This window comes from Peromyscus eremicus, chromosome 4, assembly GCF_949786415.1.
Source record: "Peromyscus eremicus chromosome 4, PerEre_H2_v1, whole genome shotgun sequence".
Taxonomy (NCBI): Eukaryota; Metazoa; Chordata; class Mammalia; order Rodentia; family Cricetidae; genus Peromyscus; species Peromyscus eremicus.
In genome coordinates this window covers 128,313,831-128,435,726 of record NC_081419.1, presented here as the reverse complement: position 1 = coordinate 128,435,726, position 121,896 = coordinate 128,313,831, and the positions used below count along the sequence as shown (strand labels likewise).

The window sequence follows — 121,896 nt, the reverse complement described above, 5'->3', positions numbered from 1 at the left end:
TTGTTTGTTTGTTTTTTCAAGACAGGGTTTCTCTGTGTAGCCCTGGCTGTCCTAGAACTCAATCTGTAGACCAGGCTGGCCTTGAACTCAGAGATTCACCTGCCTCAGCCTGAGTGCCAAAGGCATGCACTGCCATCACCACTGGGGTGTAAGCACTCTTAACCCCTGAACTTATCTTTCCAGCTGTTTGGTTTTTGTTTGTGAGACAAGGTCTCACTATGTAAACCCAGGTGTCCTGGAACTCACAGAGAGGTTGCTTGTCTTCACCTCTCCAGTGCAGGAATTAAGGCATCCACCAATCCTAGATCCACCTTAACAACGTACTGAGTTTCATGCACACATACAGTGCACTCTGGTCACACTTACCCCTCCCACCAGCCTCTCCTCCCACCCTCTCCATTGCCACTGTCATGTCTTAGGGTTTGCTTGTGACCTAATGGCTTGAGCCAGAGCCTTGTGTGTGGTCATGAGCGTTGGCACCAGCCATTGTAACTCACCAGTGGGTATGTTTTGTCTCTTTCGAGACAAGGTCTCACTGAACCTGGAGTTTATCTAGTCAGCTAGGCTGTCCAGCTGGCCAGAGAGCGTCAGGAATCTCCTGTCCTGGCTAGTGCAACACACCGCTGTTCCAGGCTTCACACGGTGCTGGGGATCCCAACAAGTCCATTATGCTGTGCAGCAAGCACTGGACACGTCGTCTCCAGTCCCTCAGACCTGTCTGTGGCAGCAGAGAGGCAGTGCAGATGGAGGCCCTGGGTGCCCTGCAGACAGCCTCACCCAGCTGCCCTGAGTGGCAGATCTGTGTTTTCCTACACACCTCACAGCTGACAGACTGTCAACTCGCCACTCTAAGAGAAGTCACATAAAAGGCTTTCTACATGTGATGCACACCATTTTCCTAACAAAACCAACAGGGAAGTATGCAAAACGAAGGACTCAAAAACTTTAATTATAAACAGTCTTACATCTTTTAAGGCAACCTCCTGAAGAACTTTATAAACCCGACTCCCTGTGATATGTGAGTCACCTGAGCATTTTAAATCAGTCTAAGAAAGCAACGGGAGGCGAGCACAGGAACCAACAAGAGCGCCACTCCCTGGCTGACTCGATGAAAGCACAGACAGACACTGGGAAGTCCGAAGGGAAAACAGAGGAGGTGGCGGCTGGAAATACCAACGACACTGCACTGAAGTAGTGAACCTTAAAGAAACTTAGACCCTAAACAGGCAAAAGCCCATGAGTCACCCCGGTGACATTTCAGGGAATGTCATCAGGTTATACAGTAAAGGGTAACAGAGAGGGCTTGACTGAAACAGTCATTTAGAGTGACAGCCTGTAGGTAGATGAGTGAGGGGATCCCTTGGTGGCCAATCAGTCCTGAATGTTAAATCGTTATTTAAATAATTCCTCAATTTAAATGCTTCTGCACTACAGGTCACTGCTATCAACTGCTCCATCAGCTTAAATCACTTCATCTGATCAAATACCCAAGCCCCTTCCCTCTTGACCCTGCTGCTGTGGAACCCACCAAAGAGCAGAAGAAAAGGCAGATGCTCATTTTACTCTGTTTTTATTTCAATGTAACATGCAGTAAGAAAAAAAAAAAAAAACCAACAGGATTGATTAGCATTTACAATGCTTACAGAGAAAAAGGTCTTAAAAGCAACTTAGTTCAGATTTAAGGAAAAGCACTAATTAAACACAAATCTATTTCCAAATACTCACTTTGAACCAAAATGTGAGAGCATTTGGTAAATATTTATGTCTGCTGTTTAGTTGCATTATTTTATATAATCTCTGATTCTTGGGATATCCAGCCCCCATTTTCCTAACACAGCAGGGAAGACATATACATATGACCAATTAAATTAAAGGGGGAATGGAGCTGGGAGACCCCAGGGCTGCAAAAATATATACAAGCATTTACCTTTTCAGGAACTAAACATTTCTTCCATAAAAATATTAAATAGCCAGGCCCTATAGAACTAGAGCCAGGACTACTTCAAATATAACTTCTGTATTTTTAAAAATATAGGGCAGAAAGCCTTTTGGGTGATATTTATACATTTTCACATAATATCTCTAGGTCCCTAAATGAATCATGAAGCAGTATGCAGAATCAACAAAGCCTATTTTCTTACATTATCTCTTAATTTAATCTCATCAATCTCTAGTGGATATGGCAGATGACTACATTTTAGTACAAGAATTTGATCCAATGGGAGGTCTTTGTAGAAGGCTTAATATTTATAGCCATATATTAAAGTCCAGGCCTATGTAGTGAATGGGTAGTTGGCAGACATTCACTCTGTAAGACAAAGCAAGAGCATATCTATTCTTAACCCTACCAACAAAAAGGCAGAGAGTTCCTACTTTGGAAATAACTAGGGCTTCTAGAGATGACATGTATTTCCTGTGGTATCCAGGGTAAAAAAGAGGGCTGGGAGAAGCTGAGCTTTCCCTTCACTGAGCGTTTCTAGATAGGGAACCCGTTCTCAGTCACACGTGTCTCTGCTGGCGATGGCAGTGTTAAAGTGTACAGTTGCACAAGTTCAGAACCTTGTTGTTCCAGGATGAGAACAAGAATTGCAGCTAGGGACAGAGAAACACCTTCTCTCCTGTGGAACAGGGGTCTGTCACTCTCGGTATATTCTTGGCTTCATGCTACATGTTCATGCTATGCTATCGACACAAAAAGTCCCTGTGAGTTATAAGGCTGTTTGGGGATTTGGCTATAATAGGGACTCAAATGGCGGAGGCTTCATCTCTCTGCCCATAAAGTCATATCTATGGCGGCAGCCATCTTGACAGTCTAACTAAGTCAAGGTAAATTAACTACAGAGAAAGTCAAAGTGCATTCATCAGTTACTAAAGGAGCAGTCTAAAGTAAATGAGTTATGAATAAAAAAGAAAAAAAAGGAAAATCTAAAATTTTTAGGGGTGAGAAAAATATTGCAGATCAGGACCATGTAATGAGATGGACACACCTGCTCCTGTGTGTGGCAGACACAAGAAGACGGCCCAAATGTGCCGCTGGACATTGTCCTTTTGCTGATATTGTCCTGATTTCAAAGACTGCACCAATGACCTTGATTTGGATTAGAAACGGTTGCAACTTGAATACCTTAGCAATAATCAAATGTAACTGGGGTTTTGGATTATGATAAAACCATAAAGCTTTAATTTACATGTAGGATTTAAAAATCAAGAATGATCTTAGATGAATTCAGCCAATTTAATTTTGATTCGGGGTTAACTTCTAAAACATGAAGGAACCACAGTGCTGATTCTGTTTGCAAAGTTTAGTATTTGCAAGGCAATAAAATAATTATAAACTGAATGAAGAGAGGTATGAAGTCATATGTTGGCGGGGAGCAAGTTTTCCCTGAATTGAATAGACAAAACTACTTTGTAGAAGCTGTGAGTCCTGCGTCACTTCCAGGAACCACATCATCAGAATGACGACGACGCCGCACTGATCCCTGCTCCGGGAATGAAGTCAACAGTCAGGCCAGGCTGAAACGAGAGGGAGAGCACAAGCAGCAGTTGCTCGAGTGCCACTGCCACCGCCGCCGCCACCGCGGGGCTGAGCTTGCACTCTTGGCCAGCACCTCCTAGCTAGAGGCTTTACCAGGAAGACCTTGTGTATTGCAGCTTTGGAGTCGTCCCTGGGTGTCTGCAGAGTCTTGACAACAGCCACCAAGAGACCTACTCCCAAGTGAGACTTTGACACACACAGAAAACTGTTGTTAAGGGAACAATCTAGTGGAATAAGACAATGGAGATTTCATCGCTGTGTTAAATCTCGTGTTAAGTAAGTTTCTGACTACTGCTTTGTAGATCGGCTTTCTGGAAACGTTGAGAAGAAATCCAGAATCACTGGAAGATAAATCTCAACGGTAGCATTAAGCTCCTTCCACTCAGATAACTCTCTAGTCACAGTCCAAGTTTACAATAAGATGTGCAACAGGCAGAGAAGGAAGGGGCAGGCACTGGAGACGAGTCCCTGCTCTCTGGTGGCCTAAGGTCTCAACAGTTACTCTTGTCCAAATCCTTCTGTTTCTTCAATGGCAAATAACAGCTTTTCCTTCAGTTGCTCATAGCTCTTGTAGGGTGGGAGGTCCAGGCGGTTAAAACTGAAAGGAAGAATGGTTGGCTTGAGAAAGGGAAGGATACAAAGACAGATGTGGGCAGTGCCCTGCAGCAACACACTAAAGTTCTGACAACGTGGGCTTGAATCACAGCCTTTGAGGAACTGCTTTTTACCTTTCCAAGACTCACTCCAGTGCCTTCTCTGGTAAACTGGGATAGCAACACCAACCCTTGTGGTACAGTTAGAACCAAGCACACAACACAGTGCCAGTGCTTAGCAGATCCTCAGCAAATGTCAGTCTTCTCATGCTGCCCAATTACCCACTCTACATCAGTGGTCATCAAACTTACTGTAAATGGCTAAAAATAAATACTTTAGGCTTTGCATGCTATAAAAGGTTTTAGGTCTATCATGTTGGAATAAGAAATGATGGGCCAGGCGTGGTGGCACACGCCTTTGATCCCAGCACTCAGGAGGCAGAAGCAGATGGAGCTCTGTGAGTTTTAGGCCAGCCTGGTCTATATAGTGAGACCCTGACTCTAACAAAAACAATATAAACAAACAAACATAAAAAATGACTCTCTAATACTTTGCTCCCTCTACAGTTCTCTGTTCTATTCCTAGCTGGGAATTTCTCTAGCTCAGTTTTAAGTTTTTTTTTCTTTTTGGTTTTTCGAGACAGGGTTTCTCTGTGTAGTTTTGGTGCCTATCCTGGATCTCGCTTTGTAGACCAGGCTGGCCTTGAACTCACATAGATCCGCCTGGCTCTGCCTCCCAAGTGCTGGGATTAAAGGCGTGCGCCACCACCGCCCAGCTTAGTTTTAAGATTTTTAAGCATTATCTTTTTTCGTTTCTGTTCCTAGAGGTGTGAGACAAAATAAACAATTCTACCCTTCAAACAAACAAACAACCCAAGGAACTATTTACATTACTGTCAAATATAAATTACTATTTTATTTTCTACCTGTGTGTTTTGCTTACCTGTATATCTATGAACTGCATGTGTGCCTAGTACCCGGGGAGGCCAAAAGAGTGAACCAGCTCTCCTGGATCTGGATTTACAGATGGTTGTGAACCATCACATGGGTGCTGGGAATTGAACCCAGGTCCTCTGCAAGAGTAACCAGTGCTCTTGACCACTGGGCCATCTCTCCAGGTCCATAAATAGTTGGGCATGATACTCTATGTCTATGATTCCAGGACTTGGGCATTAGAGGCAGAATGACCAGGAATTCAAAGCTAGCCTAGGCTTCATGAGACCTTGTCTCGAAAACCAAGTCACATGAAAATATGTACAATTACTTTGTGTCGATTAAAAATAATAATTGGGAGGCTGGGGATGTGGCTCAACAAAATATTAGCCTAACAAAAATGTAAGGTGCTGAGTTTGTTCCCTAATGCCACATACAACAAATAGTTGGTTAAATAAAAGGAAAAAAATGTGATATGCACTGTAACTCGTCATTTGAAGCAAAAAAAGCCAGTCAGAGAAGGGCCTGATTACATACTGAGAAAGTACTTAATCAAAAGCCCTAGAGACAAAAAGAATGTTGGTCACCAGGAGCTGGAGAGTGGAAGTGTATGTTTAGTGACACATGTCAGGCAACAATGACAGGGATCCTATATAACCACGGGAACCCATCTAACAGCCCTGAGCTACGCACACCCACAAATAGTTAAAGTCCAAATGTGATTGACAGTAGACTGAATTCCAACATGAACTGTATTTGAGGTTAAGACTGGTTGATTTTTAGTTTGGTCCATTTTGGGAAATGAGGTTAAACTACATTTTTAAACCAGAAAACAAGGTCTGGGGATATAGCTGTTATAGAGGACTGCCTGGTATGTGAAAGGCCCTGGCTGGGTTCAATTCCCAGTATTGCAAAAAGAAAACCAAAAAGAGCAATAATTCTGTTCATCATATTACTAAGTAAGGATTCTAATTTCAATTTTCTTTCCTGTTTCAGAGAAAGGGTACAAGGATTCTAAATCCCAGGTTTAAAACTTTTAAGAGGCAGGAAGAGGCATACACGGCAAATGGGCACAAAGGGATCATCTTGACTTGAAGGCAAGGCTCTACAGCAACCTCAGGGGCTGCACTGGCCTGTAAACTTAGTAAGTAAGTATCATGGATCAAATGGGTGAATTTGCCTGGTACAGCTGTAACCCAGTACTGGGGAAGCAGAGCAGGAAGAGCAGGTGTTCAAGGGCAGCTTGGGCTCTGAGATCCTGTCTCAGTAAAAGGAGGGTGGGGCAACTGTTGAGATGGCTCAGTGGTTAAAAGCTCTCACTGCTCTTCCAGAGGACCCAGGCGGGGTTCAATTCCCAACAACAGCACCAGCTGGCTCACAACACCTGTAACTTACACATGGTGCACATGCAGCCACATACACAAATAAAAATAAACAATTTTTTCAAAGTGGGGAAGGGAATTTATTTTGTTATACATAAATTCTGCCTCAGTAAAGTTAAATAAAATATTTAAAGTAAAATATGGGGAAATTATTTCATCTCTAATAAGTAGCCAGAAACTAAATGGATAAAAGTTTATTTTCTGTATTTCTGATTTTGCTTACCAAGTATGGCTTCTGGGTAACCAATTTTCTTTCCCAACTTTCTCGATGCAGAACTTCTGTGGTCCATTACTCCCTAAAACACAGGAAAAGCATAAAGAGATTGTTGATTAAAAAGCTCTTGACTTATGCATCCCAGTTCGGCAGCAGCATTGCCGTTCAGAATCACGGACGCATAGGCCTGTCCCAAACCTCCTGCATCAACAACCAACCCTAGGGCCGGAGCCTAGGAGCACATTTTAACAAGCTCCAGGTGCTTCTGACAAGTAATGAAATTCGAGAGTCATTTTGTTAATGTATACCAAGAAGAAAACTTGCAGCTTTATTTATCATTCCTTAGCTAGAATAGCACAATTAATAAAAGAACACATAAATATCTAACCATCAAAACTTTACAAATTTAGGTTGAGGCCCTGGATTCGATTCTCAGCTCAAAAAAAACCAAAAAACAAAAACCCACCACTTTACAAATGTAAGCATCCAGTGAATTCAATAGGAAGGCCTGTGCTCGCAGGTCCTGTATAGTAGTGACCTTTAGACACGCTCACCCTCCATGATGCTGGCCTCCTCCCTCCTGTTAGACACAGCTGTGGTCTGTCTCATCAGCGCCAAGCACTGCTTTAGTCAAAGGCCACTACTGCTCCCTAGGAAGCATTCATTGGTGGTCAAAATGACAGTCGGTGCTGCTGGCCTTGTGAACTACAACTGTCAGGACACTAAATGTTCTACATACTGGGACAGCCATGCACAAAGAGTTCCTGTGTCCTACTGACTGAGAGGACCAGGTGGCCAAACCAGGGCCATAACTGGCTCCCCTAGTACTCCTGACATGGACCAGGCCTTAGTTTTGGTTCACTAGAAAGGGCTGGAGCTAAGCAAGCAACTCTCAGGAAAACCACAACTTAGGGGCAACCAATCAATAGGTGCCCCCCACAGCCTCCTGCCACCTCAGCAGATGCCCACTAGACTTCTGCTAGCTAAAGACAGCTTTTTCTGCCGGGCGGTGGTAGCGCACACCTTTAGTCCCAGCACTCGGGAGGCAGAGCCAGGCGGATCTCTGTGAGTTCGAGGCCAGCCTGGGCTACCAAGTGAGTTCCAGGAAAGGCGCAAAGCTACACAGAGAAACCCTGTCTCGAAAAACCAAAAGATAGCTTTTTCTACCCTCTTGTCAACAAGCCCCTAGACACTAGACTCCCACCACCAATGGGCCCCTAACCACTACCACCTCCCACCAATCAGACCCCAGACTAATCTTTCCTCCACCAATCAGCACCAGATTAATCCCTCCTCCCTGGAATTCCCCTAGCTTTGCTTAAAAGGAGCTTGCAACCTCCCTTTGGGGTCACTATTTGCCACCCCAACATGCTGGAAATAAACGCTCTTGCTAAACTGCATACACTACTGTTGTATGTAGGGGGCTTCTCTCGGAACCTAACACTAACCAAATCCAGAACAGAGACTGGTGGTTCTTTTGTGTCTGCAACACTGAATCATGTTCACAAGTAGTCACATACAAACTCCAGTAGGATAAAGGAACCAAAAATGGTTATGAGCAAGAAGAACTGTTGAAAATGTTCTGTACTAAAGAGACATTCATTCACTTGTGTGCTTCCTTCTATTCATTTCAGTATCTTTTTTTTTCCTTTTTGGCTTTTTGAACAGGCTTTCTTTGTGTATACATGGAATAGAGAAGATTCTGAAATAGAGTAGAATCCCATGTGCCATGGGCCAGTCAGTGAAAGAATACCCTGGCCCTGAGACCAGAGCCAAAGAAACACACCCTGCCCCTAACCAACTCAGAAATTGAAATCCAACCAATCTCTGAGCACAAAACCAACCCTGAGCATGAAAACCAGCCAATCCCTGAGCATGAAAACCAACCAATCTCTGAGCTTGTCCTAAACTCAGGAATTGAAATCCAACCAATCTCTGAGTTTGTCCCAAGCTTAGGAACTGAAATCCTGCCAATCCCCACCTTGAAAAATCTCCACCTTGGAAAGCTCCGCTCCTAAGAATCCCTATATAAGTCCTGTACCTGTTCAGTTTGGGGCCGCCACTCTCCTGGATTCCTCCCTCCCAATAAATCTCAAGTGATGTTTGTTGAAGCAACTTTCTTTTGCTGGGGCAGAGTGGGGCCAGAGCAGAGCAGAACTGTAACACTCTGGCTGGGGAAACTTTCCCTTGCTGGGGCAGAATTGTTACCCTCGGGAAGCTGAGCGGAGCTGTGACCACCTCCCTAGGGAAACCCTCCCCTGCGGGAACAGAGCTGTAGCACTCTACTGGGATCTTTCCTTTCCAAGCTGTGGTATTCTTTGGCTTCCAACTGCCAGGATACCTTCCCCTTCAGAGCTGTGCCACTTACAATATGAGCATCACCATGACTGCTTTCTCAAATCAGATGAAACAATAATAAACTGAACTGTAAGCCTGAAGCCAGGAGGCTCAGGTCGATAATCCCAGTACTTGGGAAGTCCTGGCAGGCAGACCAGGAGGTCAAAGCCAGCCTCTCCTACAGTGGAGGCCAGCCCCGGTTACCTGTTTAAGAAAAGAAGGGGGGCTGGAGAGATGGCTCAGAGGTTAAGAGCACTGACTACTCTTCCCGAGGTCCTGAGTTCAATTCCCAGCAACCACATGGTGGCTGACAACCATTTGTAATGAGATCTGGCGCCCTCTTCTGTATACATAATAAATAAATAAATCTTTAAAAAAAAAAAAAAAGAAAAAAAAAGAAAAGGGACGAGAAAGAGATGGGAAAGAATCTAATTGCAAAAGAAACATACTTATATTGTTTTTTAGGTGGCCTGTTGCTTTTATTCTTACACTGTCCCTTAATTATATAACTTCCAGGTAGTCTCCTGCATCTACATTCCTATTCTTTTATCTTTTTTTTTAATTCAGAGCTGAGGACCGAACCTAGGGCCTTGTGCTTGCTAGGCAAGCACTCTACCACTGAGCTAAATCCCCAACCCCTTATTTTTTTTATATATATAATTTTAATAATTTATCTAGCTTTATTTTATGTGCATCAGTGTGAAGGCGTCAGATCTCCTGGAACTGGAGTTACAGACTGCCATGTGGGTGCTGGGAACTGAACTCCAGTCCTCTGAAAGAACAGCTAGTGCTCGTAACCATGGAGCCATCTCTCAAGCCCCCCTACATGCCTATTTTTAATCACTTTTTTTTTTAACAAATGTACTATTTTATTTATTTATTTATTTTTATTAAGAAATTTTCCATTCATTTCACATACCAACCACAGGCCCCCCTCTCCACCCTCCTCCCGCCCTCATTTAATCACTTTTTGTTGTTGTTGTTGTTGGAGCTGAGGACCGAACCCAGGGCCTTGCACTTGCTAGGCAAGCATTCTACCACTGGGCTAAATCCCCAACCCTTAATCACTTTTTAGAACAATATTTTTTAATGATTTATTTATTCTTATCTTATGTGCATTGGTGTTTTGCTTGCATTTAGGTCTGTACGAGGGTATCAGATCTCCTAGAGTTACAGACAGTGGTGAGTTGCCATGTGGGTGCTAGGAATTGAACCCAAGTCCTCTGGAAGAGAAACCAGTGCCTCTTAACCACTGAGCCATCTCTCCAGCCCCTTCCAGTTTTCAAATGATAAAAGTATCTACTACTTAAATAACATAAAAAATGTTAGAAGTTTGACCTGTGGTAGAATTTTATGCAAGAAAAAAAATAACAATAATAACAATGCAGTATGGGGTGTGTGTTTGTGTGAATGCACTTGTATGCTTAATAATAATCTATGTATGGTAGATGTGTGTGTACACTTGCATGCATGCCACGTGCACAGAATTCTGTGGAGTTAGTTCTCTCCTTCAACCTTTAATGTGGGCTCCTGGAATTAAACTCAAGTTGTCAGGTTTGCATGAGTGCCTTTATCTGCTGAGACATCTGATTAGCCCTAAGAAGATATATGTAGAGATGTGTGTGTTTATTTTAGATTCATTTATTTTATGTGCATGGGTGTGTTGTCATCATGTATATCTGTGCCCAACATGTGTCAATGGTGCCTGGAAAGGCCTTAAGAGGGCATTAGAGCACCTGGAACTGCAGTTACAGATGGTTATGAGTGGCCATGTGGGTGCTGGGAATTGAACCCAGGTCCTCTGGAAGAGCAGCCAGTGCTCTTAACCACTGAGCCATCTCCCTAGCCCCTGAGAGGAAATGTTTTAACACTAATTTATTTTCTCCTTTGAGGGATAAAATCTAGGATCTCATGCATGTTGGCAAGGGCTACACCACCAACCTGACACTACACTTTTAAATAAGATCTATTTTATTTTCCCCCAAATTGATCTTTTATAGTTTACTTGGCAAATGTATTATTAGCCTACTGTATTTAGATTTATTCCTTTTTCTTTCTTTTTGTTTTGTTTTGTTTTGTTTGTTTTTCAAGACAGAGTGTGTCTGTGCAATGCCTGAGCTGTTCTAGAATTCACTCTGTAAACCAGGCTGGCTTTGAACTCACAGAGACACACCAACCTCTGCCTCCTGAGTGCTAGAATTAAAGGCATGTGCCACCACACCTGGCTTCTTTTGTTTTGAAGCTGGGCTTTATGTAGTTCAGGTTGGCCTCCATCATGCTCTGTAGCTAAGGGAGTTAAGGGTGACCTGACTCCTGATCCTTCTACCTCCACCTCCCAGTTCTGAGATTTCAGGCATTTGCCAACATATCCAGCTATTGATCATCTTTTCTATATGCTTTATGATTTTCTGTGCTTAAAGAGGATTTTCTTTCTTAAACTCAAATATGTTCTTAAATTTAGGAACAAGTGTGGCTCAGTGGTTAAGACATTGGCTGCTCTTCCAAAGGACTTGGGTTCAATTCCCAGCACCCACATGGCAGCTCATAACTATCTGTGACTCCAGTTCCAAGATCCGACATTCTCACACAGACATACATGCAGGCAAAACACCAATGCACATACAAAAAAAATTAAGAGAAAAAAAAGAGGTATTTGTCTATTTAAATATGCCTTCTAACATAGCTCTTTATCAAACATACATATGGAGGCAGGGGGCCAGGAATTCAGGGTTATCCTTGGCTACACAGTGAATTTGGGGCCAGTCTAGGGTATATGAGACCCTGTCTTAAAAAACAGAAAAAAAAATTTACTGAGGTAAGAACTAAAAAGTCATCTTCAAGTCCATAAAATGCAGGTCAACTGTGATGGTTTCTGACAAGTTGCACACACAATCATCTAAGAGCAGTAAGGTCAAAGCCTTCTCTACAAAAAAGGAGCCTTTATACACACCCATGAGGTCAGCAAATCCTCCCACTGGCAATCGGCAGGTTCCAGTCACGAACTGCAGAAGTCTCATCCTCTTCTCGTTATCAATTTCTTTAACAAACTGTTAATATCACATTCAAGGAGAAATGTAAGTCATGTTACATATAGCTCACTGAACAAGAAAGAAAAATGATCATTTCAAATGTTAAATGAATTGGGATGTCAGCGACACCAGACAGTAAATTTACCCATGGCCATCAGAGACTCTGCAGCCTCCTTTACTAAACCTCAGGATGGGATCTCTGAAGGCTCTTGGCCTCACAGCTCCCTCCTTGTGCAGTACAAAGGTCTGTTTTTCTAGGGCAGCCTTTCCAGTTCCCCTTAGACCCATCTGCCCTATAGCATATTCCTGTGGTTACTCAGGCAGGACACAAAGGTCTAGTATGAATAAATTTCTCGGTTTCATGGACAAATCAGATCAAGCTTATGCAATACAATAACCTCTTTTCCTCAATATTCTAAGGTATTTGTAAGCCACATGACATGTATACAGAAATATAAGGTTTATAAGCAGATGTTTATATCCTGCAGCATATTTTGGCCAAGTGAAATATGTTTTTTATAAGGAATATGTTCCCCCATTTACTAATGTCAATAGTTTATTTAGTTATTTAGTTATTTTTTTGAAAAGGGTTCTTATGTAGTCCAGACTGGCCTCAAACTTGCTATATAGCTGAGAATGTCCTTACACCACAATCACTGTTTTAGCCCGCTAAGTGCTAGGATTATAGGCATGAGCCACCAATCTGGCTTCTTATCTATTATTCCAGCTCATCTTTGTCTGTCTTTCTTTTTTTTCTGTTCTTTGCTATGGTGATATATTGTGTACCCTAATAAACTTGCCTGAGGATCAGAGGACAGAGCCAGCCACTAGATTAGACATAGAGGTCAGGCAGTGGTGGCACACACCTTTAATTCTAGCACTCAGAAGTCACAGATCCATCTGGATCTCTGTGAGTTCCAGGCCACACTGAGAGAAACAGCCAGGCAGTGGTGGCACACGCCTTAATAATCCCAGCACTTGAGATCTCATGCCTTTGCTTGGAAAGCACATATGCCATAATCCCAGGAAGTGATGTCTGGGCAGAGGAAGGTATATAAGGCGTGAGGAAACAGGAACTCACTAGTTTTAGGCTGAGGATTTTGGAGAGGTAAGAACTAGTGGCTGCTGCTCTGCTTCTCTGATCTTTCAGCTTTCGCCCTGATATCTGGCTCTGGGTTTTTTATTAAAAGACCATCTAAGATTCCAACAACACTTTCCTTTTTTTTTTTTTTTCTTTCTTTTTTTTTTGTTTTTTTGAGACAGGATTTCTCTATGTAGCACTGGCTCTCCTGGAACTCACTCTGTAGCCCAGGCTAGCCTCGAACTCACAGAGATCCTCCTGCCTCTGCAGTGCTGGGATTAAAGGTGTGCGCCACCACCTCCCGGTGTCACCTCCTGGTGTCATGAATTTTGTTACATGTATAGAGGACATTTTAAATTATATTTTTAAAAATTGTGTTAAATGGCCAGTGAGATGGCTCAGTGGACAAAGTCTTGCCACCAAGCCTGATGATCGAATTCAATCCCCAGGAGCCACTTGACAGAAGGAAAAGACCTGATGCCTGGAGTTATTCTCTGAGTCCATATGCAAACCATGACATACATGTACACACAATAAACAAACAGATAAATACAAGACTGCAGGAAAATACACCTAACAAAATTTGCATGTTAACTTTTGTATGGGTATATATACTTGTCCTGTGAGTATGCACATGTATATTCAGATGCACATGCATGTGTGTGGAGGCTAGAGGTCAATGTTAGATGTCTTCCTCAATAGCACTTTACCTTATCTTGTGTATCTTTTGAAACAGTCTCTCATGGAACCTGCAGCTTGTCCTTTCAGCTATATTAGATGGCTAGTCCACCTCAGGTATGTTCCTATCTCTGCCTCCTCAGCTCTGGCATCAAGGTATATGCTGTGTGTCCAGCTTTTTGCATGTGCTGTAGATTCACACTCAGGCTCTCATACTTTCATTACAAGCACTTTATAGACTCAGCCATATTCCTAGCTCCCCATGTTAATACTTTTAAGTGTACAATAAGCAGCATTAAGTACATCCACACTATTACTTAACTATAGTTGCTATCTTAAGAATTCTTCATCACCCTAAACAAAACTCACTCCCTACAGCCCCTGTTACCTCAATCCCATGTTCTGCCTCAATAAATCTGTCCATCTAAAGAAGTGGAATAGCACATGTGTTTTTTGTATATGGCTTTTCAAATGTTTAAAAATTAACACCTGCCTACAGTAACAGCAATTGGGAGGTGGAAGGCAGAAGGATGATGACTCAGCGCTCATTATGTAGACCAGCCTGGCCTTGAACTTGCAGTGATCCTCCAGCTTCCTGAGGACTGAGATTACAGGGGTGTGCCACCAAACCAGGCCTTAAAATTTGTTTTTTCTTTTAGTGCGGGGCATTGGAGCCAGGGCCCGTGTCCACCAGGCAAGTGTCTATGTGAGCTATGTCCCCAGTCCCTGATTATTTCTTGAACATCCCTCCCCCAGCCTCAGTGTTTAATGACTGAATTTGGGGCCTGGAGTATACTGGGTAAGCTACACCTCCAGTACAAAATGCATGCTTTTCCTACTTCTGAGACAGGCTGCTAAGTAACCTAGGCTTCTCTTGAACTCACAATCCTTCTGCCTTAGCCTCTAAGACAGTGGTTCTCAATCTGGAGTGACAACCCCTTTGGCAAACCTTTATCTCCGAAAATATTTACATTACGATTTGTAACAGTAGCAAAATTACAGTTATGAAGTAGCAATCAAAATAATTTTATGAGGTCACCACAAGATGAGGAACTGTATTTAAAGAGTTGCAGCATTTTAGGAAGGTTGAGAACCACTGGTCTAAGACCTGCAATTACAGGGATAAGATACCATGCCCAGCTCAAAATTCATACTGCTGTAAAGCCTTATACTGTATTATATATTAAGAGTTTCATTCATTTTTAGGGCTGACTGATTTCCATTATATGTACAAACCACTTTTTGTTTGTTCACCCATTAATATGCAGATAGCTTAATTTTGCCTTTGGGTGAGCTGGAACAGCACTGCTATGAATACTGACATACAGCAATATCTGCCAGGGTCTCTGGACTGAATTCTTTTGAAGTGAAACTGGTAAATCATATATATTAACTGTATATTTAAACTGTTCTTGTTTTGTTTTAATTTGGAGGGGAAGGCGGGGTTTCAAGACAAGATTACTGTGTAGCCTTGGCTGGCCTCAAACTCACGGAGATCCATCTGCCTCTGCTTCCTGAATGTTGGGATTAAAGGCGCGTGCCACCACTGCCCAGCTCTTGTTCTGTTTTAAGACAAGGTCTTGTGCAGCTGAGGCTGGCCTCCTACCTCCCAAGTAATATCTCAGGGATGTGGCTAGCATGCCTGGCTATGCTTAACTAACCTTTTGGTGAACTGCCACACTATTCCCCATTGCATCACACTCAGAAATGAATGAGGTTTCAAATTTCCCACATGCTCATCAAAGGTTATGCCTCTCCTGTCTCCTAATGTGTACAAAGTCCTTCCTAGCTGGGGTTTTAATTTGTATTTCCTTAAGAATTAAAGATTTTTTAGCATCAGTGATTTACTTTTATTTATCTTTTAGTTTTTTTTTTTTTTGTTTTTTTTTTTTGGTTTTTCGAGACAGGCTTTCTCTGTGTAGTTTTGGTGCCTGTCCTGGAACTCACTCTGTAGTCCAGGCTGGCCTCGAACTCACAGAGATCCGCCTGCCTCTGCCTCCTGAGTGCTGGAATTAAAGGCATGCGCCACCACTGCCTGGCAAGATTATTTTGACTTTTAATTATGCATAGGTGAGTAGTCTACATGGAGGTATGCACATGTGAGTAGAGGTGCTTGTGGAGGCTGGAGGCACTGGATACCCTGGAACTTTTGAGTCACTGACGTGGGTACTATGGACCAAACTTGGGTCCTCTAGAACAGCAGCACACACAAGTGTGCAACATGTACATACTATCACCACCAACAACTAAAAGAATAAGACTGAGGGCCAGTGGAACTCACTCTCTAACCCTGGAGATCTGCCTGCCTCTGCCTCTCAAGGCGTGCACCATGCATATTGCATATACATTATGTATAAAAAATACATACATAATACATACTGTATGTATAAAAAAAAAGATTGAGGGCCAGAGAGATGGCGTAGCCTGTATGAGTGCCTGCTGCCAACCCTGCTGAGCTGAGTTTGAACCCTGGGTTACAGGAGAGAACCAGTTTCTTCTGAAAGTTGTCCTCTGCCCTCCACATGCATTGGGGCTCTCCTGTTCTTAACCACTGAGCCATCTCTTCAGGCTCTATTAGTTTTTAATTACTTGTTTTTGCGCGATTATGTGTGGAGGGATGAGACTGAGTACATGTGAAAGTCTGTGGGCAAATTCCACCAGTCTGTTCTCTCATTCTACCAGGTAGGCCCTGGGGGTCAAATTTAGGTCATCATCCATTAAGCCATAGTGCCAGTCCCCTTTTTATAAAAAAAGAAAAAAGTAACATATTTTATGTGTGTCTGTGCCTGCGTTTATGTATGTGTACCACGTGTGCAAGTGACCAAGAAGAACCGACGCGAACATCAGATCCCGACACTGGAAGCACCAATGTGGATGCTGAAGGTCAAACTGGGTCCTTTGCAAGAGCAACAAGTACTCTACATTGCCTGGCCCTCACTCCTGCCCCACTTTATTTTCTTATAAGATTTTAATTGCATTTTACTTATTGAGTGTGTGCACAGGAGAGCCCCAGTGCATGTGGAGGGCAGAGGACAACTTTCAGAAGAAACTGGTTCTCTCCTGTAACCCAGGGTTCAAACTCAGCTCAGCAGGGTTGGCAGCAGGCACCCATACAGGCTACGCCATCTCTCTGGCCCTCAATCTTTTTTTTTATACATACAGTATGTATTATGTATGTATTTTTTATACATAATGTATATGCAATATGCATGGTGCACACCTTGAGAGGCAGAGGCAGGCAGATCTCCAGGGTTAGAGAGTGAGTTCCACTGGCCCTCAGTCTTATTCTTTTAGTTGTTGGTGGTGATGGTATGTACATGTTGCACACCTGTGTGTGCAGGTGTGCATGCATGTTTGAGTATGTGTATAGGTCAGAGGTCAATGTTAAAAATTTTCCTCTATTATTTTCCAGCTTTTTTGTGAGCCATGGTCTCTCATTGAACCTGGAGCTCAGTTACTGGCTAGCCTGGCCATCAGTCCCCAGGGTCCTCCTAGCTGTGCCCTCCAGCACTGAGGTTAGGAGCATGTCTCTGGGCCCAGCTTTTCTCCATGTGGGTGCTGTATATCCAGACTCAGTTCTTGTGCTTTCGTGGTAAGCACCTTACCCACTGAACAGCCCAGATAGCAAGCAGTTTTTGAGAGATGGCACTATAATCCTAAACCAGATCTACTAAATATGCCATCTAAACATTATATAATTCTTAATAAAGTAGCAATGATCAAAGTCATATTTTATAGTTCCATAAGATTCCAGAAGTACTGATGTCAAATAAAAATGAATGAATCTTTATAAAAAAATTTTTTTTTATTTTTTAAAACTTACTTATTTTATGTGCAGGAGTGGTTTAACTGCATGTATGTGTGGTGGTATTGTGTTCCCCAAAATATTGTGTATCCTAATAAACTTATCTGGGGTCAGAGACCAGAAAAGCCACTAGATACTTGGGATAGGCAGTGGTAGCACACGCCTTTAATCCTAGCATTCCAGAGGCAGAAATCCATCTGTTCAAGGATATAGCCAAGCATGGTGACTCACGCCTTTAATCCCAGGAAGTGATGGTAGAAAGCAGAAAGGTACATAAGGCGTGAAGACCAGAAACTAGAAGCATTTGGCTGGTTAAGGTTTTAGGTTTTGAGCAGCACAGTTCAGCTGAGAGCCATTGGGATGAGGACACAGAAGCTTCCAGTCTGAGGAAAGAAGATCAGCTGAGAAGTTGGCCAGGTGGGGTTAGCTGTGGCTTGTTCTGTCTCTCTGATCTTCCAGTGTTCACCCCAATACCTGGCCCAGACTTGTTTTTATTAATAAGACTCTCTAAGATTCATGCTACATGTATGTATGTGCAGCAAACACATGGCTACGGATGTTGTGAACCATTGTGTGAGGACCAGGAACCACTGTAAGAACAAGTGCTCTTTACCAATGAACTATCTCTCTAGCCCCTAAATGAATCTTATCTTCTGGAATTAGCTTATACTCTGGCAAAGGTACAAGGTATGTGTTCCTCAGTAACAGTCTTTAGAGGATTCTGTTAAAATCATACTCATTTCATATAACATATTACTGTAATGCACAGCATAGAACAAGGGGCCTGCACATTTTGTTGTGTTATTTTGGTAAATTCTAAAAATAAAATAAAATGTATGCTGTGTCTATCTATAGAAACAGATGGAGAAACAAACCTGCCAGAACCACATGATCTGTTTGCTGGTCCTAGTGTAGTGGCGGTAGATGGCATGCCTCTGCCAGTCATTCAAGTCAATCTCCTGCATTCCACACAAAAGGACCTGGGGGAATAAAACAAAAACAAAACAAGTTGTTACTTTAGGTAACCAAAAATGTTTCACATAAATAAGACTAACATAAAATATAGCGATTAAAGATATACTGAGCAAGCCTCAGGAAATTCTATCCCCTGAGTCCTATCCATGTGACTCAGAGTCCTAGCCACATGACTCAGGGAGAGCAGCTCCTATGTGTGGTCACATATTGAGAGAAATAGTTACTGAATTGCAGAAAAATCTTAATAACAAGACTTTTTTTTTTCTTAGTTTTTTGAGACAGGGTTTCTCTGTGTAGTTTTGGTGCCTGTCCTGAATCTTGCTCTGTACACCAGGCTGGCCTTGAACTCACAAGAGATTTGCCTGGCTCTGCCTCCCAAGTGCTGGAATTAAAGGCATGCACCATCACCGCCTGGCATAACAAGACTTTTTAAAAGGAGTTTTAAGAAATATTATTGGTTTATTTTATGTGTATGGGTGTTTGTCACATGTGTGTCTGGGCACAGCTAGAGAGTCTGGTGTCCTCAGATCTAGGAACTGAACTCAGGTCCTCTGGCGGAGCAGGCAGTACACAGGACTCTTAGCCTCCTCTCCAGCCGCAACAAGACTTTTTTTTTAAGGTAATGATCTTTTTTGTTTCAGTATAAATTAAGGTTTTTCAAACACCTGCTAGTATAAAAAAAATACAAATACCACTAGAAAGATGAAAACACTCATTTAAGAACAGATACCTGAAGGCATTTACTAGTGTGTTGGAGTAAAGAAAAACTCATTACCTCTAATTCCTTTGCATCAAAATATTGTAAATATTGCTGGGGAAGAATTTCATTAAAGCCCTCAAAGAAAGCTTGTGTCTGTTCTTCAACACCTCGAGATAATCTCCACTCAGCTACCATCCTGGCAAATAAAAATGGAAATTGTATCAGGAAGTTAAGATTTTACTTTAAATTCTGCATATAAAATTAAAAATGTAAACTTTACTCTAAAACCCTGAAATATACATAAAAATTATAACAGCATGAACACTTTTTTTTTTTGAAAGAGGGTCTCACAATGTAGCCCAGGCTGTCCTATAACTCATATAGCCCAGGCTGGCCTCAAGCTCAAGGCAGTCCTCCTGCCTCAGCTTCCCAATGGCTATGATAATAGTTATGCACCACCATGTCATGTTTGAAAATATTTTTTTGAGAGAATTACTTTCTTTAAACTCTTCTTTATCCAAAAATTGTAGATTTCAATTTTTAAAAAAAGATTTATTTATTTATTATATATAGTGTTCTGCTTGCAGGTATCCCTTCAAGCCAGAAGAGGGCACCAGATCTCACTATAGATGGCTGTGAGCCACCATGTGATTGCTGGGAATTGAACTCAAGACCTCTGGAAGAGCAGCCAGTGCTCTTAGCCTCTGAGTTCTCTCTCCAGTCTCCATAGATTTTAATTCCTATCTACATCTCTCAACAGTTAAAATCATATAAAAATTTTATTTTGTTTCAGAATATTTTCTTTAAAACAATTTTTAACAAGCCAACAAATGTGTATACTTTATAGATATCTGAGTTCTTGACAATAACTAACCCAATAATAGGAACACATATGTGCACAAAACAGACCATATACTAGCTTATAACACAATTTTTAAAACAAAATGTCATTTTAAAGAATGTTCTCTGACTAAAATAGTATCAAGTTAGAAAAACAAGAGAAAAAAAGCAATTGGGTCAAGGTGGTTGACTGGCATGTTAAGGGCTCACTTTTGTTTTATAATCTATTTGATCTATCACTTATGAGTTCCCCCAACCCCCATATACACCACACACACACACACACACACACACACACACACACACACACACACAAAGGATTCTCAGAGCTTTGCTTGTTTTAGGTAGACTCTCACATAGTTCAGGCTTGCCTAGAATTTGCTCTATATCCAAAGATGACTTTGACCTCTTTATCTCTGCCTAACAAGTGCTGGGACTGCAGGTGTATGCCACAATGCCTGGAACAGTTTAAATTTCTAGAAAACAAAAAACGAGCCTATGATAGTGGCACACGCCTTAATCCCAGCACTCAGGAGGCAGAGGCAGGCAGATCTCTGAGTTCAAGGCCAGCCTGGTCTACATAGTGAGTTCCAGAACAGCCAGGGCTACACAGAGAAACTCTGTCTAGGAAAAAAACAAACAAACAAACAAACAAACAAACCAACCAACCAAAAACTGCTTTGTAAAAGAGGATATCCATGCCAGGAGTGGTGGTGTCAGCCTTTAATCCCAGCACTGGGAAAGCAGAGGCAGGTGAAGCTCTGTGAGTTTGAGACCAGCCTGAACTGCATAGTAAGGTCCAGGCTAGCCATTACTACATAGACCCTAACTCAAATAAATAAATGATTCACCATGACTTTCTACTTTTAAAATTCTATTTTTATGCTGACACTAGAAATGAGAAACAACTGTTTACATAAAAGTGATTACCATAAAAGCAAACAATTATTTTAAAAATACCACCTTTTAACTATTATTAGACAATTTTTTTTTTTTTTTTTTTTTGCAATACAATTCAGTTCTACATATCAGCCACGGATTCCCTTGTTCTCCCCACTCCCGCCCCCCTCACCTTCCCCCCAGCCCACCCCCCATTCCCATCTCCTCCAGGGCAAAGCCTTCCCCACAGACTGAGATCAACCTGGTAGACTCAGTCCAGGTAGGTCCAGTCCCCTCCTCCCAGGCTGAGCCAAGCGACCCTGCATAGGCCCCAGGTTTCAAACAGCCGACTCATGCAATGAGCACAGGACCCAGTCCCACTGCCTGGATGCCTCCCAAACAGATCAGGCCAATCAACTGTCTCACCCACTCAGAGGGCCTGATCCAGTTGGTGACCCCTCAGCCATTGGTTCATATTTCATGTGTTTCCATTCGTTTGGCTATTTGTCCCTGTGCTTTATCCAACCTTGGTCTCAACAATTCTCGCTCATATAAACCCTCCTCATTCTCGCTAATTGGACTCCCAGAGATCCACCCGGGGCCTAGTCATGGATCTCTGCATCCAGATCCCTCAGTAGTTGGATATTAGACAATTATTAACAAAAAGGCTAAACTGTGAATGGAACATTATCTCATTTTCTAAAAAAGATGAATATTTATTTTTATTTGTGGGTGTGTTGTGTATGCCGTGTGTGAGTGTCCAGAGGACAAAAAAAATGGTGAGCCCCTGGAATTGGAGTTCCAGATGGTTGTGAACAGCCTGATGTGGATGCTGAAAAACAAAACAAAACAAACAAACAAACAAAACCTCTGGGTCCTCTGGAAGATCAGCAAGTACTGTTCACTGCTGAGCTATCCCCCCTAGTACTCCCCCTGTCCCCTTTTAGGGACACTGCCTCTTACCTGATGTATTCCTCCTTATTTTCTTCTGTCACAAGAATATTGCCACCATTGGGTTTCAAATCATGACTCTTAATTTCACCTAGAATTTCTTTATCAACAGAGAAGTACATTTCCAAACCACATTCTTCAATATTGTTTTCTCTGCACAAATGAAATTGGCACTATTTGTTATATATACAACTCAATCATAATTCAAAAGTTTTAATTAAATTCAACTTCTAAATTTAAGTAATAAGCCTTAAATTATGATATCAAATTCAAAGAAGTGGAATATTATAATCACATAACTTAAGACCTTGGGTGCATTTCTGTAAGATTTATCATATTAAACATGACAAAGGTTAGATGTCCGTATCATTTAAATTCAGTAGAACAATGACATGACTATAATGTAGAAGAGTCCACTAGCACCATAATGAAAGCACACAGACTATATTTAATAAATGTGAAAAGAAACTTACTTAACCCAGATGAGAGAATTGTAAAATTCTGGATCAATAGATTCTAAATCCTTAAGTCCAACTGGTTTGTTCAAGATACGTTTATAGAATGGTAAAGAAAACCCAGTATCTATGAATTTCCCATGGAATAGAGCCTATACAGGAAAGAAGCAATAACATTTATGATAACTGTATAAAAGTCATTACACATCAGAACATTAGATAAATTCTCCATTCAAAAAATTGTTGAGGCTGGTTGTGATGGCACGTGCCTTTAATTGTACTCCAAGGCCAACGTAGGCAGATCTCCATGAATTGGAGATCAACCTGGTCTACATAGTTATATTCAAGCCAGCCAAGGCTATATAGTAAGGCATTTTGTGTGTGTGTGTGTGTACATGCACTGAAGAACTCACTTCTCTTAAACCTTTCCAGCTAGAGAGACAGATCAGCGGTTAAGAGCACTTGTTGCTCTTCCAGAGGACCAGGTTTGATTCCCAGCACCTACATGGTGGCTCACTACTGTCTGTAACTCAAGTACCAAAAGATTTCATGCCCTCTTCTGGCCTCCACGGGCACCAGGCATGCACATGGTGCTCAGACATACATGAAACACCCAGACAGATAAATAAATAAAAATTTAAAATTCTGTCATAATGGGCAGTAGTGGCGCACGCCTTTAATTCCAGCACTCGGGAGGCAGAGCCAGGCGGATCTCTGTGAGTTCAAGGCCAGCCTGGTCTACAGAGCGAGATCCAGGACAGGAACCAAAAACTACACTGAGAAACTCTGTCTCGAAAAACAAAACACAAAATAAAACAAAACAAAACAAAAACAAACAAAAACCCACAAAAATTTAGTATTGCTGAATGAGTACATGCACAGTTTTGCACCTGTACTTACCATGGCAATAAATCTTCCGATAAAGCGAAAATATTTCAGGTGGTCTGGATTGATGTAAGAAGCGGGGTTTATCTGCAGGCAGTAGTTATCTTTCCCTGCATATTCAAACAGGCAATACATTGGGTTCAACACTTCATGTGACAAAAGAAAGAACCATTCTCTGAAATCAAAAGAAAACTTAGGATGAAAAATCTTGGAGGAAACCATGTCAACAAATCACAGAGCAGTGTTACAGAGTTGTGAGGAACCTGCCTGCCTCAACTGCAATGCTTTCTAATTTATTGTTGATTATTCTTGGTTCTGTTCAAACTCACACTATGTTACACAGGATATTTATATGCTCTTAAATTTCAAATAATCTAAGATATCATTACCTTTAAAGACCCTTATTTGATTGCCCATTAAATTTTTTCTAATCATAGTCATAATGTGCACCTTAACTTTAAAGATATTAAAATGTGTTAGTTGATAAAATTTTATGCACAGGCAAGTTTAAAATGTACTATTGGCCCAGGTAATTAGAGCAGCTGACTCACAACTACTGTTCCTCTTAAATTAAGTCTCACAGTGTACTCGAGCCACTACGCCAGACACCTCATTGTCACAGGGAAAGCACTTATTCCAGGCACTTGTTCACCAGAAAAATGCCCTGAGAAGTTTGTTCTTGCTGGGAGAGAGAGGGGAAGAGGGGGAGAGTGAGATTGGGGGGGGGGGGGGGACAGGCATGAAAATTCGCAAGTCAAAGGTGGTTCTCCTGGGGACTGGGGGTTCTGGGAGCTGAACTCTGATTGACAGGTCTGTGCAACAATCATCTCACCAACCTCCCCGAAACTCTGATCTAAGTGACCTGAAAACACCAACATAAGAAGAGTATGGTCACGACGTAACATGGAGGGTCTATCTGGTCTGATATACTGTGCCATCAGCATGTATCCTAGACCTCTTGTCCTGTTAGTGCACAACCTCGGGGGAGACTGCTGTAAATATTTTAATACTGCTGGGCATTCTTCTGATTATGACTGAGTGATCTGTGTCTCTGGAATGATCTAAATGTCTCTCTGCATACTTAATAGGATTACTTCATGTATTTTCAAACAGTTTACTCCAATTTTATAGTTTATTAAGCTATAAAAAATTATGTAGGCTAGAGAGATGGCTCATTGGTTAAGAATACAAACTGTTCTTCCAGAGGACCCGGAGTTCAGTTCCCAGCACCCATATCAGGAAGCTCACAACTGGCTGTAACTCTTGTCCAAGGGATCTGATGCTACCTTCTAGACTCTACAAGCAATGCATTCATACATATAACCACCACCCACACATGCATACATACATAATTACAAATAAAATCTAAAGAGAGAGAGAGAGAGAGAGAGAGAGAGAGAGAGAGAGAGAGAGAAACTAGTAAGATGAACTCACCAGTTAGCCCACAAAGATTCATGAAAAAATCTTTAAGTCATTAAAAAAGACAGTATTTCAGCCAGGTATGGTGACATACGCCTTTATTTCCAGCACTCAGAAGGCAGAGACAAGAGGATTTCTAAGCTCAAGACAGCCAGGGCTATACAGAAACCTTGTCTCAAAAAACTAACAGTATTTCAGAGGCTGGAGAGATGGCTCAGTGGTTAAGAGAACTGGTTGCTTTTTCAGAAGACCTGGGTTCAGTTCCCAGCATCTACACTGTGGCTCACAATATAATTCCAGTTCTAAGGAACCAACACCCTCTTCTGACCTCCAAAGGCACCAGGCACACACATACATGCAGGCAAAAACTCATGCACATAAAAAAATATAAAGAATTTAAAAAACAAAACAAAAAACCCAAAGTATTTCTGCTCTTCATAGTAATCCTAGAAACAGATATTTGCTCAAAATAATAAAAATATTCAATCTGTCTTTCCTTAAAATTCTTGCCCTTCCACATTGCTACTGCTTTGTAATTTATTTTTATTTTATTTTATAAAGAGTCTCATGTAGCCCAGGCTGGCTTCAAATGCCCTCTGTAGCCCAGGCTAGACTTGAACTCCTCCTGATCCTCCCTATTTCTACCTCTCAAGTGTTGGGATTAGTCATGTGCCACCACACGCGGCTTAAAATTTTATTATCTATGTAGTTTTAAATATTTGTTTTCCGTTTATTGTTATTTATTATTGTTGTATGTACGCTGCATGTGAGTATATGCAAGTGTGTGTATGTATGTATGTATGTATGTATGTATGTATGTATGTATGTATGTGCAGATCATTGCACACAAGGGCCACAGTGTGCAGGTGGAGATTACGTGACAGTACTGGTTTCTCTCCTTCTCCTGTAAGTTTTGGGAACCACATTCAAGTTGTGTGGAAAGCACTTTTATTCACTGAGCCATCTTGTGGCCCTAGTTTAAAAATTTAAACTGGTGTAATATTGTCATGGAATTAGCAAAGCTATCTCCTGCACAAGGATGTCTTCGAGAGTCTGAATGGCTCCAAAGTGTTCATTTAGTCAAGCAGAATAAAGATATTCAGCTTTTTTTTCATAGCACTCTATATTCTCAACACTAAGTTAATCCTAGGTAGGAACTGAGGCACTATCAACTTTTTGGGTACTCTAGTGAGAAGAAATGACTTGACACTACAGGGCTCGAGGTCATCCATGAACAGACAGAAGCTGGTTGACTGACACTGGCTACTGGTCAGAAAATGAAAACCTTACATCTGGCTACAACTTACATGCCCCAGGTGAATCTCTAAACTCCATCGTCTGTAAAATCCTATCCCACAGGGTTAGTCTGAGGACCATGTGAATGATGTAGGTGCAATCACCTAGCAGTTCTTAGAAAATAGGCACTGAGCTAATGTTTGTTGAAATTCTGTAGTTGCAGCATAATAAAGCTACAATAATTTTCTATATTTCATTTTCCTGAAACGTGAGATTGAGAAAATTAACACTTGTGAACAAAGTGTAATGATACCTTTGGAGGAAAGGACTAAGTTCTGAGTATTCATATATCAACTACCTTGCTACACCTCCATAATCTAAACCTTCTTCTCCTGGGAAAATCACCCACAAACGTCTTCTCAGATCTTGCGGGCTGAAGCTCATTATCTACAAAACAATAAAGTAAGAGAACTGTGACTACAATTGTGGAAACACACTATCACTTCCCACTCACTCCATTATTGGTAACAGTCTAGTTAACAGTACACACATAGAAATACATTATGGTAAAGTTTCATATATTTACTATATGCATCTATTTTTTATATATTTTATATACTTCTACATGAAACTTAGGAAACTTAGGGAGTTGATCTATCAATTGTGTAGTGTGCAGAGTAACGCTAGGCATGTTCAGGGATTAGGTATTTTCCCCCCTTCCTCCAGTCAGGCAGGGAAGAGTGGTAGGGCTGGTTAGGTTTGGTTTAAACGTTTCATAGTCAAAAGATACACATAACAAGTAACTGACTAATAGTGGCTGCAGCCACAATTATCCTTGGAAATACACACAGTGGGAGTCTATAATTATACAGAAAACGACTACTTTGCCTCCCACAATGGGTGGTTAACTGTGTCATCTTCAGATAGGAAGACAGCAGCATTGCAGAGCTACAGTAGGTAGGCCAATCTGTTTCTCCCTCGGTAAAATTATTTAATTATTTCCACTTAGGAGAGGGATAGATAGTTTGATATAATGCCTGTACTTTATCACGTGATAAGAATAAACTGTTAACACTTAAATATCCAAAGTTCATCGATACGTTCTCTCAGTTCCCTACAAAAGAGAAACAGACAAACAGTAACATCCAGGTGTAACAAACAGTTGAGTGGTTGTGACCGATGTGCATGTTTACGATAAATACCCTACAAGTGCCATAAACTAGACACTCAGCTACACAGATGAGAGATGTCACAAGGTTACAACTAGTAAACAATCCCCTTTAACAAGTACTAATGGGAAGGGACCTTTTTTCTTCTACACTTTCCACCATAAACAGTTGTACTATGCTAATAAGAAAAAAAAAATTTAAAGCAATTTTATCCAATACGTATGAAGAAAACCTGTTGCTAACTTTAAAATTATATCTTATCTTGATATCTGATTTATTACCTTTAAGCAACCACATTTTCTCTTCCATTATCATTGCCCATTTATCTGGTGGATGTCAAATCTAAGAGGAGAGTTTTAAATGTTTTGGCACATCACCATGTCACTGCAAAAGCCTTGAAGTAGTAGGAGCACAACGACAAAGGGCTGGAGTAGTCACAGTTTGCACCTCGTCCCTGCAGCTACCAGAAGAAAAGGTCCCCACGACACTGCCTCCTCAGGGACAGAAGAGCCTTCCTGAGTTGGGCACTGGGAAGGAGTGAGGGCTGGGCTGAGGGTAGGGTGGCCATGGAGGCTTACATCAGGCCATGGTATAAACAGAATTCTCTAAGGGCCTCGGTCGCCAAGGCCCACTTGCTGTTCCTATGTAGCAGGATGCCAACTGGCTTTTCTCTTTAATGTTAATAACTGAGGTTCTGTTAGAAAAGGAACAAAACTCTTCCTGCAATGAGCAGCAGGTAAGGCCAATGGCTCCAACCTCTCTTCCCTCTGCATTCAGCTTAGTGCTTATGAAACTACCTATCACAATATATTGCAGGTGCTTGAAAATCATTTCCACATCTAGTAATAAGACAAAGACCAGCAAGACGTTTTAGGGAAAATTCCATCCACAGGGTGTTTTAATATTCTAATACAATCTAATACTTAACTGCAGTTGGCTTGATAGTGATATCTACAGTACAAAGTAAATAGTGAACTAACTCACTGATGGGAAATGAAAACTTTACTGACTACTGAAAATTCATAGAGCATCTTTTAGATAGCTGCTACCAATAGCTAATTTCTTTTCTACTTAATATATTACTTCCAAGAGAAACACGTTTATCATAAAGGTAATGCAAAAGTATAAAAACACAATCTTTCCTCTTTTCCCTACTCATTACATGTTCATGGCTCTTTTCAGACCTCTGTCTAGGGACAGATTACGTTTCTAGTTGTGGATCTATTTCAGATCACACACTTAGCAGCTGAGACACAAAACTTGAAATGCACTAATCTACACTGAAAAGCAGAACCACCGCACAGGAGCCCTTGCACTTAGTCCCTAACTGCAATGGACTAAGATAGCTGGCAACAAAATGAAACCGAACAAGTCAACCACAGGGGCTGGGGAGACGGCTGGGGAGAAAGTGCTCCCTGTGCAAGCTTGAGGACCTATGGTTAAATCTCCAGCAACCCGTGCAGGAAGGAGCCTGGTGTGGCAGTGCACGCCTGTAACCAGCAGCGGAGGAGGGCCAAAGACAGACAGGTCCCAAGAGTCTGCTGGCTAGCTGGTCTAGCCCAAATTGTCAGCACCAAGTTCAGTGAGGGACCCTGTCTCAAAATACAAAGTAGAGGGTGATGGAGCAAGACACTTGAAGTACACCTCTGGCCTCCACACTTACACAAATAGGCACACACACAGAAACACACACAGACACACAGACAGACACACACACACACACACACACACACACACACACACACACACACACACGGGCGCACACAAACTCTAAACGTAAGAAGTTCTAAACTATTGAGAGCTAACTATCAGTACCAGAAGGTAGTAATTAGAGTGAACGAGATAATACCTGTTGAAAGGAATCCTCAAACAATGTTTTTCTTGTCACTGTGATCTTTATATGCTGTGGCATGGCCAGTTGCTGAAAGGTAAGAACAATTTAAGTTAACCCTCACCATTAAAATGGCCTAGCAAAAACCAAGAAGGAAAGTGTTACTTACTTTTATCTTTGCAAATGAAAACAGACTTGGAATATAAATTTATACCATGATAGCCAACATATCTGTCAACATCATGTTGATCCTTTTCAATATGAGTAAGAAGAAAATCAGATCTCGTATGTAAAATGCTTATTTAAGGACTCAATAAGTCTTTTAATTTTCAAATTTTAATTCAGAATTATGTTTCCTAGTTAATTATAAAAATCTGAATTTAAGTATTTAACATAATACTTCAATTAATACATTCATTTTATTTAGCACCAGAAAATCATTTATTTAGACACCAGAAAAAAAAAAAACATTGAATATGTTTATATGTATATGATCATATGTGTACTTATCAAAGACATTTCTATCAAACATTAGACATGGAGTTATGCATGCGACAAACATCTATAATTGCAGCATTCAGGAAGCTGAAGCAGGAGAATTTTGAGTTCAAAGCCAGTGTGGGCTATTTAGATTGTCCTGCCTCAAACACATACATACACACACACACACACACACACACACACACACACCCCTACTAGATAGGAAAGTGGCCAAATGCAATCTGTTTATCAGAAAATATTTTGTTTAAAGATTTACGCAACTTAGCCGGGCGGTGGTGGCGCACGCCTTTAATCCCAGCACTCGGGAGGCAGAGCCAGGCGGATCTCTGTGAGTTCGAAGCCAGCCTAGGCTACCAAGTGAGTCCCAGGAAAGGCGCAAAGCTACACAGAGAAACCCTGTCTCGAAAAAACCAAAAAAAAAAAAAAAAAAAAAGATTTACGCAACTTGAAAACAATAAGTATCAAAGAAGAAAGTTATAATATTTTCTTATTCAAATGATTTCTAGCCTAATCTTTGGGACAACAGAAGACACAATTATCTAATAAGTATATTTCAGCCGGGCGGTGGTGGCGCACGCCTTTAATCCCAGCACTCGGGAGGCAGAGCCAGGCGGATCTCTGTGAGTTCAAGGCCAGCCTGAGCTACCAAGGGAGTTCCAGGAAAGGCGCAAAGCGACACAGAGAAACCCTGTCTCGAAAAACCAAAAAAAAAGTATATTTCATTGTCCTAAAAATGGATGACTCCAATGCTTCACACTTTTCTTGTTAATACATATCTGCAGAACTGCTGTGAACATAAGCAATGTAACAAAGGAAAGACAGAGACAGACACAGAGCCAACACTGACCTGACACCAGAACCGGAAATACTGAACCTTTGCCTTGAAGTCCCGAACATAGGCTATCTGGGGTCCGTTGTCTCTGAAGAACAAAGATTGACACAACATATGCAACTGCTTGTAAAAGAAATGCTAGTAAAAGAAATGCTACAGGAAAGCAATCCCCCCCCCAACCCTGTTGCCACCCAGCACTCAGCAGACAAATGTAGAAGTACCCAGCAGAGCATATTCCTAATACAACTCTTTTCTTTTCTTTTTTGAATGTTTCCTAAGGACTTTTTTTAAGTGAAATCTTGTTGAAGGCACTGCTAGGGGAACTTTTGATATGTGCAGGTGAATCTCACAGGGCTGGATAAAAGAGCTCCTACATGAAAATGTCTTCCATCACAACTACTCCTCTATCCTCTGTCCTTAACTGAGACTCAAGGTCAACCATGCAGATGCTCCCTAGGACCGACAGTTCCTGGTGTGTTCATGGGATTTTAGATCTGTCCAATGAGTTCTAGCTACAAGTGCTGTAGGGCTCTCAAGAGACCAATTTTGAAAAGAGTAAAGACATCGGTTAAGGGTTTGCTCTTCCCCATTCCAGTGTGGCCTTTTTCCAAATGACAAGCACAATGAGGAAGCAAACCATGCTCTAGGGCTGTACAACACAAGAACTCCAGGCCACTGGAGAACTCTGTTTGGCCGTTTCGGTGTAGAATTACATCTGATTTTGTATCCTGCAACCCTGGGAAATTTACTAGCTCTAGTAGTTTTCTCTATCTTCCTTACAATCTTCACTACATCTGATTCTTAGGAAAGAGAGACAGCCTTACTTCCTCCTCTGCAGCCTGCCTCTTCTACACTTGATTGCCATATGATGCTGAGCGGCAGCAGCGCTGATAAACATCCTTGCTCTTATGGAGTAATTATTTCATCATTAAGCATGATGCTGGCTGAGGCTTTTGTCTGTATTTTTGTAGATAAGAATATTTCCAAGGCAAATGAAATGGGTCATAAAATTGCTTTGTATTTCATCAAAAGCTTTTACTGAATGATCATGATCTATTTTAAAAGATTCATTTATTTGTATGTATGTGAGTGACGGCCTATATGTGTATCTGTGACCATGTGAGTGCCTGATGCCTAATGAGGCCAGAGAGGGCACTGGATACCCTAGAACTGAACTTACAGATTGTTGTTAGATGCCATGTGGATTGCCATCAACTGAACTGGAATCCTCTCCAAGAGCAGCAAGTGCTCTTAAGTACTGAGGCATTGCTCTAGCTACTGATCATATGGTTTTTCTCCTCTAGTCTATTTTTATAGTGAGTTTCATTTTTTTTTTTTCAATTTTATCTAGGGGAGGGAGTGTGTGCCAGAGAAGGCCAAAGGAGGGCACTGAATCTCCTGCAGCTTGAGTTACAGGTGGTTATGATTATAGACATACGTCATTATCTGGTCCAGGTTATTTTTAAATAATGTAGAGAAATATACTACTATTCGAATATAAGGTATTATTATTGTAGGACTTTGTTATAAGCACTCAAACTTAATTGTAACTATATTATCTACTTATAATTCATTTCCACATCTAGATTATCTCTATAATTTTTCATTGGTGCCTAACTGGACTGATTTCTTAGTTTCTGCTGTAAACACACAAGCTTTTAATATGCAGAAGTATAAAATTCTCAAATACTAGCAAAATGATTTTGGCAGAATATTAAAGGATTGCTGTTTTAATCCTTTATATCACATATACCACACGGGATTTATTGTTCGAATATAAGGATAGTTCAACATGTGAAATCATGTAACAATCATGTATCAACATAACAACAACAAATAGGGCCAGAAAGATGGGTCAGGGCTTAGGAACACTTACTGTGCTATCAGAGGACCAGAGCTTGCTGGATCCTAACACACAGGTTGGGTGGTTTACAAATGTCTGTAACTCCAGCTTCAAGGACTCTGACACCCCCTTCCGTCCTTTGTGGACACACACACACAATTTTTTTTTTTTTTGAGGCAGGATCTTGGCTGGCCTTGAACTCACAGAAATCTGCCTGCCTCTGCTTCCCAAGTGCTGGCATTAAAGGTACGCAACACCACACAAAGTGACTTTTTTTTTTTTTTTTTTTTAGTTAAAAGAAGGGAGGAAAATTCAACAATAATATCATAACCAATAGTTAAAGAAAATGAAAACGTCTCTAAGATCAGGTCAGATGCATTGAAAGGATGTCTAGTATTGGAAACTAAAGCTAGAATGACTAGGCAAGAAAAACAACAGGCAGACTGGGAATAAGTTTAATGATATGTTTTTCAGATAATAAAATCTTACATGCAGAAAATGAAGATTACATAAAAAAACTCATTAATTATCAGAATATGCTAACACATCATCAGTTATATTTCTACATATTAACAATGAATCTGAAAAAGAAATGAAGAAAACCATCTCATTGGCTGCAGGGCAGCACTCTTGTTACTGAGTGGGATCTTTTTGTACTTTTGTTTTGAGACAAGGTCTCATATAGCCCAGGATGGCCTCAAGATTCTGATCCTCCTATCTCCGAAATGCTGGTATTATAGGCATGTGCCACCATGCCTGGTTGTACGTGCTACTGAAGACTGAACTCAGGGCTTCATGCATGCAGGCAAACATTATTCCAACTGAGCTACATCTCTAATCAATTTGTAACTAGTCACTGGAGGTATACTTAATCAGTCCACTTTCTTCTTCTAATAAAAGGAAAAAGAAAAAGCTATTCCATCTACTTATTTATCTACCAACTGAACTACAGTCCCAGCTCTACTTCCTTTTAACACTTATTTTAATTAATTAGTTAATTTATTGTGTGTGTGTGTGTGTGTGTGTGTGTGTGTGTGTCTATATGTATAGTCATGCTCATACCATGGTGCTCAAGTGTCAGAGAACAACTCGTGGGAGTCAGTTCTCTCCTTCCACCATGTGGGTCCTGGGTATCAAACTCAGGTCCTCAGGCTTGGCAGTAGGTGCCTTTATCCACTGAGTCATCCTGTGTCGTCTCCCCCACACCCAGTGTTTTAGTTTCAAGACAGGGTTTCTCTGTAAAACAGCCTTGGCTGTCCTGGAACTCACTATGTAGACCAGGCTAGCCTCGAACTCAGAGATCCATCCACTTGCCTCCCAAGTGCTGGGATTAAAGGTGTGCACCACTACACCCAGCTTAGTGCCCCATTTTTAATCGTTATTTTAGAGTGTACTTCTACTACTAACATAAAAAGTTTAGCCAAGTGTGATGACATACACCTTTAATCCTAGCACTCATGCAACAGAGCAGATACCTCCATAAATTCTAGGCCAAGATTTACATAGTGAGACTGTCTCAAAAGGAAAAAAAAAAAAAAAAAAAAAAAGGAAAACAACAACAAAAAGCAGTTTACTATAAAAACAGCCATATTATGCTGGCTGAATATCACACACTTTGTGCTTATTGTGTATTTTGACTGCATCATTTTTTTCCAGTGCTTTGTTTCATCGTGTTTTGTTCTTCATGATTTTAGGAATAATAGGTCATACATACCTAGGCTGAGTATACATGACATATAGTCTAGGCATGTAGCAGGCTTAATCCATCTAGGCTTCAGAAAGCATATTCTTCAATGCTCACACAATGATGCATTTCTCATAATGTATCAAGTGACTCCTGCCAGTATATAAAGAACTCCTAAGCTTAGTGTGGTGGTACACCTCTTTAATACCAGTAGAAACAGAGCCAGGTGACCTCTATGAGTTCAAAGCCAGTCTGGCCTACAGAGTGAGCTCTAGGCCAGCCAGAGCTACAAGGTGAGAACCTGTTGCCCACCCAGCTCGCCCCCAAACAACAACAACAACAACAAGATTCATTATTCATTATAGCTATGGGCAAGCTATCTCTAGTATACCTCTAGTCTTTGCTAACTGAAATCTTTGTCAAATCCAAGAAAATTAGTTGTGCTTTTAATTAATAAAGTTAAGAAAACTTACAGGGCAGATTTTCCTGTACGTGGATCTATATAAGTGGTTGTTCTTTTATTGTGGTCCACAAAATATGGGATTCCATCCACCGTGAACCTCATTTCCCAGCCTTCAGGTAAGGGTTTTTCATTTAATTGACTATAAAATACAGAGGAAAATGTAAACAAAAGATACCAAAGGTTTACTTCTTTGCAAAAAAAACCAGAAACTTAAAAATACCTGTAAATAGAATAAAATCTTTCAGGAAACCTACATGATCCTGTATTATCAGATAATAGGTATCTCTACCTAGACATTCTATAAACACATTAAAGTCATCATCAACAACATTAAAAATGAATCATCATCATATTATTGGCCTATGTTTTGCCATTTTAATAACTCACCTCAAAGAGTCATGGTACCCAAGCTCACCCATTCTGCCTTTAAAGTCTTTCTGTTCATCCTTTCTCTCTGATTCCCACCATCACTCTGGTCTTCACCTAAATATTCTGAACAGCTACCCACTTGGTTCTGCTATTCCTAGTCTCACTCGGGTCTACATCATGACACTGTTGACAGAGCCATCTCCCCAAAAAAGACCTCTCATCAACTCAGTTTCTCTTTTAGACTCCCTCTCAGGAACCCTGAGATTTTATGGCACATGGCCAGTGACCATTTTCCCAAACAAGTCACATCTGTTACAGTTCTGATATGACGTATTCCCCCATTGACAAATTTGTTTTCTCTGTCAAGGCAACTTAAAAGTTCTTTATAAAACATCCCTATCTTCTTCCTTCTTTATACCCTGAAAACTCTGGGCTGCTTCCTTTAAACTTCAGGCTTTTCATCCACAAAATGCAGGCAACAGCCAGATGTAATGGCACATGCCTTTAATCTCAGTACGCAGGGTCAGGGTCAGGGTCAGGGTCAGGGGTAGGGGCAGGATCAGAGGCAGGCAGATCTCTGAGTTGGAGGCCAGCCTGGTGTACAGATGCACTAGGGAAAACTGGAGAGAGGAGAAATTGGGTAAGATCAAAATGCATTATATACTTATGAAATTCTCAAAAGATAAATAAAAAATTAAACAATCAAGATAATATTGTGTAATAAAACTATATGAGAAATGAAGTAAGAAAGTGTTTTAGTATAAAGAAAGCCTTCAAATAGTAACTGTTAATCACTCTTTCTACTACTACAAAATGATCATTCTAGTCAGGTCTCTCCAAGTACTTCCTATGTACTGCTGGCACACTGTCACCATCCCTCAGGTTGTATGTTGGCAAAACCTTCCACTCTGAAACTATTACATGAGTTTTAGAACCTAAACTAGGTTTACAACACCCATATAATTGATGTATTAGCATAAATATTCAAGTGGATACTAGTAAACCTATGAGTTTATGGACCTTGTTAGACATAAACACAACCAGACTTCTCAGTTGGTTGAGTAAAGTAAATGCAACTTTTATCCCTGTATACTAGTTCATTTCTTTTTTTCTCCTTTTTTTCTTTTGAGATAGGATCTCATGTATCCAGCCTAGGCTAACCGTGAACTTCTGACTTTCCTGCCTGTACTTCTCAAACCCTGCAATTATAGGCATGTGCTGCTGTGAGGGTCTCAGGCATCCAAACCAGGGTTTCATGCATGCCAAACAACACTATACCAACTAAGCTACATCCTTATCCCCAACCCCTGGTTTTATAGCTTCAAGTTTCTTATCTAATGGGCTTGGTATGAGGGACACACTGCGTCAGTTTCAGTCTCTGGAGGAGCTACAAACTAAGTTTTATTTCGCTCAGAGGGGCAAATGGACACTTGAGAGGAGTCCACAGACTTCCCTGGTTGTTAACACTTACATATTACCAACATCAAAGCATGCGACTCTCCTTTAGCAACAGGGATTTAAAATCCTCTCAGATTCTTCTCTGCATATGTCTTCCTCCTGCTGTCTCTATTCTTTCTCTATAAAAAATGTGACTGAATATAATTCAGTAATTTCAGTGTTTTATGCTGATCTCAGACAGGGGCTCACTAAGTAGCCCAGGCTAACCTGGAACTGCTGATCTTCCCACTTAAGTCTCCTGGATGTTTGGATTTCAGATGTATACTACCATTAGTGTCTGTCTCACACTTAAAGAGTAGTTGTGACAAAATTTGTGGACAGATGTTTGAAATGAGAAAGGTATAAGAAACATGCTCATATTTGTGGTTAATATATAAACTGCACATTTTGCCATATTCCTTGAAGAATAGAACCATCTGATAGTTATAATATTACATTCTGTTAAAAGGTGAATGTGCCTCACTTCCAAATGCTTATGTCTACATCCTAGTGACCAGCACCCCAGGGTATGACCTTATTTGGAAAGAGTGTTACTAAAGATTTATTAATAAGATAAACCCACACTAGAGTAGGGAGTCGGATCCTATAGGACGATTGTTTGTATAAAAAGAGGAAACTGGAACAAAAATGTGTATAGAAAAGAAAGCTATGTGGCCAGGCGGTGGTGGTGCACACCTTTAATCCCAGCACTTGAGAGGCAGAAGCAGGCAAATCTGTGAGTTCAAGGCCAGCCTGGTCTACATAGTCTAGAGCTATACAGAGAAACCCTGTCAAAAAAAACAACCCCCCCCTCCAAAAAAAAAAAAAAAAGCAAGCTATGCGAAGACTAAAATACTCCTAACACAAGCTAACAAACTAAAAATTGGGAGAAGCCAGGCACGGTCACACACACCTTTAATCCCAGCACTTGGGAGGCAGAGGCAGGTGGATCTCTCTCTGTGAGTTCAAGGCCAGCCTGGTCTACAGAGTGAGCTCTAGGACAGCAAGAGCTTCATAAAGAGACCATTCCTCAGAAAACAAGAGGAGGAAAAGGATGAAGAGGAGGAAGAGGAGGCAGTGGAGATGGCAGTGGACAGGAGTACTGGAGTACAGCCCTTTCCCTGGCCATCAGAGGGCACACAGTCTGCTGACACCTTATTTCTGACTTCTAGCTTCCAGAACTCTAAGACTATATACCTTTTGTTTGAAAAGAGAAACAAGAAAAACAAGAATTACTTTCTTTCTTTTTTTTTTTTTTGAGACAGTGCCCTGGCTGGCCTTGAACTCACAGAGATCTATTTGCCTCTGCCTCCCGAGTGCTGGGATTAAAGGTGTGCACCACTACACCTGGCCTGAGAATTACTTTGTCTGAGTGGTTTTTTTTTTTTTTTTTAAAACAAGGCCTTAGCTAACTTTAGTATACAGAATGACATAATTTAGGTAACATAAATCATTGTATACTGTCATCAAAGCATTAAAAAGGCAAACTTGTGGTCTCTTGGTATGTTAACCAGCAAACTCTTATAATGTACATAAGCATTATGTCATATACCATATAAACATATTTATGTTTTTTTTCTTAGTTCTGTAATTCTATTGGTGGGAAAAGGAAAACCAGTGAGTTGTGCCAACTCATTCCCGCCTCATTCTCATGAAACTCAAGCTTTTATTACATGAAAGTAATCATTTTCTCCTTCCAAGGTATGTAGAGGATTAGTGGTTAAGGTTTCTGAGGAAAGAATACATAAATCATTCAAAAATCAGTAGACAGTCTCTAGAAGCCATACATACACTGAAGTTCTTACCCTTGGCTTCTGGGGTCTTCCCACTGTGTAATTCGAGTGTTGTGGTTGACAAAATACACTCTGCCGTTGCTATCAGTTCTCTTCTCTTTGTTAAACAAAGTGAAAAACACAATATTAGTGTTGGAATAGTCTTTTCCCTTCAAACTAAGATAAAATAAGCTGAATCTGCCCATTTAGTGACTACTGATTTTATAATTTCTGTATCATATCACACACACAAAAGATTATCCTGGCCTTTGAATATATGTCTTTCTCCCATCTCACTAGCCCATTCACATTACAGTGCTTTCTTTTTCTTAATCAAGTTATTAATATTATTTCTGGGCTGGGAGAGATGGCTTAACAGTTAAGAGCACATATGCTCTTTTAGAGGACCCAAGTTCAGTTCCCAGCACCCACATCAGATAGTTCACAACTGTCTGTAACTCAAGGGCACCTGAATTTATGTGTACAAATCCACATACAGACACACATACCCACACATAATTAAAAACAACAAAAATTTTTTAAAAAATTAAATAAAAGTTCTAAGATGCTAAAAAGATTTAATTCATAATGCCCCGCCCATATGACCTCTCAGCTGTTTAGCTTTTCACAAATCACATATGGGTTTGTGTGTTAAAGTAGGTAGGTATGACTTAAGGCATCATGAGGACTAGGTAAGCAATTTACACCTGAGGTACTTCCTTAGGTCTACCTCACATAAACACAGCAGGCAAAGACAGTCTTTTAGGCAAGCTATTCTATAGCAATGACAAAGCCCACAACTCAAGCTTCTGAGACCAAGAAGTGGTTTTCCTGTACCTGTTTCAAAAGAGTAAAAATGGTCTGCTAATAATCATCCCCATAAAAATGAGTCATAGTTCTTTTGCCATAAAATGAAGGGCGAGGGCTAGAGAAACGGCTTAGTGGTTAAGAGCACTGGCTACTCTTACAAAGGACCTGAGTTCATTCCTAGCACCCTTGTGGTGGTTCACAACTGCTTGTAACTCCAGTTCGAGATCTGACTCCCTCTTCTGTGTGCACAAGGCATGCACACGGCATACAGATATACATGCAAGCAAAGCACCCATACACATAAATAAAAATATATATATAAATCTTAAAAAATAAATAAATTAAGGACAGGGTATAAATTTTAACCTTCTTCACTCAGAGATGTAGTTTTTGTTTTGTTTCTTGGTGGGTGTATACACTTGTTTGTATGCCAAGTGGATGTGAGTATGCATGTACAAGCACATTTATGCACATGCACATGGAGTCCAGAGGACAACCTCAGCTACGTTCCTTTTCAGCTACTATCTACCTTGTCTGTTTGTTTGAGACAAGAGTCTCTCATTGACCCAGGACTCACTTGATTCAGCTAGCCTGGTCAACCAGCAAACTCTAGGGATCCTCTCAAATATCTCCAAGATTACAAGTACCTGGCACCACACATTTTTTTTCATAGATGCTAGGAGTAAATTCAGGTTCTCATGTTGCACAGGAAGTATTTTACTATCTCTCTGCTTTTGCTTGGTTGAATCAGGGTTTCCGATGGTTTAGGCTGGTTTTAAACTCATTGTATAGCCAAGGTTGGCCCAGAACTCCTGATCCTTTAACTTCTAACTCCCAGGTGCTGAGATTACAGGCAAGTACCATCATTCTGGGCTATCACCAAAATGTTTTGAGTACTGCTGTGGAATAATCCTTCTGTACACTGTGAAGACAAGTTGTTCTCATTGTTAACAAAAAGCTGATTGGCTAATGGCTAGGCAGGATTTTCAGGGCAGAGAGAATACTAGGGAAAGAAGGACAGAGTCAGAGGAGAGGCCACAAGATGCAGAGCAAGCAGGATAGGAAAAACGTAAATGAGGTAAACGAGCCTTGAGGCAGCATATAATATTAAGTCTCTGTGTGTTTATTTGGGGAGTGGGTGGTGGGACAGAGCTGATCAGTGGTCTAGACAGAAACCTCCACCTACAGAGTATAAATGATTTTAAGGAAAAAACAATGGGATTTTTAAAAATGGATTTTATGTGTACCACCATGCCTGGCTTTCTTTATTTTTGAGACAAGTCTCTCAATGAACCTGTTGGTCATCAATTTGACTAGGCAAACTGACCAATGAGCTTCACGGATTTGTTGGTCTCCTCAACCCCCACGGGACTGCAGACATGTATTACCACAGCTGGCTTTTTACCTGGGTTCTGGGAATCCAATTTAAGATCCTCCTGCTTACATGGCAAACACCTTTCTGACTTGAGCCATTTCCCCAACACAGCCTCTTTTCATTATAAAGGATCTTGCCTCAAGTATTTGGTGATAGTAATAGAAGCTGGAGCCGCAAGAATCATACAATGATTGTAATCTTGTGAAACTGACTTTCTTGTCTAAGCATTAGCATCGTTAAGGTCCTTCCAGATTGCCGTATCAATGATCTGTTGCTTTTCACTTTGCAATGCTAGTGACTCAACCCAGAGCTCTGCCCATGCTAGATGAACACTCTATCTATCCACTGAGCAGCTCTCTAGCCAGATCTTCTAATAACACACTTTAAATTAAAACTGATGTGCTTACCCCACCCAGGGGGCAGAGGACCAAGGGGATCAAATTCTTTATTTTGTGATGTAGCAAACAAATCTTGATTCTATAGAGAATAAAAAAATGAATAATTAGACAAATAAATAATTCACAACATAAATACATCATTTCAGAGCAATTGTATTAATTCCAATATGGCTTCCCTGATATGTACGATACAACATATTCTTACAAAATTCACACTTAGAAAAGTTTTATTTTTGCTAAAAATATCTTTGAAAACCCTATATAATATTATCTAACAATTAAAATTATGTAAAATTAAGATAGTACATAAACTGTATAAATTCTTACCTGCAAATTATTGGTTTTTCCCTTGTGCTACAAAGTTTCCTCTGCTAGTAACATAGAAGTTAGAGAATCATATATCCCCCCCAAGTCATTCATAAAACCAGTACCTGGGGTGATCAAATAGCTTTCATATGTTCCCCTCAAGTCATTCATAAAACCAGTACCTGGAGTGATCAAATAGCTATCATATGTTCCCCTCAAGTCACTCATAAAACCAGTACCTGGAGTGGTCAGATGGCTGAGAAAAGTCTTGCATGTGTACACAAAAACCAAAAGATCACACATGCAGATGGAAGAATTGGGAGTAGAAAGACAACAACAAAATGCCACCAAGGCAATGAAGTTCATGTCTATTTCCCATGAAAGGTAAATGGGTCCTGGTGAGTTAAGTAGCTCATCCAAAATTACTCAAAATAACTGTGGACAGGAACCAGATGTACCTGACTTCAAAGCCATGGAGATTCATGTGGAACTAGGGTTGAAAAAAGCAGGCAAGTTAAGGATCTATACCCAGAAGAAATTTACCTATAATAATTTAGACAGAAACTAAAATGTAAAACAGAATAGACCTAAAAAGAAAATGGACAGGATATGATTGACACAAGCTTATAATCCCAGCTCTTTAGAAGGCTTAGCCAAGATCTCAAGTTGAAGGCCAGCCTGGGAATTTAGTGAAACCGTGTTTCAAAATAAACATGAAAAGATAGGGCACCCTTGAAGAGCAGCAACAATGGCTCCGCCCTACCTCATGCCAGTGGGTTCTAGAAGACAGAAGGTGATGAAGAACGGGGCAAGCTGAGGCATGGCCAATGCTGTAGACACCTCACCAAGCACACCAAATTTGTGTGGTTCATGATTTGGAGGGTATGTGGCTTTATGCCTTATGAGCAATGCACCATGTCACTGCTAGAGAGGTTCTTAAGGCCAAGAAAGCCTTCAAGCCCATGAAGAAGAGGGTAGGGATGTACATCCATGCCCAGAGGAAGTGCAAGAAGCTGAGTATAGTGTTGGCAGCCATGAGAAAAGCAGATGCCAAGGTTTAAGTCTACATATCCTCTCCCTCAATAATCCCCCTACGAAAGCGCTCTCTCTCTCTCTCTCTCTCTCTCTCTCTCTCTCTCTCTCTCTCTCTCTCTCACACACACACACAGACACACACACACACACACACACACACACGACAAACAAGAAACAAAAACTAATTTAACCTCTAAACCTACTAAGAAGGGGAATGTAGAAACATGTTTCCATAAGCAGTGATGGGGAAAACACTTATTAGAGTGAAAGGTGTCTTGATCATAACAGAGCAATAAAGAGAAGGAGATGAATTTGCCCACATCAGTAAGTGATAACTATTCTAATGAAGAGGTCCAAGAAAAAGGCAGGAGAGTCTGTAGAGATGGTTAACGGTTAAGAACACTGGCTACTCTTGCAGAGGACCCAGGTTCTATTTCCAGCATCCACATGGCAACTTCACAACCAGCTGTACTTCCAGTCCAATCCTATGGGATCTGATGCCCTCTGCTGATTCCATGCATGTGGTGCACAGACATACATTCAGGCACATAAAATAAAAATAAATAAAAACTTAAAAGAAAAGGCGGGAAAACAGAGGAAAAGTGATGCCAAGGAAGAAAAGTAAAGACGTTTTACTCTGGTGTATTCTATGATGCTGAGGCAATTGCAATGGAGAGTGCCAGCTTCTCCAGGCCTCTGGCAGAGCTGCTTTTCTTTGGTTCAAGTTCTATATGCTAGCCCAACAAACCCATCTATTTTGGCATGGACTATTTTACTTTTCTCAGAGACAGATCTGTGATACATTAAGACTTGAGATTACAAAATTTCCAGCAGCACACAGCAAGGAAAGCACTAATATATTTATTACTGTTTTTCCTTGTTGGTTTTTTTTTTTTTTTTTTTGGAGCTGAGGATCGAACCAGGGCCTTGTGCTTGCTAGGCAAGCATTCTACCACTGAACTAAATCCCCAACCCCTTATCACTGTTTTTTACACTATTAGTCTGAAGGAAAATATGTGTTTAATCCATTTGCTTATGTGTAGGAAAAAGTGCCTTATTTTGTTTTGTTTTCTCTATCCCCATCCTGTCCCACCCCAGACAAGGTCTCACTATGCAGCCTGCAGCCCTGGCTGACCCGGAACTCACAGTATAGTCCAGGATGGCCTAGAATTCACAGATCTGAATGCCTCTGCCTTCCAAGTCTCCTGAGTGCCAGAATTAAAGCCATTTACCACCATGTCTGGGTAGTTTTTTTCTTTTTTATGTTTTGTTTTTGAGCGGTTTCTTGCATTATCTAGGCTGGCCTTGAACTGTTGAGCTCAAGTGAGTCATCTGCCACTGCTGTTATACTGTATGTATATCTCTACTCTTGTTTAAAGTATTTTGTTTGTGCAACTCATTTGAAATTGTAATGTATAGTTGAGAAATACACATTAATAATTATAGAAGTTTGACTTCTATGATAGTCAAACTTATAGTCATGTTAAGTTTTCTAGGTATACATAGATATAATTCAATTAGGTAGGTAATCTTCAAACACTTCAAAGACCTACAGAATATGGTATTTAAAATGTTTTAAAAACTTAGACTTTCTGGACAGTGAGACACATCTGCCCCTGACAGCACCAATTTATTTCAAAGAGAAAGATGGGCATTGAAGACACTCCATATGGTGTTTATCTTCTTCTTGGCAAAAACGTCCATTTGGGCAAGAAACTGTTCTTCCTTGGATTGATTGACAAAATGTTGTATAAAATGGACATGCAGGACCCATAGGAAGGTGACCACTGAACTTTGCAAGGCAAGATGATCTTTCATGTTCCTGCTTCGCAGAAGAAACTGCCAGACATTTTACAGAACAAAAAAAATGACTGAAAGACTAGGCCTATGGGCTAAAGATGGATGCCCTAATGTTGCAGAGGAACTTGGGTAACTGTCCAGGCAGCCAGCTGTCTCTGTCATTCTAGATTTTTGGGAGTTGCTTACAATGTACTTCTTATTTACTTAGGTAATATTATATCCTTCTGGGGTCTTTGATGTAGTTGGGAAGACTAGATAGTTATAATTTTCCTTGGTTATGATAAAAGATAAATTAGGTATGAAACTTCAGACTCACAAATATAGGATAAATAGAATATTTTCCTTGAATTTGCCAAATATAAATAGACTAGATATTGTAACTGTAATTCTCGCTTTATAACTGTTTTGTTACATATAATTTTACTATGTTAAAGTTAAAACTTTCCTTTTTAATTAAACAGAAAAGGGGAAATGCTGTGGAATAATACTTTTGTACACTGGTTTAATAAAACGTTGATTGGCCAGTAGCTAGGCAGGAAGTATAGGCAGGATAAGCAGACAAGGAGAATTCTGGGAAGAGGAAGGCTGAGTCAGGAGACACCAGCCCACCATTCAGGGAGCAGCATGTAATGGCACACAGGTAAAGCCACGGAACACAACATATAGATTAACAGAAATGGGCTAAGTTTAAGTATAAGAGCCAGCAAGAAGCCTGAGCCAATAGGCCTTCATTTTGTAATTAAGACAAGCCTCTGTTTATTCATTTGGGTCTGAGCAGCTGTGGGACCGCGAGGACATGGGAACTGGGTGAGCACAGGAAAACTTTCAGCTACATGCCTCAACTTCCCAAATCCTGGGGTAATAGATGACACCATCAAATCCAGCTTTGTAAAGATACTCCTTTATAAATATATATGGTATAGATGCCTGTAGAGTGTATTACTATAAGGAATGAAAGCTCTTCAGTAGAGCAGCACACCAAAAACTGTATTTGGTCAGCTTCATCAGTAAGTATGCAGTGCTTCAACTCCCCCATCAGCTCTGCGCACCACTTAAGTCAGGTTCCCAGAGACTGAAGCGGTCAGATTGTCCGTAAGTTACAGGCGTTCTACATTTACAGTTGTACCAATTCTTTTCAATCTGCTTGGGTCATTCTTATTCATCTTATCCACGAATTTTAAATTGTTCTAACTTGTTTTCTGTTTGTTTTTTGTTTTTGTTTTGTTTTGTTTTTTTTCAGTTTTTTTCAAGACAGGGTTTCTCTGTGTAGCTTTGCACCTTTCTTGGATCTCGCTCTGTAGACCAGGCTGGCCTTAAACTCACAGAGATCCGCCTGCCTCTGCCTCCCGAGTGCTGGGATTAAAGGTGTGCGCCACCACCACTCCACTGTTTTTTGTTTATTTTTAACACTAACAGAAAAGACAGAACTCATAAGATCAATACCTATACCACCTATGGCACAAACTGGCTTGCCACCCTACTCTCTTGTCTTTTTAGTGTTTTGTTTTGTTTTTTTTTTTTCTATTTTGGTTTTTCGAGACAGGGTTTCTCTGTGTAGCTTTGCGCCTTTCCTGGGTCTCGCTCTGTAGACCAGGCTGGCCTCAAACTCACAGAGATCCGCCTGCCTCTGTCTCCCGAGTGCTGGGATTAAAGGCGTGCGCCACCACCACTCGGCTCTTTTTAGTGTTTTACATGACACATGCAGGCAATTTTTAGAGACTAAAGGTTTGTATTAGCTACAATAACCAATAAATCAATAGGCTACTTACCCCATAGATGAATCTCTGGTTAAACTGCTGCATTGCTCCCTGAAGCTGACTACGTTGTAGCTGCCACTGTTCATAGTTCCGGACAGATTCCAACGTTGGCCTCTGCCATGTTGTTGTTCTTGTGAAATGGTCAACATAATAAATACGTCCCATATTGTCCACACGCCGTTCCCAACTAAATCGGAAAAGAAACAACTAATTTAAGAAATACCTGTGAAAAACATGTAAGACTTTGACCTTGGGAAACTACTAAGTATTCTTCTCTTTGTACTGGGGACCAAATCCAGGGCCTCACACATGCTAGTCAGTGCTCTATCACGGAGCTACATCCTCAGCTTTCTCATTTATCTGAAATCATTTATTCATATTTATAAACTGAACTTCAATGCTTCTAAAATTTTGTCCTTTAAAAGTCTGTAACATGCTGGGAGGCAGAGATAGGTGGACCTCTGGGAGTTCGAGACTAGCCTGTTCTGCAGAATGAGTTCCAGGACAGGCTCTAAAGCTACAAAGAAACCTTGTGTCAAAAAATAAACAAACAAACAAAAAAGTCTGTAACATGTATCAATGAAGTCTTTTAAATGTAATATATATTTATAGTCTCAAAGGAAAAAGTGGCCGTCTCCCACCCCAGTGATCTTTTACACTCCTGCAAACATCATCAGAGACAGCAGTTGTATACAGAATTTTTCATAGACAAAAAAGTTATTTGCACAGGAATACAACTACCTTTTTACTTATTTGTAATAAAATAATAACTTCAAGACAACCAAGTTTTTTCTTCAAATTATTTCATAATGTAAGTTTACTATATAGAATTACCAAGGAGATACATATGTACACACATATATATTGATCTATCTGGCAAGATTTTTACAGTAGACACAAATTACACTATTGCCAGCATTACTATGCGTAGAGTTCCTCATCAACACTTCATATTACCTGCTAATTTAACAAGTCAAACAACACTTTTTAGGGATGTATTTCTTTAAGGATTAGTTAATACTAGTTAATAGTAATACTAGTTAATAGCTAGCAAGATAGCAAGGTTAATATTTTTTCTTTTCTTTTTTGTTTTTTTTGTTTTTCAAGATAGGATTTCTCTGTGTAGCCTTGGTTGTCCTGGAACTGGCTTTGTAGACCAGACTGGGCTCTACCTCAAGAGATCTACCTACTTCTGCCTCCTGAGTGCTAGGATTAAAGGTGTGTGCCTCTACCACCCGGCAATATTTTTCTAAAGACTTTTACTTATATGTATGTATGTGCACATGTATGCTGGTGACCTCAGAGGTCAGAAGAGAGAAATAAATTTATTATGTATACAGTATTGTGTCTGCACATATGCCTATAGGCCAGAAGAGGGCACCAGATCTCATTATTGATGGTTCTGAGCCACCATGTGGTTGCTGGGAATTGAACTCAGGACCTCTGGAAGAACAGCCAGTGTTCTTAACCTCTGAGCCATCTCTCCAGCCCCTTCAATGATTATCTTTAACAAAACTAATTTAAAATTTTATGGCTCTTAGCCAGGTAAACAGTTCAGACAGGAAAATACAAAGAACAAGAACTGTGGAATCTTTAAATTAGAAATGATGAAAGTAAAAATCATTCATAAAGGTATGGCAGCATAGGTGTGTAACCCCAAAACTTGCAAGACTTAAAAGCTGAGGCAGGAGGATCAAGAGTTCCTTCTGGGATATGCAGTGAGACTCTGTCTCCGAAAACAAAATCAGTCACAATAGCAACACCCCCTCAGCATGCTGAAGTCAGTTCTCTAGTTCTCTTCTTTCTAGTCTGGGTCTAACATAAAGCAGAACAGAGAGGAGGAAAAGACTGTAGGGAACACTGGGTATAGATACAATGGATAAACTCTTGTTTTAAAATTCAAACACTTACCCAGGAGGTAGAGGTTCTGGTCTATCCCATGTTGTTCGCTTTTCAACATGGTCTACATAGTACACACGCCCATGCTGGTCTACTCTCTGCTCCCACCTTAAATACAAATCAAAGACTAGTAAGGGCATTTTGTGTTAGTTTGGCTTTTTAATCCTGTCTACACCTTTTCACTTTAAATGACCATCTTATATAACTGAGGGAAGAGAGCCTGTTAGTCTATAAAGGAAAAAATAGAATTAAAAGATAGCCAAGAAATATCATCTAAAAAGAGAGAAAGCCCCAAGAGTGACACACAACAGTCAATGAGGTTTCTTTTTCCTACGTGTTTGCTCTGGAAATAACATGCATTTCAAAGTCAGTCCATCACCTCAGGAGACCAAAGCTTCCCAATCTGATCAGATATACTCAGAACTTGAGAGGAAAAGCAAGCATCAATGCCCTGAAACCTAAACAACTGAGCTAACTGAAAGGCAACATTCTGACTACATTCTAGAAAAACTGAAGTCAAAGCATGTTATTATCAGATATTACAGAAGGAGAGTTATAGACTGGCCACTGTAAGTACTCTAGTCTTCTGGGCAGGTTTGTTGCCAAAGAGAAGAGAATAGCAGTAAACCATCACAGCTTATTATTTTAACCATTATTTGCTTACTTATTGTTATATGTATGGGTACTTTGACTGCATATCAATCTGTATACTATGTGTGTGCCTGGTACCCACAGAAGCCAGAAGAGGGCATGAGATCTCCTAAGAGTGGAGTTACCCACAACTGTAAGCAGCCATATGGGTGCTGAGAATCAAAACCAGGTCATCTGAAAGAGTAGCCAATGTTCTTAACTGATAAGCCATTACTCCAGACCTTAAAATCTTTTTATCTTTTTCTTTTTTTAGATTTATTTTATTGTATATGTATCAGTGTTTTGCCTGCATGTATATGTGCACTATGTGCATACCTGGGACTCACAGAGGTCAGAAAAGGGCACTGAATCCCCTGGAACTGGAGTTATGGGTGTTTGTGAGCCACCATGTGGGTGCTGGGCCCAGGCCCTCTACAAGAGCAGCCAGGGCTCTCTCTCAGCCCCAGATAATTTGTTCTTAAGGACAAACAACAGTCTACTTTAGCTTGTCATGCAGTATGGTTTAGATACAAACGGTTCCTGTCCTGCCACCCCACCTACTACAGCTGCTCGTGTCTTTGAATACTTGGTCTCCAGAGAGTGGTACTATTTGGGAAGGTTGTAGACCCTTTCGATACACATTCTACCTAGAGGAAGTGGGTTGCTGGGGTAATGCCCATTGAGGGCTGTAACCAGGCTGGCTTCTACTTAAGCTTTCTGCTTTCAAACTGCCACAGTGATAAGACCAAGTTAAAATCTCTCCCTCAGTGGTTCTGTCTCACTGGTAAGTACAGTAACTAATACACCACATAAGCTCTCCAAAAGGAAAATGGCCTAGTTACCAACAAGTATAATCTGTCTAAGTAGCTGTAATTCCCATCGTGAATTTATTAATTTACCAGTCAGCCAAATAACTTTGACTGGCATTCTGAGCCCTGAACATGAGGTTTTGGTTTTGATTTGTGTGTGTGGTATTGAAGGTAGAACTTGGAACTTCACACATACTAGACATGCTCTACCACTAAGCTAAACCCTTAGCCCTGACTGAGCTCTCAATTTGATCAAAGTATTAATGTTAAAAATAGGGGTTGGGGAGATGGCTCAGTAATTAAGAACACTTGCTATTCTTAGAGAGGACCCAAGCTCAGTGTCCAGAACCCACATCAGGTGGCTCAGACCTGCCTGTAACTCAAGTTCCAGGGGTTCCGATATCCTCCTCTACTCTGCAGGCACTGTTCACATGTGGTGCACATACAGACAAGGCAATCAGGCACACACACATACATATCAATTTTCAAAAAAAAATTTAAGTACAAATTAAAATGGGATTATGAAACTAATTTATCAGTTTAAATTATTACATTGCTATGATGATTTTATAATAAAAAATCTTTTAAAAGGGTATTTGCTTTTTCCCTACCTAGAGAAGCAGCACTTAGTCACATGACTATTTTATTACTTAACTTTCTATGGGTGGCAGTGGGGGTCCTTGAATAGTTGCTTTGTTTTCCAGGTGTAATGGTACACACCTGTAATCCACACTTGAGAAACAGAGGCAGAAGGATTAGTAGTTCAGGGCTATCCTCATCTACATAGTGAATTTGAGGTCAGTAAGGGCTATACAACACTCTGCCTCAAAACACCAAAAAAAAAAAAAAAAAAAAAAAAACCCATAAATAAATAAATACCGATTATTGAGACAGAGTCTCATGCTGTAGCCCAAGCTGACCTAGAACTCACAACAATCTTCCTGTCTCAAGACTCCCAAGTGCTGAGATTACAGGTGTGTGTTAACATACCCAGCTCAATTATTTTTTCTACTTCCCAAAAAAGAAGAGGTAGTATTTAAAACATGGTAAGCTTTCTTGGATTCCATATTCCCAAAAATCAATTACAATTACTTAAAAGACAATTAACGAAAGAATACAGTATATAATCTTATTTAAATTAGTGAGTACATGCAAAATCGTAAAGAAAACCAATGTTAGCAGTTACTTACCCAGGTGGGAGGGGAGCTTGACTTACAGTATTCAGTGGCCTAGGGCCTGAGCCTCCAGATATAGTAAGAGGAATTATTAACCCAGATGTTGCTCCTTCGGATGTACTTGTGTTTGTGTTTACATTTGTATTTGTTGGTGGTATAGAGCCTGTACTAGACCCGTCACTTTCAGAATTGGTGGATGGTGAACCGTTTACAGATGCTATGAAAGATTTAAGGAAAATAAGGAAAGTTTTTGCTTTCTGAAATCTAAAATCAAGATTGAATTTTAACTTAAGAATTTAAAAGTAGACGACAAATAAAACCTAAGATGTGAATACACAGGTCTCATCAAATTACAGAGCATATAAATTCTGAATTCATAAACATATAAAGTAACTACTTGAATGATTAATTTTTCTGGTGCAAGGGCCTTGTGCACAATAGGCAAGTACTCTTTTACTGAGCTACAACTCCTAGCCCAGTAAAAACTTTTAGAATAGGAAACTATGGGTACCACTTTCCAGATCCTTAAAACTGCCTTCTCGCCGGGCGGTGGTGGCGCACGCCTTTAATCCCAGCACTCGGGAGGCAGAGCCAGGCGGATCTCTGTGAGTTCGAGGCCAGCATGGGCTACCAAGTGAGTCCCAGGAAAGGCGCAAAGCTACACAGAGAAACCCTGTCTCGAAAAACCAAAAAAAAAAAAAAAAAAAAAAAAAAAAAAAAAAAAACTGCCTTCTCTATGTGACCTTGAAGATCTGAGACTAATTTATGGTGTTGGTAATGAGTGTATTGATGCTACTGATGGCTAATCAGAAACTGGATATTCTATATAAATGCTACTATATAAATAATGAAACATGTTCATTTAGTGAATTTTTTTGTTTAAAAACTGATTATCATTTATCAGTAAGCTTTAAAAATTTTTTACCAGATTTATTCACTTATTTTTTTTTCCTTGACTTGCATGTGTGCCTGTGCACCATGTGTGTGCCTGGTGCCTGCAAAGGTCAGAAAAGGAAACAGGAGTTATGGGTGGTAGTGAACTACCATGTGGGTGCTGGAAATCTAATGCAGTCAGTTTCTCTCCAAGAGCAACAATTGCTCTTAACTGCTGAGTCCTTTTCTTCAGGACCCCAGTCAGCTTTTTAAAAGATAAAATGGACTAAACAACCAAATTCTTTTTTTTTTTTTTAAGATTTATTTATTATGTATATAGTATTCTGCCTGCATGTATGCCTTCAAGCCAGAAGAAGGCACCAGATCTCATTACAGATGGTTGTGAGCCACCATGTGGTTGCTGGGATTGAACATAAGACCTCTGGAAGAACAGTCAGTGCTCTTAACCTCTGAGCCATCTCTCCAGACCCCCAAATTCTTAGCTATAAGATATGTCACAGTTACGAACCACACAAAGAAGTTTCAATCTAACTGTACTGTACTGTTTATAATTTATATAATACATGTTATTTTCATTCTTAATAAAGCACTTCGTCATGGAACTTCATTCCTGGAAGAAAAACTTAAAGGAAAAGCAATTCTTAGTTGCCTATAGAAAGATCAATGTTGGTCAAGTTTTTAAACGTAAAAACAAAGCCAGAAGCCAGACATGGTGGCTCATATCTTCAATCCCAGCACTTAAGACGGCTGAAGCAGACGGATTTCTAGGTTTGAGGCCAGCCTAAGTTAGAGTTTTGTTCTACTTGAACAAAACACCAATGACCCGATAATTACCTGTCTATCAGTTTCCAAACAGAACATTATTTAAAAACACTAGGCATAGTAGTACACACTCAGGATCCCAGGCTAAGGAAGGAAGCATCTGAGGCTAACATGGGCAACATCTGGAGACTGTGTCAACACTTCCTACCAAAAGAACATTATTTACAAAACAGCACTGGAGGTTAGAATATATACCTGGTCTTCGTGGGGTGGGTGGAGGTGGTCTTGAAGGTCTCGGAGGTCTAGAAGGCTTAAAGCCACCATTTGAAAGCGACGGAGAATTGTTCCCGTTTGTCCTCTTGTTTTCCCCTGACGCTGCAACCTCAGGGTCATCTGATCCATTCGTGCTCACTCTGGGTAAGAAGGGCAGGAGGGGAGAGGAAAAGAACAAAACAAATGCTCCTTATTTATTTAACAACAGCAAGAAACCCAAAATGTAATGTTTCAGGAATTAGAGAAAAAGTCTTTTTTTTTTCTAACTTCAGGCCAGCCTTATCAAATAAAGAGGCCATAGGTTAAAGTCATATAACTCCTTGGGGTGGTTTAAATGAGAATTGCCCCAGAGGCTCATATATTTGAAGGCTTAGTCAGCAGGGAGTGGAACCATTTGAGAATGATTAGAAGGATTAGAAGCTGGACTTGTTGGAGTAGGTGTGTCACTGAAGGTGGGCTTTTGGGTTTCAAAAACCCATGCCAGGCCTGTCTCTCTCTCGGCCTGCTGCCTGTGGATCAGGATATAAAGCTCTCGTCTCCTGCTACAGTGTCCTGCCTGTCTGCTCTCTGCCATTATGATAATGGACTAACCCTCTGAAACTGTAAGCAAGCCCCCAATTAAATTCTTTCTTTTATAAGAGTTGCCTTGGTCACAGTGTTTCTTCACAGCAACAGAAGAGTAACAACCTGACATAGACAGTGAGGAGTCACTCAAGGGTAGAACTTGAGCCCATTCGAAATTACTAGGTGTGGCTGCAGAAAGGCTTCAGAATGCCCTGTATAAGCAGGAACGAAATCAAGTTCTTCAAAATCCTACTGCCTATAGGCAATAGACCTATAAGCATATGAACACCCCTCTACATTTCCTACTAGAAAAGCATCATCTATAAGAGTGCCAAACAAACCAAGGATACTTATTTAGTACACTGGTTTGAAAGGGCCTTTTCTTTTTGCTTTTAATGCTATATATATATATATATATATATATATATATATATACACACACACACACACATACATATAATAGTTATATATTTGCATTATTTATATTTATATAATTAATATATGTTAATGTTTTATATACACACATACACACCTTTATTTATTTGTTTTTTTGAGGCAGGGTTTCCTGTGTAATGCCCAAGCTATCCTGGAATTTGCTCTGTAGACCAGGCTGGCCTTGAACTCAGAGATCCACCCGCCTCTGCCTTCCAGAGTATTGGGATTAAAGGCATGTGCCACCACTGCCCGGTTCCATGCTATATTTTTAAACATGCAAGTTTCATATTTCTATGTAATTAATTCAGCAGTGAATTAGCCACATTTTCTTCCAATGATTTTATACTTTCATTTTTTGAAATCTATTTAAAATCAACTTGGAGTTTACTCTTTTCTTGAGATAATGGCAGCAGGTAGATTTTTCTTTTGCCAGATGACCAGCTTTCCTAGAATATTAACCTATGATCATAATGACTTCTGCAGCATTTGACAACGTTCATTAAATACTTTTGGGTTGTTGTTGTTACTTTTTTGTTTTGTTTTAATGAGACAAGGAGAGTTGTTGTCTCATAAGTAGCCCAGGCTGGCCTCAAACTGAAGATTTCCTGCCTCAACCTCCCAAGTACAGGGACTACAAATATATATTATGCCACTATATCCAGTACTATCCCATCTATCTTTTTGTGGGGGGGAGGGGTGGTAGGCAGGGGAATAGGGTCTCACTTTGTAGCCTTGGCTGCCTGGAACTTACTTTGTAGACCAGGCTAGCCTCAAACTCACAGAGATCCCCTTGACTCTGCTTCCCAAGTACTGGGAAAAAAAGTGCACGCCACATGTTTTATTTTTAGATTAGATGTTTTTTGTAGATTTTTAGACTGGATTTATCTTACTTTTATGTGTATGACTGTCTTGCCTACATGCATGTCTGTGTACCACATGTGTACCTTTTGGACCCCTGGGGCTGAGGTTATGGAGGGCTGTGAGCCACCATTTAGGGATAGAAATTTAACCTGGGTCTTTAGCAAGTGTCTTAGTCTGAGCCATCTCTCCAGCCCCATCATCCCATCTTTAAAAGCCACTTTTCTCTAACTCTAACTTCTGTCACTCTGCTTTCATAATCTTGTACTTACATCACCCTCCAATTCTTCCTCTTCAGATTTTTTTCTAGAATCTCAAATCTCATAGTTTCAAAGATTATCTCTAAAATTTATCTCCAGTCAGAATTTCTAATTAGTAGGACTCTCTCCCATCCTCTAGTATCAAGTTATTAACAAAATGCAGGAGATACAGCTCTCCTAAGATCATTCTTCCTTCCTGCTATTCTTAATTTCTAAGTCCACTCGATCCTGCTTTCACAGTCTCCCTCCGCTCTTCCCCCATATCCGCCTCATCCACCTTTTAGTTGTCTACTATATTAATTTTGTATCTGTTTTCCTGATCTTCACTTGAGGCAATAGAAAGAGGAAAATTTAAAGGGGACATGAGAAGGGAAAAGGGGCCCTCACCCTGAGATCTACTTTACCGTGTCTGTTGATGAGTCAAGAAACTCAAACACAATCCAGAAAGCCCAAATTGTTTTGAGAGATAACGTGTGTTATTATATAAAAGACATCTTTTAAAGGAACTACACTATCGAGGGTTAGAATGTGTGTAACTATGAGCTTTACCACAGTTTTCCCTTCTCGCCCCCAAATCCAAACTACAGACCTCATAAACAACCTCACGGGTTCGTTAGAAGAGTCCTTAAGATGAGAAATGAGCAAACCAGCTCATATTTTTATTTAATTAAAAGATTTTAAATTTTATTATTATTATTGTGTGCCTACAACGTGTGTGTTTGTGTGGGATGCATTTCAGTCATAGGGCATGTATAAGGGGTGAGTCCGAGCCATGGGGCGTGTGTGTGTGTGTGTGGGGGGTACTTCCAAGCCATGAGGCCTGGGGGGGGGGGGTAAGTCCGAGCCATGAGGCCTGTGTATGTGTGTGTGTGGGGGGGTACTTCTGAGCCATGGGGCATGTGGGGGGGGTGCGTCCAAGTCATGGGGCATGTGGGGGGGTATGTCTAAGTCATGGGGTGTGGTGGTATTGTATTCCCCAAAATACTGTGCACTCTAATAAACTTACCTGGGGTCAGAGATAGAACAGCCATGGGGAATATAGGGGGAGTACATCCAAGTGATGGGGCATGTAGGGGGGGTATGTCCAAGTCATGGGGTGTGGTGGCATTGTATTCCCCCAAATACTGTGCACTCTAATAAACTTATCTGAGGTCAGAGACAGAACAGCCACAATATTAAACATAGAGGTTAGGCAGTGGTAGCACATGCCTTTAATCCTAGCATTCCAGAGGCAGAAATCCATCTGTTCAAGGATACAGCCAAGCATGGTGACTCACGCCTTTAATCCCAGAAATCGAGCCTTTAATCCCAGGGAGTGGTGGTAGAAGGCAGAAAGGTATATAAGGCGTGAGGACCAGAAACTAGAAGCATTTGGCTGGTTAAGCATCCAGGCTTTTGAGCAGCATTTCAGCTGAGACCCATTCTGGATGAGAACTCAGAGGCCTCCAGTCTGAGGAAACAAGACCAGCTGAGGATCCGGTGAGGTGAGGTAGCTGTGGCTTGTTCTGGTTCTCTGATCTTCCAATTCACCCCAATACCTGGCTCAGGTTTGATTTTATTAATAAGAACTTTTAAGATTCCTGTTACAATGGGGCATGTAGTGGAGGTATGTCCAAGTCATGGGGCATGTAGGGGCAGTACGTCCAAGTCATGGGGCATGTGTATGGAGGTCGGAGGACAACGTGGAATGAGTTCTCTCCTCCCTCTTTTACCTGGGTTCTAGGAATCACGGAGTCTTTAGAGTAAATACACCAAATGCTTTTCATCTGTCGAGTCATCTCACTGTCCTAAGTTTTAAACTTCATTTAAATTTTAAGTTTTGCTTGATTTTTAAACCTTGTTAATAAGTTACATCCTTTGAGGATGAGACTTAGAAAGCCACAGGATCATATACAAAGCTACTTTAAAGACACATAAGCACAACTCCACCTCAAGAAGCCCATTCTCACATCTTGGAGTTATGTTCTGTTCCTTTTCCTGTATGTCTAAGCACTTATGAACTAAGTCCTCTTCACCCTGACGCATCCTCAACTCTTTCTATTCAAGGTAGGGCTTTAACTGTGTGGAAGTCCTAAGAGAGATGGGAACTCTTCAAGTAGCTAGTGGCATATGTTGGTATCTCCCTGCTATTGCTGACACACTCATAAACATATAACACAAACTATAATACATACCATTGACAAATAAAATTAATTTTCTTATAGAATTCTGATTATATCAATCCCAGTCAAATATTTTTAAGACACTCCCCTAAGGGGGTATTGTAGCATGAATCTTAAATGGTCTTATTAATAAAAACAAACCCAAGGCCAGTTATTGGGGTGAGTGCTGGAAGATCACAGAGAAGCAGAACAAGCCACAGCCACCTCAGCTGATCCTGTTTCCTCAGACTGGAAGCCTCTGAGTCCTCATCCAGAATGGGTCTCAGCTGAATTGCTACTCAAAAGCCTAAAAGCTTCTAGTTTCTGGTTTTCACGCCTTATATACCTTTCTGCTTTCTGCCATCACTTCCTGGGATTAAAGGTGTGAGTCACCATGCCTGGCTGTTTCCATTGTGTCTTTAAACTCACAGAGATCTGGATGGGTCTCTGCCTCCCAAGTGATAGGATTTAAAGGCGTGTGTGCCACCGTTTTCTGGCCTCTGTGTCTAGTGGCTGTTCTGTTCTCTGACCCCAGATAAGTTTATTAGGGTGCATAATATTTTGGGGAACGCAATGTCACCACAGGGTATCTTTAAATCTCTATTTAGCCACATAACTATCTAATATTTAAAATAAATAATATTCAGGATCGGGGAGCTGGCTCAGTTGGTACAGGGCTTGCTTCACAAACATGAGGATCTGAGTTTTGATCCCCAGCACCCACATAAACATTAGCCAGGCATGGAAGTTGACACCTACAGTGAGTGCTGGGGAGGCAGAGGCAGGAAGGTGCCTGGGGCTTGCTGGCCATCCAGTCCGGCCAAATCAGTGTACTCCAGTTTAGTAAAAGACCCTGTCTCCAAAGGCTCAGGTAGAGACGGGACTGAGTAAGAAAACACACAAACACACCACATACACACATCAAATAAAATTTAAAATAAGTAATGATTAGAGAGACATGGTAGTACATATCTTTAATTCTAGCACTCAAGAGAAAGAGGCAGAAGGATTCTGAGTTGCAGTCTCAGCTACATAGTGAGACCATATCTTAACAAACCAAAAACAATAAAAGGGTTCACATTTATTAATGACTAAACATTTGCTGAAGTAATATTAGCCCAGGTTTAGGTGGTAGTTAAGCAAGATGGGTATGAGCTCAGGCTCTGAAGATCACGCAGTTCCTACATTCTACTATATCACATACACCACAAACTCAGGCACGTTCCTTCTTCTTTCTGAGCCTCTGTGGTTTTCATCACTTTCAGTATAGCAGATGGCACAGAAGAAACAATGTTAACTTCAATTCTACTCTTAAACTGACCAACTGCATTTTCTTTTAAATATCTTAGGGTTTCTATTGCTGTGAATAGGCAAGACATCATGGCCACGGCAACTCTTATGAAAGAAAACATTTAATTGGGGCTGGCTTACAGTTTCAGAGGTTTAGTCCATTAGCATCATGGCAGAACATGGCAGCACACAGGCAAACATGGTGCTGGAGAAGGAGCTGAGAGTTCTACATCTTGATCCCCAGGCAACAGAAAGTGAACTGTATATCCTATACCTCAAAGTCCACAGTGACACACTTCCTCCAACAAGGCCCACCTACTCCAAGGCCACACCTCTTAATACTGCCACTCACTATAGGCCAAGCATTCAAACACATGAGTCTACAGGGCCATATCTATTCAAACCACCTCAGTATTCTATCTTCAGTCAAATGTTGTGATCAAACATTCACTATTAAAAACCCTGTTTCTCTTCACCGCCATGTTTTTTTTTCTTCCTTCAATCTAGAATTCCTTCCTTCTCCACAATTCCTCTAAGATGTGCATATCTATATCATAATCAAGGCTTTATAGTCTTACATCAAGTGTGATTTCTTCCATGAAGACTACACATTTTATTGTTAATGCTACGTCATTTAAATCTTTAAAATTGTATGCTTTTTCTAATAAACATAAATTTTCTAATAAACATAAAGAGGGTAAGATTAAAATGAGTGACATTTCCAGTAAATTAGAGCTTCTATGAAATGGACTTGTTTATATAACTGCAAAAACTTGTGGAACAACTGTAATCTCAAAGCTTACGTAAATCCAGTCTAGCCTAAGAATATTAGCATTACCTAGAGACTTGTTAAATATGATTTACTCAAGTAGCGAATCAGAGAATATGAATGAAACCTAGCAATTTGTGTTTTACCAAGTCCTCTGGGAGATTGTGATGTTCTACAAAGTTTCAAGGGCCTGCAAGATGGCTCAGCAAGTAAAGATGCTTGCTGCCAAGCCAGAAAGCCCGAGCTGTATCCCTGGAATTCACATGGTGGAATGAGAGAATCAGCCCCAAAAGCTGTCCTCTGATGTCTGTCTGTCTGTCTGTCTGTCTGTCTGTCTCTCTCTCTCTCTCACACACACACACACACAGACACACACACATACACACACACACACACACACACACACACACACCACTCGAAGATCTAGGAGGCACTGTGCCCTGTTACTTTGATCATGACTGTTGACCTGGGAAGACAGACAGAACTGACTAAACAAACGGCATGAGCGGGAGCTGGAGAGGTTTCACAAGTGTAAGGAAAGACTGCAAACAACAAGTTCACAGCCAGAATGGATGGAGAACTTTACATGACTCCTTTTACCTTTGTGATTTATGGTTTTATCTTTTTAAATGATCCCCGGGTATTGGAGCTACAGACAATTGTGAGCCACCATATGGTTGCTGGGAATTGAATCTGGGTAATATGGAAAAGCAGCCAGTGCTTTTAACTGCCCAGTCCTCTCTACAACCTCCTACAGCTTTCTATTATCACCTTTAATTAAAATCCAATGTTCTTTGGAAACCACTTTATGATGTCATTTATTAAAAAGTTCCCACAGAGAACCTTCAAACAATATAACTCCGGAAGGCACCAAAATCATACATATTGCTATTATTAAGACACTGTCACACAATTCTCTCTTGAGAAGCCTGCACTCATGTCTTGGGTGTGTACTGGCCTTTTCCTAAGTGACTCTTTCCCTTAATGTTAGGCTTCTATCTATGTTAAAAAATCTTTTCTAGCCAGGCAAGGTTACACATGCCTGCAAACGTAGCATTCAGGAAGTGGAAACAGGAGGATTAGCAGATTCAAGACCAGCCTTGACAACAAATAAAGTTTAAAGTCTAAGAAGGTATGAAATTAAAACCACTTTCCCATTATAAATAACTGTTCTCAGTAAGAAGTTACCTGAGAGGATACTTGTAGATTAATACAGTGTGACTCAAAGAAGGTAGAGTTCTACTTGCTTTGATAGAACCATATTATGACTTTGGTTTTCCTGAAGATTTTAACGAACTGTGTCATTTGTTTTTGGCCCTGCTGGGGATGGAATCCATGGCTTTGGGAACACTGGGCAAGCGTTCTGCTGTGGAATGTTCTGTATGTCACATGTGTTGCTGATTAGTCAATAAATAAAACACTGATTGGCCATTGGCTAGGCAGGAAGTGTAGGCGGGACAAAGAGGAGAATAAAGCTGGGAAGTGGAAGGCTGAGTCAGAGAGACACTGCCAGCCGCCATGATGACAAACAGCATGTGAAGATGCCGGTAAGCCACGAGCCACGTGGCAAGGTATAGACTAACAGAAATGGATTAATTTAAGCTGTAAGAACAGTTAGCAAGAAGCCTGCCACGGCCATACAGTTTGTAACCAATATAAGTCTCTGTGTTTACTTGGTCAGGTCTGAGTGTCTGTGGGACTGGCGGGTGAGAGAGATTTGTCCTGACTGTGGACCAGGCAGGAAAACTCTAGCTACAGCGTTCCAACACTGAATTATATCCAAGCCTTTAAAATATTTGTACCATGAAAATTTCTACACATTACAGAAGTAGATAGGTAACGTGGGAGCTTGTTGTACTAGTTTACCCAACTTCCAAACCATAATATTATGCTCTATTTCCCTTTACATAGTACAGGCTAGTCTTAAGCAGTCAAAGTTGGTCTTTGAAACCCGACTGACCCTCCTGACTCTACCTCCCAAGTAATGGGATTCCAGACATGTTCCCGTGCTTGGCTTCTAACTTATCTATTCTCCCGTGCAGCAATGAACTAATATGTCCCGCCCTTTTTCTGGATGATTTTCTCTTATGATCTGTGACATTGTTTTTTTGGTTTTCCCATTTAAACTTTAAGGTTTATTTTATTATTTATTTATATATATGTATTTGTGTCTATGTGTGGGCATATACATTTATGTGGATGCCCACAGAGGCCAAAGAGGTGGTTTGGAGTTACAGACTGAACTGGAGTTCCAGGCAGTTTGTGAACCACCTACCATGGGTGCTAGCAGAACTAGGGTCCTCTGGAAGAGCAGCATGCATTCCTTAATGCTCAGCCATCTCTCCAGCCCCCTTTCTTATGGTTTTCAATTCCTAATCTTACCTTCTTCTCCAAAATGCTGGATTACAGGTTTGTACCAACACCCCCAACACACCCAAATGCTGGGATCACATAAGTAAGTCAGCATACTTGGCCCACAATTTATCAATCTGAACCTGAAAATTGGTAGTTATTTATTCATGTGTATGTGTATGTGCCCGTGCCCATACCCGTGTGTGTGTGTGTGTGTGTGTGTGTGTGTGTGTGTGTATTTGTGTTTACAGATGTGTATACATGAGTGTCTGTGAAAGCCAAAAGACATCAGAACTCAGGAGCTAACTTTCCAACCCCCTGAACCTGAAGTTGAAATGAATGACTACAAGTTCATTCACTCTTATCTATTTCTGCATGCTGTGGTAAGCAGTCAGTGAACCCTTACCTTGTTTCATCTTTGGGTCTGCAGCCATCATCATTCTGTGAAATACCTTTAACAATAAATTTAAACAAAATGAGATTCAAGAGAGTAATTTTCAACTGAAACTAAAAAAAAAAAAAAAAAAAAAAAGCCTTTTATTAAACTATTAAACCTTTCTAGTACATAATATAAATCCAAAAGGAAAATACAATGATGTTCAAATTCTTCAATTTTATACATATCATTATTCAATGAGAGATTAGTTAAGGTGCATTACCCACACCCTACTTCAGCATTTTTTGATATATATATTTTACTCTAATTCAAACTCAGTATTTAGCCATTTTCTCAAATCTCAAGCTAGTACTGAACTCAGGTTCCTGCCTCAGTCTCATTAGAATTAGAGTTGTGCGCTCTCATACGCAGCTTTTAACCACTTACTTTATCTGAAATATGGGAGAAAATTACTAATCAACAGCAGAACGGTCAATATAAGACAACTCTGAAATAGCAAAGTCATTTAGTAACTTTCTTTATATAAAGGAGCTGGGGGGTAAAAACCTCAGAGAAAATGAAAGACTCAAAGAACTCTCTGAGAGGAAGATGAAAAAACAAAAACCAAGGAAGTTTCAAAGAGGCCCAAATGGAGAGGAGGAGGAAAACTGAAAACTGCATAAGAACTCGAGTTGAACAGTCTAGGCGCAACTGGCAAAAGAACAAAACTCCCAAGATACAGCCACGGTTCCACCAGTAAAATCACCAGTCCACCACACCACAGCACATAACCACATTATGCCAGGCTAGCAAGGGTGGTAGAAGCCTATTGTTTTCCTTTTTTAAGTACTGAGGATCACAGAAATATACATTTAAAAATGATACAGTGGAATGGATAAACTGTAGGGTTGCTTTGTAATTGAAACTGTATGAAAATCACAGTACTAAAAACAAACGAACAAAATATGTTACCTCAAACAAACGCTAAGTGTGGGCTGACAAGATGACAGGCACAAGTGACTGCTGCCAAACCTGGTGACTTGAGTTTGATCCCTGGAACCCATCTGATGGAACCAACTTACAAAAGTGGGCCCCTAACCTCCACACTCTCACCACACTCATACACCTACACACATACAAACACACAACAGTTTTCATAAAAAGCCATTAACTATACATCTGAAATGGTGACCCTTGCAATATATAAAATGTACTCTAATAAAATTTTAGAGTGGTCTCTAAGAACATGACATGGTGTTGGCTGAGAGTTCTCTGAAGGTAGTAGAGTTCTCTGAAGGTAGTGGTCAGGGGCTGAGGGACCTCCAGCAGAGCAATCACACAGTACAAACAAATTTACCATGTGGATAGATGGACCTGAAGAGTTCAAGTGCCAGCATGTCATCTTGCCCGAGGACATAGCCATGCTGGTTCCTAGAACCCATCTGGTGTCTGAATATGATTGGAGAGATCTTGGCATTCGGCAGTCAGGCTGGTGACTTGTGAACCTGAACCTCACATCTTACTTTTCTGTTCTAGCAGCCATTATCCAAGAAGCCAAAGAAACGAAGCTCAGCAGGTAAAAGCACTTGCCAAGCCTCACAACCTGAATTCAATGTCTGGAAACTACATGAAAAGTCAGGACACGTAGTGCATCCATAATCCAGCACTCCTAGAGCAAGATGGGAGTCAGACAGAAATGCCTAGAATCTCCCAGGCCAGATGCCTGGAGTGTGCAGCACAGCAGCCAAAGGAAGAGGCCGTGTCTCATCTAGGCAGAAGGTGAAAACCAACTCCAAAAACTGTCTTCTACACAACTGACCTCTACACATGGGCTGCAGCACATAGGTACCTCAGCCATACATATATTGTACACACATGCATTCATGCATGTGCAACACACACCACAAATAAATAAATAAGAAAGTCACTTGGAAAAGGGCAAAGTGACACGAAAAATGTATCCAAATTCTAAATGCATGTGTTTTACCCACAGGAAACCCTGGAAGAGCTACAAAGATTTTGCCTCAGTGAGCTAAATTAAAAGAGCACTCCCAGCCGGGAGGTGTGGTGGCGCACGCCTTTAATCCCAGCACTCGGGAGGCAGAGGCAGGTGGATCTCTGTGAGTTGGAGGCCAGCCTGGTCTACAGAGCAAGATCCAGGAAAGACGCAAAGCTACACAGAGAAACCCTGTCTCGAAAAATCAAAAAAAAAGAAAGTCTATAAAAAAGACAAACAGACAGGAAGTAGCTCTCTTGCTGAAGAGGACAGCAGCAGCAGTGAAGGGTAAAGTTTTTAGCTCTTAGCTCTGACCTCTTGGGCTTTCATCTCTGCATTGGCTCTGTGTTTCTTATTTAACAAGACCGTTCATCTACACTTGCCTGGCCCACAGTCAGGAGAAATCTCTCTCATCCACCAGTCCTGCAGCCATTCAGACCCAACCAAGTAAACATACAGAGACTTATATTACTTATAAACTGTATGGCCATGGCAGGCTTCTTGCTAACTGTTTTTATATCTTAAATTAACCCATTTCTATTAATCTATTGGCTTACGGGTATCTTAACATCTGTTTCTCATCATGGCGGCTGGAAGCATCTCTCTGCTGGAAGCATCTCTCTGCCTCAGCCTTCCACTTCCCAGAATTCTCCTCTCTCCTTGTCTCACCTATATTTCCTGCCTGGCTACTGGCCAATCAGCTTTATTTATACAGAGCAATACAGTTATATAAAGAAATAGATAGCTTTTAAAAATAAAGTCTTTAAAGAGACAGTAAAGGTAATATAAAAAATAAGCTACATAAAGATGGATATCACACAGAGAATCTGCATTATGTTGTCTTTGGGATTTTTAACTGCAGAAAAAAAAAATTGATTGTAAAAGCTGTTGAGTTAAGCCAATATGTATATTTTAAAAATACCTTGACTTCAAAATTTGGATCTAAGGATATGTTGGTTTGGAAAAGAGGTTCTGCTTTTGTTTGAAAGGGGGAAGTGCTGTGGATATCGTTCTGTATAAATAAAATGCTGATTGGCCAGTAGCCAGGCAGGAAGTATAGGCAGGACAAGCAGAGAAGAGAATTCTGGGAAGTGGAAGGCTGAGTTGAGAGACGCTGCCAGCCACCCCCATGAGAAGATGTTAAGATACTGGTAAGCCATGAGTCACGTGGCAACTTATAGATGAATAGAAATGGGTTAATTTAAGATAGAAGAATAGTTAGCAAAAAGCCTGTCGCGGCCATACAGTTTATAAGTAATATAAGTCTCTGTGTTTACTTGGTTGGGTCTGAGTGGCTGTGAGACTGGCGGGGGATAGAGATTTGTCCTGACCGTGGTCCAGACAAGACTAAAGAAAACTCCAACTACATTAAACCCAGGGTGCTTTTAACCACTGGACCATGTTTCCAACCCAAAAATATTTTGCCTGAGATTTTGTGGGGGGTTTTCTGGTTTTTGTTTTTGAAGACAGGGTTTCTCTGTGTAGCCCTGACTGTTCTGAAACCCATTATGTAGATCAAGCTGGCCTCAAACTCACAGAGATCCTCCTGCCTCTGCCTCCGAAGTGCTGGGATTTAAGGTGTGCGCCATCACTGTAAGCAAGTGTTGCAACTCGAGTTGGGGGGGGGGGGGTTTATCCTGAATGCTCAGGGAGTCAGGCTATACTTTGAGCTGCTAGGACAGCTCTGGCAGCTGGAGCTGCAATGAGACATCAGCTCTGGAGAGGTATCCTGACTGTTGGGAGTTAGGTTATACCTGGAGTTGGGGGGTGCGGTGGGGGATGGTCTTCCCGCAGGATATAGCAATCCTGTTCCTCTCTTGGAAAGCGGCTACAGCTGAGCTTTGTTCAGCCCCCACTTAAGGGGGCTTCCCAGCAGAGCTCTGCTTCTTCTCTGGCCCGTAGAAATGTAGCAATCTCCTCTGGCTCTGGGAAAATGTTGTTACTTTTTCTACTCCACCTTGCTTAGCCCCCTAGGGGATGTCTCAGCAAGGTTCTTCTGTTCAGCTCTGCCTTGCTCAGTCCCCCAAGGGAACATCTCTGCAAGGTTTTTTCTGCTCAGTTCCCTAACGAATTTCTTAGCAAGGTTCTTCTTCTCTGCACCTCAAATGAAGATCTTCACACCCACCAAGACTCTATTGAGAAAGAGATGTATTTGGGAAGAAGTCGTCCAGGAGAGTGGCTGCCTCTGCCAGGGAGGGAAAAGAACAGTCCACAACTGAACAGGCAGGGTGGTTTATATAGGGTTTCTTAGGGACAGAGTTAGAAGATTTTCTGTCCAGGGATTGGTTAGTTTGTTTGTTTGTTTGTTTGTTTTGTTTTGTTTTTGTTTTTATTTGCTCAAGGATTGGTTAGTTTCATGGGTTAGGGGCAGAGATGGCTCTGATGTCAGAGCCAAACTGTGTTTCTTTCACTGGCCTTTCTTAGCTTTTTGGCTCTAATTCTAAGGCCAGCGCATATTTCTCTCACTGGTTCCGATTCTACGGACAAAGAGTGTTTCTTTGGCACTGGTTTCAGAGTCAGGGCATCTTTGGTTCTGGGTTCAGGGATAAAGTGTTTCACTGGCTCAGGTCCCAGATCTAGGCTGTGTTTCTTTCCCTGGTTCTGGGCTCCAGGGTCAGAGTGGGTTTCTTTAGTTGGCCCCATTTCCCTACAATCACTGCCTGGTGTGATTCAACTTTTATTCACCCAGCTTTTTAACTTGCTGAATTTTTTTAATTTATAGAAACACTGCAACAAAAACAAAATATTTAATGTAATCAGTTTCTTTTTTATTATTAATTTTATTATGGTACTGGGAATTGAATTTAGGGGTTTCACACATGCTATGTAAGCACTCTACCACTAAGCTATATTCCTAGACCAATGCCTTTTTAAAAAGAAAATAAACCTATTTTTTTCTGAAAAGACCAGTAATAACAATAATTATAAATACCACACTAGCTATTGTTTGTCAGAAGACTCCTAAGAGACCTGAACACAAAGTAATAACTGAACTGAGCACACTGGCCTATGTCTGCCTTATAATCCCAGCACTTGGAAGGCTGAGGCAAGAAGATGAGAGTTCAAGACCAATGGAGTACTGGAGACACAGCTCGGTGGGTGTGTAAGCACGAGGACCTGAGTTCAGACCCTTAGCATCCATGTAGAAACCTGGTGAGGCAGCACATGCTTATAATCCCAGTAATAAACAGAAGGCTGGAGACAGGTGGATCCTAGGGGCTCTCTGCTTAGATACCCTAGACAAACTGGAAGATCATGAGAAATCCTGTCTCAAGAAAACATAGCAGACGGGGGCTGGAAAGGGGGCTTGTAAGGACCAGAGTTAAGAGTCCCAGCATCCATATCAGGCAGTTCATAACTACCTAGCTCCATAGGATTATCTAGGGAACCCACACAGGTGATATACACTCACAAACAAACACATACATACATATCATTAAAAATAATTTTTTTAATGCAGACAAATGACTGAGGAAGACTTCCTAATATTAACCTTTGGCATCTACTGATGCATGCACAGGAGTATACTACCACCCCCACTCATAATTCACACACACACATACACACACACTAGAGAGAGGCAGACAGAGAAAGAGAAAGAAAGAAAGGTCAGCCTAGTCTACGTGGTGTATTATTATCTTCAAAAAAAAAAAAAGGAGGGGGAAATGTAACCACTTAGCCAGGTGTTGGTGGCGCATGCCTTTAATGCCAGCACTCAGGAGCCAGAGGCAGGTGGATCTCTGAGTTGAGGCCAGCCTGATCTATAGAGCAAGTTCCAGGACAGCCAGGGCTACACAGAGAAACCCCGTCTTAAAAAACCAAAAACCAACAACCGAAAAAGAAAAAGTAATCACTTACTTTCTGAGCACGAAGTTTCACCATTAGTAACCACTTCAGCTTCTACTTGCAGCCCATCAAGACAAACCGACAAATCTCCGATTGTCTCTGTTGGCTCTTTGTCTCCTAGAAGCTGCAAAGTCATAACTACTTCTTCAACTGAAAAAGAACAAAATTATGCAAGAAAGATCACTCTTCCAATTATATGTACACTGTTTTACTGGACAAAGGTTTAAGAACCTTTGAGACCAGAACACTGCTTTTTAAAAAGAAAATAAACTTCACCAATATATAGAATACAAAATATTAAATAATCCACATCATCTATTATATTCATTCCACCCTTGTAAGAACATAGTATAAATCAAACCAACATGAAAACAAAGGTTATTTAGCAATATAAACTTGTACTATAGAGAATGAAAACATAATTTAAGAATGGATTAAATATCATAAAGACCTAAATAAGAAAAATATTCTGAAAATTGTGTCAAGGGATAGAAAAACAATTCACATTTAAACTATCAGCTCTAACTAAAATGAGTTATGACTTTATAAATGAAAATAAAACCACCACCTAAAATAGGGCACTTCAAATTTAAGCAATAGAAACAAACACTGAGGAATCTGTCTACGCCTTTAAGCCTAACATCATTTTTGTCTCTCTGAAGTATTTTCCTTCATTTCTGCTTTAAATCTTTTAGTTTTTCAGTAATTCACTATGTATTACTTTATTAATACTTACTTACTAAGGAAATAAATATTTACTAAAATAGTTTATCCAAATGAATGACCAAACAAAATTATTCAGAACGCTTTAAATAGTTTTAGGACTTTTCTGTCACTTTCTATAACCACATAGATACTTTTTATAGTTGTTTTGTTTTGTCTTGCTCTCACAACATAGCCCTGGCTGGCCTGGAACTCAGTATATAGCCCAGGCTGGCCTTGACCTTACAGAGATTCATCTACCTCTACTTTCCGGATGCTACAATTAAACATGTCAACCACCCCCAGTTCAATAATCATTTAAATTTAAGGACCAATAATGATGTGAGTTGTTCCACATGTTTAACATAAGAATTTCTCCCAAAAAACCAGCAAAGTACATTTTATGTTACTCTTACATACATACGTTTCATATTGTTTGACTTTAATGTTTCATAAATATCTAATGCAGCAGTTCCCAACAAAACATCAGATTTCAGGGTCTGGTGACTCCACACACGAAAATGTAATTTACTCGTAGGGGTAACGATACTGAAAGTAAAAAAGGAGGGAAATATTGTTTTCATTAAACATCATAATGAGATCCTTAATAAGTTCAATAAAGCTTTAATGTTTAAAATTTTTTTATTGTACCTCTTTTTCTTAAATTAAAACAAATTACGTTTATTTATTTAGTTGGATGTGGAGGTCAAAGGACAACTTGCAGGAGTTGGTTCTCTCCTTCCAGCATTAGGGCCTCAGGAATCTAGCTCAGATCGTCAGTCTTGGAGGCAAGTACCTTTACCTACTGAACTATGTGGGCAGTCCCTCACTGTGCCTCCTAAAAGATTACTAGTAACCAGGTGGTCTATGCTCTGAAATCTCATGAAAACTGTGTTTGAACGCAACTGGACTGTAAGATCACTCTCACACACACACATACACACACATGTACGTATGCGTGCAAAACAAAACTGCTTATAAGGCAACAGATTATTAAAAGAGCGGATTTATTGAAACAATATAATATGCCTCATAAAGATACATAATTTCATGTGTTCATTTTAAAATGCATGTTTTGAAATAGTGAATTCACAAATTAAATCCTTACTTAGGCGATGCATTTCACTGAACTTGAGGTGATTTCACTAATCCCCACAGTAAGTGTATCATATGAGAATTAATACTAAAAATGATGCCCCTCAGAGAAGCTGAGCAAACTGCCAAGGTCATCCAGCTAGTAAGCCAGCTGAAGTTTGAACTAAAGTCTACTGTGATACACCAAAAGTTCTGCAGGCCATCATTCATTTTGAAAATTATACCAATACACCAAGTTTCACAATGTGGGAGGCAAAGTCACCAGGATAACCATCATATATAGAAGTGCAAGCTTGGATAACACAGTGAGACCCTGTCTCAAAACAGAAGCACATACCTCATGCTTGGCAAAAGCACACAATGAAGAATGTACTCTATAATATAGCTGTTTCCAAGGCAACAGAAATTAGGAGAACATGAAAATTCCACAAACAAAATCTAAATTGACCTTCAGCAAATTCTTAATAATTCAATTTTATTTTTATCTCTTTTCTCTTTTGAGACAGGGTCATACTTACATAACCCTGGCTGGCCTAGAACTCACTGTGTAGACCAGACTGGCCTAGAACTCACTGTATAGACCAGACTGGCCTGAAATCTGAAATCCTAAGCGCTAGGATCATATGCATGTAATTTTTAAATTTCATTCATTTTCTTAAAATTATCACTAGACAAATCAAAATGCTTCTAGGACTTCAGATATTCATATTGTAGGCATATCAATTGTTTTGATAATTACTGGGAATAAATATAATCAAATAAGTTTATTGTTTGAAGAGAAAAGCTTACAGTTTCTCATCTTGGCATTTAAAAGAACATCTTTTTTTCCTAGTCATTAGTATATTTCTTTAAGTGAAACAAAATCAAGAGTTGTAAATATCAAGTAATAAAAATAATTTGTATTTTTGTTGTTACTGCTGTTTTGTTTTGTTTTGTTGTTTTGTTTTTTGAGACAGGATTTCTCTGTGTAGCCCTGGCTGTTCTGGAATTCGCTCTGTAGCCCAGACTGGCCTCAAACTAACAGATCTGCCTGCCTCTTCCTCCAGAGTGCTGGGATTAAAGGTGTGCACCACCACTGCCCAGCAATTTGTCTGTATTTTATACTGAAACAACTCATTACATTCTGATCTACATTTTAATCTATGTTTCCCAAATCCTATGTGCTACACTATTTTAAAATCTACTCATTGGCAAATTATGCTTTTCCTCTTAATTTTAAAAATTACAATTCCTTTCAATGAGTGCTCAATGTCTCAGGTTGTCCTACCAACATCTGACATTTTGTCAGTAAGTGTGCAAACTGAGCGCTATCTTATTTTTATGAATTTACACTGCAGATAAAAATCAGCCTGCATGCACATGCATATATATAAATCATATAAGCCTAGTATCTTAATATATATTAGAAAACAACTATTATAAAAGAGAAACTGCATAGCTACATAAAGGATATTAGATGTGTATATACTCAGCTAGAAGTGTAACCATGATATGAATATTAACTATAAAAGCAGTTATAGGGGCTGGAAAGATGGCAAAGAGTGTAAAATGCGTGTAATACAAGGCTAGTGACCTGAGTTCATTCCCTGGAGCCCACAAGAAAAATTTGACTCCACAAAACTGTCCCCCTAACTTCATGAGACCACAGCGTGCACTGCCTAATAAACACACATGAAATAATAAAAGGTTAATTTAAATAAATCAAAATAGGGGTGGAGGGATAGCTCAGTGGTTAAAAGCACTAAAAGGAAAACAAAAATTAAGTGCAGGGCATAGAAGCACATACCTACAGTACAAGCATTCAAGAGGCTTGAGGCAAAAAGAGATAAAGAATTCAAGGCCAGTCTGAGCTACATAGCAAGTTCCAGGCAAGCCTGACCTACTCAGCAAGACCCTGTCTCAAAAGAGAACAAAACAAAAACAAACGAGTTTGTTAAAAAAAAGTGAGTTAATTTCTGAACCTGACTCAGCCCCAATTTAAGAAGAGGGCTACTGGGACTAGAAAGATAGCTCAGGGGTTAAGAGCACTTGTTACTTTTTGCAGAGGAACTGGATTCTCTCCCTAGAATATACATGATGGCTAACAACCATTTGTAACTCCAGTTCCAAGGGCTCTGACACCTTCTTCTGACCTCCCAGGGCACTATATACATTTGGTGCATAGTCACATATGCAGGCAAAACACACATACACATAAAATAAAATCTTTCTTAAAGGCTTTAAAATGACATAAATATAATACTAATTAATGTTGGAATTTAGTTTTTTAGAAAACTAAAATTAAAAGGGAGAGCTATTATAAAGAGCTCTTCCTGTTCTTCAGTGGCAACAGTGATAGCACCACCAACTAATCTGGAGAAGACGAAGATAGATTAGACCAAACAGGAAACTAGAGGAAAGAGTCCTGGGAGCAGGTGGGAAGAAAGGTCAAAGAGAAAAGGGAAGGCAAAGAAACAAGCTCATTAGAGTCGCATCTCTGCTCATGAACCAAACAAGTATCACTGTGGGAACTTACACCGTAAGGGGTTGCTTCCACTTGGGACTGTTTGTATTGTTGCATTTTTCTGTCTTCTTTGACTGCCCATCTACTGTGACTTCTACATAAGGACTTGGTCCAAACCAATTCTTTTTATTTTCTTTAAGTTTGGCTGAGATGACTGTAAAAGAAAAGAGAAACACTTTAACATTTGAAATATTAGTTTACTCCTTGATCAATGCCATTTCATTAAAGATTAAGCCGGTTATTTTTATTTAGAAGCAGCTATTCCCTAAAATGTTTATTCATGATATTTATATTTCTTATATTTTTTCCTATCTTAGTAAATATATACATACAGGACTTCTACATATCAGATATTCAAATAACTACCAAGAGACCCCACCCCCTATAGCCAGTGCCAGGATCATGGGCAATTCTACCATGCCTAGCCAAAATGAATTTATAGCCCAGCTCCCCAAGCAGCATAACAAGCAGTCTAACATCTAGGAACTGAGCAAGCACAGGCCCAGGGGATGGCCCTAATCTCTGACTCCTTACAGATCAAGTAGTCTTCTAGCATGACTTTGGCCAAAGCATTTCTTATTTTCCTCTAATACACACATACACACACACACACACACACACAAAGCTGGCATGGAGCATATCATGATAGTGTGAATAAAAATAGCCCCCACGGGCTCATGTATTTGAATGCTTAGTCACCAGGGAGCAGCACTATTTGAAAGGATTAGAAGGATTAGGAGGTCTGGCCTTGTTGGAGAAAGTATGTCACTGGAGGTGGTACTTCAGGTTTCAAAAGCCTATGCCTCTCTCTCTGCTGTCTGCAGATCTGAATATAGAACTCTCAGATACTTCTCCAGCACCACATCTGCCTGTGTGCCACCATGCTTCCCACTAAGACAACAATGGACTAAACCTCTGAAACAGTAGGCAAACCCCAATTAAATGTTTTCCTTTATAAGAGCTGCCATGATCAAGCAGGGCATGGTAGCACATACCTTTAATCTCAGCATGCAGGAAGTAAGAGGCAGGTAGATCTCTGATCAAGGCCAGCCCGGCCTATAGAAAGAGTTCCAGGACAGCCAGGGCTATACAGACAGACCCTGTCTCAAACAACAAATACAAAAAATTTTTGCTGTGGTCATGGTGTCTCTTCATAGCCATAGAAACCCTAAAGATAGTAGGATTTAAACCCATGTGCTTCTGTATGTATGTACATTTATTTACATATATTTCATATATTTGTATTTTACATTTTACACTATATTTTATTTGTGGGAAGGAGTGCTTGTGCCATGGTGCAAGTATGAGGGCCAGAGCACAACTTGAGGGAGATAGTTCTCCCTCCACCATGTTGGTTCTAGAGATTGAACTCAGGTCACCAGGCTTTGTGGCAAGTGCCTTTACCCACTAAGCTATCACTGGCCCAATACATACATTTTTGTTGTTGTTGTTGTTTGTTTTTCAAGACAGCGTTTCTCTGTGTAGCTTTGGGCCTATCCTGGATCTCGTTCTGTAGACCAGGCTGGCCGAGAACTCACAGAGATCCATCTGCTTCTGCCTCCCGAGTGCTGGGATTAAAGGCATGCGCCACCACCGCCCGGCACATTTCTTTTTATAAGTTCATTATCTTGGATATTTGTTACAGTATCAGAAAGCTGACAAATACATGATATATTTGCTGAAAATAATTTTTATCTGTTATTTTTTGTTTTTCCACTTTTCACGTGTGTGTAGTATGTGCATGAGTCAATAGTGGTGCATACATGTGTATAAGCATGGGTTTTTGCATGTATTTGGGTGCATGTATGTGGGTAAGTATGCATGTGTGTATGAATTCATTTAAAGGCTCAAGGTTGATGCTGGGAATCATCCTTGATCCATCTTCTACTTTATTCATGGAATGAAGGTCTCTTAAGTAAACCTACAGGTGGCTAATAGGGCTGCTCTTGCTAACCAGCTTGCTCTGGGGCTCCTTTCTCCACCTTCCAAGGCTTAAATTACAGGCAGGTCACCGCAGCCACCCAGCATGAACTTCTGGGGAAAGGAACTCCAGTGTCCTCATATTTGCAAAGCAAGTATTTTCACCACTGAGCCATATTCCCAGTCCCTTATTTATTTATTTGTTCATTTATTTATTTGATTTTTAAGTCTTGTGCTTAAGTATACTCAAACTTTTAGATAAAAGATTAAAATGGCAGCCCAGCAGTGGTGGCACACGCCTTTAATCCCAGCACTCAGGAGGCAGAGGCAGGTGGATCTGAGTTCGAGGCCAGCCTGGTCTACAGAGTTCAGTACAGCCAGAGCTACTCAGAGAAATCCTGTATTGAACCTGCACTGCGCCCCCAAAAAATTGGCTAGATATAATAACTCTTTGTGATATCAACAAGAAGTTACTTTTTTTTCTCTCTTTTGCTTAAAACTTCTTCCTTTCATCATTAGTATTGCTAAAAAAAAATTTCATTTTTGAGAATGTTAAAAGCAAAATAGTAATTTCATTTTTTAAAATGTAAAGGTATATAAATTACTGATGTAACCTGAAAAATAAAAAGTTAAGAGATAGAAGACAGTACCAGTCCAGTCAAAAATTTCAATACTGAGCTCTCTCTTTGCCCCCAAAGGCAGAAGATGCCTGATCCAATTTAAATCAGTCTAGATTGAAGAAGGAGGAAATAATTAGAATCTAACATTGACAAAGAAATAGTACCTTTTATTGAGAATTGCTGGTAAAAAAATATCAACTAAAAAAAAAAACAAACAAAAACAAACAAACAAAAAAAACTGAGGGAAGCTCCATGAAAAATATTCTAGGATGCTATTACCTTAAGATAGCATTGTTTGGTTGGTTGGTTTTGTTTTTTTGAGACAGGGTTTCTTGTGTGTAGTCCTGGCTGTCCTGGATCTAGCTTTATAGACCAAGCTGACCTTGAAAACCCAGAGATCCTCCTGTCTCTGCCTCCAGAGTACTGGGATCAAAGGCGTGTGCCACTACAGCCCAGTTTATCCTCAGGTTTTGATCAATTGAATGCAGTAATTAAGTTATGTGTTGGAGGCCACACATACATACACATAATTTTTAAAAAGGATATGGTTTGTGGCCTACACATTTACAATTTAGAAGATGATATAAACCAGGAATAGCAGAAACTAAGTAATACAACAGGGTGCAAACTGTTCTATATTCAATATATGTTAAAGGGAAAGAGACTGGGGGTCACTGTGTAATGGAGCTATAGGTACCTGCCATACCTAAAGAATCTAGCAACTCATCTAGACCATATGGAGCTGCAATGGAAAATCTTAGCTAAGACTAAAAAAACTACACCTCAATGAAAGAAGTAGTGTAGGTTTCTGAGCAGAAACATAACCTAAGAGGTGGCATATTAAAATATTCATCTTAAAATGATGTATAGTATGGCTAAAGGGATAAACAAAGATAAAAATGTTACTTAACAATAGGAACCAAAAGATTTGAATAGCCATTTTCCCAAAACAGATATAAAATTAGCCAAAAAGTACACAAAAACATGCTGAACATCATTAGCCATCGGGAAACAAAACCACAGCTCATAGGATGGGTACAATCAAAATGACAGATTACAAGCACTAGGAAGAGATGGAGAAATTGGAAACCTATTATATTGCTGATAAAATTACACAATAGTGAAGCTGCTTTGAAAAATAACCTGGAATCCTCAAAACACTAAACATGGATACCATATAACCAAGCAATTCAACTCCTACATACATACCCAAATAAACAGAAAGCACACATCCTCACAAAAACTATACAAATGTTCATATCATTATTCATAGAGTATTATCCATAATAGATGAAAAGTACAAGTCTAACAAGAAGGCTTGGAGAACCTCATGGTGGAAGGAGAGAATCATTGTCCACTGGCTTCCATACACATGCACACTTATATGTGTGTACAAATGAACACAAACACACACACTAAATAAATGTAAAAATAAATAAGAGCAGAAACAATGCAAACATCCATCATCAACTAAGAAATACATAAATAAATATTGTACATTAACATAATGGAATACTATTTGGCAATAAAAAGAAATGAAGTACTGGTACATGCTACAATGTAAATGAACCTTGAAAACATGCTAAGTTAAGGAAGATACAAATTGTATAAGAGAGCTCCAAATCCACACAAAGTGGGTAAGTGATCACCTAGATTTGTGGTTACTATTCACAGAGTAAACGGTTTGTGATGCTAATAGATACAAGGATTCTTTCTGGAGAGACAAAAATCATTCTAAAATTGTTAAAGCAGGCGTGGCGGCATGTCTGCAATCCCAGCATTTAGGAGGGAAGCAGAAGGTCCCCTGTTCGAGGTTATCCTTGGCTACATATCATATTTGGCACCAGATTGAGCTGGGAGACATTGTCTAACAAAACAAAGCACAAAGTAAATAAATAAAAACAGCATGATACATCAAATGGACCTAATACCAAAGAACACAAAATCTCAGAAGCCCATGGACACTTCTCTTAAATAGACCATATACTAGGACACAAAACAAATACTAACAAATTCAGGAAAATTGAAAAGACTCTGTGGATACTATCTGACCACAATGCAATAAAACTTAAAATAAACATCAAGTGAATCTCTAGTAATTACATAAGCTCATGGAAATTAAACAGATTACTGAATGATAGATAAGTCTAAGAAGCAGCTTAGGAAGAAATCCAGAAGAAATAAAAATTTCCTCGAATTAAATGAAAAACACAACAAAACTTCTGGGACCAATTAAAAGGAGTTCTAAGAGGGAAGTTTATATCTCTAAGCACCCATGCTAAAAACTGGATCAAGCCTGGCGTTGGTGGCACAGGCCTTTAATCCCAGCACTTGGAAGGCAGAAGCACACGGATCTCTGTGAGTTTGAGGCCAGCCTGGTCTACAAAGCAAGTTCAGGACAGCAAGAGCTACACAGAGAAACCTTGTCTCGAAAAAGGAAGAAAAAAAAAAGAATCAAAGCCCTTAACAAGAAACCTAAAATACTGAAACTGCTGGAAGAAAACACGGGGCAGTACCATACAAGATAAAGACATAGTAAAGGACTTTCTGAACAGGACTCCATTTGCTCCTGAATTAAGGCCAACAACTGATAGATGAGACCTCATTAAAACGAAAAGTCTTCTCTACAGCAAAAGAAAAATCAATTGAATGAAGGGGGAGAGAATTTTTGCCAGCTATAGATCTGATAAAGGATTAATATCCAGTATAAACAAAGAACTCAAAGCTATGGGTCTGAACACAGAGTTCTCAAAAGAAATAAAAATGGCTAAGAAACACCCTTAAAGTGTTCAGCATCATCAGCAATCCGGGAAATGAAAACAAAAAATATTCTGAGATTTCATCTTACCCCAATCAGAATGACTAAGATAAAAGAAAAACAAATAAACTGATAACAAATGCTGGTGAAGATGTGGGCAAGGAGGAATCTTCATTGACTGCTGGTGGAACTGCCCACTGGTGGCACCACTATGAAAATCAGTGTAGAGACTTTTCTAAAAGCTAAAAGGTAGATATATCATAGGACCCAGCTATACTATTCCTTGGCATTTGCACAACGGATTCGACATCCTACTTTTAGATACTTGCTAAGCCATTTTCATTGCTGCTCCATTCACAATAGCAAGAAAATGGAGATAATCTAAATGTTTACCTGATTAATGGATAATGAAAATGTTGTACATTTATACAATAGAATTCTATTCACTGTAAAGAAAAGTAAAATCATGACATTTGCAAGTAAACGGATAGAACTAGAAACAATTATCCTGAGTGAGGTAACCCAGACCCGGAAAGGCGACAGCTACATGTTGTTTCTTACTTGTGGATCCTAGCTCTGAATCTTTAGATATGAGTAGATAACTTGGTGTAGCTGCAGAAACCAAGAAAGTAGAAGGGATCATGGGGGTGGAGTGGGAGGAAGAGCTCTAAAGAAGGGAACAGGAGGACATGGGTGCTATGAAGGGGGAAATGAGAGAAAAAAGAGGGAAGGAGAGGAGGGATAAATAACACTCAAGAGATTTGAAAAAGTCATAAGGAAACATTTTATGTCAACATAAAATACATATATAATATACATAACTAAGCATTTACATATAGCTCAAATGTATATAATATACATAAGTTATACACACACACATATACATATTTTTTAATGAAATTATGTCACTTGGGGTGATAATGCTCCCCCTAAGAGCAATAGACATCTAGTAAAAGCCCCAAGCCAGACATGGAAAAATCTCCCTTTCAATTGCTGGTCAGGAGAGTCCAAGGTACTCCCAAAACAGTACATGCTGCTGCCATTGCTCTAACTGGCCTCTCAGAACTTGAAGTCAAGACCCTATTGCTAAAGACACCACACACACTTTGAACTTGGAAGAATCAAGCTAGAACTGACCTGGAAGCCTCTTCCCTGTGGACTAGCTCTCACAGTATCCAAAGATGCTAAGCAAGCTGCTAGGAGAGAAAAGCAATCAATAGTCCTACCCAGATGTGAACCCAAACAATGACTGGCACAGCAAGATACCCACAATAGTGACACTTATATCTTAGGGCTAACTAACAGCCGTTTAATTAAATGTAAGGTCCACTCAACTGGAGAGAATTCATGCCTGCTGCCACAGAGCTAGCCACTACCTGTGGTTGGTGAGGTCATGGACCCTAGAGGAAAACCTACTACTGTCACTTATATCCATAGATAGGTGTATTTTTCACCCTTCATCAAAGTAGCTTCCTTTTGCAGCAGATAGAGACGATCACAAAAATCCCCAACTGGTCAAAATTCAGAGAATAATTAATCATAGGATGCCTAACCCCAATTGCTACATCTACAATACAAACCTACACCTAAGACTCAGGGAACATTGTAGAAGAGAGAACAGAAAGACTTCAGCTGCAAAACAATGTCTTCTTCTATATATGACAGGGAAGTTGTACCCATGAAATCTCAACAATATTGTCACCTAAACAAGACCTGCACAATGACACTATCACCCAACACCAACATGATTCAGGGAAAATCTTGTAAGACCCACCCCCTAGATGAAGAGCCATAGACAACTTATGACTACTAAGAGAGGGAAAATCAGTCTTCTCCAGGAATGAGCACCCTGATAGGTTATCCAGCTCCAAGTAGTCAGCCCTAAATACACACACACCACCACCAGCAACAACAACAACACACTAAATGGATACAGTAGGGTATGTCTTGTGGGGTGTGTGTGTGTGTGTGTGTGTGTGTGTGTGTGTGTGCGTATAAAACAATATAATTAAAGAAGAGGTCATACATTTGAGTAGGGAAGAACACAGGAGTTAGAGGGGGAATGTAGGCTCACAAAGATAAGATAAATAATAGAGTATTTTATCTAAATTTGCCAAATACAAATGGACTGAATATTGTAACTGTAATTCTTACCGGATAACTATTTTTGTTATATATAGTTTTACTACGTTAAAGTTAAAACTTTCCTTTTTAATTAGACAAAAAGGAGGAAATACTATGGAATAATCCCTTTGTACACTGTGGAAGGTTTGTTGCTGTGACTGGTTTAATTAAAAAAAAAAAAAAAACAACAACAACAACAAAAAACTGACGGGCCAGTAGCCAGGCAGGAAATAGAGACAGAACAACCAAACTAAAGATGGTGGGAAGAAAAAGGGTGGAGTCAGAGGAGTTGCCAGGAAATGCAGAGGGAGCAAGACATGCTGGAAAACAGGTAAAGCCACGAGTCACCTGGCAACACATGGATTAATAGAAATGGGTTAATTTAAAATGTAAGAGTTAGCAAGTAACAAGCCTGAACTATTGGCCAAGCATTTATAATTAATAATAAGACTCTTGTAGGTTTTTTTTGGGGGGAAGGGGGAAGTGGCTGCTGGGACTAGAAAACTCCATCTACAGGGGAGGGATGGAAATGGTGTAAATGCAGTACTTATGTATGACATTCTCAAAATTAAAATTTTAAAAAGGTAAATAAATAATAAAATTGATAGTGGTGATAATGGCTCAATTCTGTTTATAATTTAATAAAATTATTAATAACCAAGAGTAATTGCCTAGATACCAGTTTAATGGAGGAGAATTAATCTATAAAATGTTTTGAGGCAAAAATGATTTTTATATATCTCTTATATTTTTGGTTGTGAGCCTAGCCTTTAATGGCTGAGCCATCTCTTCAGTTCAATTTTTATATATCTCAACATGTTCATGTATTCATTCATCAAATACTGATTTGGTGCCAAAGATGTAATAGCCCATCCAAGATTTTGTTCTCGGGCTGGAGAGAAGACTCAGTGGTTAAGAGCACTGGCTGCTCTTCCAGAGGTCTTGAGTTCAATCTCCAGCAACCACATGGTGGCTCACAACCATCTATAGTGGGATCTGATACCTTCTTCTGGTGTGTGTATACATAATAAATAAAAAAAATCTTTAAAAAAAAAAGATTTTGTTCTCAAAAGATTTTTAAAAAGAAAATTTCAGATTTTTTTTTTTTAATTTAGATGCATGTATGTGTATGTAAGTGAATGCCACATATGAGTGCAGGTGTCCTCAAAGGTCAGAAGATTTTATTGGGTCCTCTGGAGCCTCCATGTATGATATGGGTACTGGAAACTGAACCAGGGTCTACTAGAAAAGGAGCAAGTGCTCTTAACCACTGAGCCATCTCTCCAGTCACCAAGATTATTTTTTAATAGAGGAGGCAGAGATATAAGGTACTGTACCTTTTTAAGACTTACCAGTGATCTGAAGTTGTGATTTCATGGTCAAGCTACCCACTGAATGAAGCTGTGATCCACTGTCAGACATACCATCAATAAGACAGCAGACCTGAAAACAATGAGATACTATTAGCATCAAAATTTTCTCTTTAAAAATGTGTAAACAGCTATAATGTGGCCTTTCATACTAAAGGCTTCATAATAATCAACAGTCTTCACACTGCTAAATATAATTTTCAACTGTGGTATTTATTCTATTAGTAAGATGTAAGCTTCTTCCTCTAGTATAAACAACACTCTTCCCTTGAGTTCCCAAGACCTATCTTCCAGATTTATGGTCTTCTGATTATTTCTTCTGCTCTTACTGAGGACCCCCGTTCAGTTTCCAGCACCTACATGGAGGATCAGAACTAACTGTATTTCCAGTGACAGAAGATCCAATGCCCTCTGTGCCTCCTCGGGCACCAGGTACGCAGACACACATGCAGGCAAAACACTCATTCACATAAAAGAAAATAAAACCGGGCGGTGGTGGCACATGCCTTTAATCTCAGCACTCGGGAGGCAGAGGCAGGCGGATCTCTGAGATCAAGGCCCGCCTGGGCTACAGAGTGAGTTCCAGGAAAGGCGCAAAGCTACACAGAGAAACCCTGTCTTGATAAACCAAAAAAAAAGAAAATAATTTTTTAAAGTGTCCTTTTTCTTCTTTCTGCTCCTAACGCTGGCTTATGCTGGCTCAATTACTGGTTCTCTCTACATTCATTCCCTTGAGGACACTATCAGGTCTTAGAGCTTTAAAGTACATCTATATAAAAACATGACCCAACTAAATCTCTGGCCCACGTGTTACTCCTAAAACTTAAAAAACTCCACTTGGGCCGGGCGGTGGTGGTGCACGCCTTTAATCCCAGCACTCGGGAGGCAGAGCCAGGCGGATCTCTGTGAGTTCGAGGCCAGCCTAGGCTACCAAGAGAGTTCCAGGAAAAGGTGCAAAGCTACACAGAGAAACCCTGTCTCAAAAAACCAAAACAAAAAAAAAAAAAAAAAAAAAAAAAAACTCCACTTGGTTATCTAAGACATCCCATCCTGAAGATATTCCAAACTCAATTCCTGATCTTTTTTTGCAGACCTCTATTGAGTATTCTCACCAGTAGGTTGTGATTCTAGATGTTCTTCTAGATGTTCAAGCTTAAAACTCTAGAGTCATTCTTGACAATTTTCCTTAGATTTTGCTTCCAACTTGCCTACAAATTAAGTCTGTCTACTGATAGAGACCTTTCATTCTGAATAAAATACATCTCATAAAATCATTAGCAGTCACCTAAATTAGAGGAATGATATATAATGTATATATACATATACATATATTTAAAGTTTCAACTCTGCATTGTATGATGTTACTATCTGATTCCCAAAGAAACATCACCATCATTCTGTAGTTTATTACCTAGTCTTCAATATCCAAAAGCATATTTACCACAGATCTATGACAAAAAAATATATAAAATATAAGAAAAATCAGGAAATACAGAAGCAATCAAGAAGCAAAATTGTGGTGATATTTTATTGATGCTCTAACAAATAAAGCTTGCCTAGGTATCAGAGGAAAAAGCCAGCCACTATATTAAACATAGAGGTCAGGCAGTGGTAGCACATGTCTTTGATCCTAGCATTCGGGAGGCAGAGATTCATTCAGATCTCTGAGTTCAAGGCCACATTGGGAACAGAGCCAGGAATGGTGGCACATGCCTTTAATCCCAGCACTAGTTAACCATAGAGGTCTGTACAGACAGACAGGAAGTGACACAGCTGGGTGGAAAGAGGAAGTGATGTAGCTGGGCAGAGAGAGGAAGTAAGATGGCAGGGCACAGAAAGGTATATAGGCGTGAGTACACAGGAAGTATCTCTCTCTTGGGCTGAGGACTTCTTAGTGGTAAGAACTTGTAGGGGGCTTGTTCTATCCCTCTGATCTTTCAACTTTCACCCCAATATCTAGCTCTGGGCTTCGTATTATAAGACCATTTAGCAATTTGTGTTACACAAAATTCCTTGGGATCTTAAAATAAGACAAATAGGAGTAGGTAGAAAATCTTGTAATTTGAATTTTATTTCTTCCTTTTACTCTCATTACTATTTCCTTCATATGACTCATTTTATATGACTCTTCTTAAACTACTATAATAGTTCAATATTCCTCACAAAAAAAGAAAACAAAGCAATGGAACAGAAAAAAGAACTGAGGGCTAAGGGTAGAACTCAGCTGGCAAAGTGCATAGATAGCATACATGAAGCCCCGGGTGCAGTCCCCAGTACTGCATAAAACCTGGGTGCTGGGGGATGTCTTTCTGTACACTGTGAATACATGTTTTTCCCATTGGTTAATAAATAAGCTGCTCTGGCCTATGGTAAGGCAGCTTAGAGGCAGGCGGGAAATCCAAGGAGACAGGAAAGAGAAGGGCAGAGTCAGGGGGATGCCAGCCTGCCGCCCAAGGAGCAACATGCCAGCAGACTGGTAATGCCACAGCCATGTGGTAAAACATAGATTAATAGGAATAGGTTAATTTAATATGAGTTAGCTAGCCAGAAGCTGAAGCCATAGGCCATACAGTTTGTAATTAATATAAGCCTTTGAGTAATTATTTTATAAGCGGCTGTGCGGTCCCAGGGGGCTGGGCAGTACCAGAGAAACTTCCAGCTACACCTGGGCATGGTAATTCATGACTGTAATCCCAGGACTCCAGAAGTGGAAAGAGAAGAATCAGAAGTTCAAGGTCGTCTTTAGCTATATAGCCAGTTAGAAGCTAGCCTGAGCTACATGAAACTCTAATCTCAAAGAGAAAAAAGTTAAAAACCAACTACAGAAATCAATGGAGAGCCAGGAGTAGTGGCACATGCCTTTAATCCCAGCACTCGGGAGGTAGAAGCTAAGGTACTTTTTGCCCAGCCTTACAACTTGAATTTGATCCTGAAATCCACATGCTGGAAGGAGAGAACACACACACTCTCACATGTTGCCTTCTGATTTCTTCATATGCACAGTAGAACACGGGTGCCCATACACACAATAAATGAATGAATGAATGAATGAATGAATAAATAAATATAATAAAAGTCAATGGAAAGAATGAGCTCTTGTTCTATCATTAGTAATAAATATTAGAAACAAAATATGAGCTGGGCATGGTGGCACACGCCTTTAATCCCAGCACTTGGGAGGCAGAGGCAGGTGGATCTCTGTGAGTTCAAGGCCAGCCTGGTCTACAGAGTTCCAAGACAGCCGGGGTTGTTATACAAAGAAATCCTGTCTCAAGGAAAAGAAAAATTTTCTTTCATAAAATGTGAAACCCAATAAAATAATACCTACTTCCTCAGAAGACAACCTTATTGTGGGGCTGAAGGATGGCTTAGTGGATAAAACAGTTGCTGTGCATAAACATGAGAAACTGAGTTCAAACCCAAGCACCCACATAAAAGCCAGGCATGACCATGCCTCAAACACCAGTGCTATGAGGGGCACAGGGGAGACCACTGCTGGGGCTTGCTGACAGCCAGGCTAGCTCTAAGTACTGCGAGGGACTCTATGTCAGGGGCATAAGGTGCAGTCATAGGACACCTGATGTCCTCTTCTGTCCTTTGCGTACAGACACACACATGTACACATTCACTATATACAAACACACACACACAAAAACCAAAACCAGAAAGCAAGCAAAACATTGCTAGCCTGTGACTAAGCTCAATATGCAGTTCTTACTATAAATGGTAGGGTATGAAAATGCAGCTCTTTTCTGGAATAGAAAAGTATTTAAATATTAGGGTTACGTTTCTAGATATGAGAATTGCAAGTCTTTCTGGCAAACACTGCTTTTTCTTCTTGCTTTTCTCTCTTCCTTTCTTCTCTTGAGAAGGGTCTCATTTGACCCAGGGGTTTCAAACTTGCTATATAACTGAAAATGACCATGAATTTCTGATCCTCCTGAGTACTAGAATCACTGCCATGCTTGGGGCCGAACCAAAGGCTTTGTGAATGCTCAGTGGTCCTCTACCTATACTCCCAGACCCACATCTCACTATGTTTTTTTTAAATACAGCCCAAGTTGGTACTTAGCAGAATGGCACTTAGAATATATTCAGTTATTTTAAAGAAACGAGGAAATATGAGGTAAACATCTTAAATTTCAATACCACACAACCTTTTAATAATATTTATTATATTGAAGTGTGACTGCTGGCAAGTAGCTTTGTTTTCCTGAACAAAAAACCAAAAACTTAAAAAAGCAGGAGGAATTTTATATTTGAGTAACCCTTGGGACCTAATACAGAAGCAGCTCAACAAATGCTTGCTAAATATTATCAATTTTTTTAAAGATTTATTTATTCATTATGTATACAGAAGAGGATGCCAGATCTCATTACAGATGGTTGTGAGCCACCATGTAGTTGCTGGGAATTGATCTCAGGACCTCTGGAAGAGCAGTCAGTGCTCTTAACCTCTGAGTCATCTCTCCAGTTATCAATTTAAGCCAATGTTGTGGTCCACATCTGTAATCCCAGCACTGGGAGGTAAAGGCAGTAGGTTAATGAGTACAGGACCAGCGTCAGCTACATAGCAACTTAGACGCCAGCTTAGGTTACATGAGACCCTCTTTGAAAAAATAACAAAACCCACTAACATTTCTATGCTCTGTTTCCTTCAAGTCTTTGTGCCAAAGTTTAAAGTTAAGACAATATGGCCTCTCATTTTTTTTATTATTGTTTTAAGACAGGGTCTCTCCATGTAGACCAGGCAGACCAGGCTGGCCTTAAACTTAGAGATATCCACCTGCTTCTGCCTCCAAGTGCTGGGATTACAGCTGGCTCTGGCTTCTCATTTGTAAAACAGTGAATATTAGAAAAGCTTATGTTACTGATACCAGTCCTACATCATGATGTCAACAAGGCCCTAAAAAAGTAGTGACTTAGCACATGAAACAAAGTACAATCAGAGAGTAGACAAGAAGCCATCTGAGAGGTCACAGGCAAACGTTCAGTAGACAGGGGTAGAGTGGGGCACCCTTGGAATCCCAGCACTTGGAAGGATCAAACTTCAAGGTCATCCTTGGCTACACAGTGAGTTTAAGGCCGGCTTTAGTTGCCTCATCTTTTCTTTTCCTTTTTTGGGGGGGAGGGGGGTGGTGGTGGTGGGTATAAGACTCTGAGAGATTTAAATCAACTGCCCAAGATTACAGAATACAAAAACTATAACACAAGTCTCCCAGGTATCTTTCCAAAAAGAACTGTTTTGTGAGCTGGGGTGATATGGCTACTCTGAGGAACATTTGAAGATATTTGGAAACAGAAACAATATTTCCCAGTACATTTCTTTTCTAGGAAACTTCTTTATTTCTGGTAAGATAGGCCATCATGGAAGGAATGGAAGCTGATTTGCTTCTTTACTGCAGATAGCGCCTTCTTTTCCCCCTTTTTAAAATCTACATACTTCATTTTCATGCCTTCTAACAATCTGAAACAACTTTGCAATCTCATTGAACTTCTCTCCCTTGTACCCATTTCCTTTCTATTATCTTTCACAAATCACATCATTTCCTTCCTCTCCATAAGTGTCATAAAGAGCATAGTTAAACAAGCCTTTAATTACAGCAAATGAGACTTCTTTACACAAGCCAACCAAAGCCTTGTTCTGTCTTAAGCATGTATAGGGCAACTAGTTAACACAAACACAAACTAAATCAAAAGGTCACACAGGTGAGAGAATAATAAATATTAATGCTCACAGTGGAGACAAAGTATGACTGAGTAAGCCAAGACATGGTGATGATGATGATTGGCAACTAACAGTCTCAAGATAGGAGGCACTAATCCTCAGGAACTGCTCGCTTTCCTTTTCCATTCTTTCGTTCTTCTCTTTTTTTTTTTTTTTTTTGGTGTGTGTGTGTGTGTGTGTGTGTGTGTGTGTGTGTGTGTGTGTGTGTTTAGACAAGGTCTCAGGTAGTCCAGGCTACCTCAAACTTGCTATGTAAACAAGGATAGCCTTTCACGCTGGATCCTACAGCTTTGATTTGACTGCCCTAGAACCCACTATGTAGACCTTGAACTCACAAAGATCTGCCAGCCTCTGCCTCCCAAGTACTGGGATTAAAAGAAAGAGTGTGCCACAATGCCCAGCCTTTCTTTAAAAAATAAAATAAAAGTACTATCATTGTGTATGCATATGTGTGAGCGTGAGTGTGCATATGGTGGTCAGAGGACAACTTCTGCGAATCAGTTCTCCCCTTCCAGCATGAGTTCTAGGAATCTAACTCAGGTCATCAGACTGTTCAACAAGTGCTTATATTTGCTGCCCCGTTTCACTGGTAGTGCTGTGTGTGTGTGTGTGTGTATGTGTGTGTGTGTGTGTATTTGTATGCCTATGTGCTCACTCATGCATGTATGTGGTATATGATATATTTACTTTGTGTACATGAGTATAGAGACTAGAGGTAGACAGATGTCAGCTTGCTTGCTTTCTATCTTTAAGCCTGAGGGCAATTTTTTTAGAATTTAAAAAGAAAAACCCCAGAACAGGCAAGCTGCAAATTTCAGCAGCTGTCAGAAGGGAAATGACAAAGAGGAAGAGAAAAGGGAATGCCATTTAAACCAACATGTTCAGCAATGGAGGTTAGGCACGTAGTGGACAAGCAGCAGCACAGATAAAAGCAGGCAGGGAATTATAACTTCAAAAAACAAAACAACAAAAAAGGAAAGAGTGAGAAAGCCTAAAGTAGCAGGGGAAGCATGATTTGGAAGTGATGGAGGAAAAGGAAGGACTCAGAAGAGCACCTTTAACACAGCTACATGGCTTGAGCTCCATAAGCAACTGCCCAGCTCGCTCCTCAGTTTTACACCTTTATTTTTTGAGACAGGGTCTCTCTCACTGATCCCGAGGCCCACTGACTCTTCTAGGCAGGCTAGTGAATGAGTTTAGAGATTTGTCTGTCTCTGCTCCATACTCCCCAGTGCAGGAGTTACAGGCACATGCCACAGTGCCTGGCTTCTTAGGTGGGTTCTGGTGACCTGAACTCAGGTCCTCATGCTTGTAAGGCAGACACTATACCAACCAAGCCATTTCCACAGCTCAAATTTTACTCTTTTAGTGAATTTCAAGTCCTTTATTATTACTGGGTTTTGAAGGGAAGAGAAAGTCTCACCAGGTAGCCCAGGCTAACCTCAAATTCACGAGCTCCCTACTTCAGTCTTATAAGAGCTGGGATTACTGTTATTAGCCACTTGGTCCAACAGGTTTTAAAATTTTATTCATCTTTTTTTTTTAAAGATTTATTTATTTATTATGTACACAGAAGAGGGTGCCAGATCTTATTACAGATGGTTGTGAGCCACCATGTGGGTGCTGGGAATTGAACTCAGGACCTCTGGAAGAGCAGCCGGTGCTCTTAACCTCTGAGCCATCTCTCCAGCCCTTTATTCATCTTTTAACTCTTAAGTTTGTATCCTTTGACCAGCATCTCCCCACTGTCTATACCTAACTCTTGGTAGCACCCTTCTCTCCATTTCTAAGAGTGACTTTATTCTATATATAAGTGAGATCGCTAATTTACCTGACATAATGTCTTTCAGGTTCATCTATGCTATCCCAAATGGGCAGATTTTCTTCTATTTTAGGGCCAACTAGTATTTCCCACTACACATATACATCACATTATGTGTGTGTGTGTATAAAATATATATAGTTTATATTTACCTATTTACCTATCAACAGACATGTCGTCTATGTTTCTATTATCTTGGTTACTGTAAATAATACTGCAACAAACCTACAGCAGTACAGGTACTTCTCAGAAACAATTGCTATAATTCCATTGGGCATATATCCCAAAATTCCCTCTTCAATTTCCTTACCTAATAGTTCACTTTCACCTTCACTATTTCATTTTACATATATTTTTTCATTCCCCCCACCCATCTTTCTCTACTCTGTGTTTTTTGGATTTTGTTATTGTTTTTAAGGAGACAGGGTCTCACTATGTTACACTGGCTAACCTGGAGCTTGCTATGTAAACCAAGCTAGCTTCAAACTCACAGAGATCTACGTGCGTCTGCATTCTGAGTGCTGGAATTAAAGGCCTGTGCCACCACCCTCAGCTCTACTCTTTCTTGACATTTTTTTTTCCAGTTTTTTTTTTTCTTTTAAGAATTATTTACAATGTTCTGCCAAGTGGTGGTGGTGCACGCCTTTAATTCCAGCGCTCAGGAGGCAGAGGCAGGCGGATCTCTGTGAGTTCAAGGCCAGCCTGGTCTACAGAGCGAGATCCAGGACAGGCACCAAAACTACACAGAGAAACCTTGTCTCGAAAAAACAAACAACAACAACAAAAAAGAATTATTTATAATGTTCTGCCTGCACATATGCCTGCGCACCAAAAGAGGGCACCAAATCTCATTATAGATGGTTATGAGACACTATGGTTGCTGGGAATTGAACTCAGGACCTCTGGAAGAACAGCCAGTGCTCTTAACCTCTGAGCCATCTCTCCAGCCCCTTTCTTGGCTTCTTAAAGTGAGTCTATCTTGTAATGTTTTCCTTATAATAACAGTACAAATTTATCCTATCTTATAGGACCAGATGTCTTAAGCTTTGAATTTATTTTCTTCCTTTCCTCTTTTTCCAGACAGGGTTTCATGTATCCCAGGATGGCCTCAAATTCACTATGTAGCCAAAAACGACCTTGAACTGCTGATGGTAGTGAGATCACAGGCTTGTGCCACTACACCCAATTAATTTAGCATTAGGGATTGAATTTAGGGCTTCATGCATGTTAGGCAAGCAAGTGAACTACATCTCCAGCCCCTTATTTTCGATTCTGAAAATTTAATATGTATTGTTTTATTTGGTCCTCATAATAATCCCAGGGAGGTAGAAAAGAATTAACCTATCTATATAGAAGATAGATAACCTGAGGCTGGTAGGACTAAGAAAATACCAAAAGTTGCATAGACTGTCAATGCAAAATCAAACCAGAGCCCAGATCTTTTCTATTTTCTACACCATATACTACGCTGCCTTCTTATTAATTCCTTTTTTTTTTTTTTTTTGGTCCTAGAGACAGGGTTTCGCTGGGTGGTGGTGGTGGTGGTGGTGGTGGTGGTGGTGGTGGTGGCGGCGGCGGCGGCGGCGGCGGCGGCTGCGGCAGCAGCAGAGCACACCTTTGATCCCAGCACTCAGGAGGCAGATGTAGATGGATCTCTGTGAGTTTGAAGCCAGCCTGGTCGACAGAGCAAGTTCCAAGACAGCCAGGATTAAACAGAGAAACCCTGTCTTGAAAAACAAAACAAACAATCAAAGACAGGATTTCTCTATGTATCCCTAGCTGTCCTGGAAATCACTCTGTAGACCAGGCTGGCCTCAAACTCAGAGATCCGCCTGCCTCTGCCTCCTGAGTGCTGGGATTAAAAGTGTGTGCCACCACCACCCAGCAACTTCTCTACTTCTTAGTCATCACATGTGTATGTCTGGACACATTTAAGGAGATAAAATATTTATAACACAGCACAAGTGGGAAAAGCCAATCGCTGTTAACCATTAACGTTCTCTCCTACACAGCTCTCCACAGCAGTTATGTGACCAGGACTTGCCCTCTGCTCCATACTGCCCCCAAATGTCTCTCACAAGAATGTCACCAGACCTGAAGTTCTCACTGGCTGAGTCACTTCTTTGGGTTAAGGCGTTGTTTCAAGAAGGCCACTGTGAAATGCATGTTACCTGAAAGAGAAAACGGGTCCATTAACAAAGGACTCTGGTTAAACAGATCCATGATGACCTTGAGAATCTCAAAAAAAAGTCTTTATTTGCCCCGGCATAAAGCCTTCAAAAAAAGAAAAAATTCACAAGAAAGATTTTTTTCTATAGAATGGAACTTCTGGGGCAATGACTCATGAACAGTATGGGATAATATCCACTTGGATACGATGGACATTTGCAAATAAGGATGGCCGTACATACACATATTCTCTCCATAAGGGTCATTGTAAAGTCGATTCCTACAAGTCAGATGTTCTAGGGACAGGAACACAGGCCGAGGGAAGCACTGCATATCTGAGTATCATTAGTTCAAAAAGCGGCAAAAGAGCTCAGCTGGCAGCAGCTTTCCAACAATGGTCACTACCAGACTGGAGGTAGGGGCAAGGCCCAGGACAGCTTCTCATTAGTGCTGCTACTCATAAGAGCAGCTGCAACTTAATATTTTCAGAGGAGGACAAACCTCTCAACCATGGAAGGCCATGATTCCATTGGATGAATCCCTTTACTCATCTATACTGCTCAAAATCAGCATCATTTACAGCACAAAAATTATCATGTCTTTCCTGAATGCTTATTATGAACCCAATTTGGCTAAGCACGATAAATACAGAAAGAAACAACAAACTTAAATACTTTACCTTAGTTCCTATAATGGAACCAATCCTCAAACTAAGAGAGGTAAGGCACAAGAAAGGAAAGGGAGCCTCCAGAGACTGGCAGTTTCCTGTTAGTACTAACCCAATTTCCTGAGTCAAACCCAGTAAACTAAACTCATTTCTAGGCTATAATTCTTCATTAACCTCTTATCTAAACAATAAATAGGCATAGGCCAGAAGTATTTTTTTTTTCTCATCTGACAACAGATGCTGTTAGTGGCATACACTTACTTTGGTAAAATGGATTACCAGAGTTGTAACATTTGGTTCCAGCTCTAGCTCTGACTCTTAATGAGTTTTACATAAAATATTTATCTTTTTTCTTCTTCATTTATCTTTTTTTTCTTCTTCTCTTTTCGAGACAAGGTCTCACTGTGTATATCTGACTCACCTGGAACTAGCTATGGACACCAGACAGATGGATCTCTGTGAGTTCAAGACCAACCTGGTCTACATACTGAGACCCTGTCTTCAAAAACAAAAACAGAAAACTAAGAGACTGGGCCAGTGTAACAGCATGTATGTTGCACATGCATCTGTGTGCATGCACACAGACATACAGACTACTCACTCAATAACTGTTCACTAGAGATATCAGTCACCAATCATAACATACTTCCCTAGAGAACTAACACAACCAGAATCCACTGTTTTGGTTGGGGAGGGGTGAGGCTCTCACATGGAAGCATAGACTGGCCTGGATCCTCCCGAACAAGTACTTCCAGAAGCTATTTCCATGCCCTGTTGGCCTACAACCTACAACACATTTGCCATTATAAAGCAGACAATCTCTTCCAACTATGAAGCTCAAGTACCCATTTCTGTGACTAGAAGGAAAACACATTAAGCAAACATGGATCGATGTGCTGATAGTTACACAGTCCAGAACTCAAGCTCTCTTCCAAGTGCATCTGATGGGCCTCTAATTACTCAAAGATGCTAATAACCATATTCTAAGAAAAAAGGAACCCTTTACCCAGACCAGCCCTGAAACAATCCTATCACAATCCTATCAAAAAACATGGCATTTTTTGATAGTATTGCATAGTATTACATGGTATTAGCAAAATGAGACCTCCAACCCCTAGGTCAGTCCCACCGCCAAGGCCAGCAGCCTCTGTCACTTACAAGGGAGACTTCTGCAACTGTCCCTTTCACCCTTTCACTTGTATCACCAGAGCCATCTTTTTCAAACACACACCAACTTACATCACTTCCTTTCCCAAAAACCTTTATCTCTAACATAAAACTCAAAACTACTAGCATTGAACCTACAAGTTTTCTAGAATTGGCCCCTTTTACCTTTCTGGCCTTGAGCCCCACAGTGCTCCTCCACTCTGCTTCCTGCTCACTGAACTCCTTTCTCCCACATCAGACCTACCTGACATACAGCCTTGAGACATTAAGGTATCTTCCTTTTGCTCACCTCTGCCACACTCCTACTTATCCTCCAGAGCAGTGGTTCTCAACCTTCCCGATGGTGCAACCCTTTAACACAGCTCCTCATGTTGTGAAGACCCCCAACCAGAAAATTACTTCCTTGTCACTTCATAACTGTAGTTTTGCCACTGCTATGAATCATAATGCAAACATTTTTAGACAGAGGTTTGTCAAAGAGGTTGAGGACCGATGCTTTAGACAGAACTTCAGATGCATAGGCAAATCTCTTTTTTTGAGACAGGGTCTCACTATGTAACTGTGGCTGGCCTGGAACTCACTATGTTGACCAAGCTGACCTTGAGTTCTTACACCACCAAGCCTGGCCCTCATAGACATGTCTTGCCACTTCCTTCAATAATTCCCACACTGGTCTCTTCCACTTCCTCTTCTATCTCAAAGCTTTTTGAGCTGTTCTTGGTATAGCCATACTATTGTCTGCCTCAGCAGTTCCTAAGCCCATCCCACCTACCTGAGGCATATTTTCAAATAAACTGGTAGAAGCCAATCCTGACCTACAAATCAATCTCAAAAATGAAACCTGAGAGCATCTCCCTTTTTTTCCAAAATGGTCCCAAGTAGTCCAGGCTGGCCTCACCTCCCAATGCTACTGAGACTTAAATTCTGGGTGTTGTATATGGTAAACAAGCACTCTACAAACTGAGCTGCATGCTCTGCTTTTAAAAATCTCTCCTGAGCTGGGCAGCGGTGGCATGCGCCTTTAATCTCAGCACTCAGGAGGCAAAGGCAGTCTCTGCAAGTTCAAGGCCAGCCTGGCTACAGAGTGAGTTCCAGGACAGCCATGGCTACAAAGAGAAACCTTGTCTCAAAAAAAGCCAAATCTCTCCAGGTCCAGCAGAAGAGCTCATGAGTAAAGGCGCTTGTTATGCAGGCCTGACCTGAGTTTGATCCCCAGAACCCATAGGGTGGAAAGAGGAAACACTCTTGAGGGTTACCTTCTGACCTCCAAGTCATGACAGGACACGAACACACAAATAAACAAATCTCAAAATTTCTCCTGAGTCCATCGTGGTGACAGGTACCTGTAATCCCAACACTCAGGAGGCAGAGACAGGGAGACAGGATGAAGTCTGATGCCAGCCTAAGTTTACACAGTGTGTTCCAGAGCTATATAACAAGATCATGTCTCAAAACAAAAACAAACTAAAAGCTCTGTAATTAGGCTAATGGACAAATTTTGGGACCATGGGTCAGCCTGTTTCTTAATGAATGTAAAGCTATTTTTTAAATGAATGTATTTATTATTTTAAATATTTTTAAAAGAATTATTTACTCTAGAATACTTGCTTTTGGTTTCATATTATATCCTTGTTGACATCTATTCTAAAGTCTGAATTCATGAACTCACATACACACAGTACAATCACTGTTCAAAAGAGAATTTCATCTTTTCTAAAACCTGGAAAATTAAGCCTGAAAGTAAACCTATGACACAGAAGGCTAAATCTCATTAAAGTTGCCTCCCCCCACCCTCCCACCCCCGCCAAAAAAAAAAAACCAAAAAAACTTTATTTCAGATGAGAACCAAGCCAGTTGCTAACTAACTAACATACACGGCCTTTACCTGCTTTCATAAGATCTCACGGATGCAAGAGAAGCAACGCACTTAAGAGCATAACGATGGGTGGCTAGGTTGTGTTCTGTAACTTTGAAAGGAAAAACAAAATCCTCACTCTTTTCTCCCCACCCCTCCCTTCAGAACAAGTTCACTACAGCTGTTAAAGAGAAGCAGAAAATTCAGCAAGATTAGGATTCTAAACACAATCAAGAAAACAAATGATTGAAGCATCGTTGAGTTTCGGGTACTTTTGCAAGTTCACCTGGACACATCTCTAACTTTAGGCCCAATGACTACTTCGGGTGCGCTGACCCTTACATGTTTTTTTCTCTTTTGAAGTTGCAGCCTGAAACTATGTCTCAAAACTCGAGCCCTTCTACTTTAAAGTCATGTGCGGATCCGGCTTCGACCCTTCCAATACGCTCACCTCTACTTTTTTCTTTGCTACAGAAAAGTACGCTCTCGGAAGGAAGGACAGTGACAGCTCCACGTCTGCAAAAGTCCGCGGCGCCGGCCTGGGCCGGGACCACCAGGAGTGGGGACAATGGAGGGAGGAGGGGAGTGAAAGACTAGAAGGGGAGGCAGCCAAGGGAGAAGGTCCTCCGCGAGTGGGAGCTTGGAAAAGTCTCGAGAGAGAGAGAGCTTGCCAGGTGGCAGGTGGGCCCGGCCGCCGCCCCTCAAAGGGCCACGTCGCGCGGGCGGGCCGCTGCCACCAGGCCCCGCGCGTAGGCCGGGCCGCGGGAGAGGAGCCCCCCGGCGCGACAGCGGGGCGCGGGGCTGGACCCTGCCCACGTCCGCCGCGGCTCGGCTCTCTCCCAACTTGGGGTTCGATGGCGCCACCGGCTCGGGGAGCCCAGGCCAGGCACTAGCAGCTCGGCCCGTCCTGCTGACCCACCCGCCGCCCGGCTCGGGCCACCAGCCGGAGCTCCGGGCGCCCCCCACGGACACCGGCTGCGGGAAGAGCAGCTTCGGCTCTGGGTCCCCGCTCGCGCGCCGCACTCCTTACAGCTCGCATTCCCCATCCCTTTTTATCCAAGCTCCCTCCTAACCACAGAACTGCCCCCCAGTCGGCCCGCGGGTGTTTACCGGGACTCGGGGCGGCGACGACTCCTCAGTCCCTCCACTAAGATGGCAGCCGGTCCCGAGCCCCGACTACAGCGACTAGAGCGAGATCGCATACAGTGCGCAGGCGCGTCCCCTAAGGCGCAGTCGGGACTACAGGCCCCAGCAGGCCTTGCGTGCTAGCCTGCTCTATCATTTTCCTCACCTCCAGGTGAAGTGGTCCCAGCCTTGCTCGCTACATCGCTAAGGCTTTTTTCTTTTCTTCCTTCTTTTCTTACTGATTTCCTTACGTCTTTCTTTTCTTCCTTCCTTCTTTCCTTATTTTTTTTTAACACTTCTCCTCTCCACTCCCAACCCCCCAACCCCCGCCAGAACCTCTAAAGACTGTTACCAAACTCTAGTGTGCCTTAGAATCTCTTGAACAGCTTTTGAAAACAGACTGCTGAGCCCCCACCGCCAGTTTCTGACTCGGTAGATCTGGGATGGGGTGGGGAGTGTTTTATAATTTGCATTTTTAACAAGTTCTCTAGTGATACTACTGACAGCAGGAATCACAATTTGGGAATCGCTATGCCAGTTCAATCCTTCTGGAGTTAGACACTAGTTGGGTTCAAATTCTCCTTTCTCCACCTTTTGACAGGGCGTTCTTAGAAGGGTGACAGCTTGACAGTGCCAGCGTGGCAGGAGTTCTAAAAAAATGAAAAGCATACTTCTTAATCCTTACCACAAAACTATGAGAAAAAATGCCATGTTACCTTTTTCAGATGCTTCAATTAAGCTGCATGTAAGATAGGAAACCCAGGCAAGCCGGGCAGTGGTGGCCCACGCCTTTAATGCCAGCACTTGGGAGGCAGAGGCAGGCGGATCTCTGTGAGTTTGAGGCCGGCCTGGTCTACAGAGCGAGATCCAGGACAGGCTCCAAAGGCAAGTGCATCTAAGCCTGTCCTCAACCTCCCTCAGAAGTGTTTGTGAGAATTAATAGGCTGTGCAAACAGTCAGAGGCACTACTAAAGCACTCCATAATATCCCTCTTTGCCACTATTGTTTAGCCTGTTTCCTTGTAAGGAAACCATCTAGGAAGTCACTTGCACTTTTTAAAGTACCTTTGACATGACCATATTCTGCATTATGTGCATGGAGAGTTTATTAAAAAAAATCAAGATTCTGGGCTGGGAAGATGGCTCAGTGGGTAAGAGCATTTGCCATGTAAGCACAGGGACTTGAATCCCCAGCCTCCACGAAAAAGCTGACGTAGGCCTGCCAGTACTGGGGGCAGAGATAGGAGCTCCCTAGTCAGCCAGCGAAGACCACAAGCTTCAGGTCTGGTGAGAAGACAGAGACAGCTGGATCTCTGGGAGTTCGAGGTTAACCAGATAGAGACAGAGAGTTCTAGGCCACCTGGAATTACACGGTGAAACCCTGGATTTTTGGGGTGTTTTGTTTTGATTAAGCATATAAAAGTTCTTCTGTACTTCCAACTAATGTTTGCCCGGTTAGGAATTATGCTGTAAGGGTGGAGATGTAGCTCACTGGTAGGGCACTTGCCTAGCATTGGTAAGGACCAAGATTCTATCCCCAGTATTGAGAGGGTGGTGTGCTCTAGGGGAATCTGGATTTTTTTAAACTAGCATCCCTGATGATTCTTGTCATGAGGCATACTATCAGATATTAAGTGTTTTATAACTTTATACAGAGAAGAAAACCGAGTATGAAGGAAATTGCTAATTGGCCCAAGATCACCAAGAAAGAAACCAAGTCATCTACTTCCAGGTAGTCTATCTAAAATTTTTCTTTGTTTTGGGGACAAATTTTCACTATGTAGCTCAAGCTGGCCTCAAACTCAGGATTCTTCACCCTTAACCTTCTCAGTACTGGGCTTACAAGCATGTATTACCACACTCAACTTGTCTGTGTGTGTGTTTTTTTTTTAAGTTCTATTTTATTTATTATTGTTAGTGTGGAGATCAGAGGACAGCTTTCAAGAGCTGGCTTTCTCCTCCCACGGAGCGACCCAGGTATCAAGCAAGGATGGAACTTAAGGAATCCGATTTGGAGATGACATGGCCAGCCCCACAATTTAAAAATTCTATAACAGTAGGTAAAACTAAGGTGTTGGAAGTCAAACGCTATGCTCCAAACCTCCACCAAGAATGTCTTTTTTAAAAATATTGTTTGGGGAATTTGATGTAGGATTTGGACACGCTAGATGTGTGCTGTGTCCCTGAGCTGCACCCAACCCTTAGAAGTTCTTAGAAAGTTCCAGGATGAGACCAAGAATGTGCATTTCTAGCACATTTCCAGGTGATGCTGACCCCCAGAAGTCATATTTTATGACCAACAGACTGTGCTGCCTTAAGCTTCCTGCCAGTGCCAACAGGGCAAACTAGCTCGGGTCGATGAGCAGGAACTGGCAAGAATTAACAATGCAGACTTCAGAGAAATGTAAAAATCCAGCCCTTCTACCAATAACTTGTTGTTACTGAACCCATGTCCAACTGCTTGCCACTAAATGCCAGCCCTCCTCTTAGGGGGAAGACTGAGAGAAAAGTAAATCAGTTTTATTCAGAGACTGGCACCCTGAGGAGATAGGGCCTGTTGCCTCAGAGCCCCATCTCAGGAAACTCGGGGGCACAAAGTTTGTAGTGTGATGTGTGTGTGTGTGTGTGTGTGTGTCTGTGTCTGTGTCTGTGTCTGTGTGAGGTAGGTGGGCACAGAGGGCAGATGTTTATGCCAAGTGTCTTCCTCAATCACTATTTTCTGAGACAGGGTCGCTTACTAAACCAAGAGCTCCCTGATTCAGCTAGCCTATCTGGCCAGCAAAGCCCAGGATCCTCCTGTCTCTGCCTCCCCAGTGCTGGGATTACAGGTATGTGTCACCAAGGCTAGTTTTTTACATGGGTGCTGGGAATCGTAAGCTCATACTTGTGCAGTAAACACTCTACCTACAAAGCTATCTTCCAGCCCAATGAAGGACTTTTATAAAAGGGGGAAGAAGGGGGAGGTGGCAATGGGCAAGCCTCCTAGAACAAACGCACTACTTTCTACAAGTTAGACATCATAGCAACTTACATGTTTTGTGTTATCTGATGCCCAGAATCAAAGACTATGGAGTGGCAGTACACATTCTGATGTTATATGAAGGTCAAGGTTCTGTAAATCTAAAGTAAGATCACTTAACAATTATCATCTTAATCATCGAAATAAAAATTGGGAATTAGAATGAGAATTTAGAATACCCAGCAAAGGGAGGGGAACAAAAAGTGACTGAGCCAATGGAGATACTCGAGTGAGCAGCCGATGCTGCTTTGCTTTCAAAGTCTCAGTCATCTGAGCCTCCACAACCAAATCACCATATGAAAATAGTAGATCCTGTAACAGAGATGCGATGGTCAGAGCCAGGGCCTGGCAGCCCTGACAAGCTAGGCTGGCCCATCTATCCCCAAAAAGGCAACTGAAGAGACAAAGTAATATTGAAGAGCAGAAAAAAGAGATTTGGTGCACTATGAACACGTTGAGAAGAGCAACAAAGAGGTCCGGTGAACTCCTTGAGTCCAACTTCAGGGTCCTGACATGAGGCTTCAGTTTAAACAGAGGGCAAGGGGTATGCATAGCTAAGCAGTCACGGTTAAAGTGGGGCCATTGTCTGGGCTCCAGTCTCTCTTAAAAGTTAAGTTGTCAGGCCAGGCGGTGGTGGCGCACACCTTTAATCCCAGCACTCGGGAGGCAGAGCCAGGTGGATGTCTATGAGTTCGAGGCCAGCCTGAACTACCAAGTGAGTTCCAGGAAAGGCACAACGCTACACAGAGAAACCCTGTCTCGAAAAAAACAAAACAAAAACAAAACAAAACAAAACAAAAAAAAGTTAAGTTGTCAGAACTTTGTGACATCTTTTGGGGAGACAAGTTCTCCTCTGCCTGGCTCCAAGGGCTTTCCCTTCACCAGAAACCCTATCTCGAAAAAACCAAAAAAAAAAAAAAAAAAAAAAAAAAGTTAAGTTGTCAGAACTTTGTGACATCTTTTGGGGAGACAAGTTCTCCTCTGCCTGGCTCCAAGGCCTTTCCCTTCACCAGAATGAGACTCCTGGGAAGATTCTTGTCCCTTGTCCCAATAGTTTGATAGCTGATGGGTACAAGTATCTCTTTTGATGTCTTCATTCTTGTCAGGATAGTTACAAGTTCACCTCCCGGGATGTCGTGAAGATTCAGGCAGATCTAAAATAGGTACTTGGTGGTTCTCCAAGAAGCTGTGTTGGTCAAGGCAGCAAATCACAGCCAGGCCATTTCCTCATTCTTTCACGCTGTGTGGTTCTGGCTCTCAGTTTCCTTGACTCAGAACTACCCCAGTCTTGGCCTGACTGAAAACATTAAAATGTAGAAACAGTGGTTAATAAAACCTCAAACCACTTTCATTTTTCTTCTGTCTAGGACACCAGGTCAGCCAGGAAAGAAAGCCCTCGCTACAGCAAAGCCTCAGAGTCTGAAGGAGCTGGCTATAGGCAAGGGAAGGCGGTGCCCAGATGCGTACAGGGCTACATGCCTGTAATACCTGCCCTTTGAAGGTGGAGGCAGGAGGATCAAGAGCTTAAGATCACCTTTGACTACATAGTGACTTTGAGAACAGCTGGAGGAGCATGTCTCAAAGAACAGAAGGTGGAGAAGAGGGAAGAGGGAGAGGAGGAAGAGTAAAAGGAAGAGAAAGAGGGGAGAGAAGAAGAGAGAGAGAAGGAAGCCCATTTCAAATGGAAAGGAGTTGAGGAAGACACCCCACCGGCCCACATGCCACCTGTCCCTTCCTGACTTTCCCTACAGAACACTTAGTCATGCTGCTGGCCCTCCCTTCCCTGGATTTGCTCCACTTTGAATTGCCACAGGCAGGGCTTGAAAAGCTGTGTTAATGGAGAGAGATGCTCAGCAGGGCTTCGGAGAGCTGTGATCTGGATCCAGAGGCTGCTTAAGACCAAAGGCTGGGGAGCTGAGGTGGTAGCTCAGTTGGTAGAGCGCTTGCCTTAGTATCACAGAAACCATGTGTAGCGGTAGATGCCTGTAATCCCAGCGTTGCGGAGGACTGTTTCAGAGACAGCCTTGGCTGCTACATAGGGAGTTTGAGGCCAACCTAAGGTACATTAGACCTTGTCTGTGAAAATAAAAGAACAGGGGGCCAGTGAGATGGTAAATTAGGTATAAAACTTTAGAGTCATAAAGATTAAATAGATAATAGAATATTTTCTCTAATTTTGCCAAATACAAATAAACTATATATTGTAATTTTAATTCTTACTTGATAACTGTTTTTGTTGTATGTAATCTTACTATGTTAAAGTTAAAACCTTCCCTTTTAATTAGACAAAAAGGGGGAAATGTGGACTATTCCTTTACACTGTGTGAATATATGTCACTGTGATTGGTTTAATAAAGAAGTTGACTGGCCAATAGCTGAGCAGGATAAAGTTAGGTGGGAAAGTCAAACTGAGAATGATGAGTAGAAGGGCAGAGTCAGAGGAGTAGAGAGCAGATGCAGAGAGAAGCAAGATGGACATGCAATACTGAGAAAAGGGTACCAAGCCATGTGCCAAAGCACAGATAAAAAAATAGATTCATTGAAATGTAAGAGTTAGTTTGTAACAAGCCTGAGCTATTGGCCAAGCATTTATAATTAATATTAAGCATCTGTGTAGTTTCTTGGGAGCGACTTACAGGACAGAAACTTCCACCTACAAATTTCTAATTACCTAAATTCAATCTCTTGGACTCATCTACACAAAGGAAAGAGAGAACAGACTCCTACAAGTTGTCCTGACTTCTACATACGGCACGTCTTGATACACAAGCACCTACACACAAACAAACTCATACATACACACTAAATAAAACACTAAAAGTCAGCCTTTTGCTGGGCATGGTGGCATGTACCTATAACCCCAGAACCAGAGAGGTATAGTCAGCAGAACCAAGAGTTAAAGTCATCCTTAGCTACATACTGAGCTCCAGAAGAGCCTCGGCTACATGGGACCCTGGAGTGTGTGAAGGGGGATACCTAAGGCTATGGCTACATCCTTTCCTATCTTTGAGGCTGTTTCCTCATCTGCAGAATGAGTTTCACAGGTTCTATCTTTGCTGCTGAGTCAGGATAAAAGACAAGGAAAATCAGAGAGACATCATAAGAAAACGAAGACCTTCCACAGAATGAGGTTGGACAGCTGAGAATTTAAAAGCACAATTAATAATGTTTACTAAGAAGGTTGCAAATGTAAAGATAGTTCCTTCATTTACACATATTTTATGTTAAAATAGTGATGAACCAGGCTCCAGGCCTGAAAGTATATGACCTTGGAAAGGGCCTTGTTCCTCTCCCAGTAACTTTCTGGGAAACCCACAAACAAGACTATTCACTTTGTTTAAAATAAGTATCTTCTAACCTGTGATCTAGACTTTTTCCTTATCAATTGCAACCCTGTCAGATGGGCCCATGAACCACACTGTCATCTCATTAGGTTCTTTAGCAACACTTTGAAGATAATAGTTTCAAAAGCCTCCAAAATACTGTATACACAGCTATTATAAAAACTGCTCCATCTTTGAGCAGCCCAAGCCCATGCTCTCCCCAAGTATCTTATTTTTTTCACGAGCACCTTCTTCCTCAGAACCCTCCTGTTTAAAACTTATATTGAAGCCAGGTAGTGGCACACCCCTTTAATCCAGTACTCAGAAGGCAGAGGCAGACAGATCTCCGTGAGTTCAAGGTCAGCCTGGTCTACAAAGTGAGTTTCAGGACAGTCGGGGCTACACAGAGAAACCCTGTCTCAAAACAAACAAATAAACAAACAAACAAATAAAATCTATATTGAAACTGGTAAAATGGATCAGCAGATAACAACTCCAAAGACCAGGGATCTCAGTCCAACACCAGAACACACAGTGAAAGGAGAGAATTGACCCCTGAACATCGCTGTCTCCTGACCTCCACACTCACACATCACACACACACACACACAAATAACAAACACAAAATCTTTTTTATATTAAAAATACCTCGGTGTGGGGGTGGCTAGGAAGATGGTTCAGTCAGAAGCAGCTCTTTCTGCTCTTCCAGAGGACACACGTTCAGTTCCAAACACTCCTGTCAAATAGCTCACAACTCCAAATCTAAAGGATCCGATGCCCTCTTCTGGTCTCCAGGGACCCCGGCACACATTTAGCATATAGATGAACACAAACACACAAAAAATAAAAATAAATCTTTTTTTTTTAAATGCCTGCAGGTGGATCTCTGTGAGTTCAAGGCCAGCTTGGTCTACAGAGCAAGTTCCAGGACAGGCTCCAAAGCTATACAGAGAAACAAAACAAAAACAACAACAACAACAACAAAAAGCCTGCAAGACACGATGGCACCTGCCTTTAATCTCAGCAGTTGGGACACAGAGTTTGAAGCCAGTCTAGTTCACTTAGTGAGTTCCAGGCCAGCCAGGGCTACATAGTAAAACACTGTCTCAAAAAAAAAAAAAAAAAAAAAAAAAAAAGACAAGAAGACTTCATTTGTAAAATGCTTATTCAGTGACTCAAGTAAATCTTTAATCTTCAAAAATTTAATTCAGAATTTCATTTCTCAGCTACTATAAGGATTTGAAGTACGTGTCTAGAGGTATGGCTCAGTGGTTAGAGTAGTTACTGCTCTTGCAGAGGACCAGGGTTTGATTCCCAGAATTCACAGAGCAGCTCACAACCATCTTTAACTCCAGTTCCAGGATACCCAACATCTTCTTCTGGCCTGCACATGGTGTACATTCATACACATAAAATAAAAGTAGATCAAAATACTTAACATAACACTTTAATCTACTGATTTGTTTAGGGCACACACATAGTAAATAAATGTAATAAAAAACTTAAATATGTAAAATGCCTAGTTTAATTTGAATCTCAGATAAACAGCAAAGATATCCATATTTAGTTTGAGAAAAGTTATGGGTTCAAGCTCAGAAGCTCCCTCCTGAGTGAGAATAACAAACAAAAGCAAAAATAAGCAAACAAACAAAAATGGATAGTGTTTTAGTAGTATATTTTTAAAGCCAAAATTGCATGTGGCTAACTTATGCTATTTTTTTTTTTCATTATCTAAGATCCAAAAAAATGTTTGAGACAAGGTCTCACTATGTAGCCCTGGCTGGCCTAGAACTCACTATGTAGACCAAGTTGGCCTTGAACTCACAGAGGTTTGCTTGCCTCTGTCTCCCAAGTACTGACATTGAAGGTGTTAGCTACTCTACCTGGTTAATATTAAAAACTTTCAAAAATTTAAGATATTGTTTACTTTTATTTTAGAATCATAATTACATTTATTTATTTATTTATTTATTTATTTATTTATTTATTTATTGTGTGTGCCAAGTCACGCCGTGTGTAGAGGTCAAAGGACAGCCTTGCAGGAGTTGGTTCTCTTCCTACCACATGGGTCCCAGGGATGGAACTTCCATCAGTTCCACAGTGGGTGACAAGTGCCCTTACTGGATAAGTCAGCTCCCTGGCCATAATTAATTTGTAGTTAACATGCAAAGTACAGTATTTCCTTGTGACATATATCTCATAATACTTTGTTTTTGCTCACTTCTCCACAGCCCTCCTCATGCCCCTTCACTCCAAAAATCCAAATTTCACTGGGCATCCTATATGGTATTTGGCAACTTTGCTTCCTACTAATAATCAAGAGTAGTAAATGTAAATGCTTCCGAAGACCAAGTTAGTAAAATTTCCTAATGTTTACATCTTACATTGTGATCACTAAACCTTGCCCTAAGAGTTTCACATGCACTATGTCATTAAACACATATGTCAACCTCAGTAGGACGGTCAGTTTCCTCATCTATAAGATGGGAATAGTAATGCACCTGGCATTTAGTATTACTGAGGATTAAATTAGCTAATACATGTAAAACACAACTGCCAGACCTAGTGATGCGTGTCTTAATGCTAGCACTTGGAAGGCTGAGGCAGGAGGATTCTTATAAGCTGGAGGCCACCCTGAACTGCATAATGAGTACCAGGCCAGACAGGGATATAGAGAAATACCTGTCTCAATACAAAAAACAACAAGGAGTGGAGACATACATCTTTAATTCCAACACTCAGGAGGTGGAGTCAGGAGGCTCAGAAGCTCATGGTCAGCTGGGGAGATACCCAATGGGAAAAGCACTTGCTCAAAAGCGTAAGTTCAGCTTCTAAGAATTCACATAAAGCTAGACAGGGTAAGCCAGACAGCAGTGGTGCACGCCTTTAATCCCAGCACTTAGGAGGCAGAGGCAGGCGGACGTCTATAAATTCAAGGTCAGCCTGGTCTACAGAGCAAGACAGTGTGGCATTCCGGTGTCAAGATGGGAGGCAGACACAGGAGAAAGCCCAGAATCTCAAAGACCAGCCTAGCCTACACAGTAGCCAAAGAGAGATCCTGTCTCAAACAAAGTGAAAGGCAATATTTGTGGTTGTCATCTGACCTACACACACACACACACACACACACACACACACACACACACACACACATACTCATGATAAAAAAAAAAAGAATGAAATAAAATACATTTAGAAAATGAAGTTTGAGGTCATCCTCAGTTATACAGTGAATTTGAGGCCAGCCTGGGTTACGTAGTGAGAACCTGTCTCCAATTAAAAATTTTAAAATAGGGGCTGGAGAGACATCTTAGCAGTTAAAAGCATTTCCTGCTCTTTCAGAGAACCTGAATCAGTTCCACCACCAACATCTACTAGCTCACAAGTGCCTGTACTCTGGCTCCAAGGGACCCAATGCCTTCTTCTGTCCTCCTTGGGTACCTGAATGCACATGGGTATACTAAGATGCAGATACAAGCACACATATACAAGTAAAAACAAATCTTTAAAAATTAAAAAGGAGCCGGACAGTGGTGGCACACGCCTTACACCCAACACTCAGGAGGCAGAGGTAGGCGGATCTATGAGTTCAAGGCCAGCCTGGTCTACAGAGCGAGTTCCAGGACAGTCAGGGCTACACAGAGAAACCCTATTTTGAAAAACAACCCCCCCCAAAAAAATAAAAACAAAAAGCAACAACAGAAAATTAAAAAGAAAATGTTAGAAACCAATCCAAGATGTTGTGTTATACAGGAGAATTAGTAAACTGTCAAATATTCATCCAGACTATGGAATATAAGTACACAAAGAGAAAGAACAAATTGTAACAACACAAACTGTGATTGTGTGAAAGATGACAGGTAGGTAGGTAGACAGGCTGGCAGACAAACAGACACACAGACAGATAGGTGATAGACAGATACATACACATACATACATACATACATACATGCATACATACATAGACAGATAGATGGAAGATAGGCAGATGGTACATAGATAATAGGTACCATCTATTAGAGAGAGAGACAGAGAGACGGAGAGAGAGAGGATAGATATTGATGTATCCTGATTTCTGATATGCAGTTCCTAAAAATTCTCAAACATTCCCAAGTAAGAAGTGTCTCTTGCCGGGTGGTGGTGGCACACACCTTTAATCCCAGCACTCAGGAGTCAGAGACAGGCGGATCTCTGTGAGTTCGAGACCAGCCTGGTCTCCAAAGCGAGTTCCAGGAAAGGCACAAAGCTACACAGAGAAACCCTGTCTCGAAAAACCAAAAAAAAAAAAAGTGTCTCTTTGTATGTTGAGTTGACTGACGGCTGGCTGCTGCTAGGTAACGCAAGAAATCCACAGGAGTCTGCTTAAGGAGTATTAGGGAATGTATTAGGATATAAATTGAGGAAATACACTCAGGAACATAGAACTGAGGAGACAGCTGAAGTCATCCTCTGTTCTGACAGAGTGCAAATCCACCTGGCAATTTGATCACAGCAGGAAGCAGCAAACAGGGAGAAGGGACAACTAGGCAGCTCTGGGATGGGGCTATCACTGGAAAAACCAAACAAGGTTAGAAGATGGGGCCTTTCAGCTCCAGCCCCAGCCTCTGGTGAGGAGAAAAAGATGAGTGTTCATTTGACTACCAAAGGCCAAGTAGAAAACCAGTCATGCCTGTAAATCAAGTTTATCTTTTCTTTAAAATTGATTTTCTTTACTATTATTATTGTGTTACGTGTGTGTGTGTGTGTGTGTGTGTGTGTGTGTGTGTGAGAGAGAGAGAGAGAGAGAGAGAGAGAGAGAGAGAGAGAGAGAGAGAGAGAGAATAATGTATGTATGAATACAAATGCATGTGTACATCCACAGCATGTGTAGAAGTCAGAGGACAGCTTCTAGGAGTTGGTCCTCTGCTCCCACAGAACTGCAGCAAACTCCCTCTTGTTTCTTGTATACTGCATACCCCCAGCTAACTGGCTGAGAGGCTCCAGGGTTCTCCAGCCTCTGCCGCCCAGCCCATCTCACTCTAGGAGGGCCGGGATTACAGATGTGCACCATCACATCCAGCTTCTTAGGTGAGTTTCCAGGCTCAAACAAGTGCTTTTACCTGCTAGCCTTGTCGATGGCCCAAGGCTAGTGGCTGGATAAAGTAGAAACAGATATCAGAAGGTGGGCTGGTCACTTCAAAATTACTTTTCTTGTAAACATTAAGACATGGAGACTTGGGGGCTCAAGAGATGGCCCAGTGGTTAAGAGCATTGTCTGCTCTTCCAGAGGACCCAGGTTCAATTCCTAGGACCCACATGGCAGCTCACAACTGTTTGTAACTCCAGTTCCAGGGGATCTGACACCCTCACACAAACATACATGCAGGCAAAACACCATGCACATATATAAAATAAATAAATTAAAAAAAAAAAGACACGGAGACTTGCAATTTAGGATGAGCCCATTTTGGGGCCTAGTGCAGGAGCTCAATCTAAAGCAATAGCTGCCTATGCATTTTATTTAACATAAGCAAAGCCAAATGCTAAATGCTAGTTAATGATGGGCATGCTAAAGTGCTTAGAGGTAGAGTAAACTCTACAACTTCATTGAAATTGTCAAAAAATTGAGATGAATGGGTAGAGAAGTGGGGGGGGCAACAAATGAATGCGTGACAGAGCAAGTGGAAATCAGATGATAGTTATAGACTCTAAGTGGTCGGTAGGTGGGTATTTGCTGTTTCGTCTTTCCAGGGTTTAAATGTTTTCATAGTGAAATGTTGGGGGTGGGAATCCTGGCACAGCCCCCACAAGTCCTCTCCTTCCTTGCTTTCAAATTTAATATTATCCTTAGCCCACGAAACCCCCAGTGACCCACCTCTATAAATTGCAAACCAGAATATTTTCTTTCCCTAGAGTGCTCACTGGAACTGTCTGTCCTAAGCTAGAATCTGCAATCCAAAGAAGAGGGAGCAGCGACAGCTCCGACAACAAAAACGCAGACTAAAGTCACACCTAAAAATTCCTCAGGCAAAGATAGAACCAAGCAACAAGCATCCAGGTCACTTTACATAAGCTGGGAAGGTGTCAGACAGAAAGACTCCCCGGAATCTCAGTGCGCACCTTGATTCACGCAGACTTCTCCGCCGGCGGCACAGGGTGCCATGAGAAATATGCAAACGATGAGGCTTTCTGCTCACTCCCGGAGGAGTCTCCAGCCTTGGGTGGAGAAGAGACAGGTCCCGCAAGGTCAACTGGTCTAGTCAGCTGCATTCAGGCTGTTTCTTCATCTGTGAAGCAGGACTAGTGGTGCGGTCTTACATCCCTCTTGGGCTCTTGGGAAAGATGAAGGCAGAGCCCAGGGCAGGTCCTAGGGTGCAATAAAAAGGCTTGATTTGGCCCATGCAGCAGCTGTGTCCCAGGGCAGTCAGAGGGCTAACCAGATCCCAGCTGCTGACTACCAGTAGTAGGACTCACATCTGGCCAGCTCAATTGAAGAATCCTCTTACTCTGCCCGGCTAAGCCAGTGTCTTTTAAGGAGTTGTGCAATGATGGATATGCACAAATGATTTTTCATTGTGCCATAAATGATCATCTAAAATCTTTACTGCTGGGGAGCTCAGCTTGTTGGCAGAGCATGTCCTTAGCATGAATGAGACCCTGGATCTAATCCCTACCATGAAAAGAAAAATTAAAAAAAAAAAATTCTGTGATAACATCTTCAATGATAAACCCCATGGTGGTGGCATATGCCTGTAATGTCAGCTCTTGAGAGGTGGAGAGGGAAGATCAGCTCAAGACCAGCCTCAACTATGTGAGACCAGACCTCAAAAGTACAAACCTTTGGGCTAGAGATCTAGCTCAGTTGACAGAGTAAGCCTTGGCTTCAATACCCAGCTCCATATAAACTACGTGTGATGGTGCATGCCTGTAATTCCACCACTCCAGAGGCAGAAGTAGAAAGATCACAAGTTGGTGGTCAGCTGGGAGGTAGTGGCGCATGCCTTTAATCCCAGCACCTGGGAAGCAGAGGCAGCCAGATCTCTGTGAGTTCCAGGACAGGTTGGTCTACAAAGCAAGCTCCAGGACAGCCAGGGCTACACAAAGAAACCTTGTCTCAAAAAAAAAAAAAAAAGTTTGTGGTCATTCTAGGTTACATTAGTGAGTCAGAAGCCGGCCTGAGCTAAATGAGAGTCTATCTCAAAAGAAGACATTTTAAGTGGACAATTCAGTTAATTTAAAATGCTTAATTTCACATTATATGGATTTCACTTTGATTAAATAAAAGATATCATTAAGAGCTGGGACTGTGGTTTGTGTTAGAGCACCGCCAGGATGGGCAATGATCTGGGTTCAGTCAGACCCAGCACCACAATAAGAAAGTAAACAGGCTGGGGAGATGGTTCAGTTGATAAAGTGCTTGCCACGCAAGCATGGGGACCTGAGTCCATATCTACAACTCAGGTCACAAACATAAAAAGTCAGACTTGGCCTCAGGCTCCCCTGTAATCCCGGTACTGTGAGGGGCAGAGACAGGAGGATCACTGGGGCTTGCTGGCCACCAGCTTCCTATCTGGTCCTATCTTAAAGGAATGAAACAGAGGATGATAAATACAGACAACCAATGTCCTCCTCTGGCCTCTGCAAGTATGCACAAAGATGTTCGTGCCCACACGTACATACACATACACCACACTCCACACATACATACACATACACCACACTCCACACATACATACACATACACCACACTCTATACATACAAGGGTGGATAGCATTCCTGAGACTGACTTCTTATCTCCACATTCACACATATGTATGTGCACACCCACAGGCATCAGGCATGCACACACAGACAACACACAGACAGACAGATAGACAGACAGACAGATAGATGTTAGATAACAGGTAGATAGATAATCAGTCAGCATTAAGAAAATGGTAAGTGGGGCTGGAAAAATGACTCCATGGTCAATAGCACTGTCTGTTCTTCCAGCCTACCAGGGTTCAATTCCCAGCACCCACACAATGACTCACCATCTCCCTGTAACTCCAGTCTCAGGGGCTCTGAAGTTCTCTTATGGCCTCTGTTTGTACTATGCACCCCCATGATGTACAGACATACATGCAAGCAAAACACTCATACACTTAAAATTAAATTAAAAAAAGAAAAAGAAAAAGAAAAAAGAAAATGATAGCCTACAGTATTTACAAATACATATACAATGAAGTGTAATTAGTCTTTTGCTGTCCTGCCAGCCAGTTCCCAAATAATGACATGGAGACTTCTTCTTAATTATGAATGCTCGGCTTATTGCTTAGGCTTGTTCCTAACTAGCTCTTATAACTTAAAGTAACCCATTTATATTAATCTATATTTTATCATGTGGTGTTACTGCTCTCCCATCTTGCACCTCCTGTTTCCTCTCCATATCTCCTAGCATCTCCCTCAAGCTTGGATTCCTCCTCCTCTTCCTTTCTTTCCCTGGAAATCCTGCCTATACCTCCTGCCTAGCTATTGACTGTTCACATTTTTATTACACCAAATCACAGCCATACACCTTCACACAATGCACAGATATCCCACATTTCCCCCTTTTGTTGCTCTGTAGATCAGGCTGGCCTTGAACTCATAGAGATTCACCTGGCTCTGTCTCCCAAGTGCTGGGATTAAAGGTGTGCACCACCACTGCCCAGCTAAAAATATCTTCTTAGATTAAACAACTGAAGCTTTTATGTTTCTCAACCTTATAAACTTTATATCTCCTATGTAAGTTTTTTTTTTCTGAATTTGGTAACTACAGCTGTTTCTGTCATTTCTGTAGTTTTAGTAGTTGCTTGCTCTGTACTTCCTGTTTACTCAGCTAATATTCTATCCTTCTTAGATCTCTGATTGGAATTGAAGTCTAAATAGTATACAGTTGTATTATTTTTTGTTTAGTCTCTGTGTGACGGGAGAGTGTAGAGCTTATCTGAAGTCTTGGCTGGACAGTCTGCGTGGCTGGACCATCCATGTCTGCTAGTGGCTTGGAGGTTGTTCTGGATGCAGAATTTTGAGGAAATTGCAGCAGAGGCATTCTGAGAGGCTAGATCACCTAGGCTACTTGTCTTTATTGATAGTTGGTCCTTTTTTCTTTTTGAAAATACACAAACTTTTAAAGGTAACTTTTGTATGAAAGAGGCTTTGGTAGGTTTAAGCCAAGGTGCCTGCGGCAGTGTCTGTCAAGGAGGCACACCATGCAGAGCAGCTGGCGGAGGCGGTGGTGGTGGCGACATGGCACGGTGGAAAGTTACTCACACTGTGCAGACACGGCATCCACATAGAAAGTTTTATTATTAAAAGGGGAGGGGAGAGGGAATAAAGGTAAGGAGAGAGAGAGAAAGAGAGGGGAAAGGAGAGAAGGAAAAGGAGAGAGAGAGGAAGAGAAAGAGAGGGAAAAAGAGAAAGCAGAGGTGTGCACTACCTCATAGCAAGAAAGGGAGAAGGAAGAAGGAAGAAGGGGGAGGGGTTTTTTCCTCTTAAACTTACTAAAATGACATCAGGATGCTGGGTAGGTCCTCAAGGGGTGGGCCTTGTGAGAGCCCGCTCCCACCTTTTGAAGGTCTTAGGTGGAGGAGAGAGGAATTAAGAAATGACAGACAGAAAGACAGACCCTAGCTAACGAGAAGAAAGAAACACAGGATAGCTTCGGGAGGGCCTGGATCAATACCCAACAGCCTCATCCACTATTGAAAAGGGCTTTTTATAACATGTCAAGGGGAGAGGCAAAAAACCTCCCCCTTGCAAGATCAAAGCACACCGCACAGCCAAGTGTAGACCCGTCCAAATACCTGGTAACCATGCCCGTGGTCAAATCACCCAATTATGCAGCCCTGCTGGGTAAAGCAAGCTCAGATTCTCTGACCCTGAGTAATTTCTCACTAGGAAGCCTCTGTGGGTCTCCACAGGGCCTGAATGCCAACAGTAACATATATATCTGCATTAACATAAGTATGGAATGTACAGTGTGCACAAGTCAGTTAAAGATGATTTTTTGTTCTATGTTTGAGCAGGTAAAAGGCATCTGTTAACTTTGTAAGTCTGTTTGAACGGTATAACCAAACCACTATCCATGCCATATGAGAGGATGGTATGTAATAGTAAGTCATGAGGACTCTGTAGCCAACAAGATTTATCATGTCTCATCCAGTCTCAGAGCTGTTCCCATAGTAGAGGGATCAGCACATGTGTCACCTGTCCTGTAGTCTTTCTTGGTTTCTTTTTTCAGCAAAGAACTATATTGAGAGCACATAAAGAACACTTATAACTCATGACAACATGACAGACAACCCAATTAAAAATATACAAAAGATTTTAAAAGACAATTCACCAAAAGAGATGCAAGGATGACTAGTAAGTACATGAGAAGGGACCAACACCCTCAGTCATAAATACAGCACAAATGAAAATCACTTGGGGGGAGGATGCCATTTTACACCCATCAGAACAGTTATCACAAAACCTAAACCAACACGACCCAGATCAGACAATAACAAGAATTCGAGAAAACCACATGTCCCAGACATTCTGATTGGAACGGTAAATGGTGAAAAGTAGGGAACTGACCCGGAGGGCTCAAAAGGGAGCATCACCAGGGGATGGGAGACGTTCTGTGTGTTGTCCTGGTTACACAAAATCTACGCAAGAAATCATTTGGCTTGCATGCTTAATATTTGTTTAGCATCCAGTGTGTAAATTATAGATTGGCAGCAAGTTAAAACAGTGAGAAAGAGGAAATGATGAACATAGGATCTAGGAGGACAGTTACCTCCTTGGGGGAAGAAGAGCACAGAGGTGGGCATATGCTTACTTGCAGATTTTTGTCAATACTTTGAATTTTATTTTGGAGAAGGGTTTTTTTTACAAGCTGCCATATTATTACCTTAAAAAAAACTATAAAAGACATGGTGGCAGTGGCCACAACCTTGGACAAACATCCAAAATTATATATCATATACCAACTTCTGGGTGAGCCAGAGCTACATAGTGAAACTCTGTCTTGAAAAGTATATATTTGGGGGATGGAAAGATGGCTCAAGGGTTAAAAGCACTGGCTGCTCTTCCAGAGGACCCAGGTTCAATTCCTAGGACCCACATGGCAGCTCACAACTGTCTGTAACTCCAATTCCCGGGGACCTGACACCTTCACACAGACACACATGCAGACAAAACACCAATGCACATAAAATAAGTAAGTAGATCTTTTAAAAACTGCATATTTTATTTACTATTAAGGGGTGTGTGTGTGTGTGTGTGTGTGTGTGTGTGTGTGTGTGTGTGTGCGTGTTATGTCTGTATGTGTCTGCTTGTGTACTATAGTATATGTGTAGAGGTCAGAGGACTTCTTCCAGAACAACTTCCAAGAGTGTTCTCTTCCACCATGTGGGACCTGAGGATTGAACTCAGGCTGTCAGCCTTGGCAGCAAGCATCCTCACCCACTGAGCCATCTCACCAGCCCTAACATTTTTTTTTAAGAATGCAGCTTTGTACCAGGCACAGCAGCACACTCCTGTAACTCCAATAATCAGGAGGCAGAAGCAGAGTCATCAGGAGTTCGAGGGCAGCATACGTGACATAGCAAATTCCAGGCCAGTCAGGGTTACATAGCAAGAAATGCCTCAAAACAAAACAACAACAAAAAGATTTGACTTAAAAACAAGCACTTAGCCGGGCGTTGGTGGCGCACGCCTTTAATCCCAGCTCTCGGGAGGCAGAGGCAGGCAGATCTCTGTGAGTTCGAGGCCAGCCTGGACTACAGAGTGAGTTCCAGGAAAGGCGCAAAGCTACACAGAGAAACCCTGTCTCGAAAAACAAAAAAAAAAAAAAAAAAAAAAACAACAACAACCAAGCACTTGTGTTTCTCCCCTGCTGCGGCCGAGCTGTGCAGAGGCAGGGGCTTGGATGTGTTCAAGATCGGGCCTCATCCGTCATCCACCGCCGTGGGCATTGCTGCCGGAGGTGTAATGGACGTCAATAATGCCCTACAAGAGATGCTGAAAACCGCCCTCATCAGGACGGTCTAGCACGTGGCATCCGCGAAGCTGCAAAAGCCTTAGACAAGATTATAGCAAAGAATCTCAGGCCAAGGATGTCAATGAGGTGTACTTCAAGGGCAAGAAATGAATACATAAAATTTTTTAAATAATAATGAATGAATATTTTTTCATAATTAATTTTTATTATTTTAAAGTTCTCAATAATGATACAATGAATAAATAAAATAAATAAAAAATAAGTACTTGTTAGAGTTATTTTTATGAGTTTGATCATAAATTCTTCTTTGGAGACAGGGTCTCACTGTGTAGTTCTGGCTGGCCTGGATCTTATTATGTAGACCAAGCTAGCCATGAACTCACAGAAATCTGCCAGCCCCTGCCTGCTAAGTGTTGGAATTGAAGGTGAGCACCACCATACTGGGCCATAAATTCTTTTTTTTTGCTTTTCTTTCTTTCTTTCTTTCTTTTTTTTCTTTTTTCTTTTTTGGTTTTCCAAGACAGGGTTTCTCTGTGTAGCAATTCTGGCTGTCCTGGAACTCCATTTGGAGACCAGGCTGGCCTCAAACTCACAGAGTTCTGCCTGTCTCTGCCTCCTGAGTGCTGGGATTAAAGGTGAGCACTATCACCAACCGGTTTCCCCCACACACCCATAAATTCTTTAGAAATGGATGAGAGAGCCAGGCGGTGGTGGCGCACGCCTTTAATCCCAGCACTCAGGAGGCAGAGGCAGGCGGATCTCTGTGAGTTCGAGGCCAGCCTGGGCTACCAAGTGAGTCCCAGGAAAGGCGCAAAGCTACACAGAGAAACCCTGTCTCGAAAAACCAAAAAAAAAAAAAAAAAAAGAAAGAAAGAAATGGATGAGAGAGCTAGCAAGATGGCCCAGTGAGCAACTTGCACTGGATGTGGAACCCACATAGAGGTGGGAAGAGAGAACCAACTCCAGGAATTTGTCTTTACACACACACACACACACACACACACACACACACACACACACACACACTAATAAAGAAATAAAGAAATAGTTCCAATGGGATTAGATCTATGGTTGGCAAGACTCAGGATAGCCATTTTAGAATTTTGCAGAAAGTTTGGCAATTGAGCAAAGTGTGCAGTTACTTCTTTCATTGTGTATAGCATTTCAGGAAAACGATCATGATTGACAGCATTATGTTATAATGGGGACTATTGGGGTCCAGTCCCTTAATAGTCCTCTCACAGGGTCCAGGAAGAATCTACAACCAGCTGATAATCTAATCTTAGATGATATGAAATGAATTTACATACACGATACTCTTCGTCCATACACTTTATTCTTCTGTGTCAGTTCTCTCTCTACACAGCTTCTATTCTGCTCTCATGCCTAGCTCCTTTCTTGCCTGATTTCTCTCTGCATTTATCTACTGTCCCCTCTAGGTTCTATCTTAATTCTCTCATCTTAGTCCTGCCCTGTCTAGGTTCTCATCCATCTAGTTCTCTCCCATCTCAGCTCCTCTCCCATCTCCTTCTTTCTCATCTTGTTCTTCCCCATCTGACTCTTTCTCATCTTCATCTCGTTCCTCTAGTCCTCTCTTCTAGTCCTTCAATCTAGTTCTTCCCCATCTCAGTTCGTTCCTCTCCAGTTCTTACCCATTTAGATCTTCCATTCTCTTTTCTCTTCTTTGTCTCCTTTCTCTGAAAAAAAACAAAGCAAAACAAAACCCTGCCTTTTGAGAGCTTAGGGGAGCAGGAGATCCCAGCTGGATCAAGAACAGAGAGGGAGAACAAGGAAAAAGAGACCATGATAAATGAAGACCCCATGGGAATAGGAAGAAGCAAAGTGCTAGAGAGGTCCCCAGAAATCCACAAAGATACCTCCACTATAGACTACTGGCAATGGTCGAGAGAAAGCCCGAACTGACCTACTCTGGTGATTGGACGGCCAAACACCCTAACTGTCGTGCTAGAAATCTCATCCAGTGACTGATGGAAGCGGATGCAGAGACCCACGGCCACGCCCCAGGTGGAGCTCCAGGAGTCCAATTGGCGAGAAAGAGGAGGGATTGTATGAGTGAGAATTGTTGAGACCATGATTGGAAAAAGCACAGAGACAAATAGCCAAACTAATGGAAACACATGAACTATGAACCAATAGCTGAGGAGCCCCCATGGAACTGGACCAGGTGCTCTGGATAAGTGAGACAATTGATTAACTTGAACTGTTTGGGAGGCCCCCAGGCAGTGTGACCGGGACCTGTCCTTAGTGCATGAGCTGGCTGTTTGGAACCTGGGGCCTATGCAGGGACACTTTGCTCAGCCTGGGTGAAGGGAGGAGGGGACTGGACCTGCCTGGACTGAATCTACCAGGCTGAGCTGAATCCCCAGGGCAGTCCTTGCCCTAGAGGAGATGGGAATTGGGGGGGTGGGCTGGGAGGAGGGCGGGGAGGGGACGGGAGGAGGGAGGACAGGGGAATCCGTGGCTGATATGTAAAATTAAATTAAATTATAAAATAAAAAAAACTGCCTTTTATCCCTTTGACCCTTATCTCTCCAAACTGTCTCTGCCCCCACCGTTTCTGGCAAGTGTGCTTGGTCATCTTGGCTAGACAACTTCCATCACAGCTAGATGTACCTGTAAGTTGGAACCCTTTAGTTCTGAGTTAATTGTTAAGGGTGGGTCTAAAACTAGAGATAAGACTTTGGAAAGGGAGAAAGTTAAGCTTAATTAGCACATCTGCCAGGCCTTCTCAAACAGGTAGTCTGGATGCTTATGTCTGTTCTTCGAGAGTACAGAGGTATCTCTGATAAGATACTTTCATCCATCCAGGGATGGTCCTGGCCGGATGCTGCTAATAACGATAATTACAGAAAGGCCTGAAATTAGGGATCCTGGCTGCGTTACTGCACAGAACATTATCTAAATATTCTTTTTCTCTTTTTTTGGTTTTTCTAGACAGGGTTTCTCTGTGTAGCTTTGTGCCTTTCCTGGATCTCGCTCTGTAGACCAGGCTGGTCTCGAACTCACAAAGATCCGCCTGCCTCTGCCTCCCGAGTGCTGGGATTAAAGGCGTGCACCACCACTGCCTGGCATCTAAATATTCTTTAGTAGAGGGGAAATGGTGCCCAATGAATGATGGAAAAGCTATAATAGCACACAAGAAATTCACAGCAGGAAATGGCTAATAATTGAAAGCCAGTATCACCAAGACTCCTTGAGCCTCAGCTTGACCTCTGGAAGGCCCTTGGCTTCTTCCAGGCATTAGCTTGTCCTAATCAGCTGAAATCCCACTTCATATATTTTTGCAGCTTGCAGCAATGTTAGGACCATCGTAACTTTTTTTTCTCTCAGAAATACACTCAATTTTTTTCAGTCTAAAGAACGACAAAAATTTTTAATACTAGGTGACATCTAGCCACAAACCCCCAGTTATGTTTGTCTTTGAAGGACAAACAGATTTTTCAAATAAAGCAGAATGTACTTGCTTACGGATGTAGGCAAAATTTGGGATGTATGACATGCCGGTGTCTTTCCATCATGAGGAGGGGGCTGGGGTACACTCAGGGAGAGAGGTCTCACCTAGCATGTGTGAGACCAGCAGAGCAAATGAACAGACTAGCAAGAAAAGTCGTCGTCGGGGCACTTCTTGGAATATGCAGTGTGAGGATGTGTCTAGTTATCTTTGCTTAAAGAGCACAGTCATGCTGAGCATGACAGCTGAAGCCTGTAACGCCAGCTGATGTGGGAGGAGGGGGGGTCTCCGGAAATCTGAAGCCAATTTAGGCTACACATGGAGTTCAAGCCCAGCCCAAAACTGCTGAAGAACGAGATCTTGCCTCTAAAGACATACATACATACATACATACATACAATCATACATACATACATACATACATACATACATACATACATACATACATACAAAAAGACTATAGCTATAATCAATTAGGAGCAAGGCTAGTATGTTTTATGTCAACTTGACACAAGCTAGAGTCATCTGAGAGGAAGGAACCTCAATTGAGGAAATGCCTCCGTAAGATCGTGCGGTAGGCAAGCCTGTGGATCGTATTCTTAATTAGTGATTGATGGTGGAGGGCCCAGCCCATTGTCGGTGGGATCACTCCTGGGTTGGTGGTCCCCCGGCTCTGTAACAAAGCAGGCTGAGCAGACTATGAGGAACAAGCCAGCAAGCAGCACCCTCCATGGCTTTTGTATCAGCTCCAGCCTCCTGGCTCCGTCCCTCCCTGAATTCTTACCCTGACTTCCTTCAATGTGAACAGTAATGTGGAAGTAAAAGCCAAATAAACCCCTTCCTCCCCGGTTCGCTTTTGGCTATGGCATTTCATCACAGCAACGGTAACCCTAAGATAGCTAGGCAAGGTTATCACCCCTAACAATTCTAGTTTAGAGCTTGGTAAAGGGTTCTTTGAAGTGTCACATGTTAGAAAGCCTCTATAATACAAGAGGAACATAAAAGCAGCTACCATATAAAGAAGCCAGGCACAAGTAGCATCATGAGTTGTTGGGGTTTTTTTGTTTTGTTTTGTTTTGTTTTGTTTTGTTTTAAGATAGGGTTTCACTGTGTATCCTTGGCTGTCCCGGAACTTGCTTTGAAGACCAGGCTGGCCTTGAACTCACAGAGATCCTCTTGCCTCTGCCTCCCCAGTCCTGGGACTAAAAGCATGCACCACCACACCCAGCTAGCATCAAGATCTTAATGGATTAATCAATCTTAATGGATTACCTACATCTGAAGCAAAATTTGGATTCTTTGGCTGGGTAGGATATTAGGTCTCTAATGCGAACAAAAACAAGAACTTTAGACCTTTTACAAATTTAGGAAGCAGTGCCTGTGATATCAGACTCGTTCTCCGACATATAACAAACACAAACACTTCACATATTCAATAATAACACTCTTGTTAGGCAAACAGAAGTAAGCTGGTTTGAAATACGAAGACTGCCCAGGAGTAAGCTGTTTTTGTTTTCTGAGACAGGGTTTCATTGTGGCCCAGCCAGCCTCAAACTCACTATGTAGTCAAGGATGACCTTGAACTCCTCACTTTCCTGCCTACACCTCCCAAGTGCCTGTACCACTACTCCCAGCATAAAAGGCAAGTTTTTATCTGGATGGTCCTGATTGTAAGTAGCAGAAGTGTTTTTAAAGTTTTCACTGGCCATTTTATGACAGTCCAGATACATTGCACACACACTGAGGAACAGGAAGCCCTGCATGGATTGGTCACTTTATAGGTATTAAACATGTGCCTTTAATTCCTCGAAGCTTTTCATAATATATAGGTAGGCTTTAGATATATTGCTTTACGCATTAGAGATACACAGGGATTTAAATGTACTAAAATCACCTAAGGGGCCAGTAAGATGGCTCATCAGATTAATTCGCAAGGAGAAAGCCAACTCCTCCCAAGTTGTTCTCTGACCCCAATTATGCTCTGTGTGTGTGTGTGTGTGTGTGTGTGTGTGTGCGCGTGTGCGTGTGTGCGTGTGCGTGTGTGTGTGTGTGTGTGTGTGTGTGTGCCTGTGGTGTGCACACACCCACTAAATGTAATAAAGACTAAAACAAAGGCTGGAGACATGGCTCAGTGGTTAAGAGCACTGACTGCTTTCTCAGAAGACCCAGGTTCAATTCCCAGCACCCACATGTGCCCTCTACTGGCCTCCTCAGCCACCAGGAATACATGTGATACAGACATACACCCATACACATAAAATATATAAATAAAATTGCTTGAAGTCTGTTGTTTGTTAAAATGGTTGTTTAAAAGACCTTACCATAAGTAGACACTTGAATGAATCTCCTTTTTGTTAATAATACTCAGTTTTCTGGGCAGTCTAAAAATCTGATGAAATCAGCAGAAAACATAAGCAATTGACTTAATAAAACATAAAATCTTGTCTCTGAAGCTAATTCCTCTTTGTAAATATCACTGAACAAGGACAATACTTTTGAGAAAGTCTTATTTCTTTAGACACAAAGAATTCGTTCAAGTTTTACATTGTTGCGCTACATTTTGACCTTAGGAAATCCTTTAGATAAAGTTACATTTTAAGGAAAAGGATGTTGTTCAGTAAATAGTGCACTTGTCCAGCATGTGTGAAACCTAGTTTTGACCCCAGTACTACATAAATCAGGCATGGTAGCCCAGGCCTATTATCTCAGCACTCTTGAGCTAGGGTCAGGAGATTCAAGGTCATTCTTAGCAATATAGTGAGTTTGTGGCCAGCTTGGGCTACATGAGGCCCTGTCTCAACATAAAACACCACTTAAGAAAAAGCATATTAAAAAGAAAAAGAGGGGGCTGGAGAGATGGCTCAGCGGTTAAGAGTACTAACTGCTTTTCCAGAGGATACCGGTTCAATTCCCAGTACCCACATGGCAGCTGACAACTGTCTGTAACTCCAAGATCTGACACCTTCACATAGACATACATGCAGGCAAAAGCACCAATGCAAATAAAATAAAAATAAATAAATTATTTTTAAAAATAATAAATAAAAAATTAAAAAAAGAAAAAGCATATTTTAAGTTGGACAGTGGGGGTGCACACATATAATCCTAGTACTTGGGAGGCAGAGGTAGAAGGATCTCTGTGAGTTCGAGGCCAGCCTAGTTTATAGAGCGAGTTCTTGGACAGTCAAGCTACACAGAGAAATCCTGTCTTGAAAAAAACAAAAAAGAAAGAAAGAAAGAAAGCAAATTTTAACAGTTTAGTCACTCTGTAAATGCTAGGTTTGTGTGTGTACATGTTACCATACCATAGCACACAGATGGAGGCCAAAGGATAACTATCAGGAGTCACTTGCCTCCCTTTACCATGTCGGTTCCAGGGATTGAACTCACATCATCAGGCTTGGCAGTCAGAGTCTTTTCCTACCAAGCCATCTTGCCTGGCCCCTGCTTTGTTGTTGTTGTTGTTTGTTTGTTTTTTAAATTGGAGACTGCATATGTGAGTTCCACTAGTTAAGCGCTAGATATTTTTTGTTTGTTTTTTGGTTCTTCGAGACAAGGTTTCTCTGTGTAGCTCTGACTGTCCTGGAACTCACCCTATAGACCAGGCTGGCCTCAAACTCACAGAGATCCAGCTGCCTCTGCCTCCTGACTGCTGGGATCAAAGGTGTGCACCACCACTGCCCAGCTGCTAGATAATTTTGTAATCCTTTAGGTATTAGCTTCTTCTGGAATGCAATTATTTGGAAACGGTTTGATCTTTTGGGGTCTTGATTGCAATATTAAGTGTGATCAAGGCACTTCTTAGTTTTGGGCTAATTTTCCTCCAATACTGAAGCAGTACCCTTCTGTGTACTCTACCAAATGCCCTGGGAATCACGAGGCATCTTAGTCATCATGGAGGGACCAGATGGTATTCCTGGGCCTGTGTGAGCCCTAAACACGGTTTTCTCTAGCTCTTCAGAGTATTTCCCCCCTTATCTTAAGGTAGTTTCCTTTCATGCTCGTACCATTGAGTGCTCAGCTCAATGCTTGAACATCACTGTCTATGCAGCAATCCTCCTGAGCACTCTGCTCTAGAAAGACTGGCTTCTGGAGTCTCCTCAGATTCAGTTCCTTCTCCTTGGAGTCTGCAGGACTCTATTGGTTTGTTTCCCTGTTCTATGACCTGAAAACTGTCTAGACAGTAGTTTGTGGAAATCCTGTCTTATTGTGGAATAATTGTTTTGTTTTGTTTTGTTTTTTCGAGACAGGGTTTCTCTGTATAGTATTGGTGCCTGTCTTGGATCTCGCTCTGTAGACCAGGCTGACCTTGAACTCACAGAGATCCTCGTGGCTCTGCCTCCCAAGTACTGGGATTAAAAGTGTGTGCCACCGCTGCCCCAGAGAATAATCTTTTTGTACACTGTGAAGATGTGTCACTCTGAGTTAATAAAAAGCCGAACAGCCAATAGCTAGGCAGGATTTCCGGGCAGGGAGGACACTGGGAAGAAGGTGAGACACCAGGAGATGCAGAGCAAGCAGGGTGGGTAGTACGGAGATAAGATGTGAATTAATTTAAGAGCCAGTTAGTGTTTAGGTGGAAGCCCTACCAGCACCCATATATATATACCTAAGGAGTCTGGGATGTTTAGGTGGAAGCCCCACTTTGGTCCCACCTCTCTCTCCCCAGACCCGACCCCTCAGAAAGCCTGCCAAGGATCAGCTCCTCCCCGGGGCTGCTAAGACCACGTCTAAGGCTATTTAAGACCTAGTCACCAGGTCTGCCATGTGCTCTCCCTCCTACCTTCCTGAGAGTCACCTGGGAGTTCCTTCGCTCTGCTTATTAAAACCTGGACTTATTAATTCAGCTTGACTGGTTTATTGCTTTGGTGGAGGATATCCAATAACCGGGGATCCATCTACGCGGTCCTATTCTTTTGTTTTCTTTTCTTTTTTTTTTTTTTTTTTTTTTTTTCTGAGACAGTTGCGCCTTTCCTGGATCTCGCTCTGTAGACCAGGCTGGCCTCGAACTCACAGAGATCCACCTGCCTCTGCCTCCCGAGTGCTGGGATTAAAGGCGTGCGTGCGCTGCTGCTGCTGCTGCTGCTGCTGCTGCTGCTGCTGCTGCTGCTGCTGCCGCCACCACCACCCAGTTTATTCTTTTGTTTTCAATCCCAGGGGTCACTATCCTGCATTGCCTGGTCCCCCTTTGAATCGTTTCATTTACTCCCATTTTTGTTTTCAGATGGCTAGGTGTTGCTTGTATTCTATATGGTATTAATAAAAAAAACCCGGAGCCAGATATCGGGGTAAATGCTGAGAGATCAGAGAGACAAAGGAACAAGCCACTAGAGAAACCTCTCACCTCATCAACTCCATGAATCCTCTGACTGAAAACCTCTGAGTCCTCAGTCGAAAGGGGTTCCAGCCAAAAAGGCTTAGTTCCTGTCTCCTCACGTCTTATATACTTTTCTCTGCCCAGTCATATCATTTTCTTCCTAGTGCTGGGATTAAAGGAGTATGTTCTTCCCAAATACTGGTAGCAAAGGCATGAGATCTCAAGTTCTGGGATTAAAGGCCTGTGACTCCCAAGTACTGGGATTGAAGGTATGTGCCACCACTGCCTGGCATCTATGTTTAATCTAGTGGCTTGTTCTGTTCTCTGATCTTCAGGCAAATTTTTTTAGGGTACACAATATATCACCACAGTTAGGTAAATCCAATCCCTTTAACTACAGGGGAACAAGGCTTTACAATGTTTTCAATGTCCAACCGCATCCTAGATAGACAATTAAATCCAGATCTTTGGAGGCAGCTACATTAACCCCTTAGGCTATTCCATCATTCA

At 41.2% G+C, this 121,896-nt stretch overlaps 1 protein-coding gene across 2 annotated transcripts; it reads right to left on the bottom strand.

Annotated features, from left to right (window-relative positions):
- Nucleotides 1-3,216: 3,216 nt before the first annotated feature.
- Nucleotides 3,217-94,334, bottom strand: Itch (itchy E3 ubiquitin protein ligase). 2 transcript variants are annotated; one of them, XM_059261707.1, is made up of 25 exons: nt 94,252-94,334; nt 89,378-89,454; nt 79,716-79,806; nt 70,954-71,095; nt 67,768-67,892; nt 66,654-66,791; nt 60,830-60,875; nt 51,737-51,894; nt 49,841-50,042; nt 47,224-47,319; nt 45,325-45,499; nt 40,424-40,493; nt 37,865-37,949; nt 34,264-34,392; nt 30,279-30,351; nt 28,949-29,020; nt 26,289-26,377; nt 23,291-23,450; nt 22,409-22,542; nt 21,948-22,088; nt 19,341-19,461; nt 18,466-18,570; nt 11,948-12,044; nt 6,670-6,742; nt 3,217-4,136 (listed from the first exon to the last, which is right to left on the bottom strand). In XM_059261707.1, the coding sequence occupies exons 3-25, from the start codon at nt 79,783-79,785 to the stop codon at nt 4,037-4,039; spliced, it is 2,601 nt and encodes an 866-aa protein (XP_059117690.1). In that variant the 5' UTR covers nt 79,786-79,806; nt 89,378-89,454; nt 94,252-94,334; the 3' UTR covers nt 3,217-4,036. The 2 variants fall into 2 exon arrangements, with proteins under 2 accessions (XP_059117690.1, XP_059117691.1); XM_059261708.1 differs by lacking the exon at nt 89,378-89,454 and having other exon boundaries at nt 94,252-94,276.
- Between the last annotated feature and the right edge of the window lie 27,562 nt (nt 94,335-121,896).

Excerpts from the sequence above, each read along its gene's own strand:
- Itch (XM_059261707.1), bottom strand. The coding sequence starts at position 79,785 with ATGTCTGACAGTGGATCACAGCTTCATTCAGTGGGTAGCTTGACCATG. Across the intron at positions 60,876-66,653 it reads TGAAACTTCGTGCTCAGAAA|GTATTTCACAGAATGATGAT; the intron begins GTAAGTGATTAC and ends TTATTGTTAAAG. Across the intron at positions 19,462-21,947 it reads AATAAGGAGGAATACATCAG|GATGGTAGCTGAGTGGAGAT; the intron begins GTAAGAGGCAGT and ends TTTATTTGCCAG.